Here is a 144179-nt window from a genome sequence, read left to right on the forward strand (position 1 = left end):
GTAGTCAACAGCAGTCAGCAAGAGATGTATGGCACGATTCGACTGGGTTACATCAAACTTCCACTATTCTTGCATAATCGTCCACAGTCCGCCCCCAGTAGCTGATTGGTCAGCGCGACAGAATGTCATTCCTAAGGGCCCGGGTTCGATTCCCGGTTGGGTCGGGGATTTTCTCCGCTCAGGGACTGGGTGTTGTGTTGTCCTAATCATCATCATTTCATCCCCATCGACGCGCAAGTCGCCGAAGTGGCGTCAAATCGAAAGACTTGCACCCGGCAAACGGTCTACCCGACGGCAGGCCCTAGTCACACGACATTATTATTTTATCGTCCACAGACGTGGTTCAAGTATATAGGGTGCAACTTCCATCAGCATGGAGAGCGCGAGGACGAAGACAAATATATAACTGCAGCGCATTTAGAAGAAGTGGTCATAGAGGAAATCGAAGATATTCTAGATTAATGTTACTACTCCTCAGTAAAGGAAATGCTTGTGTGGCGTCATATTCAGATGCCAGAGATTTGGCTGCAAAAAGCCTTTGACGAGGAGCAGACAGGCAATGGATCGCCATCTCAAATGTTGCGAGCTGTAAGTGTTCCTGCCTTGATTGTAAATAGACATATTAATGCTGATGGCACCAGAGGATGTGCAGAAAACTGCGGTAATAACACCTTTCAGCCTTTTTCAATACAGTTTAATACATTTGGGGTTGCGAAATGCTGCATAAATGTGGTAACGTTTTTTTGCGTGATGTTTGACATTCCTATTTCGTAACGTGGACGATATCCTCATTATTATCTTCTGTGGTAGAAGAACATGTAATGTACCTAAGACAACTTTTTCAGCTCCAGCAAGAGTGCAGTATATGGTTCAAATGGCTCTGAGCACTATGAGACTTAACAAAAAAATGTTCAAATGTGTGTGAAATCTTATGGGACTTAACTGCTAAGGTCATCAGTCCCTAAGCTTACACACTACTTAACCTAAATTATCCTAAGGACAAACACACACATCCCTGCCTGAGGGAGGACTCGAACCTCCGCCGGGACCAACCGCACAGTCCATGACTGCAGCACTTTAGACCGCTCGGCTAATCCCGAGTGGCTGGGACTTAACAGGTGAGGTCATCAGTCCCCTAGAACTTAGAACTATTTAAACCTAACTAACCTAAGGACATCACACACATCCATGCGCAAGGCAGGATTCGAACCTGTGACTGTAGCAGTCTCGCGGTTACAGAATGAAGTACATAGAACCGATCGGCCACACCAGCCGGCAGTGCAGTATAGTTATTAATGAAATAAATTGTGGTTTGGTAAGCCAGAGGTTCAATTTTTACGACACTTAGTCATGGCAGCAAGCTTCTCACTACTTCCGAGAGTCACAGCTGTGCAAGATGTACCTTTACTGGCAGCCTACAAACGGCTCCGTAATTTTTTAGCGGTGATCAATTACTACTGGCGACACATTCCTGGACTGGCTCAAAATAGAAACCGCTGCTTTCAAGTAAATATACATCTGGTAGCTGGAAGGTAGCTTGGCCCCTGCCGAGTGAAGAGACACTTTATAAGGTCAAACAATGTTTAGCACAAGTGGCATAGTTGGATCAGCCACACATTAACACATCACTGGCTCTGATGCTTGGACATGAGCCAAAACACTATGGGAGCAGCACTGCTGTAGAAGATGGATGGCCATTGGAAACTGCTCACATTTTGTTCTTGGAATCTTGTGACACTAAAAGGAATTGGAGTGCTATCGACTGTGAGTTGCTGGCGATTTACGAGGAAGTCAAGTATTTTCAGTCAACAGTGGATGGCAGACATTTTACACCTGTACCGATGACAAACTGCTCTCTAGTTTTTCCAACGTGCAGTAGACAATGGATCACTGCAGCAGAGTAGGCGGGCGGAATATATTGCACAGTTTACAGCTGAAGTGCATCACATTTTGGGCGCTCGTAATATTGTTGCAGACTGCTTATCACAAAACTGTGCTAGTCTGCATACAGTCCCGTGGAATGAAGTAGAGCGAAACAACAAAAGGACACAATGCAATGCAACTTTCTTCACTGTGAGTACACAACTTTGCAATGGAGATGGCTTCCAATTTCATATTGTACCATGGGCATTTGGTGCAATGCAGTGCAGGACAAACAAAACCTATACATCCCCATGAACATTGATATGTAGTGTTCTAAGATTTACATAATCTAGCTCATCCTGGTGTCAGAGCAATGGTTAAAGTAGTTGCAAACAGGACGGTATTGCCAGGAATACTATGGAAATTAGGCACACTCCTGCCTGGAATGTCAGCACAACGAAGTCAGCCATCACACCTTCCCAACAATGGCGCAGTTCCCAACACCGATGCCAAGGTTTTCACATATACATGTTGACAATGTTCAGACTGTGTTGCTATTTACTCATGGCAGTCAATCGTTCACGAGGTGGCCTGAAGCTATTCCCATACCAGACATCTCCACAGAGATGGTGACAAAGATGCTGTTAAAAGATTTTCGAAATTTGGTGTTTCTCAGACCGTTACAAATGACCATGGACGTCAGTTCGAGTGGAAGTTATTTCAGGAGACCCTTCGACTATGTGACTGTAGCCAGTTTCGCACCACCAGCCACCATCCCGCCGTTAATAGGATGGTGGAGACACTTATATCACACACTAAAGGCGCTGCTAATGTGCTACTTATCAATGTGGATGGTCGCTATGCCACTGATATTGCTGAACCTACAAACAGCCGTAAACAAGGATCTTCAATGTGCATCTGCTCTATGGCAAGCAGTTATGGGCACAATGAGAACTTACTGTACTGGCAACACTTCGACTGACCCCAACAGAAGTAATGAATGAGTTCAAACGACTGGAAGTTATTGTTCACAAAGAGCTGTTTGCAACATTACATGTCTGGCTCAATGCCGACAATGCGTGGCCACTGTTACATTCACCACATACTGGACCATACAGAACTGTCAAAAGGAAAGAACACCTTCATGATTGATCAAAATGGAAGGCATGAAACGGTCTCAGCAGAGTGAGTAAAACCTGTCTACCTCAAGAGGTTCCATATAAAACGCTAGAAAAAGGAAAGAACACTTTCATAATAGATCAAAAGGAATAGTATGAAGCAGCCTCAGTAGAGCGATTAAAACTTGCCTACCTCCACAGGGAGGAACGTCAGCATACAGTTCCGGCAGTTTTCTGCCAGCCTGCAGCAAATCTTCAATACCGAATGACACTGCACTAACCAAGAGACACAGGAGGCCAATACCAATCCACCAGCGGCTGTCATGACACAAACAGCCCCGCCAATCGTCACGAGGGCAGGCTGACAAGTTAAGTACCAGTACCACAATATTCCAGAAGCATTCAGTTCAAAGAAAAAGGGAGGGGTGACTTCTGTCAGTGTGCACAAAGACATAATAAGAAACAAAGAAAGAAGCTTTGTTTCAGCAAAGAGTATTTATTTGCAGTTTAGAATTTACATTGTTATTTCTTGAATGTTAAATTAGTTACGATTTAAGTTACAATAGATACTTGCAGAATACTTGTGCATGTGAGTTATGTGGTAGTTATTTAATTTTCTACATAGCTACCCATATGTACATGAATACATCATGACAAAATAATGGGCTTAATCTTCACTTAAATAAATACTTTGTAAAGTGATGTAATTTTGTTGAAACATGTGGTAAGAGTCTCATTATAGCATTCGGCAATCCATACGAACACAGTAAATGTGGAAATGTGTTTGTCTTATGTTTTCATGACCAAACCATTGAACCGATTTTGATGAAATTTTGTGTGGAGACAGCTTGAGTAAGAACAGAGGCTACTTTAGAGTGTGTATGGTACAAGATATTTAGTGAAGTGAGTTACAGTGTGTGAATTAGTGAAAAATATTTGCTTTTTGGAAAGGCTGTTTACTCTTTGAATTTTTGAGCTTTACCATATTTGTAAAAATGCTTTCATTGTTTGGCATGTTCTGCATAATGCGATTCAGTGCGATAATACAATGCTTATGTAATTCGTTTTCAAGAGTAAACTGCCAAACCTATGTCCATGAAATTTGGTATGGAGATAGCTTGAATCCTGTGGAAGAGCATAGGCTCCTTTAGAAAGTAAAAACTAAAGTCGACCTCTAAGAGGTCTAGGGTAGCTTTAAATCTCTAAAGGTACAAATCAATTTTGTATTTGCCCTTCAGCATAATATTTACTCCCAATGACTAAAGCAAAAAATTATCATTCTTATATCATACTGATACAAAAAACATCTTTACAGTATTGACTGTTCTGTAGTAATATCTACTCCAAGCGAGTCCACTCTCTTGGTTACAATATTTTTCGAATCAATATGTTACTTCAAATGATGCTCTGTTAATTTATTACAAATAAATGATTGTAAGGAACAAGCTGAAGAACAAACACACACACACACACACACACACACACACACACACACACATATATATATATATATATATATATATATATATATATATATATATATATATATAACTGCCAGCCATTCACTATACTTTCAATAGGAATGCACACTATGTCCAAATTCTTGTAGGAATCAGGTGAAGCTGCTATGATAGACAGTGGATGTTACCTATGTAATGTGCCACTAGCTCAGGAGAATTTGGGCTGGATAGGAAGCACGTTCAGATAGCCAAAGTGGCTAAGGTGACCCCTCATATGAAGCAGAAAATCTGGGTTCAGGTCTCAGTTTCGCACAACTTTTCACTTATTGCCACTGTGTTTATTTCAATGCCAGTTGTGGTTGATGTTGTGTTTCACTTATATTGCGTGTACATATGGCCACGAACCATAAATAGTGTCTGTTCTTTCAAACACATCTGAAAGCACAGACACCACACATATATAATTTTATCTGTTTTTTTTTTGTTAGCTACTATAGATATTTGTTTGTATATACGATAGCTACGTTTGTGTTGAATTTATGCAAGAGGATTACAAGTGAGCATAAGGAGAAATTTCATTTGGGTTAGTGGAACTTTCAGATAAAATTTCTGTTTGCAGTGTTGTGATGACGGTAGAAACTTGGTGTGTTTAATTTGGTCTATTAGGAAAAACTGCTGCTATGTAATATAATGTGTTAATTATTTAATGAATTGTGTGCCTGTCTTAGTGCTAGTGGTTTGTATAGAAGTAATTTTCTGTCCAGTATGTACTTGTAATAGGAAGTACATTGCCATGTGGGATTGTTGGTCTTGGGTATTTAGCTTCCAGTTTTCTTATACTTTCCTGAAGGGTGTTGTTAACGAGTCAGTTTGCTTATTTGGGGTATCTGAAGAAGAATGTATATCTGACACTACACAGAATACTTCTGGTAGCACCAGACAGGAAGTCCCACGCACTGCTCTCCTCTTTGGAGTTTCTGCAGTGCCAGGCTGAGCGAGTTGGCATCTGCCCCATGAAACTACTGCATACGGTAGCAAGGTCACCAGTCCTCAACCTGTTCCAAACCAAGAAACCTGCATTTCGGTTCCCTAGGGAGGTAATACAAAAAGTAGGATCACATTGACTCTTTTCAGTAACAGATACCATTATTTATCTGTACCTGCTATCACCAATATCACTTTATTAGCACACAGCTATTAGAGCTGCAGAGCCAAGGACTGTTGATCAGTGGCAGCAGTTGTGATATTTCTGGTTCAGCCTTCCAGTTATCCATCATCATCTCCAGAACCAACAACCCTGAACATCACATGCTCCCTACTTTACTTACTGGCTTTCCCTTCGAAATTTCACCCTAACAAAATCTAATCTATCTACATGACACCCTAGACCTAAGCCTTATCGCCTCCCTGGACCAGACGCTGGCCATTCAGAATAACTGTGAATCGGTGGAACATCTGCTTGGACAAGTGAAAAAATACCATACCGAACGTCAGCACTGAATCACCAAAGTAGGAATTACCCTATCGGTTGCATTCACAATCTTGCTGACAGTAGGCATTGTTTATTGCTATCTCCAGCATAGAGTTGCCAGATTTTACTGTTACCATCCTTTAAGCTGTGGTTCCATACTAGTAGTTTTGGCACAAGTAAAGACATGAATGACAGTTAAAGTGAGATGAACCACACCATTTCACATCCATGGGGCTCAGTCACTAATTAAGACATAGTGACTAATCCCCATTGATGTGAAATGGTGTGAATTGTGCAAATATAAAGTAGAGAACTATGAGTACAGTCATAAAGCAGCTAACCTACAGTTTGTGCTCCAGACTTGAGTTTTCATTGCAAATATCGAAAAGATAACATTGTAAATGTATCAACAACTCTGTTTCGGTCAGACTTGATCAACTCAGCAATTGGTGGGCCAAATTATTCCAAGAGTGGAAGAGTGCATCGACATAGACTTAAGCCAGCGCCAGATGCTGAAATCCAGACACTTCCCAACACACACTGGTTCAGCTGTTAGCATTATGCCAAACCAGTGGTTCTGTAGCCACAATGAGAGTGCTGTGGCAATCATCACCGCTCGAAACGTTTTGAGGGGGCTTGGCAGGCTATGAAAATGACCACAGTTGCAACAAGACCTGCCTTGTCATGTATGTATGGGCATGTTATAGCTGGGCTTTGAACCAGTATTTGTTGTGTTTTAGATCATGCTGTGAGGCCCCAATGCTCTTCTGCCATCCCATAAGGGGCTCCATCTATAGGCTCGATGGACTGGGATTTAAATAGTGGTCCTCTCAGTCCCAAGCACTTTGGTATGACACTGCCGAACACCACTTTCTGGGGCTCAAACCTCAGCAACACTGACAAATACTGCTGGACTGAGTACTGGCTTGCTCTGCCACAGCTAGAACAGCAGAGGTGCCACCACCTGACACTGCGGTGTGGGGCAGCTGGAACGTGCTGATAGCAGGGTCACTGCCAAACCACTTGAGTAAGAAGCACTGGCACCGGGACATCAACACCAGCCCATCTTGGCCTGACGTTCGTCAGCTGCCACTGCCACCCACTTCCTGCAGATGTGCAGTTAGTATTGGGTGTGGAGTCAGGAATACATGGAATCTACTTTGTTGATGCCCCAGTGGTGATAGCTATAGCTATCACTATAAACATTGTCACCATACAAGCAAACTGTGCTGCTTGTATAAAATTGTAAAAGTTACCGCACCTTTGTGGGGCTTGAGGCTGTAATATCCTCTTCACCTCTAATGTTGATATAAATGGACTAATCTACTAGCAGTCAAAGACAATAATCAATATGCAGCAAGTAAAGAGACAATAACTCCGTCTTTTATTGATTTGCAGTTTCAACTTTTTCAATACTCATCTAATTTTTTCCTCTCAGTAGCCCATAGTATACACACATAATCTCTCTCTCCTGTTTTATACATGATACAGACATGTCTACATGATCGCCCCTGGTTATATGATTTAAATAACTTTTTCATTAGACTGCATAGTAAAATCGGCCTTTGTAAGCAGTTTCTATACAAAGGCTGATATGTTGACTATGGGAGAGCAAATTTTCTTTTAAAAAACGAAAATGTAAAATTCAACACCTACGTCTTTTTATTTTAATCATTATCAAATACCCTTTACTAAACACTTCTGTATTGCTCATGTTATATTCTCCTACAATTAAGAAAAGTTACGATTTGAGCCTGCATTTGTGACATGAGGTCTGTGTCGATTCCAGTCTTTCACCAAAATATTTAATTTCATGAAAGCGTCATAAGAGAGTTAGAGGAACAATTCTCCAAATACGAGATTTTCGACTTTTTTAACATATATTCTCACAGCAATCAGCTCTATTTTGTTTGAAAACAAGCTATTCGTATCTCTTCTTCTGGCGAGAATAAGGCACTGTGTATCTACAAGTTGCAAGTTCATTTTAGAGACAAGCTGATGTATTGGTCACTATGTCTTTGTCTTAGGATCCATCCATCTGTATTTCCTTGAGCTCTTGTAACAAGGCTTTTTCCAGGTATCGGTTGTTAGCCTATAACCCAACCCCCTATTCTGTGGAGGACCATTCCTATCTCTGTCATCTGCCCTGACCCTGTTTGCCACTTGGATTGGGTACCGAATCTTCCACATGGCTGCTCATGTTCCCAGGATTCACCAACTTGGACCTGAGACACAGAATTATGTAGGAGAGGAGACATGGGTCATGGAATGTGAGTGTTTGGAAGCCTGATCGAAATAGTGAAAACATACAAAGTGAATATCATGGCCTTGCAAGAGATAAGATCTATTGGACATTGTACCTCCCAGAAACAGCAGTGTACTATGTACTATAGTGGCCACAATATTGAGCACATATTTGGTGAGGGAGTTATAGTCAACCAAAGCACTGAGCAGCTAGCCACAGGATTTAAAGGAATAAGTCCAAGGATGTGTTACATGCTAATAAATGGGAAATTCTTTAACTACAGCCAGCTGTATACACATGCTGCTGCCAAGGAGAAGACAGCAGAACAAAAGGGAATCTTCTATGAGAAACTGGAGAAAGCTTATCGACAATGTCCAAAACATTAAATAAAAATGGTGAATTTAGATGTGAATGGTAAGGTAGGGCAGGAATGGATCTTCTCCCCTACTATTGGTAAATACAGCCTGCATAAAGAGAGTATACATTGTGCAGGATATCGTGGTCGATGTGCAGTGGCCAGTTGTTGTCCAAAGCTCTGGGCTTGTTCATTCACAGGGCAACTAATGAAGATGGAACATAGTGCAGACGATATAATTTTGAACTTTACAGATTATAAAAAGATATTGAAATCATAAAGCCCATTACAGTACACCATTTGAAATACGTCAGTCATGTTTTCTGCATGTAACATGAGTACCAAACAAAAATGGTACTTCTTCAAAACCCAGTGAGACAATGAAGCAGGGGAAGACCAAGACTTCGATATTTGGATGACATACAAGAAGATTTAAAAATTATTCATGTCAGAGGATGGAGACGCAAGACGCTGGACAGGAATGAATAGAACGATGTCCTAGAGCAGGTCAAGTTCCATCAAGGGCTGTAGAACCAGGAAGAAGCTGTATTGGCACTTAAGTTCTTCTATCTCGAAGTACTGTATCTTAATTTTGGGATCAGATAAACGTATCTGAACTTACGTTTTATGAGTCCTTACTTTATGAAGTAAATTTGGAAATACTTTTTAACCCCACAGAGGTCATTATCAGTTTGTCTTGCATAATATCGTTTTCCTGCACTTATGCACTATTGTCCTGTGTACTGAAAGAGAACTGCATTTAGGTAGAATTATGGCCACATTTGTCTTTGGGAAAAACAGTAGATTTGGTCACAATTATTGCATATTATGAGTTTCATAATCCAGTGGAACTGTGTGAAATTCAGAGTTGCTAGATAAGTCAATAACATCAATAATACTGTATAATTGTCTTCTTTCCAGACAATGTCACAGAGGAGATAAATTGCATAAGCCCCCATTCACCAGCAAATCAGCTATTCAGTCTGATTCTTCAGTTTATCTGGGCAAAGGTTTTGAGGCGTTAATGAATGTGCACCAGGAAGAAGTAAATTCACTGAATGTTGATTCTAATAATAAAAAACCTCAGCAATCTCACAGAGAAAATGGAGTTGGCACGAAAAATAAGTGAGAACAAAGACAAGTGGAGAAGTAATATAAAAAACATGAATAGGTAGTTGGGAAATGCATACACATCACCTGCTAAGAGAGAAATGCTAGACAGCACATTTGAGCAAAAAAGGATTGCTCCAAATGTTCAAGAAAGTACTGCAAACGTCTAGAAAGTGAGACTGAAGCGAGAGGGATGTTCAGTGGCTTCTTGGTGATGAAAGATATAAAAAAGCACCGACAGGGTTTACCTGAACTTATTAAGGAAGTGCTTAAAGCAATGTCACATTCTTCATGTACACAGTCTTGAGGAGGAGCGACAAAGAATTATGTTCCCCTGAAAGTGTGACTAGGGTTTTCCCTTAGCCATTTTAACATACCAGAAACATTTGTTCAATACACAGAAGAAAAGAGACAGCAGCAACACGATTTTGACTGTTGACAAGAGATGTCGCCATGGACCAGTATAAGGCGACCAGAGGAGGCAAATCAGAGAATAATGAACCATATAAAATGGTTTGTTACTGTTCCATCACATTACCGCCGACAGTGCACTGTGCGACAGTTCTTACCAGGAGATACACGCATACAAATAAATAATGATGAACTATATATGACACTTTGCGAAGAGAAACAGGTTACTGCTGAAGAATATTGGCTTTACAGAGAAATATTCAATACAGAGTTTAACCTAAGCTGTCATGTACCTAGAAAAAATGTATATGACCACTGCTATCACTTTCAAAATCTTCCAAAGAAAATCAATAGACAAAGACAGACCGCAACTCAGAACACCTAAAGAGAAGAAGAAAAAAGAAGATCTAAGAAAATGATATAAAAGAGTGGGTCTAAGCAGGGCTAAAAATTACTTGTGGCATGAATGTGTGACTAAACATGGGTTAATTGAAGTTGCATAATGTGTATTTCAAGAACCACAGAAGATTTCAGATGGTGATCCAGTTGTTTTGTTTTCTGAGACCTGGTGTGGGCAAAACCAAAATGTCAATATGAGCACCATGTTTATTCATGTTGTACAAACTCTTGAGCATTCCTATGATACAGCAGTTTTTCTTTGAGCCTTGCCACTCTTTAATGGAGTGTGGTTCAGTCGATGCCAATAAACAGAGGGCTGTAAAAAGTGTTAATATCTATGACTCTTCAGGGTGGTATAAAGTTGTTCATACTGCTTCAAAACAAAGGCTGTATGAAATGGCTGTAAGAGGCCAGGAGGGCTTCCTAGAATTCGATATAAGCAGAAGGAATGGTTAGAAAATACGAAAATTGACGGTGAAAAAAATCAGTACAATCGCTTAAGGTGATACAGCTTTAATAAGGCTGAAGTGATATTAATCACATCTGTTTCAAATATTTCCATGATAAACATTTAAAAAGTTTGCCAGTTTCTAAAAAATCCCAACATTCCTATATAGTTTTCCAATTGGAACTGAAATACCATGGAGCATTAAAGCTTCAGGAAGAGAAAATGAAAGAGTTCAAGGATCATTGCTGCGCCAGCATTATCAAGGATCCGTATAACACATTTTACAACACTCCTCAAGAAGAGAAACCTGGAGATTCAGATCGCAGTGGCTATGGTTGTGACAAGGTTAGTGAGAAAGTGAACAGTCGGTGGTAATATCTGTACTAATTTCTAATAATATGCTTTTATTTTAACGGGATTGATACGTTTTTAATGTGGAAATTAATTTTTGTACTATATTTTCTCAGACAAATCTGTTTGTCAAAAATGTAATATTTATACACTCCTGGAAATTGAAATAAGAACACCGTGAATTCATTGTCCCAGGAAGGGGAAACTTTATTGACACATTCCTGGGGTCGGATACATCACATGATCACACTGACAGAACCACAGGCACATAGACACAGGCAACAGAGCATGCACAATGTCGGCACTAGTACAGTGTATATCCACCTTTCGCAGCAATGCAGGCTGCTATTCTCCCATGGAGACAATCGTAGAGATGCTGGATGTAGTCCTGTGGAACGGCTTGCCATGCCATTTCCACCTGGCACCTCAGTTGGACCAGCGTTCGTGCTGGACGTGCAGACCGCGTGAGACGACGCTTCATCCAGTCCCAAACATGCTCAATGGGGGACAGATCCGGAGATCTTGCTGGCCAGGGTAGTTGACTTACACCTTCTAGAGCACGTTGGGTGGCACGGGATACATGCGGACGTGCATTGTCCTGTTGGAACAGCAAGTTCCCTTGCCGGTCTAGGAATGGTAGAACGATGGGTTCGATGACGGTTTGGATGTACCGTGCACTATTCAGTGTCCCCTCGACGATCACCAGTGGTGTACGGCCAGTGTAGGAGATCGCTCCCCACACCATGATGCCGGGTGTTGGCCCTGTGTGCCTCGGTCGTATGCAGTCCTGATTGTGGCGCTCACCTGCACGGCGCCAAACACGCATACGACCATCATTGGCACCAAGGCAGAAGCGACTCTCATCGCTGAAGACGACACGTCTCCATTCATCCCTCCATTCACGCCTGTCGCGACACCACTGGAGGCGGGCTGCACGATGTTGGGGCTTGAGCAGAAGACGGCCTAACGGTGTGCGGGACCGTAGCCCAGCTTCATGGAGACGGTTGCGAATGGTCCTCGCCGATACCCCAGGAGCAACAGTGTCCCTAATTTGCTGGGAAGTGGCGGTGCGGTCCCCTACGGCACTGCGTAGGATCCTACGGTGTTGGCATGCATCCGTGCGTCGCTGCGGTCTGGTCCCAGGTCGACGGGCACGTGCACCTTCCGCCGACCACTGGCGACAACATCGGTGTACTGTGGAGACCTCACGCCCCACGTGTTGAGCAATTCGGCGGTACGTCCACCCGGCCTCCCGCATGCCCACTATACGCCCTCGCTCAAAGTCCGTCAACTGCACATACGGTTCACGTCCACACTGTCGCGGCATGCTACCAGTGTTAAAGACTGCGATGGAGCTCCGTATGCCACGGCAAACTGGCTGACACTAACGGCAGCGGTGCACAAATGCTGCGCAGCTAGCGCCATTCGACGGCCAACACCGCGGTTCCTGGTGTGTCCGCTGTGCCGTGCGTGTGATCATTGCTTGTACAGCCCTCTCCCAGTGTCCGGAGCAAGTATGGTGGGTCTGACACACCGGTGTCAATGTGTTCTTTTTTCCATTTCCAGGAGTGTATTTAGGTTGATTAACTTAGGATCATAATGAATTATCTTCTTAGCGCTATTAAACAATATATGACTGTGAACCAGTAAGGACTATCTTTAATCAACATCTGAGAGCTTTTTAAGCGCATTATTTAGTGCTATGGAGATTTCTGAATAAAGTTTGTATTACAGGTACATCACTGAAACCCGAAATTTACATGTTAACATACTTTTTTAATTTCTCCTGTAAAATCACTTAAATGAAGTTTTGTTCCTGTTTTACACGGTGAAAGTATCTATAAAAATGTGGTAAAGATCCTACAAGGATACTAATAAGTTAAGATACTACAAGGTGCGTATATCAGTCACCAAGAAAACAGAGTAAGTGAGAGTGCACTCAATCACAACAGTGCCTTAGTTTAAATCAAAATGTGATTAATTTTTTTTTTTGCACATGTAAATCTTTAAATTTATTCTTCAATGTGGCTGACATTTGCTACATTGGAAATGTAGTTTTACATGTTTCAGAGTTAAGCTTAACTCCATTTCAGTGTTCCCTGACGAACATCAAATTGGCGTCTATGAAGAGCCTCGTTGGATACCTGTGACCACCTTCACACTTGAGTTCTTTCAAACGCGAGTCTGCACTTCATTTCTCAGCTACCATATACTGCAGGTTTTTCTTAAGATCAGAGTCCTTCTAGTAACTATCGTACTATGACATCTTATCGGTAATCAGTACAGTAATACTATACACGCAATCCAAGCTCACATTCGGCGCGGTGGGTGATGAGAACAACTGTAAAGGGTAATTGACTTTATGATCGCTCCCATCAGCCACCGCGCCAAATATAAGCGTGGATTGCGTGAATAGTACTACTGCATTCACTGGCGTTGAGATGTCATAATACAGTAGTTACCATACGGCTCTGCTCTCAAGAAAAGCCTACAGTGATCGGTAGTGACTGTAAACGGTGAATGACATTGTGATCGCTCCCATCAGCCACCGCCCCGAGCGTCAGCTTGGATTGCGCAGTTACGCATCTTCCATACTTCGCAATCTCATCAGAATTACATACTATGATTCTGAATAAATAACTTATTTTGTGTGCACTTTCATTATGAAATATAAATTAATAATGTATTTATCCAAATATAAAGCTAAGTACCGCAGTTATTATTTGCAGTAGTCATATCTCTATAATAACTAACATTTTTTTAAAGATTCTGTCGGACTTTTTTTCCACGCATTATAGAGATGATTATTGCTATTGTTTGTACGAGTTTTACGCGCTGTTATGAGATGCGTATAAAATTCAACGTAGCTACATCGGCGCCGCAACTGAAAACAGTTTTTCAAGTAGAGTCTCGAACTGTTGTAGATGTACACGCCATTTTGTCACGAGACTTAGTACATCGATCCCACGTTTACCTTTTAATAAAAATCGGACTGAAAGTGTGAAAGTCTACTGCTCGTGAATTTTTCATTTTCTTTCTTGAGTCTTACTAACTCTTCCTGTCTTTCTCTATCAGGGACACCATATTCTGGAAAATCACATTTATGTAATTAACTTTCATTTCGGTGCAGTAATAACGACAGAGCGAGAAAGATAGGAAAGAAAATACGAAAACGAGTAGGGGCGCACTGTCCGATAAAACGTAAATTAGTCTTTCTGGCTTTTGTTGTACCGAGCAGCATCCTTTGCGATGTTCTGAAACTGAGCACCATTTACTTACAATAACACGGTATTTTCGATCTTCGAAATTTATTATTCTTCGAAGTCATATTTTAATTATTAAATACTAACGTGCAGTTTGTAATTACATGCTGTTTCCTATGTCATATTTAATGTGTCATTACTTCTCGTTCTATTATCACTGTCTTACGCAACTGCGCTCTATAACGCATGCGCTTCATCGTGGCTCATTTTGTTCTTGGACGTCGGTAGGTGCGCGTGTGGTGTGTTGCTTACCGAAATACACACAGCGCGTTGAACACATGATTGTTAATTTTGTTTATATTTTCTATTGTTTCAGGTAGACCCCAAGGCAAACTGGAGAAGGGAATGTATTTTAGGCTCATTTAGGACGGATTTTCTGGATTACAGTACAGTAAGTAGTTACCATGTCAGTGAATCGTAGAACATAGTGACACGTCGACTGCTGACAAACATGCGCCGTTGCACCGCTTGGCAGAAGCAACAACACATGTTGTGCCTATTATTTAGTAATACTCCAAATTATTGCGATGCATGTTTTACATTATGTTGTTTGTTTAATTCTTTTTCGTTGTAGCATGTGCTGAATGTTTCCATAAGGTACTTTAAATATCGTAGACCGAGGTACCTCGGACACCGTTGTTTTTAACAGAAAGACTATATTTTCTCATGTTATCAGGCATTTGTGTAAATAATGTTATTATGGCATATCAGAACATTCGCGCATCTTACGTGATTCCATCCATTTGTAGTGTTACTGTAACGACTTGGCGCGAATCAGGACAACCCACAAATGCAGCAAGCAGTGATGGAGGAGGAAGCCGCGTACGAGCCAGCTTACACTTACGATGAAGTTTTCCCTGCCTTGCCCGAGTCAGCAACTTCGTCCCCGGCCACCAATCAGCTCGGGCAATGGAACAATAAAATGAGGATTGGATCATCTGTTGTAACTCAGGTGAGATCAAAACACACGCAAAGTGTGTGTTTATTCATTCATTCATTCATTCATTGCCTTGTGTGTGTGTGTGTGTGTGTGTGTTTGTTAGTTCATTCATTCCCCATGGGCTAGAGCGGATAATTTTCAGCTGAGAGGGAAGGATGTGTCACACAGTTTTCTATGTATACAACCAATGTACAGTAAAGAAAACAAGATTACGTTTTTTAGACTCATTTGAGGTTATTACATATTTTCTGTGATAATATAACCGCTAATATTTAATCTGATAGGTAATACCAAACTGGATAAACATTTCTAAGATAAACTTTTAAGCGATTTTAAATACATTCAATTTCCTCACTTCCTTAATTAACTTTAGAATTTTGTTGAGAAACCCCGGAGGCTTCACTTGTCAGTTTGTCATCTTGTGTATGATTTTCGTTTCCTCTTTTTGCATGGTCGTGTACGCATTTATGTAGGAGGTGTTTATCATTCACCCTCACTGCCATAATGCTCTGAGATAGTGAGTATACTGTTATTATATTATAATCTACAAAATTTTGCCTTAGTTTGCCTTTATGGTGTTTTGGCTGTACATGTCACTGCTCTTTCCTGAATTTTAAATATTCTTTCTAAGTAGTTATCGTGTGCCCTACCTCATATGAATTTAGTGTGGGAACACTAGTCCATAGTACACTGTTCTGAATTTTGCATATACAACTTTTACCATTTTGCGCACGAGGAAAATCTGTGTTTGTATCTTTTTACTCAATACATCTATATCTGCCCCCCACCCTCCTGTCAGATGCTTCTTAAAAATAGATAGTTTCAGTTTTAGGAGTGATTCATTGTAAAGCTTCTCATTTGTCCCAATGCACGTATAATTGTAGTGTAAATTTCTCTTTTATATAAATGATGGGAAATCATTTACACTAAGAATAAACATTACTGGTCTGAGCACAGAATCTTACTATTGCCATGTATTGAGAAGTTTTCATATTTATACTCCTCATTTTCTGGTGACTTTTGTGAAAAACTGCACAAATTATGACCAACTGTGCATTATATGCCATCTCATACCAGTACTGACTAGGTTTCCGAGATATTGGAAGATGCAGCTGCAGAATCTCCTACAGCGTGGATGTACATTTTTACTGGCTATTTGAATAAATTTTCTGTATGCAAGGTTTGGTTGTGGGTTGAGCCTTAGTACAACGTAAACAGAATGTTGTTCACATGAAACAGTATCAAAAACGTTCACAAAATTTAAAATACTGCTGTTGTATGTAGGCTGCTAAATATAACGTGCTATAAATGAACGTGTCATTGCAGTATGCAGTGGATAATTGAGTCCACGTTGTAAGCTTCGTTTTTGTCTTGGGTATGTGCAAGTAAAGATTATAGTAACAAAGTGACCTAAGCGTAGCCTACTGTTTACGTCCGTGCCATATTTAACGCTGTTTTCATTGTAAAAACTAAAATTGCAAAGTAAATTCAGAGAACTATTTCAGATGTGGACAAATATGTGTCAAATATCTGGAGGCATGTTATGCACATATATTGTATACAAACTATGAAAAATATGAGGGGTCACATTGCGTAACTTTTATTGGCATTAAGAAAGCATCTGATTCCACCCGTCTGCTTTGACCCATGATGTCATCAGTGTGGCGGAAATGCCTACTTCCAGCGTATACAACATGGCACCAATGTCGAATGTCGTCATAGACACTGATGCAACAAATGTGAACAAAAATGAAAATATGCAAAAGTCTCACTCCAACAATAAAATAAAACTAGTGAGTCAGCTACAGGAAAGAGGGTTTAGGGCGGAACTAGCTAAATGTATTACAATACAAAATCCACACCATCCCAAATTTAAAAACTGAAAATATTTCAACTTATGACACAATGCAACAGCCGCAAAACAATCAGGAGTCATACTCTTTACTCAACCTGACTAGCGCAAACAAAACCTATGATACAAAATAAACTAACATCTGCAGTTCTGGAAAGTGGAACTGGACATTTCCTTTGATGAGTAGAATTCCAATGGAGCCCTTGATACCAAAAACCCAATACCCCAACTATGAAAAGTGGAATCGGACATTTCCCTTGACCTATACAGCTCAAATACTGCTCTCAATGCCTACTGGCAAACCACTAATAAAAAAACCACATCTGCAAAGTTTACACACCTATATAACTCACAAACACCACCGAAATCAAAACTCCAATAACTCGAAAACCCAAAAACCCTCATATTCACCAGATCAATTACAACACAACTGAAATACTATAAAACACACACACACACACAATAAAAACCATAACAACCCAATGAAAACAAGGCCAACACTACCAAATCTGCATTACAGTTGTGACAAACCACATTACCTCAGTGGTAAGACTCGCATTAACCCAGTACTACACACACTCAACATGTCAATATCCACCGCCAGAGGACACCATCAGGTTCAACAACATGACATCTACAAACACAAAAATACTGTGCCATAGTGACTTCACACACTGCCGCCACCCTTAGATTACAGGTCAAAGTAGATAGCTGGAATTGGATGCTTCTGATGACTGCTGTTAGCAGACTGTAAGCCAAAACTTGGGTAATATATGCTGTGAAGTTATTGGAAGAAGGAGGGTGACATCAGAATTCATAAATTTTTGTCACAACTGGGCATTCCATTTACTTTCAATGACCTAAGATTTTAGTTAACCATTGTGTACTGCAGAAGTAGTGTTATGATACTTGTGATCCATTAGTTTAAGGCGAGGAAATACTTAAAACAAGCACCTGAATTATATGTGCACTCTCCCCCTTGTACACTAACGACATTGATTGTTTGTTTACAGGTATTCAGAGTACCATATGAAGAACGAAAATTTGATCACAGTGACAAGTTCGGAGAAGGAGAGTCATTGAGAACATGTCTGCAAATCATGCGAGACACAGGAGCTCATATCGAAATATCTTCATCCAAAGATCAATCCTTGACCTTCTTAGTAACAGGAAAACAAAATTCTGTGTTGGATGCTCGAAGAAGGATTTTAACAAATTTCCAAACACAGGTAAATTAAAAATTACATACTATGTTCTGAAATTTTGGTGAATTGGAGTCCCAACTATTGAAATTCATTTGTATCACTTGTGCAGTTTATAATTAAATGATGATACACACTTGTGTTCATGTTGTTAATGGGTCTTGAGGCATAGATGATAATTAAACCATTGATTTTCATGTGAACCCTTTGCAGTAAATGAAACACTCTTAATATGTTGTTGAATTATGCTTATGATATACCTGAAATTGAAGGTGCTGACAGTGAAACTGGCCAGTAGTTTCCTATACTGGTCTGTAGGCTGTCTAAGCTCACCTTTAGAATAGAGACTTAAACTTTATCTATATTTGTTTGACTCTCTTAACAACTTAGTGTCTGTATTGCTTTCCATACATGGTTCAACCCAGGTTTGATTTGCTTCCCTGTTTTACATTCTGAGAATGGTCTTCTGTATGCCTGCAGTTCTGTGTGTTTCAACAAGCCTGTCATCAGTTTTATCGTTGACAGTAATCATTAGAGAGGCCAATATCTTACAAAAGTGCGTTTTCCGAGACTCATGCTAAAATCCTTCATATCCTCGTAGCATTGTTTACAATTTGTGCCATGCAAAAGTGTGTTAAATGTTTAGGAAGTTATTATTAATTTCACCCTCACTAGCTGTGTTAATATTTATGCCCCACATAGTATAATGTTGGTTTTGGAGGCTGAGATTTCTTTTTTTTTTTTCAGTTTATTAGTTAAGAAAGTGTCTGCATTACCATTAGGCGAGAGCTTCGCGCACAACATAATTAACTTCTCGTGGCTGTGTAACTTCTTAGTTCAGCGGGTGCCGATTCAAAATGTTTATCAATGCAAATTGTAACCAGATCTTTAAAATATGTACTATCTCTGATATAAATACACCATCCCCCACCATTTAATATTGTTCTACAGTAACATCTTAAACTTTTGTGTGGTGGTAGTACTATATGCTCTATTTTTGTGTCTCTGCACAAGTGCTCTGTAATGCATTCCACTGTGCTATTCAAAGACTGTACTTCAGCTTTAAGATGTGTACTTCATGTTTAGTATGTACATATTTTGCTGAAGAATAGATAATTTGGAGCAAATTTCTGTTCTCTCTCTCTCTCTCTCTCTGGGTACATTTTACCTTATGTGCATGTGTGAAAAAATCTCTAAACTAGTTGTGACATAGTTAAGGGAGGGGAGCCTGATGTCATGACTGACTTGAAAAAAAGGCATTGTCCTCCTACCCATGACAATAAGTATTGCACCATGTGTGGCATCCTTCGACTTTTACTAATTAATTCCACCAACTTCCTTTCCCCAGTTCTGTTAAGGTGCAGGCCTTGCCTGGTGTAACACTCTCTCTCAATAGTTCCCTCAGGCACCAGCACAATGTGTGCCTAGTCAGCAGTCAGCAGTTCCAGCTCCACATTGACTTCCTATACAGCTCAGTCAAGATGAGGCTGATCCTGCCTCTGGAACAGCTCAGTCATGCTAACGTTTTTGGAAGTTACTTTGCTTAGGTCACTATCCATGTCGTATGCCCTGTCCCTATTCAAACTGTTCCTTGGCCCACCCAATACCACTATCTGATCATCTTATGTGAAATTGTTACCATAAAGCTCTAATACCTCAGCCACCTGAACCAGCCAGACACTTATCTCGAAAATGGCATGGAGCTGATATTCTTTCCCTAAAGTCTTCTGTAATTGAGAGCCCATACATCTACCATGACTGCTACATAGCAGCAGTAATCCTTGTTCTTCAGTGATATTCCTAGCATAGTCTGCCAAACATTTCCAGCTACTATATCATCTTGAGGATCCTCTTCGCACAACTTTGGCAGCTGGAACGTGATTCTGGTACACGCAGCAATACTATCAAAATGTTTTCTACCAACAGCCAGTTCTCGACTGCCCCCTCCCCCACCCCCTCCCCCACCCCCTCACCACTCCCTCCCTCCCGCTCTCCCTCGTTCTCTTGGCTTTTTCCAAATGTGCCCGAAGAGCATAGAGCTTGCTTTCTTGCTTCTATATTAATTTGTTCATGCAACATATTTTGCAGTTCAAAGAGAATAATGACCCCCCCTTGCTCTCCCTTCTCCATCCCCTCCCAGTGAAACCATTTGCTTCAACTGAAACTAAGAGGTCTCTTCAAAAAGTGCCAGAACATTCATAATTTCACGCAGCATGCAGTTGGAATCTCCGCACATACCTGTGTTTAATGTGTAACTGCTGGAAGTTTCAAAGTAGTGTGTCTGTTAGTTATTGAGTAGAAAGCTGTTGCACAATTTGCAAATTTGTACATGGCAGAGCTGGAGGGGCAACGCATCATTCATTAAATTTTGCATGAAACTCAAGAAAACTTATACAGACACACACGAAGAGATTAGTGCGTAAGCCATACTCAGTGTTATGAATAGCTCACACTGTTTAAAAATGACAAGATAGAAATTAAAGGTGACCCTTATTCAGGACGCCATTCGATGTCTACAAACAATGCTCATGCCAGGAATGCCAACGAAATAGTGTGTGTCAGTTGAAGACTGGCTGTCTGAGAGATTGCAGGAGATTGTAACTGAAATTGTAACATGCTAACACACTTGCACATTCGTCCTTGTTCGTGTGTGACTATTGCACAAAAAACGAAATCACTGTGCTGGCTTGTCCTCCGTACTCTCCAGACCTGGCACCTGCGGTCTTCTTTTTATTTCCAAATTTGATAACCCTGTTGAAAGGACAAAGATTTGCAATGATAGACTAGATAAAAGAAAATTCACAGACGGCGCTTCATGCGATCCTGTAAGAGGCATACCAAGACTTCCTCCAGAAGTGAAAACAGTGTTGGGTCAGTGTATCAATAGTGGAAGAGAGTATTTCGAAAGAGACAATGCACAATAAGTGAAAGGTAAGTGTAGATAAATTTTGTGGACAAAGTTCCGGGATTTTTTAAACAGGCCTAATTTGTTCGTTCCACAGTTCATATTCAAGCAACTGCCATCGTTTCTACTAACGATCAAATAAGGTACTTATAACAAAGAAAAAATGTGTGAAACTAAAAGAATATTCTGACATAAATTAAGTTTCTTCCACTATTAAAGTGTGTGACCCCCAATATGTTGAATTCATTATGAGTGCAAATTCAGTAACATCTGATGAATGTAAGTAAACAAAATATTATAGCAAATTTGCTCCTAAAAGTAATTCAAAACAAGAGATTCCATAAATGATGGATATAGGGCTTTGCGTTTCTTTTTAAATTGCTTCAGGGAAATGCTCTGGTGATTGCTTCAGCAAGACTACTTGTATCTTGATCAAACACACGTAAATATATTTCTAACTGAAAACCACATATCAGGTGAAAATGTTATACAGTTTTTCATCTCATTTTCCTATGAAATATGTTGTCTTGTGAATAATTCACTGCACCCTTACATTGATTGGAATATTTTCAGGCAACTGTGAACATTGCCATACCGAAAGAACACCATCGTTTCATTCTGGGAAAGAACTATTTAAAGTTGAGAGATTTGGAGAAGAATACAGCAACTAAGATATCTGTTCCAAATATGAATGATCCTTCTGACAGAATTACTATAACAGGAACAAAGGAAGGAATTGAGAAAGCTGTGCATGAAATAAAGGTCACATCTGATGAGCAGGTAATTGCCACTAAAGTGTTTTGTGAAATGCAGTAATCTGAAAGTACTTTAAGTAAATATATTCTTTCATTTATCATCCTATTGTATTCAGTTTTCTTTGCTTTTTTGAGATGCAGCTTTTCTTTGTATGTCTGTTTGTCAGGTTTTTAAATTGTATTCCTGTTATGGTGCTGACTTAGCATTGGTCTGTTAGAACAGAGGTTGTTTATGAAATTCTCCAGATTAAGCTACATATATTCAGATAAATATGGGATATTGTTAAAAAGGAGACAGGGAAAGAAAACATAGGTGACACTGTGTCTGTCAAAGAGAATGGAAACATTATAAAATATAGTTGCTGTTTAACAAATATTCATTATAATTACTGTTTGAAATTAGATATGAAGAAGCAATACATAAAACTTAATCAAATGAAAAATGATCTCTTATTCCTATCTGAAGAAAGGGAAATCATTACCAATGTAAAACTAAAGTTCTTATGGAGTTCTTGATATCTCCAGAGCCACAACTTTTAGTGTTAAGACACTAAAAATTGTGGCTCTGTAATAGTTATTGTTCTCAGTCACGTACACAGTACATTGTTAAATACATAAAATAAAGGAAAGGCAACAACTCAATTATAGTGAACCAAAATGGGGAGTAGAGAACAGGAAACAGCATTCACTCTAGCTTTCCAGCTCTTGCTCTTTTTCTAGAAAAAGTACACACACAGATGAACACTTCTGTGGTCACATAGAGACTGATTATTGATAATTGTTCGTTGAAAACAGTTGCCCGAGCTGATGAAGGGGTAGGGAAGGAAGCAAAGTGGGGGTAGTAGGAAAGAGTCAGGTCTTTGGACAGATGGCTCCACAACAAGATGAAAGGAGTATAGAGGGTAGAGCAAAAGGATATAGTGAGGGGTAGGGGAAAGAGGAGAAAAGGAGAGAGAAGTGAAACAGAAGTGGAGGGGGGGGGAGACATTTGTGGGGTGGGGGGAGAGAAAGCTGAGAGGGGAGGGGGAGATAGTCCACAATCTGGATAGGTTAGGAGTTGTGTGGACAGGAGAGAAAGGAAAAAAAGAAGAGGCAGTGGCGATTGTGAGAAAGCAGGATATGCTGGAGAGACAATTCCCATTCACAATGCAGAGAAATAAGTGTTCCAGCATAACGACAAGTGCCGGCATGAAGATAAGGAACGTAACTGCATAGAAGGCTGAGAGATAACGTCAGCCAATAGTATGCTGACTAGAACCGCATCACGACAGGAGTGGCTTCTATATGAAGAGAATATAAGCACAGCTTCTGCCAGCCATGGCTGGACAGTGGAAGACACATACTATCAGACCCGGATTAGGAACCACACACTAGTACAGCCGTGATTAGTGATCCATATGACCTTGGGTGATAATTGGCGTGAACATTGTATACATCGAAGGACATTGATTATTTGCATGTCGCCCATTGTGTGCAACAACTCGTTGTAAATCCAAAGTCAAGTTTTGTCAATCTACTTTATTGAAGTAAAAACTATTAATGTGATTTGCTTGAATTGCTGTATAGCTATCTGAGAAAGCAGCACCCTTTAGGCATCCTATAAGAGAATGGGGGCAGGACACCACAATAGGTGCTGGAAGGGAGTAGCCAAATGGCGCGTGTAGTGAAGCAGCTGTTGACTTGTATTGCACTGGGCAGTATGTTCAGTGACTGGATATTAAGTTTATTTTGTCATAGTTGGGTGGTGGCCATTCATGTGAATAGACAGTTACTTGTTGTGCTCATGTAGAATGCTGTACTGTAATTGCAGTATTTATCTGACTTATAAAATAGCTACTTTCATACATGGTCGTGCCTTTTATTGGGCAGGAAATGCCTGTGACTGTACTGTGGTAGTAGGTGGTGGGTGGGTGTATAGGGGCAGATACTGCAGCTGGTCCGACTGTAGGGGAATAACCCATGCAGTGCGGGATTGGGGGTAGAAATGAAGTATGAATGGACAAGGATTGATTGTGTGGGTGGTGGAATACTACTTTGGGTGTGTTAATAGGAATTTGGGTAGGATATGCATCATCTCAGGGCGCGATGATAGTTAATTGAGTTAATTGAAGCCTTGTGGTTGAGCTTCACAAGGACAAGCTGATACTTGATCATAGGAGTGCTAGTCAGTAGCTGGTTAACAGGTTTACTGGTCTCAGAGGAAGTGATGCCACAGGAGATCTGTTTTGGGTGAGCTGGATATGATACAGTTAGTTTCTAAAGGCTCTGGTCAGGTTATCAGTGTGTTTTGACAACTCCTGCTTTCCACTGCAGGTACGGTGAGTATGGATGGCGAGATTGTAAGAAAGACACATTTTTGGTATGGAATTGGTGACAGCTGTCAAAATAGAGGTACTTTAGTGGTTGGTACACTTGTTGTGGACGGACGTATTTATGGGGCCATCTGAGACATTTACATCTAGGAAGGTGACTCGATGAGTTGAGAAGATCCAGGTGAAGCTGATTTGGAAGTTGGTTTTGGGTTTATGAAGGAAAGAGCAGAAGTTGTCATTATCATCAACCCAGTCCATGAAATTCTTCTTAGTGAAGCCTAGCCAGACAAAGGGTTTCAGTCTTGACTGGATTCCTATGGATGGCACATAAATAATTGCTTGCATGTCTGAAAGAACAGACCTTGCTGACAATCCACAGCTATATATAAAATAATTCAAATTTTATTTGCTGGCTGCAAAGACTAGTTCTAACTGTACTAGGTATGGATGTCATACCTGTTAGTGATATGAAAATTTGTGCCGTATTGGGACTCAGATCTGGATTTCCCACTTATTGCAACTGGTCGCCTTAACCGCTTCGTCCATCTGTGCACGCTCTCTGTAGTGACTCAGATTATTTTGTACAACTGTGGATTGTCAAAAATAGAAGTAAGTATTACGAACCTAGATGGGCATATGATGCCCCACTGCGTGTCCGGGGATAAGAGTAGGCCCTCCGTATTTCTTCCTGTCGTAAGAGGCGACTAAAAGGAGTCTCATATGTTTTGGCCTTTATGTGATGGTTCCCTATAAGAGCGAGCCATTTGGGGATGGGAGCCTTACATGGTGCATCGTGTCCATAGTGCTTTGAGATCTTTAGCCCCCTTTCTCATCGTTGCATTGCAGTCCCGCTTGTTCTCCCTCTCTTGGGCAAGGATACATTCCTGGGTGCAGTTTCCGCCGTGCACTATGCAGTGTTGTCTTCTGCAGAGACAACGACCATAGACTACTTTGCACCTGATATCTGGCACAGTAGCCAGTCTGTTGTGGTGGGGCTGCCATGTACCCTCCTGGTTGTAGCCCCATGACAACACAGGGATTGCTCTGCTAATGCCTGTGCTGTCATCTCCCCACATACGCCAAGGAGTAGATGCCTATCTCCCTGGGGCATCAGGACTCCTGACAATGGCCATCCTGCCAGGTGGCCCTTGCTGAGCCTGGGTGGGACCTGTGGGTGGCATCAGGGCAGATGACCAGCAATAAATTGTGGTACATCATCTCTTGCTGGTGGCCAGCTGCCAGCAGTCTCAAAGTGTTACAGGGCTCACTTAAATGCGGAGAAGTATGACCCCAAATAGTTCCCCTCCCTGGCTGCATCTTGGGAGGGGTGAAAGGCTAAGGATGGCAGTGATACTTATTCGCCCCGGTACCTTGTCTGTACGCGAGTCGATTGGGAATCATTCATGTCAATGAAGCCTCAGTTTGGGGAGGTGGAGGGCTTGTCCAAAATGCAGTCAGGGTCGGTCTTCATTGAAACAGCATCCTCTGCACAGTCACGGGCACTACTCACCTCCGACAAGCTGGGGAATGTTTCTGTTTCTATTACATCCCATAAGAGATTAAATATGGTCCAGGGTATCATATTTCACAGGGATCCTCTTTTGCAATGTGACAACAAGCTGCGTGCCAATTTAGAGTGGCGATGTGTCCATTTCAGCCGGAGCGTCCACCGGGGTCTGAGTGAATATCAGGTTGCTACTGGTGCCTTCATTTTGCCCTTCAAGGGTGACACATTACCTGAGAAGGTCAAGGTCATGTCTACCGCTGTGATGTAAAGCCGTATATCCCTCCCCTGATGCGATGCCTTAAGTGCTGGAAGTTGGCCATATGTCTTCCCGCTGTATTTGTAGAATCATCTGTTGGGGGTTGTGGACGGCCTTCACATCCCAATACTCCCTGTGCCCCGCCTCCCATCTGTGTCAACTGCGGAGAGCATAATTCACTTGCTCACCGGACTGCAGGATTTTACAGAAAGAGAGGAAAATCATGGAATATAAGACCCTGGACTGACTGACCTACACTAAGAGAGAATATGAGCGCCTACATCCTGTGGCTATGACCACTTCATACGGCGCCGCTACAAGAGCAGTTGTAGCCCCATCTGTTGCACCTATTACAGTCAGCACTCAGAGCTGTTAAGATTACACCTGCCCCCTTGATGGTGTGGGGCATTTCCCTCTCTGTTGCTCCTGCACCACCTACTTCGGAAGCAACCCTCCCCCCTCCATTGCCACTATTGAGCCTCTTTCTCATGACCCCATTGATGTGGTGGTTCACACGATCACCACCGGCATTGTTTCTGCAGCAGAATCTAAAATTCCCTTTTCTTCTGGATCCCCTTGGTGGAGAACTGTGCCTTGGTGGTCACACTGGAGATCGCTGAGGCGATTAGAGATCGCAGGCGGGCCCTCCAGCGTCATAAGTGGCAACCATTACTGGAACACCTCATTGCCTTTAAATGGCTCCATGCCTGAGCCCGACACCTTATTTGCCAGTGGAAGCAGGAGTGCTGGGAAAGGTATGTCTCCACCATTGACATCTGTACCTCTCAATTGCAGGATTGGGCCAAGATTAGGCGACTCTATGGCTATCGGACCCCTTTCAGTGTACCTGGGCTTTCCCTGAATGGAGTAGTCTGTACTGACTCCGACATGATTGCAGAACTCTTAGCGGAGCATTATGCTCAGAGTTCCGCATCTACGAGTTACCTGCTGACCACCTCCTCCCAGAAAGAGCGGTTGGAACATTGGAGCCTTTCCTTCCATACCCGCCATCCCGAATCATACAATGCTCCATTCAGTGAGTAGGAATTCCAAAGTGCCCTAGCTGCTTGCCCTGATATGGCTCCAGGGCCGGATCACATCCACTATCAGATGCTCAAACACCTCTCGGTGAACTGCTAGTGACACCTCGTAGACCATTTCAGCTGTATCTGGGTTAAGGGTAAATTCCCATTGCACTGGTGGGAAAGTATCATCATCCATGTGTTGAAACCTGGCAAGGACTCGCTGGAGGTGGACAGTTGCCGGCCCATTAGCCTCACCAGCATTCTGTGCAAGTTGCTCGAACGCATGGTGAGCCGGAGGTTGAGTTGATTGCTTGAGTCTCGGGGCTTTCTGGCTCCATCTCCGGGTGGGTTCCGTAAAGGCGGCTCTACCACCGATAATCTGGTCTGCCTGGAGTGTGCCATCCGTAAGGCATTTGCCCACCGTCAGCATCTGGTTGCAGTCTTTTTTAACATGCGGAAGGCATACGGTACCACATGGTGACATCACATCCTCACCACACCTCATGGGTGGTGTCTTAGGGGCCCACTCCCGATATTTCTTCAAAACTTTCTGTTGCTTCGTTCCTTCTGCATGCAAGTTGGTCCCTCCCATAGTTCCTCCTGAGTCCAGGCGAATGGGGTCCTGCAATGCTCTGTCTCGAGTGTCTGCCTTTTTTTAGTTGCTATCAGTGGGTTAGCTGTAGCTGTGGGAACATCCGTATTGGCTTCTTTGTATGCTGATGACTTTTGCCAGCACTTTAGCTCCACTGGCATTGCTGTTGCTGAACGGCAGCTATAGGGTGCTATCCACAGGGCGCAGTCCTGGGCCATCATGCACAGCTTACAATTCTCGCCACCAAGACCTGCGTCATGCATTTCTGCTGGCGTCGCACTGTTCACCCTGAGCCACAGCTTTATCTTGATGGCGAATCTCTTGCTGTGGTGGAGACGCATCAGTTTTTGGGCTTGCTTTATGATGCCCAGTTGACTTGGCTCCCTCATATTCGGCAGCTTAAACAAATGTGCTGGTGCCATCATAACGCTCTTCGTTGCCAGAGTCACACCAGCTGGGGTGCCAATCGGTGTACCCTTCTACGGCTGTATTGGGCATTAATTCAGTCCCACCTTGATTATGGGAGCCTGGCTTACGGTTCGGTATCGCCTTCCGCGTTGCGGTTGCTTGACCCCATACTTCACTGCGGGATCCGACTCGCAACTGGAGCTTTCCACATAAACCCTGTAAACGGCATACTTGTGGATTGCGGATCCAGTGCCTACATCTATTGGCCGCTTATCCAGCACATGTTTGTAGCTTGCCCAGGCATCCCAATTACCATCTCCTGTTCGCCAACTCGGTCACCCATCTTCCAGAATGACTGCCCTGGTCAGGGTGTACAATCACCATTCGCGTCCGGGCTCTTGTCTCTGGGCTTGAGTTTTTCCCTCTCGCACCTCTTTTCCAGGCCCATATCCGTATACCCCTGTGGTGTGTGCCCCGCCCATGCTTTCAACTGGATTTGGCCCAGGGTTCGAAAGACTCAGTCCCTCCTGAGGCCCTCTGCCGCCGCTTTCTTTCCATCCTTGCCGCATTTCATGGCTCTGCTGTGGCCTATACCGACGATTCAATGGTTGCCGGTAAAGTTGGTTATGCTATTACTCTTGGGGATCATTCTGAACAACGCTCATTGTCAGCTGGCTGCAATGATTTCACCGCAGAGCTTATCGCCGTCTCTCGCGCCCTAGAGTATTTCCGCTCCTGCTCAAGTGAATCCTTCGTTATCTGTAGTGACTCCCTGAGCGGTTTACGAGCTCTCAGTGTTTTCCTCACTCTCGTCTGGTGAGTACCTGGAGGGATAAATGGCGCACCATGCACAAACTTCAGGTCGTTAAAGGAGACTACTGGTGTATGGTGCTCCTCCTTGTGGGCCTCTCGCAAGGACTCTGTTGTACTCTGCCGGTTGCACATTGGCCTCTTCTGTATGGCGCACAGTTATTTATTGCGCCGTGAGGACCCACCTCTCTGTCACTGTGGTTCAGTATTGACAGTGGTCCACATTTTGTTGAACTGTCCGCTTTTAACTGCGCTGAGGCAGGTGTTTGCACTGCCTGATACGCTCCCTGCACTTTAACAGATGACGCTGCCATGGCAGGCTTAGTTTTGCACTTTATTCGAGCAGGGGGCTTTTATCACTCAATCTGAGGGTTTTTTCTCTTGTGTGTTACATTTGGCCTTTGGCCTACGGTTTTAGATTGGGTTTTTAGTGTGCGTCTTGGTGGTTGGCTTTTCCTTTTGTTTCCATGGTCGGCCAACCACTGTAACACTCTGTGTGTTTTTTAATTCCTCTTTTTTGGTCTTTGTCTCTGTCTTGTTCTGTGTCGTCCCTTGTCATCTCTGTTGCTTGTTTTCGTTCCTTGTGGGTTTTTCATGATCATGGAGAAAGGGACCGATGGCCTTTGTTGTCTGATCCTTTCAACCCCGACAAACCAACCAACCGGGCATACGATGATAACATCGGTCTTGATCTCTTGTAGCTTTGTTATCCTTGGTGTGGGAATACAATTAATACTGTTTACAAGCATGGACTGTGGCTCAAGGATGTAAATTATGTGACGTGGAAGTTTGGGTCAGGTCGGGGAGTTTTCACAGGTAGCCAAAGTGGTTAAACAGGAAGTCGAGGTTAGAATTCCAGTCTAGCACAAATTTCCACATGACACTTATACAGATGACTTCAAATAATTTGCAGTCGGTGAATAAATTTTGGTCCATAAATAAGTTTGCATAGCAGTGCCATGGATTTGTTTATAGATTTGGCCTTTTAAAGTGGAAACACTTGAGTTAGGATGTGATTGCCTAAGAGGTTTAGGAAGCAGGTGGTAAGTTTGGTATCAAGACAATGTTGGGAAAGTAGTGTCCCATGGCCACACTGTGGGCCTAAGGGATGTCGATGTCAAAGGATGTCGCAGCCAAAGTGACCAACAAGGAGTCTGGTGGTAATGGAGCAGTAACTGTGGAGAGGAGGTAAAAGAAGCGAGCAGTGTCGTGAATGTGGGATGAGGATCACAAACAATATTTAGGAGATGTTGCTCAACAAAGGCAGAGGTTTGCTCTGTGGCAGCATTGTACCCAACCAAAATGGGATGACCAGTAGGGAGACGTGGGGGTTGGGTTCTAGAGTTTGGGGAGTAGATAAAAGGTAGGAGCATGGGGGGTTGCTGGCGTAAGGAGGGAGATGGTTTCAGGTATCGGGTTCTGTGTACCTAAATCCTTCAGAAACTGTTTGAGGTGATGTTGGAGACCTTATATAAGATCATGATGGTAAGTTATGCATGTAGAGTTGTTGGAAAGTTGTCAGAGACCTTCAGACACATAGTCACTGTAGTTAAAGACAGCTGTGGTGGAGGCTTTGTTTGTGGGAAGGCTGATAAGGTCTGGACTATTTTTCAGGTTATGAATAGCAGTGATATTGGACTCACTGGGGAAGGATGAAGTCAGGTTAAAAGTGAGTCATTGCCTACCACCTGCCTGCTTCCTTCAGCTTAGGCAGCTGCTTTCAATAACCAGTCTTCGAGTGGCCACAGAAGTGTTAGTTTTGATGTCTGTCTGGTTGTGTGTGTGAATGTTCATATTTGTGCTAGAAAAAGAGCAACAGTTCAAAGTTAGTGTGAATGATGTTTCCTGTTATATGTTTCTGTACACCACACATTCATCTACAATAGTTGACCGTTTGCCTTTCCCGTGTTTTATGTATTGCTCAATCCAAGAATTTTTGTTATTGTATTTGTTAACTTAGGGTGCAACTTTACACGTTAAATGTAGCATTGTTAGGCCTCTGAATTAGAGAACTGACTATGGTGTCTGTAACTACCAGCTTGTCTCATCCCTTACATCATTTTCAAAGATTTTTGAGCAGATCACGCATGAAAGAGTTGTCACCCATCTGTGTTGTAACGGGGTATTGATCCCATTATGGTTTGGATTATAGGAGAACTTTTCTACTGAGGCAGCTGTTTATACTCTGGCTGAGCACATAAATTTCTTAAATGGTAAAATATTGCCAGTTGGGATCATCTGCAACTAAACAAAGGCATTTGATGGTGTCAATTATAATATTCTAATAGAGAAATTAAATCTTTGTAGGTTACATGGTTCGTATGTCTAGTTTAGTCCTGTTGAAGACACAAGATCCAGAAAGTGACACTAAAGTGTTAGAGAAACACTATAATGGGGAGAAATAGCAATTGGAGATCGTGCAGTGCTTGATCGTCGCCCCCTTTACTGTTCTTGCTGTTTTTTTTAACTAACTACCTTTTTACTTGCATCAGGAGACAGAATTAATCTGTTTTGTAAATAATATCAGCATTGATGTCAAGCTGGAAACAGAGACATGGATAAGGAAAATAATGAATGATATTTTTATTGAAGTTACCCGGTTTTATCTTCTCTGGCTAGCATTAGGCTTAAGAAAAAATTCACTGCCAAAAATATTCTGCTTTATATTCACATAGTGCACCAACAAATAATATTACATAGGGCAGAAAGGTTCGTGGATGTACAAGTTGATGACCGACTGTAGTACAGAGTGGACCTTCTAACATGTTAAGGGTCAGCTACTTTTTGCCACTAGAATAAATTCCAAATTTGGGGAAGTTAAAGTATTTTACATATTTTCATTCATTTTTGTCGAATGGGATAGTACTGTTAAGATAACTCCTCATAGCCAAAAATATTTTTGTGCAAAAGAAAGTAATTAGAATTGTGTACGGGTATCACACACATACATCTTGCTGGTTTCTCTCTTAAGTAAATGGAAATATTTACCACAGCCTCACAGTAAATTTATTCACTAATTAAATTTTACTGTCAACAATCATCTGCAATACTAAAAGGAAAAATCTTCTGCACGTCCTTGTAGTGAGTCTAACTTTGGCACAGAAAGGAGTGAAATACGCAGTTACAAAACTGTGTAACAATGTGCTCATTGAAATATCCATGACAGCTGAAGTATCTTTTTTTTGTCAAATATACCAGGTGTTCCTCTGTAGAAGTAGTTTAGATGAAACCACAGGGTTGTTGTAATTGAAGTTCCAATTTCAAAACATTGAAAAAGAAAAAAATCCCACTAAATTGTTCATTGTCCATTCAGTGTCATTTTGTAAATTGATTCGGCTACAAATGACAGATGAATCACAGTATGATGGCTGTGCTGAGAGTTGCACATTAAACCAACCATACTATTCAGTGTATGTGACAACACAAGTTTGGCATTAAACAATCGTGGCACTGTTAGTTAGGTAAGCCCATCCACCACATCAAGGTTGTACCACATCAGATGGAAAAAATCTGAATTAATTGTCCTGAGGCCAAAAAGCAAGAATGAAATCTATTTTTAATTGTTGTGAGACTGGCACAAGACATGTTAAATATGCTGTACACAGTTTCTGCCACAAGTTGAAACTGAGAAACCGTATGTTCCACAACAGGTTGGAGTGTCTCGGGTCAAGTTCAGAATGCATTGCATAATATGTACTTGCGGTTGAGGTACTTCTGTGATTGGAGCACTGAACACATCATCTTTCAGGTGACCCAACATCCAGACGTCGCCGGCCAGTGTGGCCACGCGGTTAAAGGCGCTTCAGTCTGGAACCGCGTGACCGCTACGGTCGCAGGTTCGAATCCTGCCTTGGGCATGGATGTATGTGATGTCCTTAGGTTAGTTAGGTTTAAGTAGTTCTAAGTTCTAGGGGACTGATGACCTCAGATGTTAAGTCCCATAGTGCTCAGAGCCATTTGAACCATCCAGACGTTGCACAGATTACAATCAGGTTATCTGGATGGGTAGGCTGTAGGGAAATGATGACTGATAATTCTAGCATGTCCAAAATGCCTTTGCAGCAGATGCTTCACTGGCGTTGTAATTTGCAGAGTAGCGCCATTTTGTATAAAAATGATTTTACTCACACATCCATGTTGTTGAAGGGTCGGAATGACGTTGGTGCATGAAAGACTCTTAGTACTTACCAGTGTCCTTTCGGGAATTCTCACTTTTCATCTGATTTTGTGTAAAGAAAGATCATACTTAATGATATATTCATATAGAGGAAAAGGTTATTTCTTTTTTATTGTATAATTAAATTATCTTTCTCTCATATGCGTGTGTTATATCATCTTGTGCATGTGTGAAACTGTGTGTTTACAACTTCAGGGTTTGTTAGCTTAACAATAATGGAAATAACGTGCATAAAAAGTAGTGTATTAACAAGCATATCTGTACTGTAATTTTTTATTCTGAGCATTTCATTATTGTCACAAATTGTTTCTCTCTTTTATTTCAGTCAAAACAAGCATATGAACGCCTCAATATTCCGAAGATATATCACCCATTTATATGTGGTGCAAATAACGAGCATGTGATTGCACTGATGAATGAAACAGGAGTGAGAATAAACATACCTCCTGTGTCAGTACAAAAGGATGAAATCACAATAGCTGGTGAAAAGGAAGGTGTTACAGTTGCAAAAGACAAAATCATGAATATCTACCGTGAAATGGTAAGTTTGTCCATAAAAAAAACATTTGTTGAAGGTGTGAAACATTTAAACTGCAGTGTACAGTGGAACTTCATTTAGGGGGACACACACACACACACACACACACACACACACACACACACACACACACACACACCATGGCTATTGCAAATTGCTCAGCACTTTTCTTTGTGAAATCTAATAAATTCTATCGATGGTTGGAACTATTAAGAACAATCTTATATTGAGTTTGTCGATCATATCTACTGAATTGTTTTGTTTATCTACCATTCTCAGCAGTATTGCTTGTTCATCTGAAGTAAAATACTTCAACATTTTCATATCAGGAAGTAGTTATTGTTAGCAAAATATATAATGAATTGGAACATGTGAAATACCCAATTTTCATATTTTTGAAATAAAAATTGCACGTTACAGTTGAGAAAGGACAAATAAAGTGCTAATTAATCAACAAATTTTAGGATCTATAGAAGAGATAACATAAAAAATTCATAGATTGAATAAAGTAGGCACAATATGCTTACTAAATGATGTGAAACTGCTAAAGTGAATTAATTTCATTGCAATTTTATGGAAACTCACCTTTAATAAAAAGAATTGTACACATCAGTCAGAACTTGTGCATACTTGTTGTTGTGCACCAGTGTCAGAAGCTTGTGAAACAAAAAATGATTAGCTGTAATGGATGTTCGTAAATATTTGCTACAGTGGATTTTTTTGTGTATAATGACTCGTTTTGACATTTAGACCTCTATTTATTTTGCTAGAGTAATGTGTGTTTTTTTTATAGCCATAGAAATAATAGCAGTAATTATTTACCCAAGATCCTTGTACAACAGGTATAGGATCTGTTAGACTAATTCAAAGTAAAAAGTCTTAAATACAGGTATTCGAATATAAACAAGTGTCTCATGAGGAGAGGACAGGTGATTGGTAGTGGCCTTGTTGAAGGAACTATCCCAGCACTTGTCTAAAGTGATTTAGGAAACCACAGAAAACCTAAGTCTGGATGGCCAGGTAGAGAATAAGCCTCAGTCTTCCCTACCCTGAGGGATAATAAATACTCTGCATTGTGATGATGTACCTAATGTACTAAGCTCTTATTTTTCTATATAAAAACAGGTTAGCTTAGTAATATATAAAAAAAATAATTGTACACTTTACATTTAGTTCTCTGCACTTCACACACACACACACACACACACACACACACACACACACACACACACACACTTGCAAATGACTTTAGGGTCACAACCATGGTGCCTGCTTATGTTGCAGCTTGATGTCTTCCATTCTCTCTGTCTTAATAACTGAAGCAGCTTCCCATCATGATGTGTGGCTCCTTGACGAGACATTGCTATTAAGTACTAGTGATAATAATGCCCACCCACCCATGTCTACTTTGACTTCTATAACTAATCTTTGTGTAATGTGCAATATCTAAGAGATATGCATTGAGTATTTAGGCAAGTTGTTATATTTGGCTTAAAGTTATTATTTTGAGCAGAGGAAAGAGGTGAGAAGGAAAACTGTGTTTAAAACAGGTCATCTGTTATACACGGACATGACAGGTCATGGTATAGCGATAGGCACATATGCAGATGGCGATAGTATCGTGTACAGAATATATAAAAAGGGAAGTACATTGGCAGAGCTGTCATTTGTACTCGTGATTCATTTGAAAATATTTCTGACATGGAATGCAGAATGGTAGTTGAACATGTGGGATATTCCATTTTGGAAATTGGTAGAGAATTCAGTATTCCACGATCCACAGTGCCAAGAATGTTCAAAGAATACTGAATTTCAGGCATTCTCTCTCACCACCGACAATGCAGCGGCAGATGGCCTTCACTTACTGACAGAAAACAGTGGCGATTGTGTAAAATTGTCAGTGCTGACAGACAAGAAACACTGTTAAATAACCGCAGAGGTCAATGTGGGACATACGATGAACATATCAGTTAGGACAGTGCAGACTTTGGCATTTATGGGCTATGACAGCAGAAGACTGACCAGAGTGCCTTTGGTAGCAGCATGACATCGCCTGCAGTGCCTCTCCTCAGCTTCGGAACATTGAGTAGGCCCTACGTGACTGGAAAATGGTGATCTAGTCAGACGAGTCCTTATTTCAGTTATGAGCTGATGGTAGGGTTCGAGTGAGGCACAGATGCCATGAAGCTGTGGATCCCAGTTGTCAATAAGGCATTGTGCAAGCTAGTGGCTCCATAATGGTGTGGGCTGTATTCACAAGTAATGGACTGAGTCCCCTGGTCCAACTGAACTGGTTATTAACTGGAAATTTTTATGTTCAGCTACTTGGAGATCATTTGCATTCTACAACAATGGAATTTTTATGAATGACAATGCACCAAATTACTGATTGATTTGAGGAACTCCTTGGACACTTTGACCAAGTGATTTGACCACCCATTTCGCCCAACATGAATCCCATGAACATTTATGGGACATAGTCAAGAGGTCAGTTCATGGCCGAAATCCTGCACTGGCAACACTTTTGCAGTTATGGACAGCTATTGTGTGAATTTTGGTAGGATTTATAACAACTTATTGTTTTCAGCATTGTAACTGCTGAACATTTGAACTGAGTGAGTTATTGATTTTCCTTTTTCAGGAGAAAAAATGTACTGTGGTGTCGGTAGAGGTTCAAAAGGCTAAGCATAAATACATCATAGGCACCCGTCGAACAGGTATACAAGAAATCCTCAGAGAAACTGGTGTTAGTGTGGAAATGCCTCCTCAAGATTCAAGTACAGGAACAATTACGTTGAGAGGCCCACATGATCGGTTAGGTAAAGGTAAGTGTTTGTGTATTGTTACTGATCAAATTATTGTGTATAATGTGTAATTTCTTGTAAGTGTTTTAGTTTTTTTGTTTTCTGCAATGGTGGCCAACTATCATTTGCTAATGTGCTGCAGCACTCTGTAAATATCACATTAAAATTCTGCAATTTCTCTTTGAATGTGAGCTGAAATTGCACTAAACTTACTCTATTTCTCTTAGAATTCGTGCTGATATGCAAATAAAAAAGACAAAAATGTGTTTTATAGCCCTCTTCCTGTGATAAGTAGTTGAGTGCTGAACAGATAGTCAGTCGCGATATGATTGAATCAAGAGAAGGGGCGCAGTTGTCTGTTTTTAACTAAACGTACTCTGATGTAGTGTCATTCCTTCCAGCACTAAGAGTACTATGTTGCTCGCAGCACTTGGTCAATATTTTTCTTTGAAATTATATGTAACATATTGTGCAAGCATAGTGTGAGGGTTTTCATAGGAGTAACTGAAGCAACTGCTCCGTGGGTGAGTTTCTTGCAGAACTGACTGATAATTCGTTGGCCCAGATTAGATTCCCACTGTTACTAATATTTTTTTTTGTAATTTTGTTTTATTCCTTAATGTGTTAAACAGTTATAAAATTTAAATACATTTAACAGTTCAGTTTATATGTGCAAAATTAATATATTCGATACAGTTATGAATACTACCCTTGTAAGTCAAAAAGGCTATAGACCACCACGTTGTAGCACATTGGCGAAATTTTGCACTTGTGCTACTGGTTGGTACCGTGACTCATAATTCTTAGAAGTTTGACTCCACCTACAGGTGTTCATTATTATTATTATTATTATTATTATTATTATTATTTCTAAAATATTTCTCTGTTATTGTCATTTCATTTTGTCTCCTGTTAACCTGTGCATTATGTGTGTATGTATTGCACTGTCATTACTGAATTGTTACAAATAAAGTACAGAAGTTTTTGACAACTAAGCACATTAAGATTTATTATCGTGGGAAAATTTTCTATATCCTGAGTAGTTATTCATTGAGGGTGCTTCCACATTCTGTTTTTCATTATTATTATTATTATTATTATTATTATTATTATTATTGTGGCTTATTTTTCAAAGTGTGTCAGAGAATTGCTACTGGAATATATACTTTGATTGTTCTTCAGTGTTGTCAGCTTGTATGCCTTAAAAGATTTGTTTGGTCTCTTCTTTTTTTAGCCTTGACTATGGTGTACGATAAAGCAAATAGCATGGAAACTGATGTGGTTGAAGCTCCAAATTGGATTCATAAGTATATTATTGGCCGCAAAGGGGCAAATATTAGAACAATTACTCAGGATTTGCCAAAGGTAGATAATCTTAAGGAATTTTAATTACTCAAAATTTGTGTTTGATAATGTTATATAGACTGCAATGGATTACACAAGACTTGCTATTATTTTACTTTCTTTAGATGTGATGGTGTGGGTTGTCTTATTTTAGGTTCATGTTGAATTCACTGATAAAGAGGACAAGATAAAAATTGAAGGACCCCCTGAAGAAGTGGAGAAAGCAAAACAGGAATTGCAGAAGATGGCAAATGATTTGATCAATAAACTAACATATACTCAAATGACAGCTGACCCAAAATTTGCGAAACACATAATTGGGAAAAATGGTGTTAATGTTAACAGAATGAAGACGGACCTGAATGTTCTTATTAACATTGGTGAGAGTGATGGCATTACCACTATACACATTGAAGGTAATAAAGAAGGTGTACAAAAAGCTCAAGAGGTAAGGTTATTTGTGATTATGAATTTAATTTTGATTTCTCATGAAGTACTTTCAGAAATCAGTTTAATAATGTGTGTATGTTTTAAAGGAACTTAAAGAGATGTTACATAAACTTGAAAATGAGAAAGAAAAAGATATCATCATCGAGCATGGTTTCTTTCCAACAATAATTGGTGCTAAAGGTGAAAACATACGTGAAATAAGAGAAAAGTTTAATCAGGTGCAAATAACTTTCCCAGGACCAGGTGTGTACATTATTTCTTTATAAAAAAAGAAATTAAATAGAACTGAACATGTTGATTGCCGTAGTTTGGTAGTGGCATGTATGTATTGGATGTTTTAGGAAATCTACTAGCATTATGATAGCCCTAAATGATATTTTCTACCTATTCCCCAATTGTACTCACAAGTGTTTGTTTGAAGTTTTACTGTTTTTGAGAATAGTTATTGAATTTCAACTGAATTCTGGGTACAATGTGAATGTGTTCCTTTTTATTCGTATAAATGTTGCTTCTTCTTCTTCTTCTTCTTCTGTTTCTGTACATTTAGTGGTCGCTGATGTACTCATTCAATCTTTAACCTCACAATTCCCAGCAAGTTTGCTTAATTCTTAACTTTCTTCCTTTAAGTTGTGTTTTCTAGAGGTGAAAGCTGTACATGTACTGCTCGTTGCCATTATGTATTCAAACTATTGAGGTATATCACCTAAACACTGAAACAGCATGTTCATAGTGGTGTCTTTTAGATATTTTGTTTTGTTCTGACTTCAGACTGGAGGTCATTCTTAATCTCAATTCATTAGTGTGCATATTATTTCTGCTGTTTGGATGTTACTTTGTTTTTTTCAAGGTGGTCTAATACTTTAGAATTGCTAAAAGTGTACATCCCTTATAATTAATTTTTTTTTCCATTTGGTGCTTCTCTCTTTTTTTTTAAAAAAAAAGAAACAAACAAAAAACGTGAATGCTGAGTGGGCCCTATGGAGTTTAACCAGCTTTTAATTTGCTTCCAAGAGATACTGTATGAAGTTTGGAAACACTAGTATTCCAGAAATGCATTGGAATTCTCCCATCCTTGTAAAGTCATTTCAACTCTTGTTGAAATGGTTGTTCCAAAGATACACTATCTTCTGTAATAGTTCACCGGGGGAGGGGGGGGGGCAAGTAGGAGGGGGCAGGGGCAAGATGCATTACTTTTTTGGCACCGTGTACCATGAGGGGAATGAGGATTTCTTGACTCACATTGTGAATCGGAGAGGAGATGTGGATGTTCCAGGAGATCAAGAAACGAAACACTAGTTCTTATAATTCAGGCACATGCCCTTGCCATGAACCCAAAGTAACATGGAAGTTTATGTGCAGAATTTTTTTGGGAAGAGATGAATTGCTAAGTGTTGCACCACACTCCAATCAGTGCTAAACCTTGTCACAACATCCTACAAAAATTACTTTGATCAGCATAAAGTGATGTAGCATACCAAGACATAGTGCTGTTTCCATCCATGACAATTCTTGCCCTCATGAAGAGGATAAAATGTAGTGAGTTACTTCAAATGCTGGAAAAAATTTCCTAGTTTGTTATACACCCCGTACTTTGCTTTGTCTTCTTTTAATTTCTTGTTTAACCTGAAATCTTTCTTTGCTGGCTTGGAATCCCAGGATAACAATGGTGTCAGGCAAGCTGTTTGTATCATCACAGACGGAATAAATTTTCAAAATGTGGATGTGGAATATACTGTCTTGTGATGTCACCACATTCGCAGATTGCATTTTGATTGCTGTTAGCTGGGTAGTGGTAATTATGGTCTTCGTACTCCTAATAGTTCCCTTTTGATGTTTCTTTCTCACAGTACCCATTTTTTTTGCTAAGCAAAGCTTTTTAATGTTGTATTTTGTTGTGTTCAGTATTTTCTATAGATTTTATCATCTCCTGTTTCTGAAACATTGTCCAGTTCTATGGGAATAACAAGAGATGTATATCTGGAGTAGAAGTTTTTGCAGTAAATTTGTTTTGTGTTACAGGTGAAAAACGTGATGTCGTTAAAATAAGAGGTCCTCGGGAAGATGTGGACAAATGCCACAAACATTTAATGAAAGTTGTGAAAGAGCTGACTGAAGGTAGCTGCATGCTTGAAGTGCCAATTTTTAAACAGTTTCACAGATTTGTTATTGGCAAAGGAGGTGCAAACATAAAAAAGGTAGTCAGTTTTCAGTAAATAAATTTTCAGAAACTTTTTTCTACTTGTTTGGTAACGACAGAAAATTCTGTAATAGATCTTTGAAATTGAATTGAACATGTGGTGACTGTGACTGCGTGCGTGTGTGCGGGATTGGGGGGGGGGGGGGGGGTGGAGCTGCAGCTCAGTTTTCTCTCTTCAAACGGGACAAATCATTTGGTGTCATTATTTATCTTTTTTTTACACTGTGGATTAAAGAGCAAATAGTATGTCATGTCGAACAATTCGTTATACTCTTCTTGGGAATAAATCATCTTAAGTTCTTCCACATTATTTCAGATTCGAGATGAAACACAGACAAGAATTGACCTTCCTTCTGAAGGAGAGAAAAGCGATGTCATAAGAATAACTGGAAAGAAAGAGAATGTTGAGGAAGCAAAAAGACGTATACAAGAAATACAGAATGAACAGGTCAGTGGTCTGATCCTTAGATGTCATTATCTCATCCTGGTTAAGTTTCGCAGAAATTGTTTTAGTTGGTAATACTTTTTTACAAGTGATTATAAAGATTATTCTGGTAATATTTCGCTTAGAGCTTTAAACTACATTGTTTGAATGCAATGAAGGTGGTGAGAATATGTAACCACATAGTCTGAATAAATAATACTAATAATAATACTAGTTTGTGATTTTCAGTTTAATTTCATTTCAAGTAAATGACTTGTTATGTAGAAACAAAATGAAAGTTATTAGTGGCAGGAAGATGATGTCACAGAGAAAGAGGTGGTTCAGGAACTACTTGCTGTTATAATGAGTCATAAAATATGCTCCTGTTGTAAAACTGCAAGGTGACACTTAACATGAAATGAAGTGTAAATATTCAGAATTTAGAAAGATTGAACAAAGTCCAGCACCAGAATTAAGTAATCAGAGATAAACTTTGAGAATCAGCTCTGGTTTGTGATTTGTTTACTGAAACACTCATTATTTCAAATTAATCAAACCATTGCATTGTATTTGAAATAATCAGTACACACATAACTACTCCTAAATTAAATGTGTTTAAGATGTTTGTGTAGTGCAGAAATTTTATGAAGCTGAGCTACTTATAATCTGTTTACAAAGATATCAAAGAAGTCTCCCTAGATCAGGATCACTAGATGTCTGTTGATTTGAGCCCACTCACTGTTAGTGTCCGGTTGCTGCTAATCTCGGTGATGCAACACAGAACCTTGCGTATGTAGCGATTGTGAAGTGATTGTTGTGCCATGTTGCGTTATGTTGCAAGTTAATACATCTCTTGAGTGATGGAGTTCCACGCTCATCATAGGGTGCGGCAAATGCTCTTTCCAGCCCTTTGGAAATGCAAGGAGAAGTACTTTTTGGAATAAAAAAATAATAATGTTGTTGAATGTTCTGAGCAAGTGAGCAAAAATAGAGTTGCTCCACCACCTCTCTCAGCTTATTAAATGACCAGTGATGTTTGCAGGAGCAAGTGTTAGCTCTGTGAGAAGAATTTGAAATTTTTGCAAACATACTGTATTTGCCGGTATGTAAGACACACTTTTTTTCCTTTGAAAATGTAATGTAGAGGCTCCATTTATTCAAATTTCTGTTTTCCAACTTGAAGCAATTTATTGTTAGCTTCCTTGCTAATTTGGAGCATTTCAGTCGTATAGAGTTCAGGGGATATACATGCATCATCAATAATGATTTGTATATTGTTCTTCCAAGCTTCAGTTGGTATAGTTTACAGTGGAGATCCACTTGTCATACTTGTAATCTGGTTTTATTTGCAAACTATGACTGAAAAACGGCATTGCTATACTATTTATTTAACCTGAAAGTGATTACATGTGCTAAAGAATATGGAAACAGGACAGCACAAAGGCATTATAGGTTTCTTCAACAGAAAAAAAGATAAGAATTTGATGGAATCGGGAAGATGTTTTAAAGAAAGTACCTCGCAGTAAATGTAATCTAAAAAGAGGAACTGTTAATGGCCAAAACTTGAAGCAGAACTCAGTACTTACATTTTAGAAAGACAACTGGTAATTTCAGTTTGTACGAAAGTGATCATCAAGCAAAAGCAATATTCACTAACAAAGGGATCACTGACTTCAACATCATAATAAAGATTTATCAGGAGAGATTGGCTTTGTATGCAGACCAAGACAAAAATGTTACAGAAGATGCCAGCCAAATAAAAAGATCAAATTGTTGAATTTCATTGATTTGACATAATCTCAAGGAAAAAAAGAAAAGAAACTTCCACAAATTGGAAATGTGGATGAGACTCTGCTAACCTTTGATGTGTCTTCTAACAGATGTGTGGATTCCAAGGGCACAAAAAGCGTTATGTTTTAAACTTAAGGGCATGATAAAATTCATTGCACACTTGCTTTATCCTGCTGTACTGATGGAACAACATTGCCACCACATTTGATTTTTAAAAGAAAGATGCTTCCTAAGGAACAATTGCTGAAAGGAGCATTTGTCTGTGTACACAAAGGCTGACTGGATGGTTGGAGGAGGAATGATGTGGATAGATAAAACTTGGTCTAGGTGACCTGGAGGCCTACTGAAGAAGCCTGTCCTATCAGTAAGGGTTCAGACATTAAAAATGGACTGAATGAATTGAAGACTCAGTTTCAATATGTATCAAGGGACCATTCAAGAAACCTATGGAAGAGGAATGGAACAGACAGATGCAATGTACACATTTCGAAACTGCACCTTCAGGAAGGAAGAGACGACCTAGCATTTCGCAAGTTTGAGTGTAGGTCAAAGCTTCACAGGGCTCTATAAAAACTGAAGCACAGAAAAACTATTTAAGAAGTGTTTAATCAGTAATGCGCTGGATGATATGGAAGACAATTTATTGTGTGAGGCTTCAGGTTCTGACAACCAGCTTGAAGTGTTTATTCCTTCAGCCCTGAGGACGAATTTTGCAGATTTGAGGTTGAAAATTAAAAGGTGAGCACTTTCTTCTACTTCTGTTGCCTAGATATTTGATGCATGTGAACATAAGTATTACAATTGTTTTGCAATAGCTATATTAAGTGAGAAATTTTTCCCCTAATAAAAACCTTTAAAAGTGTGGTGCGTCTTTTATGCCAGTGCAACTTATACCTGGCAAATGCAGTAATCCTGGGAAATCACCAGAAACTCCTGATAAATTTCAGTTCAAATTCTTCAGTTCAACAGTGCTTTGGAACTGTCTTGCTCTTTGTCTGAACTACTTTCTGGTTACATTTCTCTTGCAAGCAGAGGTCCCCAGGAGTGGTATTGACGTTTTAAAACCAAATGTGTGGCTATGTAGGGTAGTGTCCCAGGTGTTCTCTCTCACACTGCAATCATGTACCATTGTGGGCCCTCAGTTGTGAGAAAATAACATGAAAGAATTTCCTGTGACCCATTGCATGATTAAAGCTGCAGTAAAAATGTTGATTTTTGAAACCTCATGTCAGCATTAAGTTATATGGTGCGTATGCCGAAGAAAATGGACAGGAGTCCTATCACGTGTTAATTATTTTTTACATTGTTAATTATTTACATTCAATTAATTGTGGTTGCATGATGTGATACCTGGGAACATAACCAACACAGTTATGTAAGTTGTTTCAGAAAGTTGATCTCACCTCTCCTTGCTAGCAACTATACATTCTGCGTAGAACATAGTTTTACTTTGACTTTTTTTACTCTTTTTCTCTTAGGCCAAGATGCACTGAGAAAAATCCAGTTGGATAACATCGTTGGGGTTGTCACGTGACAATCAATCAAAGACCTCTACCTAATGCAGAAGATTGCTCCTAGTCTGTGGATATTTTGAAGTGTACTTGAGGAAAAGGTTATTTGGGCTTGGGGTTTTCTGTCTGTGAGGAATATTTTGCTGTTGATGCCACTAACATTGGAAAAAGTGCAGAATAAAATATTATTATTGCTAGAGCATGAAGACCTTGACTGGCAATCATATTTCATTGTAGAAATGAAATGTATTAGGGAAGCCACAGAAATATTCTGTGTGGATGAAACTTGCAGAGATAGTAATATGATAGGAAATGTAGACAGAAGGATGACGTGGTGTTATGAGGTGGGGAACCACCTGTAAGAGACGTATTATTGGAATTGTTTGATCAAGCAAGGGGTCATCAGGGAGGCCCATTTAGAATTTTGGGCTAAATCCACAAAAAGTAACAACTGAGGTCAGATGAATTTTGAAAACTTGGAGACTGTTTGTGAATATGATTCTCCAAAATCTTCCTTCAAAGGCAGTCATTGTAGTGGAAAATTCTCCACACCATAAGGCAGCTGGACAAAATAACACATGAGGGAGGCTCTTGCAGTGGCTGCAAAAGAGGCGTTTTGCTGCAGTGAGAGCTCGAGAAGGCGGGCTTTTCTTCTTCTTAATTCATGAACATACGTCTGGTAAAAAGTTGTACATGGTTGATGGAAGTGGCTAAAGAGAAAGGCCACATGTCTGTCTGCTGCCCTATAATTGTGATTTAAGTGCAGTGGAAATGGCATGGGCAAAACTGAAAATGTTGTTCAGGGAGTGTAGCATATCAGCAGATGTGTCTAATAACGATCTGTTAATAACTGCCAGTGACTGGGAAGAGTACTGCAGGAAGGTCCAGAAACTAGAAGAAAATATATCCTTAGATTTCAATAATTGTCCTTCAAGGCGAAGTAGTGCAAGTGGTTAAAAAATATACTTCATTGAGTGTTTTGGCTTTGGGCAGTTAAATAATTACAAGAAAAATGAAACTCTGCTTACCAGTTAGGAAGTGGAGTGTATGTTGAGTGCCAAAGGACAAGAGTACACAAATGTGACAGATAACTAAACTATTGCAACTGAAATTTCCAGTGAAGAACCATTGATTGAGAGGAATTGATGAAAGAAAGTTTACGCAATTTTTTTCCATAACAAAGATGTGGAAGTTACTCAATGAGTTTCGAATTCTCAGTGTCAAGGAAATGCATTTTACAATGCAAGATTATTAGGTTTGCATATAAGTATAGGCTGTTGTTATGGTAAACTTGGAGTTAGCATTGATTTGACATCTCTGTTCTATGTTTTACATGGTTTTGTGTAACTGTTTAGTCATTTTTTTCTTCTCTTGGCTGGACTAGGTGACTCGGGAAGATGCGGTATGTGTTCTTGATATTAGTTATGTATAGAAATGTGGTACTTGCTGAACACTGTGTGTGTGTGTGTGTGTGTGTGTGTGTGTGTGTGTGTGTGTGTGTGTGTGTGAGGAGAGAGAGAGAGAGAGAGAGAGAGAGAGAGAGAGAGAGAGACTCACTATGATATTTATTTTTAGGCAAACATAGTGACAGAAGAAATTACTATCCCTCCAAAATTCTACAACTCCTTAATTGGGGCAGGTGGAAAACTGATACATACAATCATGGATGAGTGTGGTGGAGTCAATATAAAGTTCCCACCAGCTGAAAGTAACAGTGACAAGGTAATAAAATTTAACTACTGCATGCTGTAACATATATCAGTGGAAACATTGTGGTTAGTGTAGTATCAGTTAACTCTTCATATCTTACATGTTAAAAAATATCTACTTTAAGTAGTGTGTAAAGCCAATTTCTGTACAAAGACGACTTAAAATTTTTGTTTTATGTTTACTGTGGTAATGTGTTTTAATATCATTAAAGTGTTGAAATTCTATGTGCTCTGTATCACAGGCTCTATGGAATCAGTGCACAAATCTTGGAGGTGTTCTTACATTTGAAATAAGTAGAATATTACCAATTAAAAGAGCAACGTACTATTTCACAGATGGCTTACCAAGGCCTAATGCTGATTCACTGTTGTACAGGTTACAGTACGGGGTCCAAAGGATGATGTTGAGAAAGCATGTCAGCAACTCCGGGAACTGTTAAATGAGCGGCAGCTCTCCAGCTACACAGCCGAAGTTCGTGCCAAACCACAACATCATAAATTCCTCATTGGCAAAAATGGTGCAAAAATTAAAAAGATCAGGGATACGACTGGTGCCCGTATTGCATTCCCTACTGAGGATGATCAAGACAAAGAAGCAATAATGATTATTGGACGAAAAGAGGCTGTGGAAAAAGCAAAGGCACTGCTTGAAGAAGATATTAAAGAAATAGTCAGTTTCTGTAACATTTGGGAACTGTTATTTCTCATTCTATATCTGTAATAAAGTTGTGTTTAATGGTAAACTCTACATTTTTGCTTTCAGGATAATACTGTGGAAAGTGAAATGACTGTTGATCCGAAACATCACCGTCACTTTGTTATGAGGCGAGGTGAAGTGCTTAATAGGATATCGGAGGAATTTGGGGATGTAAAGATATCCTTCCCACGTCCTGGTGTATCGAGTGACAGAGTCGTTCTAAAAGGAGCCAAGGAATTCATTGAATTGGCAAAACAGCGCATTCAGGAAATTGTCACTGATCTGGTTAGTATAATTTTGTGCCATATGTGAGCAACTACTTGCAGATAAGTACCCAATTGGCTTCAGAGATATGGTACTTATTTATTTTGGGATTATCAGATATGTTACTAATTTGGGTCTCCATGTTCAGAGATATTTTATGCTGATATAACTGTAAATAAAGTTTGAGGCACACATCCTTTGTTTCACTTTTGTAATGAGATTTTAAGAGAGACCTCAATGTTAACCGTAAGTTTTCAGTAAGTGGCCATAGTGAAGCCTCATATAATATACGAAGTATAACTGTATTGTATGTTGAATCATGACCATAGTAAATGACCTATTTTTATTCAATGTGGAGACTTTCTTTCTGTATACATTACTAAATTGAGAAACAGGGTAATGCGCTGCTGAGGACTTAATGATGTTTGTTGCACTGCGCAAAGTACTCAAGGGCTATACATGTATCTGTATCAGAATAACAGTGTGTTTGACGACAAAGCACAATTGAGTGTGGAAAGGGGTGATGTCAGTTTGCTGAAGCATGCGTGTGCATTAGGACTGTAGAAGCAACAGCTGTGTGGTTCCCTACGGGACTACCTTCTTGCACCACCTATTAATGTGCAGTGTTGAGGTTACTTTACAGGATCGTTGTATCCATCTAACTTAACAAACGCACTCCCATTTATAAGATTGTACTTTGCTCCTGTTATTTGTATTTCTCAACAAAAGCAACAGGAAGCGCACTGATTTTACAATAATCAGAATGAATCACATTCAGTTGTCTTACTCAGTACATAAGGGTGTTAAAATGGATCTGAATCATTGATGTAAATTCAATAACAAACAACATTAAAATAATATAACTGCTTGAGCACTTACCAATCACTGTAGTGTGCATGTAGAGTTTTATGTTTTTGTAGAGGAGCATTCCTTAGTAATAAGAAGAGTTCTACTGTGCAACTGCAGTACACAAGATTCAATAAAAAATATGAAATACAGGCACTCAAAGACAAATTAAGGCAAAGGGTAAATGCTAGTTAGTTCAGAACCACTTTCTTCCCAGACATTGTCATTATCTGAGCTCTGGTCAGTGGATGCGTCACTGGAATTGTCTAAGAATATAATTATATTGTAAATATTATTCTCTACACTCACTCCACTTTTCCATGCTTCTTTAACAACCATTACTGTTTGGCGTACAATACTTTTCCACTTCTCTGGTGTTATTTGTGCCACTGTTTCCTCTAACAGTCTTTGAATTTCTGCCACAGTAAAGCTTTTGCTATTTGTTACCACATAATTATTAATGTGTGCCCAAATCATTTTGTTGGTAATGGTGGAAGACTTAGAACCTTGTGGCCATGTTCTTTAGTACCTTGTCCATAACACACTTTTGAAGCTGTAGCTTATTTTTCTTTCCTATTTTCATGAGTTCTGCCTTACAAAAATCATCCTGAATTTTCATGTTGTGGCATTTTAACTATTCAACAGTGTTGGCTTTTTTCGTTGCTGTCATTGGAGCTTTATCTTTAATAACTGAACAGTATGGGGTGTTATCCATTATAGTGACAGATGACCAATTTAAGTTTATCAGTAATTGCCCCCTTGAACCACTTCAGAAAACTATCATGGTTAATATCCTTGATTTGTAAACAAGGGAACAATTAGGTATGAAACAGTTGCAGTTCCAGCATGCAAGACAATAATTCTTGTCCTTTCCCACTGGAACAGCAGAATTTCCATGTATGCTATCATCTGTCCAGTTCTTTGTGACGGAATGAATGGCATTTGTCCATGTTTCGTCGAGCCACTCAATGGCTTCAAATGGCACTTTGATAGTTCTTAAAAATTGACAGCGCCAGGCTACGATGTCACCTCTATTATAATTTTCCATCCATTAATTTTTTTATTCCAGAAACAGAGAGCTCTGACAATCTTTAACAAAGATGTTTTGCTGCCACTGAAGGACTCTGCCTCGCAAAAAGTACACAGTTTTTTTTTTCTTGTTCGATGTTCCTTTCTCATGAAACATCTATATATGTGATGGTGAACAGCATCTTGTTGAATAGTCAGAGTTTGTTACACATAGTTTGTCTTCTTCTTTCCAGGTGTCCATAGTTTGGATGAACCAGGCTCTTCCCCTCTGCACAATATTTCTCCTTCCAAATTTAGATGACAGTATTTTTGTGTATCTTCAAGGCGTGTGCAGTTCTTTCAACTACCTTCATTAAAGACAATGGAGTTGCTCTTTCTGTTTCTCAAAATATTTCCGCAATGAGCCTACGAACTCACTTGTCTGACCATGCAGAACTTTAATAGATTGCTGAACTTTCTGTTTACCAGCCACACTTTTTTTTGAACGCTTCTACTATAAGCTTCAGATATTCTGTAGTGCAAAATAAACACGCCTCACAGAGAAACTGACCACAACTGTTTGCGTTACCGGCCGTGAGCATTGCCTGCAACTGGCTACAGTAGCCGCTACTTGCAGTAGCAGATAGATTTGGCAACGATGAACGGAACAGGAGGTGTGGCCATGCACATTGTTTGGCTGTTGTTGTTGTAGCAGCTCTGTGAAAGCTAGGTGTCAATGGTTTTGTTATTGTGATCTGGGTATTTTTTAAATTGCTTATATAAACCAATTTGGACTCAGTTTTCCCATCTGATTTTTAAATGTAATTCATTTGCAAAGTGATTGTAATTGACTACATTTGCTTATCTCTTTAAAAACAGGAATCTAGAGTGACAATTGAATGTGTCATACCTCAGAAACACCATCGTACAGTCATGGGTGCTAAAGGACGCAAGGTCCAGTATATTACAGCAGAGCATGATGTCCAGATTAAGTTCCCAGACCGTGATAACCAAGGTGAGTTGCATGATGATACTGTCTTTCCCTAGGTCAGAACAAAGGTAACTTGACACTTGGGTGCAGAAAGGAGTGACAGTATTGTTTTTTCCATTTTTTGTGTATGCATTATGGCTGTGATGAGTGTAACTGGCAGCTATGTACACAGTAATTTCACATGCTCCTTATTATTCGTGAATATTTAGATCTCTCTGTTGTAGTAACACCCTTATAACTTTTCTATGTGCTTTCGCTGCCAGTCTCTTCTGTGCACTGAACATCTTTTCTGAGTAAAAGAGCTCACAATGGAAATGGATTGCAAGTATTTTACTGGCAAGAAGCATAATCTGCACCTCATTCTTGTAGCAGCACCTGAAATAGAGTTATGTGGCAGTGGTAAACAAAAAATATGTAACGTAGCAACATTCTGGTGATTGTTGCTATGGTAGGTAACATGTTAGGATCTAGGTATTAATTACAAGACAAAACTATAGCATGAATTCCACTTTTGATCTCTTGTCCAACTACTGGCCGTTTGCTTCTCCTCCATTGTCTGAGTGAAATGATTACATTGATTTTCAGTGTTTTTTTTAACATTTTATTGTTTTTCATGCCATAGTTACTTGAGAAGAATAAGATGTTTGTAGTATGGGTTGAGCAAAGGACATTAGAACCAAAGGAAGAGTGTTAAAATGAGAGAGAGAAGCATCAAGACGTGATTGTAAAGAAAAAGAAAAATGGATGAAAAAATGGACCATGATGATGGAACAGGATAATAAACGAAGGAAGAAAATACTATATAGAATGATAAGAAACAGAAATGACAAAGAATGCAATAATAGCTGATAAAAATGAGTAGGAGTAGGACCTTAGAGCTGTGGAGTACATACTTTGATGATCTGCTGAACCCGGATGAAACAGTGGACGATTATCAAAACGTAGAGTGGATGAGAATGAACTGAAACTGGGAAAAGATCTAATGTGATTGAAGAGTCACTAAAGAACATAAGAAAAGGAAAGGCATTGAGGTTGAATGAACAAAGTGTGGAAATGATCAGAGCACCAGAAGAGCTGGCAGCACAGTGGCTTTATGGTGTTATGAAAGCTGTTTGGAAGGAACTGATGACTTCATGATTCTTGTTGGACAATTCCGGAGAACAGTGGATAAACTGCCAAGGGAAAAACTGTATGGCTTCAGGCTAGGAATATTTGCAGTAAAACTGCTGAGTATGGGACAGATCTGCTGATAGCCTTTCTGGATTTAGAGGAAGCATATATCACCACATCCAGAAGTAAAGTTTGGGAGATGCTAAAAAGAAAGGTAGAGGCAAACTGTGCTGAAGATAAAAGGAGAGGGAGAGAGAATAGAGAACAACATGGCAGTGCACTTCCTTGTTTCAGACAATCTCCTTTACTATTCATATTGATGATGGACGATGTAATGACAAGACAGACAGGCTGACTGAAGTGTTATTTACTGATTATTTGATTGTGTGAGTGACAATGATGAGGAAGTACAGAAGCAATTATATACCGTTGGCCATTCAAAATGCAACTCAAAATAGATTTGGGAGACAATATGTTGTACAAAGATCACATGATTTGAAATACAGCCCCGCGTGAAGTGAGGAAGGTGATGAAATTAGTATCGAGTGTTGCTGCCATTGGCAGCTATAACACCTGTTACAAGCCTCTGCATTACGTCCGAGACTCACGATGTGTTATTGTGGTATATCAGACAATGCTGCTTCCACATATTGCCAGAGTTGATCTGGTGTAGCAGCAGGTGGCGTATCCCGGGCCAGTCATTCCAGAGTCATCAAACAGACGTTCTCGATAGACGAAAGATTTGGAGAACAGTGAGGCCAAGGCAGCAGTGCAATCTGATAGGTGATGAAGTCTTGAACATTGCGTGTCCTGCGTACCCATGCGTCATCCTGTTTGGCTGTTGGGAAGCTATGATGTTATGGGAGGACAACAGGCTCAAAGACTTCAGCGATGCAACACTGGCTGGTTAGTGTACCAGCAATGCATATTAACAAGGGAACCTCCCCATCGCACCCCCCTCAGATTTAGTTATAAGTTGGCACAGTGGATAGGCCTTGAAAAACTGAACACAGATCAATCGAGAAAACACGAAGTTGTGTGGAACTATGAAAAAAGAAGCAAAATATACAAACTGAGTAGTCCATGCACAAAATAGGCAACATCAAGGAGTGTGCGTTCAGGAGCGCCGTGGTCCTGTGGTTAGTGTGAGCAGCTGCAGAGTGACAGGTCCTTGGTTCAAGTCTTCCCTCGAGTGAAAAGTTTACTGTCTTTATTTTCGCAAAGTTTTGATCTGTCCGTTCGTTAATTGATGTCTCTGTTCAGTGTAATAAGTTTAGTGTCTTGTGTTTTGTGACCGAACTGCAAAAACGTGCGATTAGTAGATGAAAGGACGTGCCTCTCCAATGGGAACCGAAAGCATTTAATCGCAAGGTCATAGGTCAACCAATTCCTCCACAGGAAAACACGTCTGATACATTCTATACGACACTGGTGACGGCAAGAGTGTCACATGACAGGAATATATTGTCGACCCACCTAACTTGTACACTTGGCGAATGGGTAAAAAGATTCTTCTACCTTGCCCGATTTAGGTTTTCTTGTGGATGTGATAACCACTCCCAAAAAAGTGATAAAAACATGACAGTTTGTCACGTAAACTGCAACAAATGAATGCAACAGTTTCACAGTTTTTCCTGGGCTCTGTCAAAACATGTTTTTAACGCTTTCAAATTTTTCCCTGTGTAGACCGTCAAATCCTGCATATGTCCAAGCAAATCGGAACATGTCCTGGAATTTTGGAGAGCGAAGTTGATTATGTGTGAGTGCCTGAACTTTGATAATTGTCTGAAAATAAAAAATTAAACTTTTCACTCGAGGGAAGACTTGAACCAAGGACCTCTCGTTCCGCAGCTGCTCGCGCTAACCACGGGACCACGGTGCTCGTGTTCTTACATTATCCTAAATGTTGCCTATGTTGCGCATGGACTACTCAGTTTGTATATTTTGCTTATTTTTTCGTAGTTCCACACAAATTCTTCCTGTTTTCTCAATTGATCTGTGTTCAGTTTTTCAAGGCCTATCCACTGTGCCAACTTATAACAAAATATGAGGGAGGTGCGATGGGGAGATTCCCTTGTAAGGGGATGCAAGAGTGGAGTCCAATACAGAAAATGTAGCATGTATTTTCGGCGAATTTCACATGTAAATTTTTGTTTATAAATGACTAGACCTACAAATTTAAAAGATTGTCAAACTAACGTGCTCGAAGATAAAGCCTCAGTACTTTGAAATTGACAGTTAAATAGAAGTATTGATTGGGGAGCTTTTTCATTGGAATGTTGGTGCCAAAGCATACTTAAACACTTATTTTTGTTCCCAAACTGGTCATTTCTTGTTTTCTTCTCTTTGCTGTATTTAAGCTTTCAACAAATGTTGTTCCTATTGAGAAGCAACATTTTCTGTCCCCATGAACATAGTACTTCTCTGATTCAAGGTGTTTCTCGACATTATTTTTCTTTTCTCACCCAAATTGATTATTACAGAATCTATAGAATATTGACTTCAACCTTTAGTGGGCATTCATAACCATGCGACACATACTTAACAACACTACAGAGAGAACTGACAACGTACTTGGCATAGAAAATAACTTTATTTGCACTTGAGGGGAAGACTTTTGGCTTGATAGTATTATGTTCACAAGTTTTGTTTTCTAGTCGCTGTTGTGAAGAGTGCACACACTATAAACTGGTAGTTGGCAGTAACGATAACAAAAAAACTAGAATTATGACCAGGAGAGGAATGGTGTGGGGAAACAAGCCTCGCACTTTGTCACAGGGCATCCAGCATGCACCCATGTTTTGTTTTTCTCCAAAAGCAGAAATAAACATGGTCAAAGGGACCCTGTTGCCTTCTGGTGGTGTGAGGGTCGTAACTGAACTCCGTAATGGAATGGAATTAGTCTCCTCACTCATTTCAAAATAAGAAAAGGAAACAATGAGCAGTGCACACTACAATGCACTTGAAGTCTACCACCCAATTGGTTGCTGAGATTGGCAGTATTGTAAACGAGGAAGATCAGGCCACATTTCAAAATGCTCACCACCTAAAATTGTCTCATTAAAGTTTCTGCATTATACTGACTTTTGAAGTTCAGCAACCAGGCATGTATGTTCTTGTTTTAGGATGCAAGGCTCCACAGCAGAATCCTACACTGCATTACGTGGTGTCTATCTTATACAGATGAGTCATCTGCCCCCAACTGGTATGGTGCCAGAGCATAAAGTGCACTTATACATCATTGCATTTATATTTTGCAGACATGTTCCTAAGCATATTCTCTCCCCAAATTAGCCTTTGCCATATGGTGTGCAGTACAAGTAACTGGAAATGGGTTACATACTGCTGGAAATATTTTAGTACATCTGAAAATACAACCTCAGTTTTGATTCGATGACTGGACATGCCACCTAGCGGATAGTAGATGTACTGATAATGGTTTCAATGTTGTCCACCTACAGATAGCAATCTGGTATGACTGCCAGAATGCCATCTGTGTCTACCCTTTAATAGGGAATGCTCACAGCCAGAAAGCTCAGTGTCGTGCAAAAATATGAAGCAAGCAGGCAACAACGCCACTGAGACACATACGTGCTTTCTACTTCCAACTGAATGAGTGTGAAAGGGGTCAAATGGTGGCCTAACTGGTATGTAAGGGTCCTTTCGGACAATTGCCATGCAAGTTGTATGCGCTTGTCACTTGTGTATCGATTGTGGTATCAGTGGTCATATGAACATTGTCACACCTGTAGATGAGATTCAGGATGTCCATGCAGCACAGATGACCACCGGGATTGTCTTATTGTGAGGGCAGCAGTGGCAGATTGTGCTGCTACCACAGCACAGATAAGAGGGTTTCAGAGTCAATGTGTCAACACAAGCTGTTGCAAACTGGTTATTAGCAGTGGTACTACGGGCACATACACCTCTAGCCAGCCTTCCACTCGTGGGTTCAAGTGGTGCCATCGGAGGGTCACTTGGAAGATGGAATGGCACGCCTTGGTCCTCAGCGGTGAAAGCAGATTTTCTTGCACACAAGTGATAATAGTTTGCATGTACGATGTGGATCTACTTAATGCTGCCTCATAGTGTGCTTTCATCCAGGACACACTGGCCACACCTCAGGCCTCATGGGCTGGGGTGCCAAATCTCATTAACATTTGATATTCCAGGAGGGAATGCTAACCAGCACTTGATATGTCCAGAACGTTGTTAGACTCATTCCTTTGCCATTCTTGCAAAGGTAATGTGTTGTTCCAACAGAATAATGCTCACCCACTGCCTGTGAAACTCAATGTGCTCCGCAAGATGTGCAGCAACTTCCCTGGCCGGTATAATCTCCGGACTTGTCTCCATTTGAGCATAGGTGGGATATGATGGCATGATAAGTGACTCGTGCTAATCATCAACCAGCAATTCTTACAGAACTACATGAACAGGTCGAGCAGACATGAAATAATGTATCCCAGGACACTAGTCACTGTCTATAAGATTGACTGGATACCAGAATTGGCACCTGCATTGCTGCCCGTGGAGGCTACACCACCAAATATGGGCATTTCAGCATGGGTCGATACGTGGTACCCCGCATGTATTATTGATCTGTAAATGTAATCATTTCATGTACTGCATATGCACCATTGCAACAATAAATATCAAGTTAATTGGGAGACTCTAAAAGGGTGCACTAATTTTTTTTTTCTCCTGCAGTGTGTTCGATATTTGTATGCAGAAAATCAAGCTATTTCAGACAATCTCTGGTAACATGGTCCATTTGGATAAAGTTTAGTATGAAGTAGCATTTGTTAGGTAATTTCATGTTTTCACATTTTGAGACAAAATTTGCATCTGTGAGGGCTATCAAGAAAGTGATTATGTTTTTGCCTGCAACAACAATGTCCAGGGTTGGTGTGGTCATATTGTTGTCTTGAGTGTATGTCAGTTCAGTTGACATCAGCCTTGCTAGTGTGAAATTCATGTCATTTCCCATTATTTCACTGTAAAAGTTTTAAATGTGTGCTTGAATTGAAACTCCTGTGAGTTGTGAACTGCAGTCATTAACCAGGTTTTTGTTGGCAAGAAACCATAAACTGACTCAAATTTATTAGCAACTGTGTGAAGTATACAGAAAGAACATAATCACTGAAGGTGAAATGTGCAAATGGTGCAATAGGTGTAAAAGTGGCTGAACTGAAGTTAACGATGAAGAGCGATGTGGATGACCAAGCATTGTGGGTCACGATTTGTTCAAAGACCTGGCGCACAACACAGTGTTTTGACAATCACATGGAACTGTGGGAGGGTGTGACCAACTGGTAGAAGCCTCAGGTGGCAAAATTTTATAACAGTGGAAATTCAAAGCTTGTTCACTGTTATTGTAAGTGCCTAAATTTGTGTGGTCACTATGTTGAAAAGTAGTATTTAAGTGTCACTTTCAAATGAATAAAACATTTTTATCTATACTTTCAAATCTACTTTCTGGATGGCCCTCATAATATTTCCATTTATTGCAAATGCGAATTTTTCAAGTAGTTAGAGCGCAGTTACCAACATCTTCAATCATGGAACTGGAATTCCATTTTCTTAGAGTGAACAATGTATTTAGAATAAAGCATGTATTGTCACAGCATTGTCTGCATATTTATTTGGCTGTCCAGGATGTATGTGGAATGTGAGGGAAGCAACTAAATCCTGATGAAAATACCCATGGTTTGTTTGCCAAGATCAATTTCCTTTCCCAGTGTATGAACCAGTAATCTTATATTCCTCATCTCTTGCATACTGCAGGTCTCAAACGTTGGTTGAATGGGGGAGCATAGTGGTTAGCACACTGGACTCTCATTCGGGAGGACAACTATTCAAACCCCTGTCCAGTGATCCTGATTTAGCTTCCCCATGATTTCCCTAAATTGCTTAAGGCAGATGCTGGGTTGGTTCATTATCCTTCTCCATCCTTCCCTAATCCGAGCTTGTTCTCTGTCTCTAATGACCTTGTTGCCGACAGGACATTAAGCATTAATTTCCTCGTCCTCCTCCTCAGATGTTGTTGTCCTGTTGGATGTCCCAGAAATGAGTGCTGCTGTCTCTTTTTCTCCATTTTGAGGGAAACAAAAAATTTTTTGTGCAGTAGACATCCAACCAGTGACTAGAATTGTGATGATCATTATTTTTTTTAAGTACTGTACGGAGCATGTGCAGTTTCATGGATTGGTTCCTGATGTTGTGTTTCCTCCCTACTGTTGATTAGTCATATTATGGCACACAATGTACTAGTTTTTGAGAAAAAATGTTTTTCTGTTTTATTTAAATGCAATGTTGGAATGTGGTATGAGCTTCACACTAATTTCATGTATATAACAGGAGGGAGCAAAGTATTAGCAATATTTTTTTATGGGAATTACAGATTAAATGTACAGACTTGTAAAAATACCAATGTTGGTTGTCTAATCAAAGTATCTAGTTTTGTGTCGCACTCCTGGCCACTGTCCTTTCCCCCACACCTTTCCTTGGAAATTTCTTATATTACAAGGTAGAAAGGTTGCAGTTGATCTTAACTCTTCACTGTGCTGCATTGCAGATGTTCAAAGCAAGGGTTTGATTCTAATTTCATCATTGTTCTTGAAGTTTAGCACTGGAAAGTGCCTTGCAGATGGACAATGTTGGTTTATGAACATAGTTAAAAAGAATCTACCATTAGAGTGAGTGCTGAGCATATGATGCTACACTGTGTAGCACTGTCAGTCTGGCACACACTGATCTTTTCTTTGTTGGTGTTGTTGATAGTTGTAAGCAGGAATATGTGAATGTAAAAAATATATAGTGCTTCTATAATCTTTGGAGAATATACTGCTCAGTTCAGCTTGTGTTTCTGCTAATAAATGCACAAGTACTAAACAAATAAATTTTGTTTGTATGTGTGTAATAGCGCATAGTACTGCTCCTATCCACACTCAAATGGTGACAGATTAGTGTTTCTTTCATTCTGATTTGTTGTAGTTTCTAATGCTAGTTAAGAGTTTTGTACTGAAGTTACTCGTGTTTTGAAAAAGGGTGATGCAAAGTGATGTCTTATGAAGAACTTAAAAGCCCTACAATGTCTGTCTGACAGTGAAGATGGCTTAGATTTTGATGAATATCCTACTAAAACTAAATGATCTGGAATCTGCAGATAATGATAGTGAGCCTGAGACTACTAGAGGGGCTACTCATACCAGAGGTCACATGGAGCCAAATCTGGGAATAAGGAGGGTGGTCAAGTGCAGTGATACTTTTTTGAGCCAAGAAATGGCGTACAATCTTGCTTTTGTGCACCAGAGCATTGTCGTACAACAAACAGCATGCTTCTTGGTTACGGTATTTGAATCTCACCTGAACAGTCCTCGTCCATAAATGAGTTACAACACTCGAATAATAATGTACATTCACCATCTGACCTTCTGGGGTGAATTCCTTTGGAATCAAAGAAAACTGTGAGCAGTGTCTTAACATGACTTTCCTGCATTTGTGCTTTTTACAGTTCTTGAGATTCTGGACCTTTCCATATTGAGCTCTGGTGGTTTGTTAGTGGCTTGTACTGAAAACATCACATTTCATCACCTTTTACGATGCATGACAAGAGGTCTGGGTCCCCATTGGGTGACTGTTTCATTTCTCTGCAGTGTTCCACGCTGCAATGTTTTTGATTGTCCGTGAGTGAGTGGGGCACGAAGCGACAACAGAGCTTCTTTTTCCCCAAATTTTCAACTACAGTGCAATACACAGTTGCTTTATAGGAATTCTAGTGAGCTCCTCCAGTGAGCTCCTGATTTATGCACAACGATCATTTCGAAGCATTTCAACTTGAACTGTCATTGACGCTCTTGGAAGTATATCGTCTTGAATGAATGCAAGTCTCTGTGGCATACTCACCCACTTTGAAATAAAATTTAATGTTTGCGCATTGCTCCATTGCTCTTTTCATGACTGAGGGTCAAAACATAGTTCGTTTGGTTTACTACAAATGGAATACCAAACAGTAAATTTCAAAACGAAGAGGAGTTGAAGAAAGTAATGTGTGGACATTTTGAGAAATACATTACTACTGTTGACAAAGTGGACATTTTGTCCATTTTGCATAAAGACAATACTATTTTCTGTTCTCTCTCTACTTTTGTCAGTGAGCTACCAAAATATGGAGTGAAAAGGTTTGATAGAAACAGGAGAAAACAGATTAGTACCATGTCCTCCTATTGTTTCTGTTTACAACTCTCATATGGGAAATGTAGATTTATTAGATAGCAACATTGACAGATGTCATATAAAGATTAGGTACAACATTGGTATTTACATTTGTTTTTCCGTCTGATTAATGTAAGTAGTTTGCGGATTTTCTGCAGGAGGATACTCACTGAAAGAACTACTTCAGACATGCCAATGAACCAGAAGTAGCTTAGAACTGAATTGGCTCAAGCTCTTTGCCAGATTGGTGCGGGAACAAAAGGCTTAAATGAAAGGGAACATTGTAACTTCCAAAGGATATAGTGTTGTTGTTGTTGTTGTTGTTGTTGTTGTGGTCTTCAGTCTTGAGACTTGTTTGATGCTGCTCTCCATGCTACTCTATCCTATGCAAGCTTAATCTCCCAGTACCTACTGCAACCTACATCCTTCTGAATCTGCTTAGTGTATTCATCTCTTGGTCTCCCTCTATGATTTTTACCCTCCACGCTGCCCTCCAATGCTAAATTTGTGATTCCTTGATGCCTCAGAACATGTCCTACCAACCGGTCTCTTCTTCTAGTCCAGTTGTGCCACAAACTCCTCTTCTCCCCAATTCTATTCAATACCACCTCATTAGTTACGTGATCTACCCATCTAATCTTCAGCATTTCAAAAGCTTCTATTCTCTTCTTGTCCAAACTATTTATTGTCCATGTTTCACTTCCATACATCGCTACATTCAATACAAATACTTTCAGAAATGACTTCCTGACACTTAAATCTATACTCGTTGTTAACAAATTTCTCTTCTTCAGAAACCCTTTTCTTGCCATTGCCAGCCTACATTTTATATCCTCTCTACTTCGACTATCATCAGTTATTTTGCTCCCCAAATAGCAAAACTTCTTTACCACTTTAAGTGTCTCATTTCCTAATCTAATTCCCTCAGCATCACCTAACTTAATTCGACTACATTCCATTATCCTCGTTTTGCTTTTGTTGTTGTTCATCTTATATCCTCCTTTCAAGACACTGTCCATCCCATTCAACTGCTCTTCCAAGTCCTTTGCTGTCTCTGACAGAATTACAATGTCATCGGCGAACCTCAAAGTTTTTATTTCTTCTCCATGGATTTTAATACCTACTCCAAATTTTTCTTTTGTTTCCTTCACTGCTTGCTCAATATAAAGATTGAATAACATCGAGGAGAGGCTACATCCCTGTCTCACTCCTTTCCCAACCACTGCTTCCCGTTCATGCCCCTCGACTCTTATAACTGCCATCTGGTTTCTGTACAAATTGTTAATAGCCTTTCGCTCCCTGTGTTTGACCCCTGCCTCCTTTAGAATTTGAAGGAGAGTATTCCAGTCAACATTGTCAAAAGCTTTTTCTAAGTCTACAAATGCTAGAAACGTAGGTTTGCCTTTCCTTAATCTTTCTTCGAAGATAAGTCGTAAGGTCAGTATTGCCTCATATGTTCCAACATTTCTACAGAATCCAAACTGATCTTCCTCGAGGTTGGCTTCTACCAGTTTTTCCATTCGTCTGTAAAGAATTCGTGTTAATATTTTGTAGCCGTGGCTTATTAAACTGATAGGTAATTTTCACATCTGTCAACACCTGCTTTCTTTGGGATTGGAATTATTATATTCTCCTTGAAGTCTGAGGGAATTTCTCCTGTCTCATACATCTTGCTCACCAGATGGTAGAGTTTTGTCAGGACTGGCTCTCCCAAGGCCATCAGTAGCTCTAATGGAATGTTGTCTACTCCTGGGGCCTTGTTTCAACTTAGGTCTTTCAGTGCTCTGTCAGACTCTTCACGCAGTATCGTATGTCCCATTTCATCTTCATCTACATCCTCTTCCATTTCCATAATATTGTCCTCAAGAACATTGCCCTTGTATAGTCACTCTGTATACTCCTTCCACCTTTCTGCTTTTCCTTCTTTGCTTAGAACTGGGTTTCCATCTGAGCTCTTGATATTCATACAAGTGGTTCTCTTTTCTCCAAAGGTCTCTTTAATTGTCCTGTAGGGAGTATACATCTTACCCCTCGTGAGATAAGCAGCTACATCTTTACATTTGTCCTCTAGCCATCCCTGCTTAGCCATTTTGCACTTCCTGTCGATCTCATTTTTGAGACGTTTGTATTCCTTCTTGCCTGCTTCATTTACTGCATTTTTATATTTTCTCCTCTCATCAGTTACATTCAATATTTCTTCTGTCACCCAAGGATTTCCATTAGCCCTCATCTTTTTACCTGCTTGATCCTCTGCTGCCTTCACTACTTCATCCCTCAAAACTACCCATTCTTCTTCTACTGTATTTCTTTCCCCCATTCCTGTCAATTGTTCCATTATGCTCTCCCTGAAACTCGGTACTACCTCTGGTTTAGTCAGTTTATCCAGGTCCCATCTTCTTAAATTCCCACCTTTTTGCAGTTTCTTCAGTTTTAATCTACAGTTCATAACCCATCCATATTCACCTACTATGTTTCCTTCTCTCCCTTTTCCTACTTTATAATTCCATTCACCCATGACTATTAAATTTTCGTCTCCCTTCAGTACCTGAATAATTTCTTTTATCTCATCATACATTTCATCAATTTCTTCATCTGCAGAGCTAGTTGGTATAGAAACTTGTACTACTGTAGTAGGCATGGGCTTCGTGTCTATCTTGGTTACAATAATGCGTTCACTATGCTGTTTGTAGTAGCTTACCCACACTCCTGTTTTTTTTATTCATTATTAAACCTACTCCTGCATTACCCCTATTTGATTTTGTATTTATAACCCTGTATTCACCTGACCAGACGTCTTCTTCCTCCTGCCACCGAACTTCACTAATTCCCACTATATCTAACTTTAACCTATCCATTTCCATTTTTAAATGTTCTAACCTACCTGCCCGATTAAGGGATCTGACATTCCACACTCCGATCCGTAGAGCGCCAGTTTTCTTTCTCGTGATAACGATGTCCTCTTGATTAGTCCCCGCCCGGAGATTCGAATGGGGGACTATTTTACATCCGGAATATTTTACCCAAGAGGACGTCGTCAACATTTAACCATACAGTAGAGCTGCATGCCCTCGGGAAAAATTATGGCTGTAGTTTCCCCTTGCTTCCAGTCATTCGCAGTACCAGCACAGCGAGGCTATTTTGGTTAGTGTTACAAGGCCAGATCAGTCAATCAACCAGACTGTTGCCCCTGCAACTACTGAAAAGGCTGCTGCCCCTCTTCAGGAACCACACGTTTGTCTGGCCTCTCAACAGATACCCCTCCGTTGTGCTTGCACCTACGGTACAGCCACCTGTATCGCTGAGGTACCCAAGCCTCCCCACCAATGGCAAGGTCCATGGTTCAGGGGGGGGATATAGTATTAGATCCCTTTAATCCCTGGTCAGTGTAGAATTAGAAGAGAACAACATGCAAATGCCCTAACTGCAAAGGCTATACCTTTGTCATGTGTGAGAAAACAAAAACTGGCTTCTCACATTCCATAGTATCTTGAAACATGCCATCCATCCATTTCTGATAATACCATTAATTCTATCATAACTGCTGTTCATTTGGTGATTAAAACTATGTTTTTATTCATAACAAATGTTAATTCATGATGTAAATTTCACACAGTTTTGCAGAAGTGCACAAGTTTCACATAGTTTTGCATGAATGCAAAGTTTAAGAAAAGTCTTCCCAGACTTAAGCATGCATTATTTTTTTCAAAATATTCCTTAAATCCTCTAACAATTTTTGTATATAAAATTTAAAGGATGGTCACAGGGTACTCATAAACACAGTGTGTGGGTTAACAACTCTTCTTGTTCACTGGATATGGTCAAGCTTAACAAAATACCAACTTTTCAAAACTAAAGCCACCAGACATTCAACAGGAGTTAAAAGATGCAATTATTGATTATTTTTCTTGGATAACATCAGTGGTATGAAATGGAAGATTATTGGACTGTTAAATTTAAAATTTCTTATTTCAGGCTGTAAAAACATTGCAAGATTGCCATTGTAGGCTGTCAATTGTGCAAAAATAATCAGTGTTTATGGTGTAAATCGTCTGTTACATCGTAATTAATGTAATATGAAAGCATCGTAGAAATCTCCTATTTTGCTTGTGTTCCTTATCTCCATTATCCAATTTTTTCTTCCATTCCATTTAGTTCTATCAATGTATAGATGTTGCTTTTGTATGTTTCCGTTGTTGTTGTTAATTTGGAGAATTTTAGTTTTTGCACTATCAAGGATTTTTAGTATATTTAACTTGGACGGAAGGACAGTGAAGTTAAAACATGATAATATCGTGCTTGGATTGTGTTTTGCAAACTTTTAATTTTTGACATATTTGTCTGCTGAATATTTCAGAGGAATACATCGGCTACAATGGTCAGCAGAATGGAGAAGTGGAGGAAACTCCAGTTCGTAAATGTGATGTCATACTCATAACAGGAAAAAAGGAAAACTGTGAAGCAGCAAAACAGGCTTTACTTGACTTGGTTCCTGTTACTATTGAGGTAGGTGTAGCTGTCTTCTAATTTTTATCTATTGTTGACCAACCAAAGATTGGTCAATAATGTTCTCTCTCAAAATTAATTTCACATGCTGCCTTCTACTCATATTCTATTTGATACATGTGTTGAAACAGTTGATACAAATTTTGAGTGGACATGTAAACAGCATAAGTAGAAAGAAGCTTGAAACACAGATTTTACTGACATTCATTGGAATTCATTTTCAAAGGGCCATTGTGGAATGTAGGAAAATTAGAACTCTACTTGAGGATCTTCCCCATATGCAACATAATGCCTTTTTACATGTTTTTTACTGTGGCACTTTAAAAAAAGGAAAATATTGACTTTAAAGAGCAGTTAAACATTCCTTTCTTCTCTTACTGCATAATTGTAACTTTGTGTGTGCAGGTGGACATGCCCTTTGACTTCCATCGATCGATCATTGGAACCAAAGGCCGTGATGTTCGTGAACTTATGGACAGATATGATGTACACATCGTTCTTTCCCCAGCTGATCAACATTTAGACGTTATAAAGGTTAGTGTAATCTGACACCATGCCATATTACTGTTGCATTTCATTTTGTGTGTGTTGATCATTGTATCTTGCACATAAGATGTTAAACAGGAGAATGAATGCACATTTGTAGCTAGAAATTAAAATAATTTGTCATGTAGTGGTGGTGTTGGTGGTAAGGGGCATATCCTTGACAGAGATAAAGCCCTTCAAATAATTGAATTAAATAAATTAAATAAGTATTAACTTACGCGTAAGTTAAGAAAATAATAAATGGATTTATTAATGATGTATTTAAAATTGGTTATTCGTTTGTAAATGTACTTATCATTTATCGGGTAAAAGAATATACAACAGAAATAGTGCAGTGTAAGTCACACATTTATATATCAAAAAAATTATGCACAATGATGCTTTGGACTCTTAAGCAGTTATCTCTGGTTTCTGTAGCATAAACATGCATCTTTTCTTGTGCATGCATGTGTGTTTTCTTGTGCCACTGTGGCAGTGTAACTTAATTCTGAATACAATAATTCCATAATTGATGAAACATGAAAATTTTCAAATTGTAGCACTTAAGTTTTCCACAGCTACAGTAAAACCCCTTTTTAATGAATTTCTGGGTACCAGAGACTTTTTTTCTTAAACTGCCACCCTCCAAAATGCTCAGTTTCATTATCTCAAGGAATGAATTAGACCTCTGCATAAGTTACTTTGTGTAGTACAATAATATGAATGAATGAATGAATGAATGAATGAATGACTGAATAATGCCCAAGTTCAGAGGATGCAGGTGGTTTGTGCTATTAGCAGGCAGAAAATTAACAATGTTTAGAGGAAATAATCTTGTGTTTCGATGCATAAGGTCCCCTGCTGCACCCATATTTGCATCTGAGCTTTTTTAGAAACTGCCCTCATCTGTGCATTAATGTTTCCTCAACTGAAGTAGTTAGTGTTGTGATGGCTAGCAGTCTAGAGTGCTCTCACCACCGATACAGCAGTGGGAGCCTAGCATTGGAGCCTACCACTGTGTTACTGCTTATGCTGCGCAAAATATTGCAAATATTGCACCTATCAGTTCTGAAGTAGGAAACCTTTTAGATGCAAACATATTGCCTGTTCCAAAGAAAAACATAACCCTTGCTGTTATTAAAAGTAACAGATTTTTGAAGTGTTCAGACAGACTGCAGGCAGGCTTCTGGCCTCTGTCATTCACACTGTGAGTGTACACGTGGTTCTCCCTCAGCAGGGTCTGAGCAGATACACACAGAAACGGTTTTGCTGGTTACCAAAAGCTCAAGTGTTTGTAGTATTATAGAGCCCCTTACGGAAATGTTCCCAGAACCACAAAGAAATCCATTGTGCACTTGGTATGTCTGCTGAGGGGCCTAATTTGAGGTGTGGAGGTGGCCCTCTCTGTGGCTATCGAACGTGCAGGATACAGTTGTCTGCGAAGATGTAGGTCCACCAACTCGTATAGGTAGCTGACAAAGGTGGTGGAGACTGCTGGCCTCACTTGCAGTATGCAAGACCACCATGCAATTTGTGACATTGTTCTCAGAATTGGTCGGGTCCTTTGTTTTGAAGTCGAGTGGAGTGTCTCAACCAAAGGATCCATCATTTCTGTGCTGATTCTGGTTACAGATTTCTGGACCTGTGTTATGGATTCAGGAATTATAGGGCTTCCCTTGATAGGTAAGGGGTGAACCACACAAAGGAAGCATCTACTAGAGTAGTGGTTTTTAAGCCAAGGTGATCGTTTGAGGTATTCTCGTGAATGCTCCCCAGTCGATAATCAGAGAGTGAAGTCGGACCACTCTATAAAGACATACAGACCTTCAAAATTTTAACAGTAAATTGCCGAAATACTTGTAACAAAGTTCCTGATTTCACACGCTTCCAGGAAAGTTGTTATGCTCAAATTATTCTGGGAACCTAGAGCTAACTGACTGAAATCCAAAGACCTGAAAGATGTGAAATATTTAGCGAGGCATGTAGTGTATATCTGAAAGACAGATTAGGTGCCACAGGAGGGGGGGGGGGGCGGGGGAGGGGGGGGGAAGGTAATTGAATTTCACAAAAAATATTGTTTGTCGAGGTCAAAATTAAGTCTGACTGAAGTTATCTGATTACTTGTAACAGGTGTAGGTGAACACAATTTGTCACATATTTTTATCAGCCACCCAATTCTGCTGTGACAGTTTTAGATTCATTCAAAGAAAATCAGTGCTCAGTCCCGTGGAAATACCCAGAATGTACAATGTTAGTTGGATGAGACTTTAACCTATCGAGTAGAGGGGTGTGTGTGTGTGTGTGTGTGTGTGTGTGTGTGTGTGTTCGTTCATTGCAGGTGCTATTGATAGGCAGTCTTGTGAAGTAATTTCGAATGCAGTTTTTGGAAAATTGTCTTGTGTGGCTAGTTCAACAAACCATAGTTGTCAGCATCCCATTTAGACAGTGAACGGATATCATTTAGTTGCAGTATGATGGATGTTAAAATACAGGGAGCAGAAGGCTATTTACAACTTGTACAGAAACCAGATGGCAGTTATAAGAGTCGAGGGGCATGAAAGGGAAGCAGTGGTTGGGAAAGGAGTGAAACAGGGTTGTAGCCTCTCCCCGATGTTATTCAATCTGTATATTGAGCAAGCAGTAAAGGAAACAAAAGAAAAATTCGGAATAGGTAATAAAATTCATGGAGAAGAAGTAAAAACTTTGAGGTTTGCCGATGACATTGTAATTCTGTCAGAGGCAGCAAAGGACTTGGAAGAGCAGTTGAACGGAATGGACAGTGTCTTGAAAGGAGGATATAAGATGAACATCAACAAAAGCAAAACGAGGATAATGGAATGTAGTCAAATTAAATCTGGTGATGCTGAGGAAATTAGATTAGGAAATGAGACACTTAAAGAAGTAAAGGAGTTTTGCTATTTAGGGAGTAAAATAACTGATGATGGTCGAAGTAGAGAGGATATAAAATGTAGACTGGCAATGGCAAGGAAAGCGTTTCTGAAGAAGAGAAATTTGTTAACATCGAGTATAGATTTAAGTGTCAGGAAATCATTTCTGAAAGTACTTGTATGGAGTGTAGCCATGTATGGAAGTGAAACATGGACGATAACTAGTTTGGACGAGAAGAGAATAGAAGCTTTCGAAATGTGGTGCTACAGAAGAATGCTGAAGATAAGGTGGGTAGATCACGTAACTAATGAGGAGGTACTGAATAGGATTGGGGAGAACAGTTGTTTGTGGCACAACTTGACGAGAAGAAGGGACCTGTTGGTAAGACATGTTCTGAGGCATCAAGGGATCACAAATTTAGCATTGGAGGGCAGCGTGGAGGGTAAAAATCGTAGAGGGAGACCAAGAGATCAATACACTAAGCAGATTCAGAAGGATGTAGGTTGCAGTAGGTACTGGGAGATGAAGAAGCTTGCACAGGATAGAGTAGCATGGAGAGCTGCATCAAACCAGTCTCAGGACTGAAGACGACAACAACAACAACAACAACAACAACAACAATGGATGTAGAAGAATTCAGGGCAAAGTTTAATTGGATTGTAAACTTCATTCTGCATATGTATGTGCCAAGTAAGTGGATTAATGATGGAAAAGACACACTATGGTTTAATCACAAAATTTGGAAAATGCCGAGGAAGCAGAGACAGTTGCATTTTCTGTTCAAAAAAGAACACTCAGTTGACGACTGGGGAAAGTTATTAGACATTTGCGCACCTGTTGAAATATTGATGCATGAAGCATACAACTACGACCACCATCATACCTTAGCAAAAGATCTTGCCAAGAAACCAAGACAACGCCGGTCCTATGTAAAGTTGCTAAGTGTGTCAAAGGCATCTACCCAGTCAGTCGTTCATCTGTCTGTTATGGCAATAGAAGACAGCAAAACAAAAGCCAAAGTTTTAAATTTTCTGTTCAACAAATCATTTGTGCAGAAGAGTCATACAAACATACTAGTGTTTGTCACACAGACTCCTGTTTGGAGGTAGTAGGTATCCCTGGTGCTGCGAAGCAACTGAAAGAGTTGAAAACAAACAAGTCGCCAGGTCTAGATGGAATCCCAATTTGGTTCTACAGAGAATACACTGCAGCATTGACACCTTATTTACCTAGCATTTATCGTGAATTTCTTGCCAAGTGTAAAGTCCCAAGCAACTGTAAAAAATAGATGACTCCTGTATATAAGAAGGGTAAAAAAAAAACTGACCTGCAAAATTACAGACCAATATCCTTAACATTGGTTGGCTGCAGAATTCTTGAATGTATTCTCATTTCAAATATAATAAATTTCCTTGGGGCTGAAAAGCTGCTGTCCACAAATCGGCACAGATTGAGAAAGCATTGCTGGTGTGAAACTTGACTTGCACTTTTCTCACATGATATTCTGCGAACCATGAATGAAGGGCAACAGGCAGCTTCCGTATTCCTAGATTTATGGAAATCATTTGACACAGTGCCCCACTGTAGTCTGTTAATGAAGGTATGAACATACAGAACAGATCCCCAGATATTTGAATGGGTTGAAGACTTCTTGATTAATAGAACCCAGTATATTGTGCTCAATGGTGGGTGTTGTTCAAGACAAGGTTATTCAGGAGTGCCCCAAGGATGTACGTTAGGACAGCTTTTGTTCTCTACATACACAAATGGTCTGATGGGCAGGGCAAGCAGCAACCTTGGGCTGTTTGTTGATGGTGCTGTGGTGTATAGAAAGGTGTTGTTAAATGACTATAGGACAATACAAGATGACTTAGACAATTTCTTGCAAGTTGATGCAGATGAGTAGGAAAAACAATCTTATAATGTTCGAATACTGTTTCAGTAGTTTGGTACTTGACGTAGTCACATCGATCAGATATCTAGGTGTAGTGTTGTCGCTGTGGAGGAGACTGCGTATAGAAAACTAGTGCTACCAGTTCTTGAGTGCTGCTAGAGGGTTTGAGTGTTTAGGATCCCCATCAGGTCAGATTAAAGGAAGACTTTGAGGTGGACTGTTGATATGTTACCAGTAGATATGATCAACATGTGAGTATTCTTGAGTTGAAATGGCAATCACTGGAGGAAAGTCAACGTTATTTTCTTGAAGCTCAGTTGACAAACTGGCATTTGAAGCTGACTTCAGAATGATTCTACTACTGCCAACGTAAATTTCACACCACAAAGATAAAAGGCAAGAGAAATTAGAGCTCATGCAGAGGCATATATGGAGCTGTTTTTCCCTCACTTTATTTGCAAGTGAAACAGGAAAGGAAATGACTAGCAGTGGCACAAAATACTCTTTGCCGTGCACCATATGGCAGCTTGTGGAGTATGTATGTAGATGTACACATAGATGCAAATACAGAATATAGAGATCTGTGCCATATGTGAATTTCAGAACTTTTTGGAAGGAGATAAGGGACTTCAAACTTCTTGTTAAGAGGTAAATATTGATGGAGGGAATGCTGTTTCTTGACACTTTTAGAGAGCGAACACAATGTGATACAGAACTATAGAAACAGGCATTGCTGAATGTGGTATTTTGTAAATCAGTGAAAAAAAGTATTCATGGATTTTAAAAGGCTTTTCATTGTAATAAATGATAAATTTGGAACTTTTGGAAATTTTGTTAAAAAAATTAATATAACTCTGACTGATTAAAATTAAGAACATATTTTTGACATGGCAGCTTTGGAAAGCTGTAGCATAAATGAATTTCATTTTTTAATTATGTTTTTTGTAGGAGATAGACTTTAAAGTGACTTTCTGTTGCCACAGAGTGGAGCACTATGGCTACTGTTCGCAGAGTCTCTCTCTCTCTCTCTCTCTCTCTCTCTCTCTCTCTCTCTCTCTCTCTCTCTTCCCCCCCCCCCCCACCCCCACCCCCCACACCCCCCCCGTTTTACACACACACACACACACACACACACACACACACACACACACACACACACACACACACAAAAACAAAATCACTTTTAACATGTGCCCCTTTCTGTCCATCAGTCACGAAGAGTTGTTTATTATGTCCTTCCAGCACCTTGGAGTGCCAGAAATTGCCACTCGAGTTGGTTCGCATTAGTTAGCCATGATTCATGTATATTAAAAGAGGAAAAGAGAGTTACTAATTGTATAAATTCTTCCACAGCAACTGCAAAACTTGGTGCCAGAGCATCAGTCATCATCATCATCGTCACTACCACCTATTGCCTCACAGTATTCCTTCACAAACACTTCACTCCTCTCACTTGCAGACATCTAGGATTTGGAATTCAGGATGTTATCACTAGAAGAATCAAAGTGCCACATTTTCAGTAACGTTTTGTATTCTACTGTATTTTTCTTCTAGAACAATGTAGTCTTCAACAGCAACTGATGATGTACCACAGCTAGCCTTCTTTTAAGCAACTTCCTAAGTCTGTCATGCTACACTCTTCCAGGCAGCAACAAACATGGTCAGCTAATTTAATGGGAAATCTCATAACTTCCTTTCTCTCAGGGCGTGATTGATTTCTGGACTGCTGCTACTATGTATTTGGCTTTGTCAGTGTGTATTAGGTCCAGAAGCTGCAGATGCTTCTGCAGTTCGGAGGAAGGAACACAAAATTACAGTCCTCAGTTATATCCTTAGTAAGTAAGGGCCTCTTGACTTATGAGGACAAGGTAACATTTGATGTTTTTGGGACAACTGGGCATTTTAAATTTTCCTGTTACTGTTAGACACAGCATTTTTTTTATCTCAGTGATTTTTTCTACTTCAACAGAATATGTTTTTGCAAGAAGTAAATTATAAAAAAATGCTCACTTCATCCTGTTGAAAATATCTCTAGGCTCTTAACCCTGTCTGTCATGGCAATGTAATTTTATTCAAATAGTTCACACATTCCTAATCCAAAGACTCACTTTCTCTGCTCTCTCTGTGCTTCTCTTGTTTCTGCATACAGAAATGCTATCACTTCTTATTCCTTAAGCCATTCTAAAAGAATATTTTTCACATCACTGAATGTTGACATGCAAATATTCTTCCTTATGCACCCAGAGGAACTGATAGCTTCAGCTTTTAAAAATGTTTCATTGTTTTTGAGTTTCCTGCTTCGCCATGTCAGAATGTTTTATGTTATGATTGGCTCAGACATTGTGGTTGATCACCAGCTGTCGCTGAATTGTAAGCTTTCTGTATTTGGAGGTCATAATGTCACAAAAGTAAAACTGATAAATAAGATTACAAACAGCTATACTTTCCAGCTTGTTTTTCATAGGCTCAGTGACTGTGATATCAGATAATGTGATAAAGGTCGCATTGTAGACGGGGCAGAAATTGCTTTCCAATTCTTTAAATGCAGTTTTTGCTATTGCTACAAAGAAATTTGACTGAAAAACAACTATTGTCTAGGTCCATGTCAACTGAAAGAATTGATTACTATTTACTGCTGCCACATTACATGAAGTATGAGCTGCATGAAACTGAAAGAAATTGTCTGCTTGTGTCTGTATATGTGTGGATGGATATGTGTGTGTGTGTGCGAGTGTATACCCGTCCTTTTTTCCCCCTAAGGTAAGTCTTTCCGCTCCCGGGATTGGAATGACTCCTTACCCTCTCCCTTAAAACCCACATCCTTTCGTCTTTCCCTCTCCTTCCCTCTTTCCTGATGAGGCAACAGTTTGTTGCGAAAGCTTGACTTTTGTGTGTATGTTTGTGTTTGTTTGTGTGTCTGTCGACCTGCCAGCACTTTCATTTGGTAAGTCACATCATCTTTGTTTTTAGATATATATTTCCTACGTGGAATGTTTCCCTATATTATATATATATATATATATATATATATATATATATATGTATATGTATATGTATATATATGTATATGTATATGTATATATATGTATATGTATATGTATATATGTGTATATGTATATATGTATATATGTGTATATGTATATATGTGTATATGTATATATGTATATATGTATCTATGTATATATGTATATATGTATATATGTATCTATGTATATGTATATATATGTATATGTATATATATATCTAAAAAGAAAGATGATGAAACTTACCAAACAAAAGCGCTGGCAGGTCGATAGACACACAAACAAACACAAACATACACACAAAATTCTAGCTTTCGCAACCAATGGTTGCCTCGTCAGGAAAGAGGGAAGGAGAAGGAAAGACAAAAGGATATGGGTTTTAAGGGAGAGGGTAAGGAGTCATTCCAATCCCGGGAGCGGAAAGACTTACCTTAGGGGGAAAAAAGGACAGGTATACACTCGCGCGCACACACACACATATCCATCCACACATACACACTGGTACTAGAAGGTGGAAAGTGGAACACGAGGCTGAAATGAAAATGAAAATAAATATGAAAAAATATATGGGGAGAGATAAAGGTAAAATTAGAAAGCAAATGGAGATCTGGTGTGAAAAAAGGCGAAAAAGGGTTGGTTAGGGCTGGGCTATGTTGATCCTGTGGTGAACTTGTGTAGGTAGATAATGATGTGCATAAAGGTTAGGTGGTTGTGTTGCCGCCAAAACACGTTAAAGGGTGGAGAAATTCGGGAAAATTTCGAAAAAACTACGTGAGGATGTATTAAAAGGAGTGGTTTGGTGGTGGCAGATTATGGAAATGAAGCTAACAATTGTTTGATGAAGAAATAATGACGTTAAAACCTGTGGGAGGCGGCTAAAAATGATCGGTGATGTGAGAAAAACGGAAATAGAAATAAAGCAAAAGTTATTAAAACTGCCGAAAGGGTTGTTTAATAGCTAAAAGGAACTGTTTGTGGACTGGAAACGGTGGACTTTATAGCAGCAAAGCGGAAAAAAAAAAAAAAATTTTTTTGGTTATGGTTTCGAAGTGATTTACGTATTATTACGTATTATTGAGTGTATATCGACGGGATAAAATTGTATACTGGATTACGGTAAAAAAGGAGAAGGTGAATAGAAAGTGAAACTGCTGGCAAAAACAGAAGGAGGAAATAAGACGACAGAAAAGACTTCGAAATGTAACAGTGACAATAACAATAACGATAACAATAACAAACGTGATTGTTGGCTTCAAATTAATGATATGAATATAATAGAGGGAAACATTCCACGTGGGAAAAATATATCTAAAAAGAAAGATGATGAAACTTACCAAACAAAAGCGCTGGCAGGTCGACAGACACACAAACAAACACAAACATACACACAAAATTCTAGCTTTCGCAACCAATGGTTGCCTCGTCAGGAAAGAGGGAAGGAGAAGGAAAGACAAAAGGATATGGGTTTTAAGGGAGAGGGTAAGGAGTCATTCCAATCCCGGGAGCGGAAAGACTTACCTTAGGGGGAAAAAAGGACAGGTATACACTCGCACACACACACATATCCATCCACACATACACACTGGTACTAGAAGGTGGAAAGTGTTCCACTTTCCACCTTCTAGTACCAGTGTGTATGTGTGGATGGATATGTGTGTGTGCGAGTGTATACCTGTCCTTTTTTCCCCCTAAGGTAAGTCTTTCCGCTCCCGGGATTGGAATGACTCCTTACCCTCTCCCTTAAAACCCATATCCTTTTGTCTTTCCTTCTCCTTCCCTCTTTCCTGACGAGGCAACCATTGGTTGCGAAAGCTAGAATTTTGTGTGTTTGTTTGTGTTTGTTTGTGTGTCTGTCGACCTGCAAGCGCTTTTGTTTGGTAAGTTTCATCATCTTTCTTTTTAGATATATTTTTCCCACGTGGAATGTTTCCCTCTATTATATATATATATATATATATATATATATATATATATATATATATATATATATATATATAAAAATCGAGGGAAACATTCCACATGGGAATGTTCCATCAGATTCACCTGGTCCTACTCCAAATCCCATGCCACTTTCCTTGATGTTGACCTCCACCTGTCCAATGGCCAGCTTCACACATCCGTCCACATCAAACCCCCCAACAAGCAACAGTACCTCCATTATGACAACTGCCACCCATTCCACATCAAACGGTCCCTTCCCTACAGCCTAGGTCTTCATGGCAAACGAATCTGCTCCAGTCCGGAATCCCTGAACCATTACACCAACAACCTGACAACAGCTTTCGCATCCCGAAACTACCCTCCCGACCTGGTACAGAAGCAAATAACCAGAGCCACTTCCTCATCCTCTCAAACCCAGAACCTCCCACAGAAGAAACACAAAAGTGCCCCACTTGTGACAGGATACTTTCCGGGACTGGATCAGACTCTGAATGTGGCTCTCCAGCAGGGATACGACTTCGTCAAATCCTGCCCTGAAATGAGATCCATCCTTCATGAAATCCTCCCCACTCCACTAAGAGTGTCTTTCTGCTGTCCACCTAACCTTTGTAACCTCTTAGTTCATCCCTATGAAATCCCCAAACCACATTCCCTACCCTCTGGCTCCTACCCTTGTAACCGCCCCCGGTGTAAAACCTGTCCCATGCACCCTCCCACCACCACCTACTCCAGTCCTGTAACCCGGAAGGTGTACACGATCAAAGGCAGAGCCACGTGTGAAAGCACCCACGTGATTTACCAACTGACCTGCCTACACTGTGACGCATTCTATGTGGGAATGACCAGCAACAAACTGTCCATTCGCATGAATGAATGGACACAGGCAGACAGTGTTTGTTGGTAATGAGGATCACCCTGTGGCTAAACATGCCTTGGTGCATGCCCAGCACATCTTGCCACAGTGTTACACCGTCTGGGTTATCTGGATACTTCCCACTAACACCAACCTATCCAAACTCCGGAGATGGGAACTTGCTCTTCAATATATCCTCTCTTCCTGTTATCCACCAGGCCTCAATCTCCGCTAATTTCAAGTTGCCGCCACTCATATCTCACCTGTCATTCAACAACATCTTTGCCTCTGCACTTCCACCTCGACTGACATCTCTGCCCAAACTCTTTGCCTTTACAAATGTCTGCTTGTGTCTGTGTATGTGCGGATGGATATGAGTGTGTGTGCGAGTGTATACCTGTCCTTTTTTCCCCCTAAGGTAAGTCTTTCCGCTCCCGGGATTGGAATGACTCCTTACCCTCTCCCTTAAAACCCACATCCTTTCGTCTTTGTGTGTCTGTCGACCTGACAGCACTTTCATTTGGTAAGTCACATCATCTTTGTTTTTAGATATATTTTTCCTACATGGAATGTTTCCCTCTATTATAACCATATTTTATATATATATTTCAGCGAAAGAGGTTATGATAAAAAAGAAAAAAAAGCCAGTCATTTGATGCACTGAAACTTTTGACACTGAACTTCAGAGTAATTTCTGGGCCTTCTCACACAGTACGAGGGTGGTTTGAAAAGTTGTTGGAATCACCACGAGAGGTCAGCAGTAGCGCAAAGAGTTATTCATGTGATATTCATTAGACTGTTGCTTGTAAACGTGTGCCACGCCAGTGCTTTAGGAAGAGAATTGTGGTGGTGACATGGCTCTGTTGTTGTTCCTGTGCAGTGCTTTGTGAAGATCGGGGCATTCTATCCTTAAATCTGCATGTATTTTGAAAGCTTCTGCTGCACAAGACACAGGTTTCTCTATTCACATACAATATTCTGTGTACAATGGATTTATAACAGCAGTCTGCTAAATTTCATTAGAATGTTTATCATTATGCCATACTACAGAGTTTTAAGAAAGGTCTGAACCACCAGCCATTGTCTCCGATGTCGACCATCATCACATGGTTGCCTCATACGTGATAGTCACTCTGCATCCACTATTGTGAAGTGTGGCAGTCAGGAGGAGACAACATGGCTTAGCGACCCTGCACGGCAGCTGCATAGATGTATCCTAGCGCCACCTGTGACATGCCCTCTAAATATCCATCACCACCGAGCAACTGTGTTGCTGCTCTCACACACTGTGCTATTTATTATGGCAGTTAGAACTGTACTGTGCCGTTCTTGCCAGGTAGCTATGCCATACATTGTATCTGTTGTGAACTATTATCCTGTGAGTTTGTTAAATATACTTCTTCTGGAGGTGTCGTCTTGTGTGTTTGTATGTTATAAGTTACAACACTTGTACTGAACAAATGTTGATGAGAAACAACCGTCAGGTGACTGGAAAGGAATTTGGAATGATTTGGACAGAGTTCCTATTTTGGCATTTGGTAGCTTTTTTAAAATGTGGATAAGTATTATCAATGGGGTTGGGCTGGAGAACATTTCTACAGTGTTCAAATAAAGTTTGTAGTATGCTGATTGACTAATTCATGCTGATTAAGTATATAGGTATAACATAGGGAAATAACATGAAATGGCAAGCACTATGATTTCATTTATATGGGAGGTGACTCTCCAGTTTATCAGGAGAGTTCTGGCAAAGAACACCATACCGATAAAAGAAACTGCGAACAGAACAGCTTGCAACTGATCCTTGAGTACTTCTCAAGTGCTTGGAATGCTCACTTGATCAGACTGAAGGAAGACATCAAAGCAATTCAGAGGCATGTTGTTAGATTGGTTAAAAGTTGATTCAGCCAGTATGAGAATGTCAAGTAAATTTTCTGTGAGCTTAGATGGGAAATCTTGGGATGAGGAAGACTAATTTTTCAGGACACCCTGTTGTGAAAAGTCAGAGAACTAACATTTATGGCTGACTGCAGAATGATTCTGCTGCCACCAACATTCATCTTGTGAAATGACCACAAGTATAAAATAAGGAAAATTAAGGTTTATGCCAAGGCATACAAGCCAACATTTCCTCATGCTCTATTTGTGAGTTTTAAAAGAATGTCAATGACTGGCAATGGTGCAGTGTACCGTCTACCGTGAAAAATGACTGTAGGTGTAGGTATTTTCAGAGTGGCGAAAACATACAGTTTTCTTGGTGCACTGAACACAGATTAATGAATTTTCAGTGCTTGTCTGCCAAAATGATTTTGGGGCAGCACTGAAAAGATCCATTTATCTCTAGAGGATATTTAGGCACAGGGGGCAGTCTTTTTCTGTGGCAGGTGACACCACTGTCATTACTAGAGGGAAGACTTCAATGTCGTGTTTATTTTCTTGCACATCAGCTCCATCATTCATCTTTGTTGTGCCTCTTTTACCAAATGGATAATGTGGGACCTTTTTGCACACTAACAAGTCTTTGTCAAAAGATGGAATTGTTTTAATAAGTCAATGTTTGCAATTTGATATAAATCAAAAGTTCCATTGTTACCTTTTCTTAGTTTTTAATGCATTCTGTAAGTTGTGAAAGCCTGCCTGCAGCTCTCCATTCTTGCACAGGAAATAGTTCGTTACAGCTTACCCAGTACACTGCATCTAGGAAAGTAATGAATAAATGCTCCACAGTACCAGTCTGTTAAACGAAGAAAAGATTTTGCGCAACTGTCTGGAGGTAGTAATGACACATTGCTGTAGTGGGTGATTGAAGTATTAAAAGGGAACTATCAAATCGATGAGACACATAGCAAAATGTGGTGACACAATTTATCATGAAATATGTTTACCCATACTTTTGTACTTATACTTGCTATTTCTTGTTTACTTTGGAACATCTGGTAAAATACTGACTTTCTGAATGATCTTTGGTTGAAAGTTTTGTTACATTAATAAGCCTTTTGATTTTTTTGCAGTGATAAGCTTGCCAGTTTCTCTTTACCCTATTGCTGTGCCATAATAGTCAGTTTTTATTTAAATAGGTTTTCTTAAATTCTCTTAATTTTCTCACAGTAAACAAAATCAATAAAATTTAAAATTTTGTTTTGTTTTGATTAAATTGCTTCCCCTCCAATTCTTCCACAATTTTACTAATGGAGGTTGTTCACTATCACTGCATTTTACTGATAAAGTTGTGGTGATAAAAGCTAGCCTCTGAAAACTCTTTCATTCACTGAAACTGAATTCAGATTACTTGAATTTTAGGCTGAAGTTACCATCTGAATCTCTTCCACCACCTTTCTCATCTTGGCATGTGACATGACAACAGTTTTGTTATGTCAAACTATGAAACAACATAATGAAAAGGATAGTTGCTACTCACCATATAGGTGAGATACTGAGTTGCACCCTATACAGGAGATACCGAGTCACAGAAAGGCACAACAAAAAGACTGGAAATTCAGCTTTCAGCCAACACAGCCTTCCTCAAAAATGCACAGCTGGAGCCGGAGACTGTGTGTGTGTGTGTGTGTGTGTGTGTGTGTGTGTGTGTGTGTGTCCATTTTTGACAAAGACCTTGTTGGCAAAAAGCTAACTTTCTGACTTTATTTTTCTTGTGCCTTTCTATGACTCAGCATCTCCGCTACAGGGTGAGTAGCAACTATTAGTAACTATTATAGTGTTACATTCCACCATGGCTTTTTCATTCTTTAAACTATGAAGGAATTCACACATGTTGAGGCACTTCACTCAATGCGCACCGTATGTGCAAATTTACTTTCCAGGATGTTACCTTTAAAAGTAATAGGTCTAGATTGCAATTCAGTTCACCAAGATTAATTTAAAAATCATTTTTCAGAGGTACTGAAATTTGCTTTGTGCTTCCACATTAGACAGATCACTGGTATCTGACCTATTGAAAGTGATTCTTTCTGATGACTATTCTGCTATGTGCCGGATTTACTTTATAGTTTGTGTGTAATTGAATGTAACCAAATAGTGAAAAATATTTAATGAAATAAGCATAGCAAATTTATACTTGTTAAGTCTCCATTGTTTTTTCAACTCACTTTTGAGATGTTACAAATTGCAGATGATTTGGACATCTTTGTGTCACATTAGAATTAAAGCATAAACATTGAAATTATAATTAAATCTTGTTTTCAGATTACTGGAACACCAGCAAATGTTGAACAGGCAAAGATAGCACTTGAAGAACGCCGTGAGGAGCTAGAAAAAGAAAAACAAGATAAAATGCTGAAGTCATACGAATTGAAGGTAACCATTGCTTTCCAACAAATAGTGTAAAGACATGCAGATATCTTTAATTAAGAATTTTAGATGTCTTTCTGCGGCTCTAAATCACAATTGTTATAAAATTTCTCTTGCAGATAGAAGTTGATCCTGACTACCATCCAAAGATTATAGGCCGAAAAGGTGCTGTTATAAGTAAAATTCGATCTGATCATGATGTACAGATAAATTTTCCAAAGAAAGGTGATCCTGAGGAACATATAATAACTATCACTGGCTATGAAAAGAATGCCCAAGCAGCCAAAGATGATATAATGAAGATCGTTAATGAATTGGTAAGTTATATATTTTATTTTAATGATCATTGCTCAGAGGGATTACAAAGAATCAGGACAGTCTGGTAGTAAAGGAAGGCCAGGCCTAGAATGAGGAATGGACAGTTACCAGAGCAGAGTGTACAGAATTATTTTGGTGGCAATTGTTCATAGTTGCAGTGAAGCAGATGGGAATGATAGTTAATGTGAGAATATCTGTAATAAGTTATTGCAAAGTAATGCAGTCTAAGGGTGCCGTTAATAAGTAAATTGCACAAATACCATGGTCACATTCATAAACACAACAGTGCATCCAAAATTATTCATTTCCAAAGCACGAAGTGAGTGTGAGAATGTGATCCACATATACAACAGAAGTTAGGTATGTTTTGGATGAGCTATAGAACTTTGTTTGCGATAGCATTGATTTCTTTACTGCTGTACCTTTGTAAACACAAAGGAGAATCAGGAAAAAAGAACAAGTTGCTGTGGTTATGAGTGTTGAAATTCATCAAAGGTTTATACCACAAGGACAATCTTAGTGTAACAGAAATTTGAGTGAATGGATAAATTTCAAAAGTGGCTAACCAGTCATGTTGTATGAAGAACTACTCTCACCTACCAAAAAGAAGATAAAGCATGCTTGACAGAAGGTATTAACAAATGGTAAGCTACTTTAGTTATTGTTGGTTTTTCTTATCTATTAATCTGTCACATGTAAATATCATAAAGCCTGTAAGGCAAGTGTGCCAAAACGGCTTGCAGTGGTGCAGAAATGAAACCATGTTTGCATCTGTCTGTGATTCAATGTTCCAGAACAAGAACTTATCCACATAATAGTCACTGGAATTAATTGCTAGATTCTGAACACTGAAATTGACATGAAAGATAGTTGCCAGACTCAAGTCTCTTACAGGGAAAGGTGGTGGTGCTCTTGGACTTGTACTGAAATTTGCTCAAAAAAAGACGTGCTATATAGTCCACAGTACACAAAATGTAGGTCCAGTCTGAAACTAGTAAATAGCTTCTACCGTCACCTTATTTATCGGGATAGAAATTTGTGTAACATCATATACAATTAAAATGCATTTCACTATTTGTAAGCAATGATAGACTTTTTCATTTACCAGGTTGCACTCTGTATTTGATCCACTGAAGTGTTCAACTGATGGGTTGCTTAGGAATTGTGGACAGTTAATTGAAAGCTTTTTGAATTTGATGTTGCTCCAAAATGTGTAAATTACTTTCCACACAAGACTTGTGTGCTCACGTGAAATAGCAAAATAGACTGCCCATGCATACAGACTATAAAACAGTTTAGGGTGCAGAAAATGTAAAAGAGTTCTCATCAGGTTATGTGGTAGGCAAGTTTCTTATAATGGCAATATGAATATGTTAATAAAAATTATGTAATTCGAAATCTTGTTACTTCTATCTTTGGGGCCTTCCAAATTCTCAGTGTTTGTCAGTGAACACAATAAATTCCAGAACCTAAGTCCAGAATTTATTATTGTTCCTGAAACAGTTTTCTACTTGTGCATAAATCATGAATGGATTTTTGAAGTGAAAGAAAGTGTGCCAGTGGTTCTGGAGAACATGGGTTGTTGGGTTAGATGCCATAATTGAAGATCTTAACATTATGCATATAAATGAAAATGTAAATGTTCATTTGTACAAAATCTTAAATAAATCTCCTAAATTTCTCCACAGATTGCTTTGGAATTTTGACGCAACGTTGCATTCGAATATGCGCTTGTTTTTTATATACGTACCAGAGTGTCATAATGTATTTATACAGCATAGTCCCGATTATTCAGGGCAATGTGGGGATAAGGTGCACTAATAACCGAAAAGGTAGAGAAAGAAAGAGATATTTTCAAACATGTATGCTTTGTTTTTTAAGCTTATCCAAGTTCTCGTGTAGGTATGGTAGGCCTGTATATTTCTTAAATAGCCTGTGATTTTGGTCTGCTTCTGAAAGGAGTTAATACTTTCTTCGCACTGCCTTTGCAAGTTTTCTTGCAGCATTAATATTTTATTGAAACCCTCTCTGGCACATATAATCAAGAAAATTAACTACATTGCAATGCAGTACAGTGACTGATAAGAACACTGTCTCCATCCCCATGTTCACATTCAGTTTCCTCTTCGTTTTGTTGTGAAGTAGCAGTCACAATTTCTGTGTCACTCATGTACTGGAAGTGCGTTCACATGCGTCAATCTTCAGCCACTCATTCAAGTTTTCTTCATCAATTACTTCAAAATCATTTAAACATGTGCCAGATACATTTGTGCAGTTGTTTTTTTCGTCAACACTGAAACCTTGAAAATCACATTCTCCTGTATCTGGAAGAATTTTCCTGTGTGGTGAAACTATTGAGTCTGGCTTGACTTCACACCAGACATCCGAAATCTCATGTATGGCATCTGGAATTGTCAACTTCTTCCAGAATGCCACCAAATGGCCCTGAACTAGCAATCTCAGTACAGCAGCCCGATAGCACCATTTTACTGTGCAGTTGCACCTTGGTCCACTGGCTTTATAATGGCAGTCATGTTAGGAGATGAAAACTTTGTTACGATAAGATCATTATCAGATAAAAGGAATCCTCTCATTGGGGTGTAATGGGGTGTTATCAGGCAATAGAACAGAATTTTGTGGCAATCCTTTCTCTTAATGAAATTGTTGAACTTGTGGTACAAAATGTGTGTGGAACCAGTATTTGAAAATTTTGGTATCCATCTGTGCTATTTTTTGGTTGTAATAATGCCTAGGGAGAGCCTTAGCTGTGATATCCTTGAATGTTTGGGTTTTTTATTTTTCAGTTACTAATATTGTAGTTTCACATTGTGGTTCGCAGAAGAATTAGCTGTGCACAAAATTGCAATGCATCCTTAGATGACCTATATCCAGGCGCACAAACATTGCTCTTAAAAGCGATGGTTCTGGTTGTTATACATTTCCAATACTGGCCATGTTCATCTGAATTATAAATTTGCTCTGATGTGAAATTCTCCTGTTCCACAAATTTTTGGAACTCTTCCCAGAAGGAATTGGCTGGTAACATTTGAACTAAGCCACTCTCCTTGCGCAGTAAGTTCACAAATCCTGTGACATTGTTTGAATGTGGTTAACCATCCAGATAAGGCATTAAATTCTCGCCATTGATGCGATTGACATTCTGAAACCTACTATATAGTGGTGTAGGTTAGGATCCCAGGTATTGCATCTTAAAAATATTCTTTACAAAGAAATTTGGAATTTCATGTGATACTCTATAGTTCTAAAAAGTGATGATATATGGACTGGTTGCGTAGCATAACGGCTAGGGCACTGTCCTCATATGGTTTTAAACCTGTTCGGGTGCTTTAAATATCATATTTTTCAATTTTGGCAAAATGGCTTTGATCAATGTTTTGAATCAGTTAACTGGTATAAATCTAATTTTTGTTTGTTTGTATGCCATTATCACATGCCATTTTAATTATCAAATTAATTTTTCTGTTTGGTGTATAAAATCTTCTCAGTTTTCAAGCTGCATTAATTCCCATAAAATTCTTGAGCTTTTGATGGATAGCTCTGCCATGGTCGTCAGGAGTAAAACTATTGACTGCCAGGATTGGTACTATTTCCCACTTATATACCTACAATTATGGCCACTGGCTCCAATCAGAGATGTCAAAAGGCTGCAATGGCAGATGCTTAATGCTTGTAGGAAGGCGGGAGCTGCAGTTTCAAACATGGCGCTGGCCCCTCACACTCCCTGACATCGCTTCGTCCCGTGGCGGGCTGGAGCTGCTGTGAGCTGCCCAACTTGCCTTCTGCGCACTCGTCATTTTGGCCCTCTTTAATTGGTGCCAATGGCATTAATCGTAGGTATAAAAGTGGGAAATGGTGCTGGTCCTGGCAGTCAGTAGTTTTACTCCTGATGACAGTGGTGGAACTAGACATCAAAAGCTTGATAATTTTATTGGAATTGACACTGCTTGAATACCGTGAAGATTTTATCCAGTCGTGCCGCCATGAAAGACTCCGAGGATACTTTTCCATTTGCTCATATATTTGTTCCTATTCTCTTTCCACTTAGGATTTTTTTGTGATGTTAATTATTTCTACATAATAGCTTTGATATAATTTCTTTCCTATTAGCAGCCTTTATTTTCGTCAATGTTGTTGTTCATTATTTCTATTCCTCGTTTTGTTTGTATTTCACTTTACTTATAATCCCTTCTTCCACTTAAATCTTCATCTGCTTTGTTTTGTCCATAGTGAAATAGGTATTTATCTTTCAAATGTTTATATGATAATTACTACCCAGAGAAATGTATATCTTCTAATGAAAAATACTTCTTTGATACCATTGCACTGTCAGTATCAATAGATTATTTTGTCTTTTCATCCAATAGATCAGCATTTTCATATGTTCAAATATTATGATAGATGAATAAAAATAATTAAATTCACATGCACGAAAATTCCTAGTAGAAAAAGAATGATGGGGAAAAAAATGAGAGCAGATGAGTTCATATTGTTATTAAAATGTGGCAAAGAAATAAAAACAAAAAAAATACATTTAAATCAATTAATGGAAAAAATAAGGATGTTAGTGGTTTCAATAAAGATTTAAAAATAAAAAATTTGAAAGCACTTGATGAGATTCGGACCCACAACTCCTGGAACATGAAGACTGTTCCCTATCCATTACAATACACAACCAATCCATGTAACATTCCATTTTTAAAGCTGTAGAGCATGATGCAAAATTCCAAAAAATTATTCACAAAGGAGGGCCCCCCCAGTGTGAAAAGCTGCAGGGTGTGATACTTGGGATCTTAATGTACTACACCCTATAGATAGTTTTAAAAAGTCGATCCCACGTGTGGGGGACATCTTGTCAGTAAGATAATTGATGAAGTAATTTTCTTGTGATATGCACTTCTTTAAAGTACAGCCATTCTTACCTTACGTAATTGTGGAGGTTTTTGCAGCCAGTCAGTTAATGTGACAGTTTTCTGGGTATGGTGTTGTGTCATATTGTAAAAAACACTGTTACAGATGAAACCATTGTTTTGGCCACAGTTATGATCAGTATTCTTAACTTTGTTATGGAAATTGGTTTCACTTACTAGCACCTATATTTCATGTTATCCTTGTAGTTCGTAAACATTTTTTATCAACTTCAGGCAAATATAATAGAGTACTTTGCACTGCAAGATAATGATTCATTCAAATCACTGATATTGCACGATGAAGCAGATAATATTTACTTGAATTCTTAACATTTTATCCTAAAAATGAGTATGTGGAAGTGGTTATAATCTTTCAGCATAACTTATTGATATATTACTCTCTCTTTCCTGGCCAGCTGATCCAGCCTTCCCACATCAGCATCCCAGGTTTTGTTGAAATTCCAATGTAGATTCTAGTGTGTTTACAAGCCACGTAATACCCCCAGCCACATAACATGGTGGACGAACAATGGTCATAAAAAAATGCTAATTGGCACATCAGGAGCCAGAGACTAGTGTCATGCCCTGTCAATAGCAGTCAGTTTCAAACCAGACAGGAATTGCTTCCTTCAATGAATGCAGATCCATCTCAACCAGTTTCTGAGTGAATATTGTAAATGATATTGCATACAATGCACATTAGAGCCTAGTACCTATTGGAAGGCAAACTTGCTCCCAGTGACACACTAAGCTGGTCATCTTCAGTGGGTCAAAACACAAAAACTGGACAGTAATTGACAGAAGATGTGTAGTGTGGTCCAGTGAATCACTATTTTGAGTCTTTTCAAATGAATGCAAGGTGTAGATTGCCTCAATGATACAATGAGTTATTTTAACTGCTCTGTGTCCAGAGTGTAATTTAGGTGGGAGGAGGTTGTATAATGTTTTGGGAGTGCTTTCTATGCCATTATTTGGGCTCGCTCATTCATTTACTGTTTGTTCAACATTCTCGGCAACCAATCTTCATGGTGACTGTACTGTAGTCACTCCTGTCTTCTGAGATAGGATGATGCTCACTGGGATGCACACACATATTCCATGTGATGAAGACACGAGCCCCCATCGCACCTCGTCTAGTCTACTAAATTGCCTGACCTTGAGCCCAAAGAACATGTCTAGGACTAAATTTGGAATGATTGGTGAAACATAAAAGTCCATATTCCCACAATTTAGTAGGTTGATGGGATCTAATCAGTAGTGAATGGCTTCATCTAGATATTGGCATACCTGAAAAAACTTGTGGCCTCTTTTCCTTGCTAAGACTATTATTAAAGCTAGAGGCACTTATGCACAGTGTCAGTATTATATCTCCTGGGGGTGACAATCTTTTTGTCCATAGCGCTTACTATCAATTGTAGTGGTAGTAGTAGCAGTAGCACCTCATTTTGCATCAAATAACCTTATATCATTCCTAAAATTACAATATTTAGATATTGTTTCTTTAGTTGCAATGAAACTGAGTGAGAATGGCGAGTTCTAAGCTTCAGGAGGTGGAATTCGTCATTGCTGATGATGGAAAAACGTTTAAAAAAAAAAAAAAAAAAAAAAAGAACGTCTGCATATATATTTCTTCCACAGGGAATAAGTTGGGATTGAGAGAGAGAGAGAGAGAGAATGAAATGAATGTTAAAGGTAGATTGCAGACTGAAGTGAGAAATGAAAATTTGTACAAAGGCTGGCACAAAATTTCATTCGTCCCTTCAGTCTGCATATATAAATCACAGATGTGCGTGACTTGAAAAGCTCTCCTGAACCATATACTTACATTTGATTAAAGGTAGATTGAACTGCCAGAGATGATCAAAGAGACAGAGTGAGAAATAAAGATGAGTGAAAGGGTAGGAAAATGAAAAGTTGTATGAATAATTCCATTCAGAAACAGGTTGAACAATAGAAGAGGAAAACTTGAGTGAATAGAGGAGGAGATAAAAAAGTAATTTAGTAAATAATGAAATATTACCATTGAGAAAAAGAGAGGGAGGGTCTGTTAACAGGTTAATTCCAGCAGGATGACAGAGTGTGAGAACATGTTGGAGAGCAAATTCCCTTCTCTGAACTACAGGGAAAGTACTAGTCAGGGAGGTTGTCAAGTCTCTTTCAGCCACACTGTATAGTGTGTTCAATAATAGGGCGCTTGGTGTCTGCAAGGAGAACATTTCATCTGTGTCGTAGAATTTACCGGTGGTGGGACTGAGGAAAGTGGTGGTATGTAGATGCAAGGGGGCAGGTTTTGCAGCGGGTAGGAATCTTGAGATAGGAGTAGGTCTCTAATGGTCTGACAAGGATTTTATGAAGGTTAGGAGGCTGACAAGTGACAGTGGATGGTGTGGGTGGATATCGGGGAGACATTGTCATTTCAGGGCTAGACTTGAGATAGTCCTGTTGAAACAATTTAATGAGGCATTTAGGGTGACGAGCAAGATTTTTCTCTTTCCTGGGAGTTGTGTTTGAAGGAAAGGACAAGATTGTCCAGGAAATTTTGTTAAGGGACAAGATTTATGGGGTTGTTGCAGAATAGGTGGGAAAAATTGTTAATGTCTCCGGAGGAATAGGCAGTATTCAGGGATATGACTCGAATAATAATTCGAAGCAAAAAAAGTCCAGTGAACATGGGCTCTAAAGTGCACACCTTAAGAGCTATGTTCATATTAGTTACTGTGAAACACGTCTTTTCTGCTGAACCAGGCTCATAGCTTTTAACATATGCATTTTAGAGCTCATGTTTCTAGAAAATTTTGCTTTGAATGATTTTTCCTGTCATATGCCTGAATATTGACCATTCCTCCTAGGACAGCCTGTAGGTGTTAATGGATATGAAGTTGGAACAGATAAATTTGCCACAGATGCCTGGGCTGTAGTGAAAGAAATAGTTGATGTATTATAGGGTTCGAGGTTTGGACCAGTGCTTAATTTTACATGCTGGAATGCATCTCTTCAACCGTACAATATCCCCCACCCCACCTCTCCCCCAAAACATAAAAATCACAAGTTTCAATTTTTGAAGACTTTAATTAAAACTTTTACGGAATGCTGTTCCACCAAGTGAGGGGTGCAGTGATTAGTGCACTGTACTCAATTTTGGGGGGACGGTTGAAACCTGTGTTTGGCCATCCTGATTTAGATTTTCTGTGATTTGCTAAATCACTTCAGGCAAATGCAGGGATGGTTTGTTTGAAAGGGCACAGCCGACATTCTTCCCCATCCTTCCCTAATCCAATGGGACTGATGAACTCACTGTTTGGTCCCCTTCCCCAAACAAACCAACCAAAATACTGTTCCGAAATTCAGACATCTTAAGATAGTGTCTTATAATACAAACAATAGACGCACACGCACACGCACACGCACACGCACACGCACACGCACACGCACACACAAATTATATTACCCCTTCCCCCGTCCCTCTCTATCACGTCACATTGGTCACCAATTGTCATGGCGCAGTGGTATATTATAGTTGTTTTCATTTAATACACATGTGCTATTTTAAAATTTTTAACGCTTCAGTATTTCACTGTGCTTCTATAGTACTTCTGTAAGGTTAAGTGCAGTGAAGGAGGAGGCTGTGATGTGCGGATGATTCAGAGCTTATGAAAGTAGTTTGTTTCTAGGTATTCTTGCTGAAGCTAACTAATAAAATTTGTTGAAATAAATTTTGTTAAAAACAATAAAAATTGTAATATGAGAATAATAATTATTTATATGTAGAACATGAACATCACTTAAATTTATGTTAGGTGTTGACATATTTCTCCCTCCCATGAAAATTTTTCTTTCTATTGTCAATCTGCATCTTATATGTTCTCTACTACTTTTTATTTTGCTGTCCAAACAGAAAAACCTTTCATTATTGTTAGTATCTCATTTCCTACCGTATTTCTGTTTGCATCACTTTATTTGACTACAATTCATTACTGTTCTTTCACTTTGGTTGCTATTAGTCTTTTAACCTCTTTTCAAGAGGCTCTCCATTCCATTCAGTTGATATTACAAGTCCTTTGCTGGTTCTGATAGAATGTCATCAGCAAAAACATAACTTAGGTTCTATTGCTTCTGCATGGATTTGAATTCCCAAGACCTCCCTATCATGCTTTGACTCTGGTTGAGTCTGCTTGAGTACAGTTGTCTGTTACAATTATATTACAAAAAATTACTCCTTTCTTTTTCAGAATGATTTGGTGAAGGAAGAAGTGTGTATAGACTCTAGGGTACATTCAAGACTTATTGGTGCACGTGGACGCAACATTCGTAAAATAATGGAGCAGTTCAAGGTTGACATAAAGTTTCCTCGAAGTACGGATGCTGAACCAAATATTGTCACTGTTATTGGCCAGGAAGACAATGTTATCGATGCTCGGGACCACCTGTTGAACCTTGAAGAAGAATATGTAAGTGAAATACATGTTGTCGAGCATGTCCCATAAAATTACCTGAATGTTAATTTGTGTTTTCAATGGTGTAGAAACTATCCAGTCTGTGGAGTAAAAGGAAAGATATTTGTTTGCAGTTGGCACAAGTATATTGTGACCATGACTGTGAAAGGAATACATTTTTCTCACTTACATACTTAACAGTTTGGATTACTGGTCTCTTTGTGTGATAAACCAATTTAAATTTCTATGTTTTATTGTGTCTTTGTGTCATACTTAACTTTCTGATGATTCACATTTCCGGAAACAGTCACGAGTTGTAGCAAAAGTGTACAATCTCAGAACGAAGGAGTTGCAGTTAAATCTGAATGAAATAATTTATTTAGCTAGGGACTGGAAATAATGGTTTTTATATCTTTTTTTTTTGCCGATTCTGGTGTTAATTTTTTGTCAGTTTTATAGTTACCCTCTCCCAGTTTTCATATTAGTTTCTTATGCCTAATTTTTGAAGTATTGTATGTCCTTTATTTTTGGTTTATTCCAGCTTCTCAATGTGTTACATTGAAAATGAAGATATACCTATCAGTTCCATTCTATTTATCAACGTCAATATCCTATGTATTACATTATTTAAGGAAAAAAAGTTTGTGTTATACTTATTTAATCTAGTCAGTTGCTGAAAAAATAACTTGTAACCAAGGACTTTAAAGATTTCCATAAAATAGAATTGTTATAACTTCAAAGTTGCCTTCTAAGACATTACAGTGCTTATCTGTCAGCAATTCACTGTAGTGTGAAAAAAGCCACCTGGAGTCTACAGGATGTCTCATCTATCTTAATGACCCCTATAACTTTGTTACAAAGCAAATAATTTTTTCATACCAGGGGTTCATAAACCAGCACAATTGCCTTTCTTATGACTTCGTTTGTTCTGAAGCTGTGAATTGCAGTAAGTTTTCTTTTGTTCAGTAATACACTCCTGTCCTCAAGACCTATTCAAAATCATAGCACAGCATACCATTCACACAAACATGATGTTAAAAAATCTTCATGTGAAGGTTTGTGTGAAGAGAAAGTAAATTTGCTGCTCACTTGGACTGGTAAAGATAAACAGGACTGAATGTCCAATGTACGTTTACCTTGTTTTTCCATGTGTGTACTGTCATCTCCAGCAAGTGGAAGAGTTACATTACTCAAAGTACCTGCATTGTGTGTAAGAGAGTCAAAGTCAGTTTTATTTTAAATTTTTAATGATGTCATGTTTATGTGAATGACACTCTGTGATAAGTTTTTCAACAGACCCTGAGGGGAGGAAGTGAATTCAAAATAAAAAAAAGGTGCTGTTTAAAGAAATAACAAAGAAAATGAGGAGATAATGATTCAGGCTGGTTAATGTCCTCCTGAAACACAAGAAACATTTGTATGATTTTGCTTCTGGACAAAGTTATTTGGGATGATTAAGATAAATGGGACAACCTATATATTTGAACACAGGAAACAAATTGCCTTTAGTGCAACATCAAACATTTTACAATGTCCACATTTCCTGCTGGCATGGACAGTTGCTCTTACACTAAGTTATCAAGGAATTTGGATTACTTCAGAATCCCTATTGGCTGTAGCCAGACATTCCCATTATATAGGATGATCCATCTGTAGTTTCGGATGAGAATGTCTCAAACTTTACATCGGGTAAAAATAGTGGGTAAAACAAGTTCGTAAGCTCAAATGGGGACATCAAATGATATTACACGTGACCTCCAGCCCCCCGCCCCCTTGGGTGGGTATTTTGACATTGGCCTCTCAAAATGTATATTCCTTACTGTTGTTTCTTGTTATCAATATTGGTTTATTTCCAACAATAAGCAGCTTTCACTCGGTTAATACTCGGCAGAAATCAAACCTCCGTTTGGTTCGGACTTTCTTAACTCTTGTGCAAAAAGGTGTGCAGTATACTGCTGCATCCATTTTCAATAAGCTGCCACTCGAATTCAAAAATCTTAGCAGTAATCCACGCGCTTTCAAATTGAAACTGAAGAGTTTCCTCATGGGTCACTCCTTCTATTCTGTCGAGGAGTTCCTTGAAAAATTAAGCTGATTCTCATTGTATTGCTGATAGCGTTTGCTTAAACTTATGGACTGATTTTCTTTCAGGTTCATGAACATTTATTTTCATCTGTTATTACTTTTATGTTGTAAGTGCATGTACTGACACGTTCCATGACCTTGGAGATTTGCTACTCAATTTGGTCCTACGGAACTTGACATGTAAATAAATAAATTGATTCTGTATTTCTGGATTTCCGGAAGGTTTTTGACACTGTACCACGCAAGTGGCTCGTAGTGAAATTGCGTGTTAATGAATATCGTCTCAGTTACGTGACTGGATCTGTGACAGAAAGTTATTGAATAAAACAGAAGCGATTTCTGGCATTCCAAAAGGTAGTTTTATAGGCCCTTTGCTGTTCCTTATCTATATAAACGATTTTGGAGACAATCTGAGTAGCCGTCTTCGGTTGTTTGCAGATGACGCTGTCGTTTGTCGACTAATGAAGTCATCAGAAGATCAAAACAAACTGCAAAACGTTTTAGAAGAAATGTTGGAATGGCGCGAAAAGTGGCAGTTAACTTTAAATAACGAAAAGTGTGAGGTCATCCACATGAGTGCTAAAAGGAACTCATTAAACTTCGGTTACACGATAAATCAATCTAATCTAAAAGCCGTAAATTCAGCTAAATACCTAGGTATTAACTATTACGAACAACTTAAATTGGAAGGAACACACAGAAAATGTTGTGGGGAAGGCTAACCAAAGACTGTGTTTTATTGGCAGGATACTTGGAAAATGCAACAGACCTACTAAGGAGACTGACTACACTATGCTTGTCCGTCCTCTTTTAGAATACTGTTGTGCGGTGTGGGATCCTTAAGAGCTAGGACTGGCGGAGTACATCGAAAAAGTTCAAAGAAATGCAGCACATTTTGTATTATCGCGAAATATGGGAGAAAGTGTCAAAGAAATGATACAGGATTTGGGCTGGACATCATTAAAAGAAAGGCGTTTTTCATTGCAGCGGAATCTTCTCATGAAATTCCAATTAGGAACTTTCTCCTCCGAATGCAAAAATATTTTGTTGACACTAGCTTACATAGTGAGGAATGATCACCAAGATAAAGTAAGGGAAATCAGAGCTCGTACGGAAAGATACAGGTGTTCATTCTTTCCGTGCACTATACGAGATTGGAATAATAGAGAATTGTGAAGGTGGTTCGATGAACTCTTGCCATGTACTTAAATGTGATTTGCAGAGTATTGATGTAGATGTAGATGCTCAGTTTGTTTCTATCAGCCAGTCACAGCACACAACATGTGACTACACACAATTTTTTTTTCTGGTGGTAAAACAGAACTTTGTGTATGAAGTGTGTCTACAGCCTGATCCGTGTGCAGCCTGAGGTCCACTTTAGGTTGCGAGTTGGTCATAATCCATTGAGTACGATTCTGTAAGACACTATCATACTATTTGTGCAGCATGATTTAAATTCTGCAGCGTATCATTATGTGAAGACAGTGATGTTAGCATACTGTAGTATATTCTGTGCTATGTTTGGCTGCTAGAAGCAAATGAAGCCGATGTGTTGATTTACATGTTTACAAAACCAATGTGTTACAGCTGATGGTTTTCATATTTATACTGGTGTACTTTGAAAATATGTAATTTAATTGATGCACCACATTGAATATATTAAAAATGCTGCATTTGTGGTACTTCTGGTTGTGTAACATTGGTAACTAAAACTGCTACTTGACCGGAGTTCATTGGAAGCGGAATATTTTTGTTTGACATTACATCTAGAGCCATAGTTCTTTGCATGGAAGATGATCCCTCATTTTGATTATATGTGAGCCACAACCTTCAGAAAAATTCAGAATCTGAATTTCAGCTTTCAGTAATTATCTATTACCAGTACTAGTAAACCACTGCCCTTATAGTTATGACATTTTTATGTAGGAGCAAAGAAAATGACAAATTTATTACATTTAATAAAAGACTCCTGTTTTGTATTAATGACAAAAATCTCCATTTATCACTTTATTATTTGCAACACACACTTTTCATGTCCCTCCTCTTAGCATATTGGAATAGGATTAATGTTACATGAGAAATAACTAAGAGAAAGCTCTGTCAGAGATGTGAGGCACTTATTGGGCTTTAATGAAAAGTAAATGTCAAATTCAATCAGTTTCTCGGCAGGGTTACTAATTTTAAAAAGGATTGCATTTTTTGTGTGCTGAGTTGTTACTGTGAATGAAATTAGGGTACACCAAATACCAACAGAAATTAAAATGGCATTCAAGGAGTTGAGTGGAAGTTGGAGGTCCTGCAACAGAATAAATGAAATTGATTTGTTACACTCTTCAGGATTATTGAGAGTTTTCTGGAATGGAAAAGAAATTCTTCATATTGCTTATCTAGCTATATGTGAACTTCTGCATGAACTAGATTTTAAAAAAAAAGAGAGAATGTTTGAATTGTTAGAGAATGGAATCCTCCTACCAGGAAAAGGCAACTGCCTGCAGATGTACTAGACTGTAGGTACATGGAAGGATTTTTCATAGAAATTTTTGGAAGGTGCACAATATTCACTAGATTTGGCTCACTGAGTTTAAACTGTTTCCACATTTAAAGAAATGTGTAACCAGAAAAAGATTTAGCATACGATGTTAAGAATGTGGCAGCCACAGACCTTTGGAGATCTCAGTTAGTGCCTCAGGAATGGAATTTACTCACTTGCAAAATATTGGACTAACAAGGGGTCTGCATGTGGTTCACCAATTTTGTTCAAGTTTTGCAAGGACCTTCTATACTGAAAATACACACACATGTGCTTTAGCTTTTTCCTAGACACTCTCTATTTTTTGAAAAAAGTTAGGTTAAAGTTGACTGAAAATCAAATTTTCACTGTTACACAGCCAAAGACAATCTAAAAACAAACATTTTTTTTATTATAATATGGGGTCCAAAGTTAATTATTAGTTATTAGCATTTTTGTGTTTCCATGCTGTATCTCGGGTACCCATCATTCAGTGTGTTCAGCAGAGTGAAGTCAGCAGCTGAGCGATCAAGGCAATAGAACACCAAACTTTGGTTTGTGTTCCTTTCTTGGTCATGGCCTTTGCTTTCATTCTATATTTTTTGGTTTATCTGATGATATACTGGTAATTGGAATACTTTCTTTGCCTTTTTGGAAGTAAAAAATTGGAATGTGAGATTATCAAATAAATATATATTTTAATGTATTGACAGTTATTTTCTTAGAGATACATGATGTAGTGGATAGGTCTTTTGTAGATGATGATGATGATGATGATGATGATGATGATGATGATCCGACCTGCATGGTGCAAGTGATACCACCGAAATGTTACCTCTCTTTGTCAGTCATGTGACATTTACTTTTTCCGACTGGTAAAGAACGTCATTGCACGACTTCAGAATCCTGCGACATCTTAGCAGAGCAGAGAATTAAGAGATAGTGTGAATGCTATCAAAATTTATGCATTGATACATATCCAGTTGTCCTCACTTGTCTTTTAAGAAATGCTTTTATGCACTGAGATGTGTTTACCATGAACAGTGTTCCGGAAAACATGCCTTTGCATGTGTGTTGTGTGTGCCGCAGGAAATATTTTTCTGTTTCCCTCCACTAACTGCAAGAATGCTCATGAATAGATAGGTAAAAACACACAATAATACACTTTAGTTATAATTTTGTGCTGTGTATCATGATGAAAATGATTGTCGGGCCATCATGATAATATCATGAAAATAATATATATTGTCATAATATTGTTATTCTGTCTTGGATTTTCTATTGTTTGATTTTGTCAATACATTATAATATAGACTTATTTCATTATTAATCACACTTCCCGATATTTTACTTCAAAAAAATACAAATAAAAGTATTCTGATTATCAAAATATTATAAGATACACCAAAAAACAGAATTAAAATAATGCCTTGACCACTCGCCCACCAACATCATTCTACTGGACACACAGAATGACAGGTACCCAAGATCCAGAATGGAAACACACAAAAATATTTGTTTTTAGATGATCTTTTGATGCATATCATTGAAAATGATTTCCGTCTTTAACTTTGACCTCGACTTTTGAGAAACTAGGGAGTGTCTAGCAGAAATTCAAAACAAGCACGTCTCCATTTTCATTATAGAGCATTCTTATAAAACTTGATCAGAATTGGTGGCCCACATATATACCCTCCCTTTGTAAGTGGATGGATCAAAAACAGATAATTTTGACTGATAAATGAGTTTTTAATCTTCACCGTTCTGTTGAAAACTTATCACCCTGATCTTGGACGGTGTAATACTCCAGTGATGACTAGAGTTTCTTTCAACAGAACACTCAACAGACAACTCTGATCAACTGAGATGTCTTCCTCATGCACTGTGGTGGAGTAAGCACTGTGATGAATATTTGTGATGAGAGCTTTGCATGTCAGATTGGTATGGTATGCTGTAAAATGTATGATGACCTGGTGTTTTGAGTTAGTCAGTGAAGGATGTGTGGGGTGTGCAGTTGACAGTGAAATTACCTTGAAACATATGGAGCTGTCACACAATTTTAACTTGCCAAATTGATTCTGATGAACATAAGAAAATTTGTCTGCAGATTTTCTTCACACTGGCACTTAATAACAAATGCCATTGAGAGTATCAGAGGTCTAGCACAAATATATATTAGTGGTAATGGGAGGACATGAAGCTGCGCTCTTAGTGTACATTTTATTGCTATAGTATCAGGACCAGATCAGCTATTAAACAAAGTATCACTAAACCATTGCGGTAAATAGAGGAGTCTTGTAGCTCCACTCCTGCAGCAGGAAATGGTCTATCTCGTATGGTTTGTTCTCAAGGATATATTTAAGAGAAAGGTCAGTGAGATGTTGTAGTTGATCAGAACATGATACACAGCAGGTAGAATTGAGACTGTAGTTCATTCTAAACGAAGATACAGTATAAAAAAATGGCAGTCAGAGAGAACTAGTTATGATTGCTTTTCCTTTGGAAGTCTGCAGTCTGACATAAGATTGTTAACAATTTTTCTTAAAGGTTGGCACTGAAATGTATCTACTGAGAAAAACTGTTGCATAGTTTTTCTGAACACAATTGCCAACATATTCCTTTTCAGTTAATAACTTCTATGTCATAAGTTTAATTATATGAGAAAGAGTATATATTGTATTTTGTGAAAAGAGGAGTTACTACATTTCCTGTTTATATTAGGGCCATGGCGTTTCTTCTTCTTGTTTTAATGTTGACTTGTTTGTGATCAGTTGCAGGATGTAGCTGAAAATGAGCGTCCTGACAACCGTTCAATTTTTGGACACGATGCTGAAGGGAGCTCATCTCAGGGAGGTAGCAATCCGGGTTTTGTGGTCAAAGGAGCACCGTGGGAACAGAGAGCCCCAGATACTGCTAGTACTTCAGAGTTCCCATCTTTCGGTGGAGGTGGTGACATCCCGCAAAGTGTAGCTCCTGCAGGAGCGTGGGGAGCGAGACGCTAGTACCCACTGCTTTCGTGGTACCTCCAAATATACTCACATATATATTCCTTTTTGGGGTGACTATGAGGGTTGTTTAATTATTTACACATTAACCTAAAAGAATCAAGTAATTGTGATAAAAGCACTTGAAAACCACCACTTCCAAGTTAAATTAAAATTTTAATACATATTGCTGGTAAGTATACTGCATTTTAATATAACACACATAGACAGCTGTATTATGAAAATGATCAATTTATATATTCATCGACTTGGAAGATGGCACAGTTTTAAAACTAATTGGGAGATGTCCCTTGTGATTTTGTGTAACCAAGTGTGGGAAATGTCGGTTCTGTATGTTGGCTCCCTTGTCCTTCACTGACTGCTGCATTAACGACCTAGGCCTGCGTCTCTGGACTCCGACAATTGGTATTGCAGATTGGATGTTGTTTCAAAGGTCTTCCCCCATCCTCCCTATTAAATAACACCAATAAAAGTTGATACGAAAGTTCAGATATATTGCTCTGCAGAGGCATGCTTGGCGTACTTTGGCCACAGGACTCTTATTGGGGTCCCTGTTGGTTTGGATTTCGGTTTTAGTGTTTGAAATAAAAGGATCGGTTTTAGTGGGAGATGGGACAGGAAAGCTGGATTTTTATTACACAACTGTGATTATTAGTGCTGATTATATCACTTTTGGATACCTCAGCATGCCCAGGGCAGACCTCAGACTGCCAAAGCATTTTTTTTAAATGATAGAAATATATATTTTCTTGTGGAAGCAGGCATGAAACATACAACAAGGTGCCTTGATTGCAGCCTCTTCTCAACTTTGTGTGAGTGCTTTTCTTAATAGACATTTTGTTTGAAATGTGGGAATTTATATACTTTTATTTTATGTCCCTCCTCATTCTTTTTGCTGTTTACAAACGAAACTGCCTTAGCATTGTAATATGGGTGAAGGAGGTTTATATATATATACAATATACATATGTATATACACATGTATATATTGTGGAAAAGTGGAACATGGTTTGTCATACATCTCACGTGTCTTCATATACAGAGATATCATGTATCAGATGAATAAGTGAAATAAGAATGTATGACATCTGTTACAGTCTAAACTCAATTCTTATTTACCATCCTTGACCTACTTTTCTTTATTGCAAATGTACGTATGTTTGTTTGATTGTGTGTGTGTGTGTGTGTGTGTGTGTGTGTGTGTGTGTGTGTGTGTATTCCAAACTATCTGGTATGCAAGGAATGAGGTTTGAGCACCTCTGTCATGTTCCTTTGGCATGTAAGTCTGTTGCATAGTTATTGTTGTTGTTCTTTTTATTATTGTTATTATTAGTAGTAATACAATAGTTATTTACACTTGTGGAATGAATTCTTAAGTGTGACTGGGAACCATACCATCCACAATACTGATGTGTTAAATTGTGGTGCAAAACGGTACCACTAAACGGAGTGTAGTCATTTTTCCACAAACCACTTCCTTTTTCCACACTATATGTTATGAAAGAGATTTAGACATTTATAAATGTTGAGTTTATATTTACAAAGACAGTCTCTTGAACACCATTAAGTGATATGAATCGTGAGATACATTTGTACAAACAAAAAAAAATTTGTATTGCATAGAAGTATTGTACAACACAGTTCAAACCATTATTATAGACTCCAACTCTGGTGCTATGAACACAGCTGAACATAAATGACAAAATTTGAAATAAAATTCTTATGTTAAACTGAACATTTTATTTTGAGGTATTTTTTCCCCCCCATCCTTTCTTCTTTCAGCAGTTCAGAAAAATGTGTGCAGATTTACAGCTATAAGTTTTTAGTACTATCAAGAGAATGAGGAAAGGCAGTTGTAAAACTGACTTTAGGTTAGCAAATTGAAATTGTCAGTTTCACATATCTGAACATAAAATGGGGTTTCTTTGAAGTTTGACGAAAATCACTGACTTCTGTTTAGCAAGCAAGATACCCATATTATACACACAGTGAAACCCCATTTTATGTTTTCATGTGGTCCAGATTTAAAAAAAGAAAATTGAGGAAAATGTGAAAATCCCATAAAATATGAGCAAAACACATGTAATTGCCATATATGATTTATAATTGCAATCCTCTCCAATACTTTGTATAAAATCCAAGTGAAGGAAACTAAATGTACAATACAATGTTATACACTAATCTGTGGCAATGCATTTCATCAGTTCTTAAAAATTCCAGATGTGTAACAGCAAATAAAAACTCATTAAAATTGAAATTGGTATTTGGGTACAAGGTAATTGAGCTGTTTCCCAAATTGCTCCAACTACAAATTATACGTTCAAAACATGCATTTTTGAGAGATTATTCTTTGTGCTCACCTAGAAAAAGCAAAAATTGATGAACTTGTTGAACTAAACCAAAAACATCACAGCAGCTAAATGGTTAAACCATAAGCATAAATGCTGACATCTGCTTAATTACATACTTTATCACCATTGCTGTTATTTGTTTAATGCTTTTCTTATGAGGTGCACTTCATATGCTCACCACAGTTGAAGTGTTATTTTAGGCTAGATGAGAGAGTTTTTCACCAATTGACGTTATGTGTGTACTGGAAGTCGGCTCTGTGAATTTCTATACACTGTGTAAAATGTTAATTTGAAAGAAAGCTCAGGTGCTACAGTGTTGCTCCATGCTGTCTATCACTGCTGCCAATCTTTATGATCTAGTGTGTGATGCAAAGTATATACATAGTAGTGTATGTAGTTGTTGCAACTGTATCATGTCAGACTTGATCACAAAAGTCTTTAAAATGTGCTATCTATTTCTGTGTGACATCTGTTGTAATATATCATCTGCATGAAAAGTATATTTTCAGCACTTCAAAAAATGCTTTCACCCTTGTATGTGCGTTAGTGTGGTGTGATGGCTGCGCTGGTTATTGGGTGACATAACAAGTTGCCAGCCAATAAGAGTTCACTAGCCGGAAATGGACGATGTTTCCTCAATTATGACTGAGTGTGTTCTTAGAGACTCAGTGTTTGAAATTAAAAGGTTGGGGATTGATATTGTTGCTGAATACAGTACATTGAAAATACATGCAAAAAATGAGACTTGAGTTACAAGTGGAGCAAAAAAGATGGTGGCTGGGCCCCTTAGTCATGTATCGGCTCGGTCCAGAACACTGTGCCAACTGTCTTATTTTTCCATTACCTCTGCAATCCAGCAGTAGTGGTATCACAACTGCACGGTGAAGCTAAATGTTGCGAGTTGTGCTGGCAACACCGATTGTGGATTAAGTCGGCGTTTCCTCCCTCACATATCCTCTCTTCACAATGGTTCAAAATATTCCCTTAATTCCGCCACCACCGATGGTGTGAACCATCCGTGTTTTGAGCCACTTAAAACTTTTTCAGTCACATCACATGTCAATAGGAAGAAAACAGGATGAAGTTGAGCAAGACACTGGGTAAGAACTTAGAATTGAGGTAAACCTTACTAGGAAGAAATCTAAAATTGGGGAATTTTTACTATTGACCTTATGGCTTTTTCACAGGGGCTACAAAATTAACTTGCAGAATCGCAATAAACCTAAAATCAGAGAACATAAAATTGGTGTTCCACTGTGGATGAGAAATACATAATTCACAAGTTTTCTAAATATAATGATTTTAAGTGACAGAAGATCGTTTTCTCTCTCATCCTGCCCTACTCCCCATAAGAAATTATTTTCAAACCTCTTTTCATGGAATTTCCTTGTAGAAGAATTGCACCTTTTCTGTCTGTTTTTGCTGCGAAGAAAGTACATGTGGTTTTGAGAGTTAGGTATTTTTCAGTTTTGTTTTAATTGGCTGTACTGGAACCTGCACTTCCAGAAACCAACTATTAGCCTGGTACAGTTTAATTTGTGAATTCATTATATCTGTAGAGAACTGGAATGAATTTCTGTTCAAATTCCTTGTTAACTTTTACTTTCATGTAATGTGCTGTTGTAATAGTCAGTTGGATGAAACAGTCTTCAGCAGTGGAGTGGCTATGTAAACGTAGACAAGTGTGTAGTTGTATGAAAGAATTGTTTCTACTGACAGTATTAAGGGGGTGAACATCACCTGAAATCATAAATTTATCCCATTACGAAAATGAAAAACAGGCTTACTACAATGCCAAGAATATTTTGTTTCCTCCTGGGAGAAGTGTTTTTGCTGATCTCTCTCTCTCTCTCTCTCTCTCTCTCTCTCTCTCTCTCTCTCTCTCTCTCTGTACTTGTCATTAATAGAGATGGAAGTACACTTGAATAATAATGCCCGTTCTACATACACAACAGCCTGGGAAGGAATTTTGGGGACAATTAAATCAATCAAGAAACTATGAAATAGAACACTTTTAAATGAGACAAAAAGAGCTGACCAAACAATTCAAATGTCAATGGTTTGGGCCCACCGCGTTGTCCCGCAAGAGCCAAACATCATGTGAGAGATGTAGATTGACCACACATGGATCTACCTGCAGGACCTAGGTCACCACTGGAGGTTCTAGCGGATGATGAAACAGCTATAATCCATGTGGTACATTTCCAGTGAAGGAGTGGATATTATGACAAGATTTAAAAATGAGACTGTTACCTGTTGGCTTGGGGAGCGGTGGTGGCTTCTCACCTATCTCTGTCACTGAACATAAGGGAGTAACTACATATACTAGGTGAAAACTTTTAACACTTGACCAATGATCTTAATTTTATGTTTGACAGTCGAATTGAAGAAGACCAATTACTATTTCATGTTCCTTTTACAAAATGTTTAACATAGTTTTATTACTATGAAAGCAGAGAGGAGGGAAAAAGCTAGTACCTACATCTTGGGACATATGAGAGGATAGATTATAACCACATAGTTGAGTCTCTAATAATAATAATAATAATAATAATAATAATTATTATTATTATTATTATTATTATTATTATTATTATTATTATTATTATTATAATCATCATTTACACACACAGTTCAACCCTCCTCCATCCACTGCTGTCAAGCACACCTAGTGTGGAACAGGGAATGCCCAGTTTTGTAACAGAAAAAACAAGAAATTACATAACTCAGTGTATAACATATCAAGAGGCAAAGAATATACACACGAAAACTAATCATTTGCCTCCAAAGGCTGATGAGGACACACAAATGGATACCACAAACGATACCACAAACACCAGCACCAACATCTACTATTGCATCTAAATTTAACGAATGTAGCAGCATGCCGCTGAATAGCTTCATTGTCTTCCTTTTAATCTGACATAGTGGGGATCCAGACACCCCAGCAGTACTTGAGAATTGGTTGCGAGAGTGTTCTGTACATAGTTTGCTTTATAGATAAGATACTTTTATAGAATTCTTCCAATAAATCAGTTGATCATTTGGCTTACCTAAAATTGACCTGCATCTATTGATGTAATTGTGGAATTACCCCCATCAACAATACACCAGTCAAGGCAAAACTGGAAATAGTTACAATGAAAACAGCAAATACTGTTCAGGCAAGTCCTTTCAATGAATGAACACTGGACTCAAATGCAGCTAATCTTGTGAGTACCTCACGAAGCAAATACCTAGACAAAGGAAGTCTCAAATCCATAAGACACCTCATACGGCCATGATTGATTGATGACCTAAATTACTCAACAGATGGTGAAATAGATATCAATGTCTTCCCCAGTGAATCTGATAGTTGACTCTTGATGAAGTAAGTTTGTGGTTAAAGGGGCTGCAGGCAAGTGTGCATACTGATGTGTTCTTCTCTGGGGGAAATGTAGACTGCCTCAACCAAATCCAAAACCACGTTGAAAGAGAGTAAGGAAAAAGGCATAAAACAAAAACTGACCTGGAAAACTAGACTCCTCCTGCTACAACCTGACCTAAACAACTGAGAATGTGAACTGTGACAATGAACCACCCACCCACACAATGAAGGAACAGTATAACCTATCTATCTATCTATATCTGAATCCCGCTCCAGCTACTGCCAGGTCTGGGTGTTGACGAGTCCTCTCCATTTGGCTCGGTCCTCCCACCACTTTTCTTCCTCCACTTGCTGCCAGGTCACACCTCTCCTTTCTACAGATATTCTCACTCCCATTTTCCACCGTGTTCTTGGGCGCCCTCTAGGTCTTTTCCCATCCATCTTTAGTTCTTCCATAATTTTGGGGTGTCTCTGCCCATGCATCCTCTTAACATGCTCATACCATCTTAATCTCTTTCTTCAATTTCTTCTTCTCATACTTTCTTGTTTAAGGTCCTTTCTAATCTCTACATTCCTTACTCTGTCCATTCTTGTTTTTCCCTTAACTGCTCTGAGAAATTTCATTTCCCCTGCTTGCAGTCTGCTCTAGTCCCTTTCTGTCATTGTCTGTGTTTCTCCACCATAGGTGACAATGGGGATGTAATAATTCTTATACATACGGAGTTTTGCTCTTTCTGAAACTTCATTATTCCAAATCACGTGTTTTATTGTTTGGTAGAAATTGCCTCCCTTCTGTAACCTCCTATTAATTTCATTAGTTATTCTTCCATCCCTAGATATTTCACTCCCTAAATAAGTGAAACTTTCTACCACTTTGAGGGGTTCTCCATTCAAGGTAATATTTCCGTTGATCCCTTTCTCTCTTCCAAATACCATTACTTCACTCTTATGTTTATTTATTTTTAATCCATACCTTTTCATTATTTCCTTCCACGCATCAAGCTGTAACTGTCCATCTACCTCTTTATCACCTCATATTACCATATCATCTGCAAAAATCATCTTTTTGTCTTTTTCTTTTATTATATCTTTAACTGCCCTATTCATTCCCTTCATCACAACATTAAAAAGTGCTGGAGATAGAATACTTCCTTGCTTAAGTCCTTGTCTTATTTCGAAGTACTCAGAGTTCCCCAATGGTGTTCTAATTCTACAATTGTGTCCTCTGTACATTGTCTTTATAACATTAATGTATCCATCTTCTATATCTATCTTCTTCATTTCTTCCCACAGCCTTTCCCTGTTAACTGAGTCATATGCCTTTTCTATGTCTATAAAAACCATTATCACCCTTTTGTTATATTCTCAACTTTTTTCCATCAGTTGGTGGATAGAAAATATCAGGTCGATCGTGCTTCTTCCTTTCCTAAACCCATGCTGTTCTTCACTCGGCTCCTATTCTATCTTTTCACTTATTAGATTTAGTAAAATTCTTTAAAAAATCTTGGCTGTATGACTCATAAGGGTTATTCCTCTGTAGTTTTTACAAAGTCTTTTATTGCCTTTCTTGAAGATGGGAACAATGTCTCCTGTTCTACAGTCGTCAGGTATTGTAGTATTTCTTCACACTCTTGATAGTACTCTATACAGCCACTGCATTCCCACTGGACCTGCTGCTCTTATCATGTCCACTGATACTTCATCAGGTCCTGGGGCTTTCCCCCCATTCATCTTCTTCACAGCTTTTTCCATTTCTTCCCGTGTAATTTGTCCTAATTCTGCTTCCCAACTTCTCTCAATTTCTCCATTATTTGTTGTTTCCTCATGTACCTACTCCTCAGCATTTAACAGCTTCTTCAAATGTTCTTTCCATAGGTCTTTTATATTCCCTGGATCTTCAGTAATGGTACCGTCCTCTGTTTCCATCTTTACTGATACTTGAGAAGCCTTCCTTTTATTTTTCATCATTTTATAGAACATTTTCTTATTGCTCTTCACATCTTCTTCAAGTTTTTTTTGTAAACTCTTCGCATGCCTTTTTCTTTGCTGTTTGCACTTCTTCTTTTCCTCTATATATCTTTTATGGTCTTCGTCATTTTTAGTTTTCCACCACTTTCTCCATGCTCCATTTTTTTCTTCTAACTGCTTGGATTGTGGTATCATCCCACCAACTTGTCTGTCTTATTTTTTCCTTTGCAGATGTTCTGCCACATACTTTTTGTGCTGCTTCGACTAAAGTGTCTTTGAATAAACTCCTTTTTCTACATCGCAGAAAACTTCTTTTGGAAATTTTTGTGTGATTAATTCTCTGTACTTCTCTGCACATTCACTCTCCTTCAGTTTCCAATCCTGTATCCTCATCACTTTCTTCTGTTTTCTATTTTTCACACACTGATTCATTTTCCATTGTCCCACCAGTAATCTATGGTCTCCATCTGCGCTCACACTTGTAATTACCTTCACATTTGTTACTTTCTCTCCCCATTCCCTATCTACTAGAATATAACCAATTACACTCTTGGTTCTTCCATCCCAACTGTATCTGGTGATAACAGGACTTTCTCTCTTCATAAACCAGCTGTTTGCTATTTTCATTCCATTCCTCTGGCACAAATCCAGGAGTCTTTCCCATTCTTCATTTCTGCCTCTATATCCAAAGCATCCCAATACTTGCTCAAATCCCTTTCTGTCTTTGCCTACCTGTGCATTAAAATCTCCCATCACTATATTAGCACACACTATATGATTTTCTAACACATTTTCAAAGTCCATCTTCTCTTCTTCGCTACATACCACTTGAGGTGCATAAATCTGGATTACTTTTAGTGTTTCTTTTTGGAATCTCAGGTTTAAAATTATGATACTGCCTGATATATATCTCACATTTTCAGTACAGCTTAGTACATTCTTATCCACCATCACTGCCACACCATTTCTTCCAGACCTGTTATTCCCACTCCAGTACAGTTTTCCTCCTCCTCTCAAATTCTTCTCACCTTTTCCCTTCCACTTTGTTTCGCTTAATCCCAATATATCTAACTTCCTCTCTCCTCTGTTAGTATAACCAATCCACAGTTTAAATTCAAATTATGACATTGATGCATTGGAACTGTAATAGCTATTTCTGCCAACTATCTGAAGTTGATCTGAGATTAGTCATGCACTGTAGGAAACAAATTTCCCAGGAGGTTAACATTCTATCCTCAGAAACTACAGTGCATTACACAACAATTGCACAGATACAGACAGAGCTTCTGAAGGAATATTACACTACTGGCCATTAAAATTGCTACACCACGGGGATGACGTGCTACAGATGCGAAATTTAACCAAAAGGAAGAAGATGCTGTGATATGCAAATAATTAGCTTTTCGGAGCATTCACACAAGGTTGCTGCCGGTGGCGACACATACAACATGCAGACATAAGGAAAGTTTCCAACCGATTTCTCAAACACAAACAGCAATTGACCAGCATTGCCTGATGAAACGTCGTTGTGATGCCTCGTGTAAGGAGGAGAAATGCATACCATCACATTTCCGACTTTGATAAAGGTCAGATCGTAGCCTATTGCGCTTGCAGTTTGTCGTATCATGACATTGCTGCTCACATTGGTCGAGATCCAATGACTGTTAGCAGAATATGGAATCGGTGGGTTCAGAAGGGTAATACGGAATGCCGTGCTGGATCCCAACGGCCTCACATCACAAGCAGTCGAGATGACAGGCATCTTATCCGCATGGCTGTAACGGATTGTACAGCCACGTCTTGATCCCTAAGTCAACAGATGGGGACGTTTGCAAGACAGTAACCATCTGCATGAACAGATCGACGACGTTTGCAGCAGCATGGACTATCAGCTCGGAGGCCATGGCTGCGGTTGCGGTTACCCTTGACGCTGCATCACAGACAGGAGCACCTGCGATGGTGTACTCAACGACGAACATGGGTGCACGAATGGCAAAACGTCATTTTTTCGGATGAATCCAGGTTCTGCATACAGCATCATGATGGTCGCATCCGTGTTTGGCAACATTGTGGTGAACGCACATTGGAAGCGTGTGCCGGTACTCGTCATCACCATACTGGTGTATCACCCGGCGTGATGGTATGGGGTGTCATTGGTTACACGTCTCGGTCGCCTCTTGTTCGCATTGACGACACTTTTAACAGTGCACGTTACAGTTCAGATGTGTTACGACCCGTGGCTCTACCCTTCATTCGATCCCTGCGAAACCCTACATTTCAGCAGGATAATGCACGACCGCAGCTTGCTGGTCCTGCACGGGCCTTTCTGGATACAGAAAATATTAGACTGCTGCCCTGGCCAGCACATTCTCCAGATCTCTCACCAATTGAAAACGTCAGAAACGTGATGGTACGCATTTCTCCTCCTTACACGAGGCATCACAACAACGTTTCACCAGGCAATGCCGGTCCACTGCTGTTTGTGTATGAGAAATCGTTTGGAAACTTCCCTCATGTCAGCACACTGCAGGTGTTGCCACCGGCGCTAACCTTGTGTGAATGCTCTGAAAAGCTAATCATTTGCATATCACAGCATCTTCTTCCTGTCAGTTAAATTTCGCGTCTGTAGCATGTCATATTCGTGGTGTAGCAATTTTAATGGCCAGTAGTGTAGAATTAGCGGTGGTCTGTGTACAATACCTATCAAGACAACAATCTGCAACATTTATCTCCAACCAAATAAGGTGCCCTCACTGCAAAATCTCATTGACCTACCATCAGTAATCCCAATGTTAAGAGACTTCAGTCCCCATCACCACTTTTGATTAAGCAGTTTACTACTTATTGTGTTCAACCTCAGTCTCCTTTACTCTGGAAAATCAGCTGACTGTCAACACTGCACATGGTACATAAATGGATACTGAGTTAATGATCTGAAGCCGAGTTCTCACTCTTCTCCTCTGCAATAACCATGAAGACATATGTGTCAGAAACAATTTTCCACTGACCCTTTCCCTTCCTTCCCAACTTCCAACCAGTAAAGTGCTCACCACAGTGGATACTCCAAAAGAGAAATTGGTCAAACTTTTGCTCCAAACAGTCCAAGGTGATGCAATGGTTAGCACACTGGGCTCACATTCGGGAGGACGACTCAGTCTTACTATACAGTTTTATGTTTTCTGTGATTGCTCCAGGCACATGCTGGGATGGTTCCAATTTCCTTCCCCATACTTGACACAATCCAAGTTCGATGTTGACGGGACATTGAACCCAATCTTCCGTCCTTCATCCCTTAGCTCCAAATTATAATTTTTTGTCGATAGTCACACTGGAATTAAAATGCAATATAGAATTGCACTAACTTAAATCCATTCTACTCCACAGAAGAAAAGGTTGCTTCCCCTTTTGGTTATTACACTGGAAGCTTGTATCTAGTGATCTGGAGACATTGCAGCTGCTACCAGGAGATTATCCTGCTTTTTAAAAAAGCTGCTGCCCTGCTGCTAAAAAGCAGATAGAAGAACAAATGTGTTTTTTTATGACATTTGTGCTATTCCTTCAAAGTAATGTTTGACTTTTGTGAATGTTGGTTATTTCTTAAGATATAAATTAAGTTTGGGAAGTCCCTTCTGTGAATTCCTCACCCCAGAGACTTTTCTCTTATCTGCTCCAAGCACTGAATCAGGTTTATTCCTTGCATGGATGTTATTTAAAACCTCTTTTTATCTCTTTAAAACATTTGCCTGACTGTGAGAGTATTGTAGGGTATGTGAAAGTGAAATAAATATTTATTTGTGAGGAGAAACTATTCATGATGGTATAGTGTAATGACTCATAAGTCTAAGTAAAAAATAAGATGTCTGTAATTTATTTCCCTTTAATGTTGTCAAAATAATTCTGAAGTAGTCTCCTCGCCTCAGTTTACTTTTAGTTGTGCATGGTGTACTTATAGAACTACAGTTAGTGCGGAAAGGTTTGAAACAGTTCGTTTTCTGGAAATTTAAATGTGGAAATGAGTGCACCCTTAAGTGGGAAAATAGTGAAGTACACTCAAAATAATAAAAGTGAGTGGGTAAGTGAAGCCAAATTTTAGTGTTGGCTACAATGTTTTCACAGGTGTTGATTTTGCGTACTGTAAGATGTGTGGAAGAGAAATATTTCTTCAGGGGGGAAAACTACTGTTGACAGTCATGTAGAAGCGCAGAAGCATGTGCAATTTGGTGCAAGCAGAAAACTTTAATTTCATTTTTATTCCAAGACTCCAATGTCGGTTGCGCATGATAAATCAGTCAAATCTGAAGGCCATAAATTCAACTGAATACCTAGGAATACAATTACGAATAGTTTAAATTAGAACACACAGAAAATATTGTGGGGAGGGGAACCAAAGACTGTGATTTATTGCCAGAACACCTAGAAAATGTAACAGATTTAATAAAGACACTGACTAACTACACTTGTCCGTCCTCTTTTGAAGTACTGCTAGTGTGTCATTCTCAGCCATCGACCTCTGTTTCCGTTCTCCCGCCATCACTGACGCTGTCCATTGATGATCTTCATTTCAGTGACCACTTCCCAATCTGCCTTCACCTACTAAATGGTTCACCTCCTGAAGTTAAGCCCCCAAACTGGATAGTCAGCAGAGCTAACTGGACACGTTGCAGCCAGCTGGTGGTGTTTGATCACTGTAACAGCGTCCAAGGATTGGTGGGCCACATCACATGAGTGATCCATTGTGCTGCTGACCTCTCCATCCCAAAGTCATCTTAGAAGGTGACCAGTACCTTGGTGGAGTGAGAGAGGCATTCCGCAAACCAGGAGAGGTGTACAGCTCTTTGACATTTTAAATGCCGACCGACAGCAGACTACCTTAGGGCCTTTCAAGTCGCGAGGGCCAATGCTTGTTGCGTCATTAGGGACAGTAAGAAAAGGTCATGGCAAGCGTTCCTGGACTCCATCAATCGTTCCACTTCTTCTGTATAAGTATGGGAAGCCATTCGGAGGATTTCTGGTAAATGCAGAAATTTACCGATAGTAGCAGTGCTGAAACAAGGGTGCCTCCAAACAACACCCAGAGACATTGCTCAGGCACTGCCAGTGCAAGCAAGGATATGTTTTGTCACTATTGTGCGACTGTAGAGAAGAAAAAGTTGGACTTAACGTCCAACAGTTCTGAGGCCTACAACTCTCCTTTCTCCATGTGAGAGTTCGAATCGGCACTAACTGAGATTCGTGACACTGCACGCCTTAATGAGCTGTGTAGGAAAGACCCTGGAGCAAATGGTTAACCATCATCTGGCCTGGTTGTTAGAGACCAGGCAATTCCTTAGCCACCGGCAGGTGTGGCTGAGCGGTTCTAGGTGCTTCAGGCTGGAACCGTGCAACCGCTACAGTCGCAGGTTCGAATCCTGCCTCGGGCATGGATGTGTGTGATGTCCTTAGGTTAGTTAGGTTAAAGTAGTTCTAAGTTCTAGGGGACTGATGACCTCAGATGTTAAGTCCCATAGTGCTGAGAGCCATTTGAACCAATTCCTTAGCTGCTCTCAGTATGAATTCTGAAGATTTCGGTCCACTGTCGACAATCTGACCCTCCTAGAGGTGGCTGTTCAGCAGGCTTACCTCCGTAAGCATCACTGTATCAGCATATTCTTCGATATAAGTAAGGCATATGATACTACTTGGAGACAGTGTGTTCTCGCACGACTGCATAAATGGGGCTTTCGTGGCCAGCTCCCCATCTTCATACAGTCTTTCCTGTCTCAGCGGTTTTTTATGACCTGAGTTGGCAACGCGCTGTCTGATCAATTTGAGCAGGAGAATGGCGTTCCTCAGGGCAGTGTTTTAACTTTGTCATAGCCATCAACAGTATCACATCTACGGTAAGGAGTCCTGTACAGTGCTCCTTATTTTGAGACGATTTTGCTATTTCCTGTTCCTCCTCCAGTGTTGCAACAGCGAGCCATCAGTTGCAACTTACAGTGCAGAGGTTAGAGGAGTGGGCTGCAAAGATGGGATTCCGGTTTTCTGCAGATAAGTGTGTGTGTGTTCATTTTAATCGTTGCCATCGTCTTTTTAATTTGCCTGCCTTGAATATGGGGGACACCATTCTACATTTTAGAGACATAGTGCAGTTTCTGGGCTCCCGATTGTCGTGATTACCGCACCTGAGAGACCTGAAAGCCAGAAATCTGAAGGCACCGAACATCATCAAGTGCCTTAGCTGCAGAACTTGGGGAATGGACAGGGCTTGTCTCCTTCAGTTTTATCAGGCTTTTGTGCATTCGCACCTGGACTATAGTTGCACAGTGTATGGGTCAGCGAGACTCTCTTACTTGCAGATCCATCATGGGTGGATTCTGCTGGGGACAGGTGCTTATCAGACCAGTCCCATACTTAGCATCTGTGTGGAGGTGGTGAACTGCCACTTACCATCCAGCGGCGGCTCCACTTGGTAATTTCCTTGCAGCTCCAACTTCACCCACACACCATACTGTTGCTCGTCCACCACTGGAATGGCTGCTTTCCAACCGTCCACGAGCCACGATGCCATTTGGGATCCACATGCAACATGTGCTGGAGTCACTCGGTTGGAGCCAGTATGACCCCAAATCCAGGGTTTTAACTTTCTGCCCCCCTGGTTACTGGAGAGACCCAGAGTGATTTTAGATTTGGTGCGGTACAGGAAAGATAGCACTCCTGCTTCCGTTTTTAATGTAATGTTCTCTGGTATTTTATCTGAGTACCATAACCATGTAGCTGTTTTGCAGATGGGTCTAAGCAGGGAAACTCTGTTGGTTGCTCTGTCGTTTTCCCGGATTGTGTCGTCAAGGTCAGACTGCCAACAGAATTTATTGTCTTTGATGCAGAATTATCTGTGATCTTGCGATCACTGAAGCAGATGAGGCGTTCTCCTGGTGTTAGGTTTCTCGTCTGCTTAGATTCTCTAGGCGCCCTTTACTCTCTCCAGCACTTGTACCCAGCAGATACAGTAACCCAGAATATCCAAGATGACCTCCTACAACAACAACTACTGGGGAAGGAGGTGCCTTTCAGCTGGGTACCTGGGCACGTTGGAATTGTGGGAAATGAAAGGGCGGATCGAGTAGCCAAGGAGGCATGTCGTGATCTTCTGGTATTTCGGTGTGCTATCCCCCTGCATGCTATCACCTCGCTGTTGAGATACAAAAAAGTTATGTGTAGGAGGGAAGACAAGTGGTTGGCAGTGACCGATAACAAGCTCCATGTCATCAAGCCCATAACTCGGCAGTGGAGTTCTTCCATCCAGCCACGTCGGCGAGACGAGGTCCTTCTTACTCGTCTTCGCATAGGCCACAGCCCTATGACACATGGATTCTTATTCCGGCGAGAGGACCCTCGAATGTGTGGTGCTTTTGGCGTGCAGATCACGGTGCGCCACATTTTATTGGACTGCACTTTATTTGCCGACCAGCAGACTGAGGCGGATTTGCTGGCGGATCTGCCATCTATTTTATGTAATGATCAGGCGAGTGTGGTTAGGGTTTTAAAGTTTTGTGAATTGTGCAATGTTTTTCACAAGATTTTAGGGAGATATTCTTAACGTGTCAAAGGGTGGCTGGCTCACCCTAGTTCTTTGTAACTCGTCAGCCAGTCACATTTCCCTGTGCTTTTCTTTTATTTCTTCTGTGTTTTTTTTCCTCTGTGTTTTAATTCCTTGATTAGCTCTCTTCCCTCATAATTGGTTGTAGTGCATGTGATAGAGTGACTGTGTGGTCATTTCGAGTGCATGCGTGTACAAACACTTTTAGTTCATCTGCGTATTCGTTTGTTTTCAAAAGTGTAAGGGCGCTGATGACCTCACCGTTGGGCGCCCATCAGATCCAAACAAACACACACCCATACCATGGATATATCTTTGCCCGTCATTGTTGCAATATTGAAGTCAACATTATCGAAAACGAACTGTGAGAACGAATCATTTGAAATATCTGGTTTCCAGAACTGAAGCAGAAGCCTCAAATAAAAAATGGTTCAAATGGCTCTGAGCACTATGGGACTCAACTGCTGTGGTCATCAGTCCCCTAGAACTTAGAACTACTTAAACCTAACTAACCTAAGGACATCACACACATCCATGCCCGAGGCAGGATTCGAACCTGCGACCGTAGCAGTCGCGCGGTTCCGGACTGAGCGCCTAGAACCGCGAGACCACCGCGGCCGGCCCTCAAATAAAGCCAGAGTGCTATATGAAGAGCAGAAACCTGTATTCGGGACAATCTCATCAATGTTTTTTGACCCCACTTTACGAAACAAGTACACTGCAAGACCCAGCTGCAGTGAGAGATAAATCAACGAGGCCTGGTAGCTGACACAATCGCATGGGATATTGCTGTACATTTTTTAAATGTTCACTACCTTTCTTTTTTGACAAAACCACACCCTTCACAAATTCGTGTAAAGTGTCAGGAACCACAACTTCAGCATTCTCTGTCAAGTCATTGATATCTAGATAATCGGCAATACTTTAAGGAGTCATTCTTATATCTTCACGGACGATAGTTGCTGCTGTTCTCTTTATCTCGTCTTTTTCATTAACAGCTCGTTCATCATACCACTGATTCAAAAGTTTGTAGCCACAGCCACGAAAACATACGACTGGGGGATCTTCTTGTCATTGTTGCAAACAAGACCCCATCACCGAAGTGTTCAGTCAGTTTCACAGTCATTGTCTCTCTTTCTGGGAGACATTTAACTTTCTGCAACAAATCAAGCAGTGAAAATTGACATTCCTCTGAACTATCTATAAATTTGCATAACTCTTGAAAAGCGGCATCAGAGTTGATATTTTGAGGGCGGCCTCTTTTTCGAACAGAGGAGGCGTTCGACACTAATTTAGCATAGCAATCTTGATGATAACGGGTTTCTGCAGCTACTAAACACAAAACACTGTTGATGCGTTGGCAAGTTTTCTACCGAAATCATCATTGCGTTTCTCTGCTTTCTCAAGCAGCATATGTTTCACAGTTTAAGAGCGAACTTCAAACACTCCAACTGGAGTGGTTCTTTTGTTTCCACCTCTATGTCACATTTTTCAGCACATATGAAACAGACTTTTTTGAAATTGAATGGATAAGAGGAAGAGGATCTCGAACTATTATCCTCTGCTTGCGCAACATTCTGATTAATTACAAGGCAATACTTTAAGGAGTCATTCTTATATCTTCACGGATGATAGTTGCTACTGTTCTCTTTCTCTCGTCTTTTTCATTAACAGCTCGTTAATCGTACCACTGATTCAAAAGTTTTTGCTTCCGCCGACAAACTGGTCACACATGTATCATTCAAACTATTTTCCATCGCTGGCCACGCTGGCTCCCATCTTTCGGGCAGTGTACGAATCCCACCTCGAAAACATTGTTCATCTTTTGAAGCGATTCACGAATCGATCCAATTTGTGACTTCTTCATGAGACCGGAAGTGTTAGTCAGCCAGGCCATGCAGTATTGATCTAAACAGGTGATGGTCAGAGGGAGCAATGTCTGGAGAAGGCGGCGGGTGGGATAGGACTTCCCATTTTAACGTTTCCAAGTGCGTTTTGACCTCTTTTGCAACGTGGGATCGAGCGTTGTCGTGTTGCGAAATCACTTTATCGTGCCTCTCGCTGTATTGCGGCCATTCGTCTTTTAATGCTCTGCTCAAACGCATTAATTGCGTTCGGTAAAGAGCACCTGTGATTGTTTCACTTGGTTTTAACACATCATAGTACACGATGCCGAGCTGGTCCCACCAAATGCAGAGCATGATCTTGGATCCATGGATATTGTTTGGCCGTTGATGTGGAAGCATGGCCGGGGTATCCCCATTACTTTTTGCGTTTAAGGTTATCGTAATGAATCCATTTTTCGTCCCCAGTCACAATGCGATGCAGAAATCCCTTCCGTTTTTGCCTCTGAAGCAACTGTTCACAAACACACAAACGCCATTCAACGTCTCTTGGTTTCAGTTCACATAGGACCCCAGTTCCTTCTTTCTGAATCATGCCCATAGCCTTGAGACGTTTAGAAATGGCTTGCTGTATCACTCCCATTAATAGTGCCAATTCTTCTTGAGTTTGATGCGAGTCTTCACTCAGCAATGTCTCCAATTCTGCATCTTCGAAAATACTTTCTCTTACACCACTACGCCTGTCTACGACGTTAAAATCACAGTTCTTGAAGCGTTGAAACTAATCACGACACGTTCTTTCACTAACAGCGTCCTTGTAATATGTTCTTGAGATCATTCGACGAGACTCGGCGGCTGTTTTCTTCATATTGAAACAGAACACTAACACCTCCAACAAATGACGAGAATTAGGCTCGTAAACTGACATTTTCAATCAAGAACAACTTTATGATGCAGACACAAATCGACTAATCTTTGGATGAGGTTATGTTGACATAGGTCCAAGGTAACTGCCTGACATCTGCGACCTGTTTCTTTCGACCGCTACTTACCGTTGTCGCCACCTATCGGCAAACGGCGTACACAAAGTTGTACATTTTGTAGTTTCCTTATATTACGTTCCTTAATATATCCACGTCGACGTACCTTATTCACTTCAATCAGTCCAGCGTTCTGTAGAAGATTATGTGCTCCATCCTTCCGTTCCTTGCTGGCGCGTATCAAAGTTTCCAAGCCCTTTGTCGCTGTTGATGTCTCTCTCCTTCCGAAACAAATTTACCACCAATAAAACAGGTAGTCTTTTTTTTTTTTTTTTTTTTTTTTTTTTTTTTTTTTTTTTTTAACACCCGTCTCACTATGATACTGAACGGGCGCTGAAGACCTTGTTGTCGTGCGCCCACAAAACCCCTCTACTACTACTACTACTACAGTAGCGCCCAGCATTATTGTTTTCTCAGTTCAGACAAAAGAAATGAGACTAAGAAGAAGCACTTCATAACACCACAAACTGATGAATACTGTCACAAAAACAGAACTCTCTGGCAGTGCTTTGACAGTTCACAACATTAACTCAAGTGAACTGGACACTGGACAGGAAGAAACGGCAGCGACAATAGTGGTAGGGGAGCGCAGAGTGAATGGGAAGGGAACTTGACGTTTCCATTGTTGGCAGGTACTCCTGATTTCAACCATGCTGGTCGCAAACGAAATAACTTCAAGTAAAATATATAGGCTACGAACTATTTCCATACACGTAACGTTTCTCGTTTAAATACTTTGCTAAGCAACAAAAACTGCAAACTTTTACGTTAACAGAATTCTGCTCCAGTTCTTATACCTCAAATACCATTCTTAGGCGAAAATATGCACAAGATCTTTTTTGCGTACAGTTTTGCGAGGAATATATTTACTAATAAGAGCTCTGTTCGAAAAATGCGCCTTTTTGCGTATAAATTTAAAATATGGTACAAATTGACTTTTGTTATTACTATACCCCATGCGAGTATTTTCCCGAAGTTTCAAAATTTTATAGATTTTTTTCCCACATTTGCTGATTTTCGTACTAATTTGCGTGGTGTAATACGAAAGTGTTGTGATAATGTAACAGATGGTTAAGAAGAAGAAGAAACGTTTGGTTTTTACGCACGATGGAACTCTAAACGGACGGAATTTGAAGCATTTTACGTAAATAAACTGCGCCATCAATTCTAAAGTATTGTTCTAATGTGCCTGAGGTCAGTAGCAAGAAGTTACTGATAAGAGAGAACATAAACACATGCACTGCTAAGGCTACACGGCTCTGCACTTAAACACACTATAACGCTAGAACGGTGCGGCTTCCGACCTATTAGTCCTGCTGAATATAACGCTGTTAATATTCTGGTGTAAGAAATATATCCCCTGTGCATGACATACATTCTCCACTCAAGTTTCTCTACGATAAACTACGGTGACAAACTGTAAAGAGATAAATCTACTACCTTCCACACCAAAGAAAACATTGATTTTTTCTAGCACAAACGCCACATATGTTTCCATGGGTATATGACGCCTGCTCTTTACGAAGTTCATGCCCGATTACGGTTCAGAATTAAGATATATTCACAACGGCCCTACAAAATAACCGTCAACAGCCGAAAGTGCATTCGAAGAAACAGTGACATCTTAGGAGGAAATAAACATTATGATCAGTTGCGAGAGGAGATGTAACAGTCTTACCATAATTTACTACCGCCTCTGGTAACCTCCCTCTTGCACACAGAAGTCATGGTCCTATGTTTGGCTTTATTACTCAAGTGCAGGATAATATCGCCATTTCGCATTGACGTCACGACTCTAGAACGCCTCCTTTCTCCACTATTAAGATGTCTATATGTAGGCTACTCTCCTCCTCGAAAACACATAATTCTATTAATTTTCTCAGTACTCTTTTCGTCGTATTTGTCTGTAATTTTATATATCCTCAGTCGATTTCCGTAATTTTACTAGGTTTTCGCGATTTTACATATTTCATGGTATTTTCCTGTATCTCACATAAATTTTTTGTGATTATACCAGGTTTTTCTCGAATTTTACCGATTTTATGTCATCTTCCACATTTTTCCACAATTTTTCATATGTATATGGTCATGTTACTGACATTTCCATGTGCTGGTTGATTTTCTACGAAAATATCTGCTTTTCTTATACACCAACCTACTCCCCAATGATTCACTTGCATGCATTTAGATGGGGTGAACATGAAAAGTATAGTAACAGTCGTTTCATACCTATAAATTTACATTCCAGACATGGCAGAGGAATGGCCTATTTCGCATAAATCTTCGCTCATCTAGAGGAGAGTACTGAAACAGGCTTTCCAACGGTGGACATGCTTCATCACACATGAGCTGGAAGTTTTCTGATGACTCCAGATAATTATCTAAGTCATACACAGAACACGTAATTATATATGAGTCGCTCGCAGGTTATACCACACAATTGATGCACTCCTAGAGAACGATGGAAAAAATGGTTAAATGCATGATAAATGACCTGCAGCAACATGCCCCTCTATCGCTCTCGACTGATCACTCAATCTACTTCCTATCGTACTTTAATACAGATCCATGTAAGTTTAGAGGCAGATGGCTCTCTTATCCAGGAAAGCATCTAAGACAGCAGTCACCTTGCATGTATCACTATTACCTCAATAGACATACAGTAGCATGCTGCCATACAGCAACTGTTCTTATTGACACCACAAGGCTGTGATTGACAGAGTACAGAGAAGCACAGTCCTGCACAGTATCAAACACACGATCCATTCTGTAGTTGCGTGCTGCAGTCACCGCAGCTGGTAATAAAATGTTCTTTAGCTAAGGACACTTAGTAAAAATTTATAAGCCGGTTCCTGATAACTTTGGGGTCACATCCGGGCTTGTGATGCTACATATATTAATTTATTACTCTATATTTGGTGGTCATTCACGTTAAACATTACATTCCAACCATCTTATCGCTGCCAACCAAAAATCAAAAGAGAACAATATGTTTGCTACTGAATGTAAGCAACCCATCCTAACGAACTGTGCTGAAATAAAGGTTGCCCCACTACTCTCGCGTCCAGCCCACAATACTCAGCTTGGCCATGTTCTTGCACCATATCTGTTGTCTGGACTCCGGCACGTGAAGGCTGTGCACGACTAGTATTTGCCGACATGCCATTGGGCATAACTGGACTGTACAAACCCAATATCTCTCTGTTTCTCTCTGCCTCTCATTTTCTCCCTGCCTCTCTCTCTCTTTATTTCTTTTCTTACTATCTTTCCCCCTCTCTCCTTCTTAACGCAATGTAACGTTTGAAAGAACTGTTACATGACACAGCAACTTCATAAAGTGCGTGGAAAATAATTTGATAGTCTGTACAAGCAAAGAAAATGGGGCTCATTATGAACAGAAGAATTATTCTGCTTTTCAGCAACAGGAAACTACAGATGCTTTAAATAAATACTATCCCTAAAATCCAGTAGAAATCATACAAAGAGTATTATTCAGGCTAATTCAGCTGTCCCTACCTATGGGTTTTGGGCAACCTGCAATGCCTTCAGAAACGACACATGAGATTTTCATATTCCCTCACATGCTACGTGCAAACTATTGCTCTCAGTCCTAAGAAAGAATGAACGCGAACTTTTGGTAGCAAATTTAATGTAGTTAATCTTGTTACTTATGATAATGTTAGTTAATCTTGTACTGTCATACATTTTCGCTGAGGCCACATTTTCCGAGTTATTCAGGTAAAACGCGTTTGACGTTAATGTTTGTATGTTTTTCTCGGATAGTTCTAAAACTATGGCCGCTAGCAGTACAAAATGTAACTACATTAAATGAACGCGAACTTTTGGTAGCAAATTTAATGTAGTTAATCTTGTTACTTATGATAATGTTAGTTAATCTTGTACTGTCATACATTTTCGCTGAGGCCACATTTTCCGAGTTATTCAGGTAAAACGCGTTTGACGATAATGTTTGTATGTTTTTCTCGGATAGTTCTAAAACTATGGCCGCTAGCAGTACAAAATGTAACTACATTAAATTTCCTGCAAAGAGGTTCAAATGGTTCAAATGGCTCTGAGCACTACGGGACTCAACATCTGTGGTCATCAGTCGCCCAGAACTTAGAACTACTTAAACCTAACTAACCTAAGGACATCACACACATCCATTCCCGAGGCGGGATTCGAACCTGCGACCGTAGCAGTCGCGCGGCCTGCAAAGAGGTTCTCTTAATTTTTTTTCTGTCGGACTAATAGTTTGCATGCAGCGAGTGAGAGAAAATGGATATCTCGCGTGTGGTGCTTGAAGGTGTTGCAGCTTGCATAAAACCCAAAGACAGAGGCAACTGAGTCATACTGTATATTCACGGCTGTACCATCTCACACTTTTTCACTTCAACATAGTTTATAGTTGCTGCTGATGAGCAGTATATCGCTGATGCAGTGTGGATGTAATTGATTGTGCTGATTTGATAGTTACATGCCAGCTTCTCTAATATCTCAAGCACTGTCCAAAATGTGCACTTGCTGCAGAGGTGCATAATATACATCATGTAACTGCAGCCATCACTGGTACATCCTTTTCATGTCTGCAAAACCAACTTAACGCGTCATAATCATCTCCAATGAGCATTAAAATACAGAGATCTATTTCATCTGCAGTGGAGATTAAGTTATTCTTCCAGTCCCTGAAACGATATGTTTGTGATAGAGAACTGCATAATGATGTACCGGAAAAAATGCATTTTACATTTGTAAAATATTATATGACTTGCAATAAAAACAAACACAAACACCATCTGAACAGGCCTTGAAGGCCCAATGGTACCGACGGGGCACCGTGTCATCTTCAGCTCTTAGGTGTCACTGGGATGCAGATATGGAGGGGCATGTGGTCAGCACACCGCTCTCGCGGCCGTTGTCAGTTCTTGCGACCGGTGTCGCTACTTCTCAATCAAGGAGCTCCTCAGTTTGCCTCACAAGGGCTGTGGGCACCGCTTTCCAACGTCACTCGTCAGACCTAGACAGTGACCCATCCAAGTGCTAGCTAAATCCAACAGCCCTTAACTTCAGTGATCCGACGGCAAGTGGTGTTTCCATGGCGGCAAGGCTGCTGGCTACGAACTATAATACCTCAATAAAATTTTCTTAGTTTACAAGCTGCGTCACTTCAAATAAAATGGCTTGTAAACCAAGAATATTTTATTGAAGCATGCCACCACGAAGGACTCTGAGGACACGAATTATATTACTTCCATTTGGCTATAAGATCTTATGCACTAATTGTACAAAAAGGATAACATTAATGACTGCGTGTAGTACTTGCAAAACTAGCACACTTATCTCGCACACTGTTAAGAATTTCCTGCTTTTAATTTGTGTTTAGCATATTGACATCACGGAAAGACATTCAAAGAAACATAGCAGTTTTATGTTTGGAAGTAAATACAACTTTCTCAGAAAGAAAAGTCAGGGCTCGATTTTTAATCCCTTGTACACCCAGTTAACAAATACATGTCTGTCAGTATACATCAGTTAGGCTAGTTAATTACAAATTTATCCTTTCCGCGTGTCATACTGAAACAGAACTTGTAACTACAGTAATTCAATCCACCTTAGTTATTTTCAACGACGCTGCAAATTTGTTGTCAGACGAAAGACGAATTAGCGGTTGTAGTTCTTTTTCGTCTTCTAATTCACTTGTGGTTTTCAGGAAATACACAATTCTTCCTGGAAGCTCTTTATCAAATCCCTGTAATCTGTAAGATACAATGAGCAGCTCAAGGAAGTCTTTCGCGATTTTTCGAAGTTTTTATTATACTGGCACCCTGTTCAGAGACGACAAAGAAGTAACATGTCCGATGAAATATTCCAGTCAGTCGTACTCTCTTCTGTTTCATTTTTAATATTTGCTTCCATTTTTTTTAAATCCGGAAATTTCGTTGCAAATAAAACATTATTCATAAGAGATCAATCCATATTTGTGCAGTGTACTGTAGCTGTCATCTAATGCAACTGACTATGTGAATCAGACTACATGTCAGCTTTTGTAGCGCATGTTTTTACTAAAACTGGCCGTAATAACAAAGGCGTCATCAGGTTACCTTCCATTCAGAAGGCTGTTACACTCAACGACTGTTATATTGACTTGTAAATAATAGATTTCAGCTATCAGTCGTCCTTTTTAAATTTTAATGGCAGATCTGGATTTCAGCTAGAAACTAGCCATTCTCAATGCACTATCATTTTTGATCAATGCATGTAATGCCTGTTGGTCGGGCTTCATCCACAGTTCATTGAATACTACTCAGTTGATAAAAAATGATAGTGGATTGAGAATGTCTAGTTTCTATCTGAAATCTAGATCTGCCAATAAAATTTAAAAAGGACGACTGATAGCTGCAATCTATTATTTACAGGAAGGCGTTATGCTGTTTCAGATTGCATCTACCTGTTTTTTGAAACATCTGCTTGCCACGCGGGGCAGCCGCGTGGTCTGAGGCGCCTTGCCACAGTTCGTGTGGCTCCCCCTGTCGGAGGTTCGAGTTCTTCCTCAGGCATGTGTGTGTGTGTGTGTGTGTGTGTGTGTGTGTCTGTGTGTGTGTGTGTGTGTGTGTGTTTATGTTGTCTTTCACGTAAGTTGGTTTAAGTGTGTAATGTGTAAGCCTAGGGACCGATGGCCTCAGCAGTTTGGTCCCATAGGAACTTAGGACCATTACCACCACCACACATCTGCTTATAGTGGAGGGATGCAGCATGAAAGCTGAAATGTTGACCTTCTTGGCCTAGTTGTTTGAAACGGTCATCAGAAATAGCATTAAAAATCTTGTATCTTTTGCATGCATTGCAACACATTTTGCTGTTATACAGTTTTTTTATTACTGCTGGTATCCACAAAGGAATTGTTTCAGTGTGGGATTCCGTACAACTATGTTTCTTTAGATGAATCATTTCCTACTGGAAACACAATAATGTAGCGCAGCTCATGCATGATCTGTACTCAGTAGATTTGCTGTTTTTGTTTACAGCCAACAGAAATTTCTTCCATAGTTCACTTTTTAGACCATCCCATTTCTTCAATGTCTACACATTGGTTTCAGTCCCACTGCGCTGGCTTACTCACACTGCAACATTACAGACAGACACACCACAAATGAGAAGCTTATGCTGGCAGTCAGTGGGGTATCCAAGGACAGGGAGGGGCGGGGGGGGGGGGGGGGGTCTGCTGCGCAGCTGCCGTCACTGCCCCCCCCCCCCCCCAGAAGACATATCCTGTCCCCTCCAAAAAAAAAAAAAACGGATAGTGTGGTTGACATAGCCAGAATTTAGAGTCGTCCCTAAACCAGCCTTCGCAATCCAGCAAAGAATTTTAGTGGTTCAAGGCAGGGCACAAAAAATGGGGCGACTTTTTGCAGAACAGACGCAATGAAAAGTGGGCAGGCAACACATGCCAAGGGACTGCTGAAGGATCTCATGCGTGCGCTGCTCTCTCTCACCTCTCTCTGTCTCTCTCTCTCTTTCTGCTGGTTAACGTAAGCCAAAGGCTATGACTGACGGTTGAAGACATCCCAGCTGATACGAGACAGGTCCTTGGTGCATGAACGAGTGAGGTTCTACGGTGGTCGTGCTTATAGAGACTAGAGAAGGCTGTTACACTACGACGTCCAGCACGGTAATGGGTTGGCAATATCAACTGCTACTCCAATAACAGCGAAATCCACAAACTCGAAACACTACGAGGGGTAGTCATAACGTTTTAACTATTACCTCATGAAAATAAAGTTACGTAATAAACGCATTGTTCGTTTGTGATCCTGGTGTACTTTGAGATCCCAATGCTACAGCGCCGTAGCACTGTGCTAGAGCAGACTTAACAGAATGGCACAGCCCGTCTCCACTTTATCAGTGGTTTGTCCCATTTGTTTGTCTTCTTTAGCGTTTTGTGGAATAGCTAGCCATTCAGCATTATTTCATCATGTCAGCTGTTTACTATTTATATACGAAGTGGGCACCATAAAATGAGCTCAAAAATCTTTCTAAGTACTAATTTCACAAAAACGCCAGGTAGGACTTGTAAACATTTTTGCGGCCACTTTTATCTTGCCCACCATGTATTACAATTGGTGTTTCACTTTGATTCCAAAAACGCTCTGATCTAGATGATACTGTGTAAGTGTGTGTGTATGAAATTACAAGTGCGACTAATTCCAAAGTGTATTTCTGCCCTGCAGAATATATTTAGTAATTACACTAGCGATGTAGACGGCTCTTTACACATCAGACTCAGTATTTTGAGTAACAGAAGCAGCCCCTGTTGGGACGTTCCGCTACAGTTGTAAAGTAATTAATTTTCGTAGTGAAACGAAGTGTTATGCTTCACTGTAACATGTGCTCACAAAGCCTACCATGGGCTCCATTGAGTTGGATGAACACACGAGATGTTGTCAGTGGACGATACAGCGGCGTAGGCTACTTGAACTCATTGACACATATCCTGTCATAGTTGTGTTCTTGTGAGTACTCTCCACAGAGTCAAACCGGAGAACCCGGCAGTCCTTTTGCTGTGGCATTTCGTCCTATCCAAAGGTCAGGGAAGTTTCCATGCAATATTTGCGTCGCAACATAAGAAGAGAGCTGAAAGTCTTCGTACTGGAACGATACAGATTGCCATTTATCCAGTGATATCTCTTTTAGAACGATTAATAGAATGTTTATAGGAAGTGTGCGTCAAATGTGGCACAGCTGGGATGAAGTAAGGTACCACAAGAAATTTCTCCAGAATGACACATCACACATCTTCGCTCTACGGCCGTTACCTCTGTATTTGACGAACCCAGCGAGGAATATCTGTTGCCTTGTAGCTCGTGTTACGTAAATTTACATTACCGTGATTAACAACCGTTTCTTCATTCATCAGGAACGCACACTTCAGAAACGTTATATCGTCTCTCGATCATTGCAGAGCAAACCTATATTTATACGATGTTAGCAATCACGAAATCGAGTGCCCGATGTAAGAACTGGTGGGAAGGGTGGAGTTAATGTTGATGCAAGATGCAAACTACATGCGTCTGATTGATTCGTTCTTTGGCGATGCACTTCAGGCCACCTTGCGGACTGGCAAGCGTTCGAGCCAGGTGAGTATCTTTGAGTACTCTTTCAGTTGCAGTTCTCTCGCTCGCTCTCTCTCTCTCTCATCCTGTTTTGTAAGTTCAAGTTATCCGATTGTACTAGTGTCCTGATAATGAATGCAGTTACGTGGTCAGACAGACATGGTGATCAGGATATGTTAAAAAGGTAGAACAAGTAAATATCAATATACACTTTTGCACACCATTTTCTTTTCTTTTCTTTTTTTTTTTTTTTTTTTTTTTTTTTTGCTCTGTAAAACCTTAACTTAAATTTTTCAAAGGTTAATACAAAAATTTTCTGAGCTCAACGTCTCACTTTTTATGGAAGGACATTTTCTGTCCTAATCCGCTTAGGTAGAGCACAGTTTATGATCACCCTACACTTGTGTAAACATCTCTCGGTGTACATGCCGCGTCAATTCAGGATAAAACTCCAAGCTTTCGACCACTACCTCCATGGTCGTCGTCAGGGCTAAAACTGACTGTCGTGAACTAGCGAGGTTCCCAGTTTTATATGCCAAGGACGGCTTCTGATTGGCTGGAATACGTCATAGCAACAGCGATATGGTGCGTAGTGAAGTGGTGCCCTCTACTTCCATAGATGTAGTTTCTATCCTGCGTTGCTCGCAGCGCAATCCCTTGAATTAGGAGGTAAAGTGCGGGAAGTTCTTCTCTACGATTTTTCTTTATCCAGTGCACTCTTCCAAGTGTTGCTAAGTGCATAGCCGCTGTCTCTGTTAAAGTTATTATCGCTAAGTCTAATTTCGACTGCTTCCCGGATCACAGAGTCCCAGTAATTCGATGCGTGGGCTATTACTCTGGTTTCTTCGAATAAAATCTTATGCTACTTTCAGCCACCGCTGGCGCGCCGGAGATCAACGCCTCGTGTTCTGTGTATGCCGTCGTTTTGTGCTTAAGTGATTCAGTGTTATTCGTTTTGTGCACCTACGTTCACGTGTGACAATTTTCGTCTCTGTCTGTGTCCAAGTGTCTGAACAATTTTATCTTGGACTCTACGCCCGTGAACTGCACCTTGTATTTTAAAAAGTGTTTGTCTCCGTTTATATGTCGACCATGTTTTTTCTCTCAATGTCTTCATTTGTATATTTGTGTTTCTCTGCGGCCAAAGAGCGGCGTCGTATACTGCTGCAGGCCTGCCTGTAATACAGGTTTCAAAATAACAATAAAGAAAAAAAAAGCCACCGCTGATTTTTCCAAATACCTGTATTTTAGGTGGCGCTGGTGCTCGATGCAGCGGTCGGCAACGGTTCTTACAGACTGGCCCACATAATTCTTGCCGCATTCGCAAGGAATAGTATGAATTCCCGGCACTCTTAAGCCGAGACTATCTTTGACTGATCTCAACATTTCCTTAATTTTCCTAGGTGGTCGGAAAACTGGTTTTATTCCTTGCCTCTTCAGGACTCTGGCTATCTTGCTCGTTGTAGCACCGCAAAAAGGAAGCCGCGCTATGTGTTGGTCCTCTTCTTGTATATGGCTGGCATCGTGTCTCACTTTCTTGGACAATACTGATTTAATTTCACCGGCAGAATAACCATTCCTCTTGAAAACAGTCGTCAAATGGTTAATCTCGGGACCAAGGTGGTCCTTGTCGGAAATAGTCCTGGCTCTGTGTACTAAAGTATTCAGCATAGCTCTCTTCTGAGACGGATGATGGAAGCTATGGCTATGCAGATATAAATCTGTATGGGTTGGCTTCCTGTACACAGAATGGCCCAGTCGTCCATCCGGCTTTCGCTCTACCAACACATCTAAAAAAGGTAACTTCCCTTCCTTCTCTACCTCCAATGTAAATTTTGTGTTTGGATGTACACCATTTAAATGTTCGACGAACATTTCGTAGCCACCCTACACTTGTGGTAACAGAGACACTGGTGGAACAAACAGGTCATTCCATAGGCCATTCCTGAGAACGATAAGAGTGGAGTTCTAGGAATTAGCGACACTGGTTGGCAAGAGTGTGGCCGTGGTATTTACTGGCACTCTCGCGTCAGCGGATTGGCCTACGTGACATGTCTGCGACTGCGGCAGCGCCTCGCCCCCCCCCCCCCCCCCCCTCTCCCCCAACCGCACCACGCGATCAAGTTGCTGCCGAAATGTGAAACCCGAGTGTCTCTGACATTTCCTCCATGCTTCTTGGACTCATTGAAACATATCGTCCGTCATAGTTATGTTCTTGTGAGTACTCTCCACAGAGTCAAACTGGGGAACCCGGCAGTCCTTTAGCTGTGGCATTTCGTCCTAGCCAAAGGACAGGGAAGTTTTCATGCCGGGCTAGGAATCCGAATCACTGTCGGATAATAAGGGACACTGACACGGTTTTTTCTAACAGGCAAATGGGAAGTTGTGGCACATAAAATTGAAATCAAGCATCCTTGCCATGGTCCTGATATCAGCTGCTTAGCTGATTGTATGTGCAGTGACTGGCCTTAAGAATGAATATACATTGTAGCAGCAGCTTTTTACATCATAAAAGTATGTGTGTACAGCGTGTGCATTGACTGGTTTTGAGTAATCCATTGACAGTATATAACTAGCTTTTTACTCTGTGAAATAACTCTTTTGTGATAATGGATAAACAAATAATATTGTTGATTGGCGACTCCATGGCGTGTTGTGTGCACCACGACCAAATAGTGGATAGAATTGGTAGGAAAATCAGCATTGGCCGTATTTTGTTGTTTTATTGTTAGCAAAATCGATTTTCGGTCACTTAGTGACCATCCTCAGTGCTGTGATATACAATTAAAATTGGTAGGCACTGGTATCACATGTGATCGCTCTAAGCTTATGGTTATAGCTTGATACCAGTGCCTACCAATTTTAATTGTATATTACAGCACTGAGGATGGTCACTAAGTGACCGAAAATCTATTTTGCTGACAATAAAACAACAAAATACGGCCAGTGCTGATTTTCCTTCCAATTCTAAATAATATTGTACTCTAGGGATGAATCTAAGGAGGTTCCACTGTTTTTAATAGATCGACTTGCCTTCGGAAGAGGCTCAAGTCCCCATGCAGGCAACCAGATTTTTGTTTTCTGTGGTTTCCCCAAATTACTTCAGCTAAATACTGGGATGGGTCCTACTATGAGGCATACTTTCCTCCATATACTGTAACACCCCAGTTCGTCAAGTATCCTTGTAAAAGTGATCTGAGGTTGAATAAAACTACTGTTGGTATTACTATACAATTATACTGTTTTACAGGATTTGCTTGACATTCGAAACATACACGTGGCAAATTTAGATTCTTGCTTATCTACATATTTCTATGCAAGAAATTTAGAAGCAGAAAAGAGTTGTCATACACTGAAGCGCCAAAGAAATTGGTACAGGCGTGCGTATTCAAATACAGAGATATGTAAACAGGCACAATACTACGCTGCGGTTGGCAATGCCTATTTAAGTAAGACAAGTGTCTGGTGCAGTTGTTAGATCGGTTATTGCTGCTACAGTTTCAGGATATCAAGATTTATCAGTTATAGTTGGCACAAGAGCGATGGGACACAGCATCTCTGAGGTAACGATCATGTGAGGATCTTCCCGTATGACCATTTTACGAGTGTACCGTGAATACCTGGAATCCGGAAAACATCAAATCTTCGATAAAGCGCCACGGCCGGAAAAAGATCCTGCAAGAACGGAAGCAGCGATGACTGAAGAGAATAGTTCAACGTGACAGAAGTTAACCACTTCGCAAATTGCTGCAGATTTCAATGCTGGGACATCAACAAGGATCAGCCCACTCGTGTACCCTTGATGACTGCACGACACGAAGCTTTACGCCTTACCTGGGCCTATCAACACCGACATTGGACTGTTGATGACTGGAAACATGTTGCCTGGTCGGACGAGTCTCGTTTCAAATTGTATTGTCTACGTGTATGGAGACAACTTCATGAATCCATGGACCCTGCATATCAGCAGGGGACTGTTCGAGCTGATGGACGCTCTGTAATGTTGTGGGACGTGTGCAGTTGGAGTGATATGGGACCCCTGATATGTGTAGGTACGACTCTGACAGGTGACACGTACTTAAGCACCCATTCATGTCCATTGTGCAGTCTGACGGACTTGGGGAATTCCAGCATGACGATGCGACATCCCACACGCCAGAATTGCTACAGAGTGTCTCCAGGAACACTCTTCTGAGTTTAAACACTTCCGCTGTCTACCAAACTCCGCAGACATGAGCATATCTGGGATGTCTTGGAACTTGTTTTTCAGAAGAGATCTTCACCCTATCGTACTTTATGGATTTATGGACAGCCTTGCAAGATTCATGGTGTCAGTTCCCTCCAGCACTGCTTCAGACATTAGTCGAGTCCATGCCACGTCGTTATGCGGCACTTCTGCATGGTCGCCGGGTCCCTACACGATATTAGGCAGGTGTACTAGTTTCCTTGGCTCTTCAGTGTATAATAGCAGGCAGTTCCATAAAAGAAAAATTTTCTGTTGGTTCCGCAGTGCAGACAGGTGAACTGCCGGAAAACTTGACGCAGTGCAGGAGCACGGCATGAGAACACTGCTTTACAGTCTTCACATCATAAAAGGGGCTCTCTGGTGTGTTTCTGACTTTTAGTAGATTTCTCAGATGCTGTTGCGAAAACTTCCAAGCAAATGTTAAGAAGAGGTATATCAACGTCCTCGTTTTTTCAAGAACTTTCAAATGCTACCAGAAACAATTCCGTCTATAAAAACCTTACTCGAGCCAGTATCTCAGTTGATACAATAGTTAGGGGTATTAACTAACTGAATTACGTACACCTTTGCGTAATATTATTTGATGAAAGGATTGTTCTGGTATGTTGAACTATTCATTAAATAAAAGTGGGGATACATCTTAGGTATTTAACCCAGTAGATAGGTAAGAGCCCATATACTTTGGAAAACTGGAACTCTGTCTACTATTACAGGCATTATTTTTAATATTGTAAGATTAGTAGGAACTTTTCTAAGGGATTGCGATGCATCAATGTGTAATTTGAAACACAATGAGTGGGGAGGAAGTATATAGTTTAACTGTCCCATAAACATCAATGTTGTTCGAGACTGAGAACAGGCAAAGGTGGAAAAAGGTGGGGCAAGCAATGGAACCTAAGGTACTTGAAGCTGGTCTACAATTTCGCTGAAGTAACTGAAGGAAATTAAAAGAAAATTTAAATTACGATAATTTGGCGAAGATCTAACTCCTCGCAACTACTGCCATGCCTATAAGTTCACATTTTTGTCCTGGCCCAGCAGATAGTTTTCAGATGCCTGTTAAGACTTTTCCACTTTCTTGTTCTGCTCGTTCTCCAGTCGGACAGTACGCCCCACTTTTTCTCCTATTCAGGTAACCGGGCCTAACTCAATGTAGAACGTAAGCATTTTATGAAGTTTTTGACTGGCATTATTTTTCCACCGTTGACTTAATTCAAAAATATACCGTTATACTCACCACTGTCTACTTTTATTCAAAATATTAATTTTTGCTTGTATCCCCAAGTGCCAAAAGTTATTTTTTAAAATATTTATAGCTTTGAAAATTAACGCTAGGCTTTTGCAGTAGCTATAGGTTCTCTTAGATACGTCAGAAGGATTGTGCATACACTAAGATACACTACCGGCCATTAAAATTGCTATACCACGAAGATGACGTGCTATAGACGCGAAATTTAACCGACAGGAAAAAGATGCTGTGATATGCAAATGATAAGCTTTTCAGAGCATTCACACAAGGTTAGCGCCGGTGGCGACACCTAAAACGTTCTGACATGAGGAAAGTTTCCAACAGATTTCTCATACACAAACAGCAGTTGACCGGCGTTGCCTGGTGAAACGTTGTTGTGATGCCTCTTGTAAGGAGGTGAAATGCGTACAATCACGTTTCCGACTTTGATAAAGGTCGGATTGTAGCCTATCGCGATTGCGGTTTATCGTATCGCGACATTGCTGCTCGCGTTGGTCGAGATCCAATGACTGTTAACGGAATATGGAATCGGTGGGTTCTGGAGGGTAATACGGAACGCCGTGCTGGATCCCAACGGCCTCGTATCACTATCAGTCGAGATGACAGGCATCTTATCCGCATGGCTGTAACGGATCGTGCAGACAGGTCTCGATCCTTGGGTCAACAGGTGGGGACGTTTGCAAGACAACAACCATCTGCACGAACAGTTCAACGACGTTTGCAGCAGCATGGACTATCAGCTCGGAGACCATGGCTGCGGTTACCCTTGACGCTGCATCACAGACAGGAACGTCCTCGATGGTGTACTCAACGACGAACCTGGGTGCACGAATGGCAAAACGTTATGATTTCGGATGAATCCAGGTTCTGTTTACAGCATTATGATGGTCGCATCCGTGTTTGGCGACATCGCGGTGAACGCACATTGGAAGCGTGTATTCGTCATCGCCATACTGGCGTATCACCTTGTAAGTGGGCTGTTTAGGTTTTCTTATTGGTAACGCCACCTCTGTATGAAAATCACTGGCTGTGCTGTGTGCAGTCTGTGGCTGCTTTGCATTGTTGTAATACTCGCCATTGTAGTGTTAGGCAGCTGGCTGTGAACAGCGCGTAGCGTTGCGCAGTTGGAGGCTGTGGCTGCTTTGCATTGTTGTAATACTCGCCATTGTAGTGTTAGGCAGCTGGCTGTGAACAGCGCGTAGCGTTGCGCAGTTGGAGGCTGTGGCTGCTTTGCATTGTTGTAATACTCGCCATTGTAGTGTTAGGCAGCTGGCTGTGAACAGCGCGTAGCGTTGCGCAGTTGGAGGCTGTGGCTGCTTTGCATTGTTGTAATACTCGCCATTGTAGTGTTAGGCAGCTGGCTGTGAACAGCGCGTAGCGTTGCTCAGTTGGAGGTGTGCCGCCAGCAGTAGTGGATGTGGGGAGAGAGATGGCGGAGTTTTGTAATTTGTCATGAACTGCTATATATATATTATGACTATTAAGGTAAATACATTGTTTGTTCTCTATTAAAATCTTTCATTTGCTAACTATGCCTATCAGTAGTTAGTGCCTTCCGTAGTTTGAATCTTTTATTTAGCTGGCAGTAGTGGCGCTCGCTGTATTGCAGTAGTTCGAGTAACCAAGATTTTTGTGAGGTAAGCGATTTGTGAAATGCATAGGTTAATGTTAGTCAGGGCCATTCTTTTGTAGGGATTTCTGAAAGTCAGATTTCGTTGCGCTAAAAATATTGTGTGTCAGGTTAAGCACAGTCATGTATAATTCTTCAAAAAGGGGACGTTTCATATGTCGATCCTTAGCCGAAGATACCTCACTGGAATCTTCTGATTTTTCTTCTTGTAGTTTGTGTAATTAGTGTAGCTTTTGTTTATTGTCAGTGCGTAATTATAGAGAGAATTTCCATTGTAGTTGTAGTTTTTCATTGTTGTACAGTAAAACAGTTGTGGCATGCACGTAGATTTGCACCAAGTATTTCGCTGCTGCGCTTGCAATTAACGAGATATTATGTTCAGTGCTATGTTAATGTGTTCTCTTATTGTTGCTCTTCAAATTGTGTTTTTCTGTGTTATCGTGTGAAATATTGTGACAATAATGGCGTGTGAAAAACGTAATACTAGGCTCCAAAGTAAACTGAGAAATGACAGTGAAGACGAAAGCAGTGTGTTAGCGCCACCGAGTAATGAATTAACTAATGTTCAAAATAGTAATTTGGTAATTGTGCATAGGGAAATGGAGCGGGCTGCAAATAATGGTGTAGGCAGTGAAACAATTAGTGAACAGGGAAGCATTATCGATCGACCGGTCGGTAACAGCTCGCCTCAGGAATCCGAAATGACAGGACACAATCTCGCAAATACTGTAGATTCAGGTTTTGGGTCCTCACCGTTTTCTCAAATGAGTCAAGACACATTTTCTGCTTGTCAAAATGTGAATGTTGCCGGTGAAAATGCACTGCAAAAAAGCATAGAGAAACAGATTCCAGACACTAATACATTACTATTGCAATTAATGCAACAAATGGAACAAAATCAGAGACAAATGGGACAAAATCTTCAAAAGTTAGACACAATGGAACAAAATCTTCACACCACGCTTGAACAAACACGTGAAGATTTGACTACTGAGTTACATAAAATCGAATCGAAATGTCAAAAAGTCTGTAACGACGTAAAAACACAAATTTGTGAGCATTTTCAACCTATTTTTTCGCGGCTTGAAAATGCATTACAGAATCACGAAGCAGCCATAAAAGAACTGCAAATTATTGTTCATGAAAATCATGAGACCTTGCAAGCTAAAATTGACTCAGTTGAATCTACCGATTCGGTTACGCAACTTGCAAAAACTCAGGAAAACTTAAAGGACACAGTAGAAAGACACATGGAGGAAATTAGTACATTATCAGAGAAAGTAGTTGAACTTTCGGATCAGGTCACTAACTTATCTACAAAGGTAGATGATGATCTGAATGACACAAGACCTGTAGCCTTCACTGACACAGAAGAGTATGAACAAATTAGAAAATTCAAACAAAATCAAAATCAAATCAATACACAGTACAAAAGAGAAATCCGGGAAGTACAAGATCAGTTGACGCAGGTAATACAAGAATTACATATTTCAGAGGACACTCGCGCTCCAGTACGGGAAGAGGGACATAGAAATACGGAACAACCACAAAATAATAACACAGGGCATTTCGGAAATTATGAAAGAAATTGGCAAGGTGCACCGAATTTTGAGATGGAACCGCCGACACGACGTAACAAGGACTGATATGTTACTCGCCGACACCATGATTTTGACTGTAAGCTGTTCATTACTACACGTAAATTCAAAACGTTTAAGAATTCTGCCAACGACATTCATCCACAAGCGTGGCTCCATCAATTCTCTCATTGTTTTCCTCGCAACTGGTCATTAGAGCACAGATTAGAATTTATGTGTGGCTACTTAGTGAATGAACCAGCCGTAAGAATGCGATCGGTCATTCACGATTGTCACAGTGAAGGAGAATTTTACCATGCCTTCCTCTCAGCATATTGGTCTCAAGCCACACAAGACCAAGTAAAACATAGCATCATAATGATGAAACGTTTCGAACAATCTGAATTTTCCAGTCTTATGAAATATTTTGAAGACATGTTGCACAAGAATCAGTACCTGTAAAACCCATACAGCCCCTCAGAACTCATCCGCATTTGCTTAATCAAATTGCCTGAACATTTACGACATATTATTTTAGCAGGACGTTGCAAAGACGACATTGAAGCTTTTCAGGGACTGTTACAAGAATTAGAAATTGACACAGACTGTCGCGGGATGCGAAAACAGGAAAACAATCACTACAGGTCACATCCGTCACAATTCCGTGACGACAGAAATAATAACTGGACACGACAAGGCTATTCTTACAACGCAAATCGTGACCAAAACAGACACCACCCATATGACAACCACTGGCAGAGTAATAATAGTTACAGAGAAAGATCGCATTTCCGTAGTAATGAATATGACAGAGATTACCTTAGAAACAGACAATATGGGAACCAAAACAATTATTATCAAGGGAGACAGAATAACTTTAGACGCAACGGTCCAGCGTGCAGTTACGATTCAGGGAGAAATTCTCCACCACTTAACCGACAAGAAAGAAGCTACAGGAACTACCGACATGACGACAGACGATGTGATCGTAACAACAGACCCGAATTGCATCAGAACTGGCGGGATTTAAACAGGGCAGGGCCCTCTCGTCACGGTGAATTTGTAGAAGTTAGGTCTCCAAATCCCAATAACGACGCGCGCCAACAAAGAGACAATAGGCAATGACTCACACCGCTGGCAGCCACACAACGTACTTATGAAACTGACGACGCAGCTGCCGTAGCTAGTAATTACGTAAAAATGGAAGACATTAGGGACATCTTACTCCAGGAACACGACATAAAACATAACAACATTGCATATCCTGTGATTCACATTACAGTAAATGATGTAAAATTTACGGCAGTACTTGGCTCTGGCAGTCCCATTTCAGTAATTAGTGAAACAGCCTTTAGCAAATGCAACAAATCGAACGATTGTCCCACACTTCCGTTACGTAAGATTAAATTACAAGGTGCAATCTTTGGAAAAAGTATAGATGTACGCCAACAAACCAATTTAGAATTCTTTTGCCAAAGCCACAGCTTCTCTATGAACTTTCTTATTGTTCCATTATTGTCGACGGAAATTATATTGGGAGTAGACTTTTTGAATGAATACAAAGCAATCTTAAACTTTCACGATGCTGAAATAAGTTTAGAGAAGGAAGGTAAGTGAATAGCTTTGAAATTTGAAGATTGGCTCTCAAACCATGACGAGGAAATTAATCGGCTTTACCTTCTGTTAGACAACAATTCGGAATTTTCTACGGAACTAGACACTAACAATCACTCTGCAAGTACTGACAGGGACGATATCGACGGCATATTTGACATTAATGAGTTAATTCAGAATAAAATTCAAACAATTGAGAATTGTAATGACACTGATAGGCAGGACCTTTTTGAGATTATACAAGAACATTCCACAGTTTTTACTCACAAAACAGGAGCAATCAAGGGATTTCAATACCAATTTCGTGTTCGTGAGCATACTAAATTTTGTGTTAGACCATACGTAATTCCAGCACATTATAGGGACCGTGTTAGAACAGAAATACAATCTATGCTTGACGAGGGCATTATTGAGCCTGCAGTAAGCTCATACAACAATCCATTACATGTTGTTGAGTAGAAAAATGGATCGATCAGGCTTGTCTTAGATTCGAGACAAATCAATACTATCATTATTCCTGAAACAGACAGGCCACAAACGTTGGAAGAACTTCTTCAGAATTTTAATGGTGTAAAAGTGTTGTCTTCCATTGATCTCAGATCCAGCTTTTATCAGATCGAACTTCATCCAGAATGTAGAAAATACACAGCTTTCCTTTGTTTCGGCGTTTGTTATCAGTTTCGGAAACTTCCTTTTGGTTTGAACATTGCTTCGGCAGCATTCATTCGCGGGCTAAATTCCATATTACCTGAGTTCTTAAAACGTCACATCACCTTATATGTGGACGATATTCTAATAGCAGAAGCTTCATGGGAACAACATAATCGCATCCTCAACAGTTTGTTACGTATTTCTGCAGAATCTGGAATTACAGTTAACTTGGAAAAGTCTGAATTCGGTAGGTCAAAGGTGAGGTTTTTGGGACATATTATTTCTTCTGAAGGCATTCAGCCGGATCCTGAAAAGTTAAAAGCAATCAGAGCCATTCCAGTTCCATCCACAAAAAAACAAGTCCGCAGTTTTCTAGGTCTCGTAAATTTTTACCGTCGTTTTCTGAACATGCAAATTCTTGTTACACCAAAACTTTGTTCTCTCACTGGAAAAAATACTATTTGGAACTGGGACGAACAAGCACAGTTGGAATTCAATTCTTTGAAAGAATCGCTACTTAACGCGCCAATACTAGCTCATCCAGATATGTCACAAGATTTATGCCTTAGCACGGAATCTTCTAAAGTCGGTCTTGGTGCCCATTTATTTCAAGAAGCCATAGAAAATGACACTACCATTCAGAAAACCATTGCTTTTGCTAGCCGAGTGCTAACAAAATCTGAAAAAAGCTATTCTGTTACTGAATTAGAAGCTTTAGCTATCGTTTGGGCATTTAACAAATTCCGTTTCTTTCTTTCTGGTAAGCACATAAAAGTATACAGTGATCATTGTGCATTACAATTTCTTATGTCTTCAAAATTAAATCATGACAGGTTAAAACGTTGGGCATTGTTTCTGCAAGAATTCCGCTTCGCAATAGTCTACATTCCCGGCAAGGAGAACATTGTTGCGGACGCACTGTCACGCGCACTGGCTGGGCTTGAGAAAAGTAACACAGAAGGCAACCTCGAAAAAAACTTCAGTATTCTTTACATTCAGAAAGTCGCCTTTGAAAACTTCATCAACACATCTTTAAAGGACATTGCTCATGAACAAGATAAAGATCCGATTTGGAAAGACATCAAGAGCAAATGGCATGGAAAGACACACACACATATTCGGCATTATTATCTGGTTAGAAACAACATACTGTTCAAATGCTGCACTGTTGATGACAAGCTATGGGTACTTTGCATTCCTGACAATTTTGTTAATAAGCTCATTTGGTACATTCATTTCAGCTACGCACATTTTGGCCCATGAAAATGTTATCATATACTTCGAACAACTTGTTATTTTAACAATATGGAAAAGCGAATTCGAAGAGTCTTGTCTATTTGTAAACTTTGTCAAAAGGCGAAACCATCTACTATCTCCCATCGTGCTCCGCTGTTTCCTATCATTCCTTCTAAATTAAAAGAATTTGCTGCTGTTGATCTCTTGGGACGGCTTGTCAGAACATCTAATGGATTTTCGTACGTTCTAGTCGCTGTTGAACTTACTTCAAAATTTGTTTCTTTCACACCGTTACGTAAAGCCACTGGACGGTCTGTATCCAACGCCTTTGTTAAAAATTTTCTTACGTGAAGTTGGACACGTTAGCAGAGTCATTTCAGATAACGGACCACAATTTAGATCTGCTGTTTGGTCACGCATGCTTCGCAACCATAAAATCAAACCTGTTTTTATTTCATTGTACTCACCACATTGTAACCCCTCCGAACGGATTACGAAAGAAATCAATAAGCTTTGCAGACTTTATTGTCACAGAAAGCATCAGCATTGGGACAGATATTTACACTTATTTCAAAACGTGCTGAATGAAATGCCTCATGACTCCACTGCTTTACCACCTACTCTTGTACTGAAGAATGAAGAACCACCGAACAGAATCAGAGAGCTTGTACCTTTCCCGAATACACGTAAACTTCGACACAAAGACATAATTGATTTCGCTCTTAAAAATATAAAATCTGCAGCAGACAAAAGGAGAAAACTACACGGTAAAGCAAATGCAAAGAAATTGTATATTGGTCAGAAAGTTCTCATTAAAGCTCATTCATTGTCACATAATAAGAAACACTTGAGTCACAAATTCTTTCTAGTTTACAATGGACCTTACAGAATCCGACGTATGCCACATGATAATTGCGTTGAAGTTGAAACTCTGCGTACTAGCATGAGTAAAGGTTTACACCACATTTCACATGTAAAACCGTTTATTGAAAGATAATCTGCTTTTTAACTTTGTCTTTGCCATATAACTTTTCACTTTACATTACTAGTATGCTTTGTCAGACTTAGAATCTGTTAATATGCAACAATGTTTGAAGTTAAATATCCAGTCAAGAACCAAGAGAACTTATTTAAACAGAAATTACGAATGCATTGTTATAGTGAACAGACGTCACAGTGTTATTGTGTGTGTACATTCTTGCTTGTTAGTTGCACGATTACGTAACGACTATAAGGCTCACATACTTAGAACATTTACCAGTACTGCTAATGAGATTTTAATGCAACATTTTGGTTTACTTGAAATTTGGCGTATCATGAGGTAAGTACATTGACTTCTGCAGAACTTAGCTTTCGGAGGACGATAACTACGACACTTCCACAGCAATTATCTTACAGCAAGACACACAGTTTAGCGCTACAGTACACGTATTTGTGTGATTAATTTTATACTCAAAACATTTATTTTTAAAGATATTTGAAGTACAATGATACAAAGGTTTTCTGTAATAATTTCATTCCATTGTTGTAATCTGTAACACCTGAGGGTATAATTACATTAATCCTCAGGGGGGTACACACTTACTTTGTGTACCATGTGTTTGGCAAGCACAAGGAGCCCTAGCTAATATGGTATTTGCTTATACAAATTTACACATCGGTACCATATTTCTCTAACACACAAATTACACAGCTATCTGATCATTTCACTGAGAGATAAACATTTTTTTTACTACATTAGTGACAGATGTCTACGTAATTACACAGTTGGATAACTTCACACTTATGAAATTGTATTTTGTCTGTACTTTGTGAAATGCTCATATTTTTCGGAACCATTTTGATACTATAAGAGCTTTGAATGATGTATTTGGTAAGGGAGCATGATTTTTAAAGTACATTTGAGGTAGATGACACTATTGAAATGAGCAGAGAATTTTTTTAGGTTTTGACATTATTGCAAAAAGCTTCGACGTTTTTGAGATTTGACTGAGGTGTTATGATGTTATTATTATGACGAAGATGTGTATTATGCTGTTGAGGTATGTTTATGATCAATGAGATGATGCTATCTGAGGAATTTGATTATGCTACATATTTATTATAATGAAATATTGAAGAATGTCTCCGAATACGTATATGTGTAATAAGGTAAGAAATAATGAGTAGTGGTTAGGGACGCTGATTTGTGAAAAAGGTTGTTGGAAACCAAGAATCGTACTTTAAGAGTTATCAAATGTGTGTAAATGCATGTATGTATCACAATGCCGACGAAAACGTTTTGAACATTGTTATATTCATAGGATTTTGTTTCTACACATTTGTAACGTAAATTTTCGACCTGTGAAATTTTCATATGAGACTGTCACTGTAGCGGAAACTGGTGTCGTAAATATTTCCGTAAGAAAGTTAAGTGACCACCTGCACATAATGTGTCGTGGTCACCCAGCTGGGCGACAGTCGCCTGGAAAAAAGCCATTAGCGTGTGCCCCTTTCAGAGGTACAGGTGAAGGAAAAAAAAAAGGGGAAGCTATTATCCTCGCTATTGACGTTCCTTTGTAGAAAGCATCGCAAAAACGACATGGTCGAACTTGAAAACATATGATTACACTGTGGAGCTCTTAATTTATGATATTTACTGAAATGCCTAATGAAATGACGAGAAATATTTTTATGTCTATACACCTGATTATGACTACTGTCTCTCTAGTTGAGAGATTTGTCTACTAACTTATGAAATGCCTCATGACTACTGAATGATATTCTTATGCTTTACATTGTACATAGTTGCTTATTTCATTTGATATCTGGTTTCCAGCTGTCTTGCGGAATTGGTTTCATAAAATAAAATTAAATGCATTTGCTAATGTGAACACTTTCTGTCAACAGATCTATTAAATAATTATTTTATGACCCACATTCTTCGAAAAAGGAGCTCTTGGAATGGAAAGAACAATAAGAATGGACTAATAACAGTAACTGCATATATCATTTTTCTTTTCAAGTACTTGGTAATTTCTTTTGTAGAAATAGTTGTGGTGCACCACTTTAATTACATAGACATTAAGATGCGATTATACATTACCTTTATCTGCATTGTTGTCTTTAGTGTACTATTTTTTCTGCTTGAGCTTTGTCATGCTTAGGTATACGTTATAGCATTTACTGCTGCTGCTTGCCAGGCATAATGTTACTGAATTTGACTTTGTATTACTTTGTGAAGCCAGTTTTACTAATGATTTATTTTTATTGTTTGCTGCGCATTGCCTTATATTAGTTGTAATATTGCAATTGCTTTGCTAATTTCTATAATGCTGCTTGCTTCGCAAATCTGCATTTTTTTTTCATTGCTGTTTGTGTTAATTGTTTTGTGCTGCTGCATTGCCTCGTCCCTTAGTTTAGCATCTGAGCTCAGTAGATTTAAGTTAGCTTAAGAGGGGGTAGACTATATAAGAAACTGATTATGGACAATAGGGAAAAAATACATTGAGAAGTTATATGAAAAAGATTTGGGCCAAAATGAGTATTGTACACTGAGAAATAATTATTTTGAAAGAAATATGAATAGAATACAGAAAGCAGGTATAGATAGCACTTTTTGAAATAATGAAGAACGAAGGGAGATCTCCAAGAAGTAAAGAAAGTTTTGTTTGCAAGATACTGCAGTAAAACAAACCCTGCCCTTTCCCTTTCTGTTATTCCGCTGTGTTTGTGTACTCTTGTATATTTATGTTCTTCCTGTCTTTATATGTTTACCTCATAAGACTTATGTTGTAGAATTTTTCTCATACTCAGCTACATGAACTATGATGAGGAATACTGTTATCCTCAAATATAATTTGCATTAATAATATGTTATTTACTTTGTAAAGATGTTAGACATTATTAATTCTGTTCTGTTTTAATGCTCATGTGTGAAGTTGACGTTTCAAAAGTTATTCTGATCCTTTATGTATTTACTTATGTCATTATTTTTGTAACACTGATGTAGATGTTTATTTCTATTCTTTTGTAAAGCCTGTGTTACTACAAATGTTATCTGTATTATTATTTTTTAATGATGTGTTTTGTACCTTTGTTATTGTGTTCTTATGTTATAAAATTGTACTTGACACCAATTCATCAAATTATTAACTTGTAAGTTACATTTCACTGCACACGTTTCTGTTGGTCATAGTATATGGACAATATGTGAGAAGTAGGGACTGTTAGTGTTTAGACGTGTGTTAATAATTCAGCAAGGGACTGGATAACAGCATTGCTGGTTCTAAGGACAATTCCAAAAACTTTGTGAGTGCACAAGTGGTGGCTATGGACTTGCTATATTATCCGCAAGACTCTTCAATGGTGATTGTGCACCTGCACGGTCACAACAGATGGCTGCTGGCCATTTCTACAAGGACTACAGTGGGTCTGCACCTTTGATGACCCACCAATACCATTAATTCTATAAGGACTGCAGTGGGTCTGCACCCCTGGTGGCCCACCAATAGTGTAATCTCTACCAGGACTATAGTGGGTCTACTCTGTGATGACCTACCTACTAATATTCTTCAAAACTTCGATTGACTCTGCTGTGGGTTTGCTCTGTTATGGCGCATTACCTGTCTGCATGTCGAGAGTCAGCACTGTCTTTCCGTTGGAAGGTCAACACTACTTCTTCAAGACAGCATGGAAATCCACTACTTCTGTGTGCATTTTCTTTTACTGCTCAGACTTTGAGAAAAACACTGCAATTTTACTGTGACGAATGATGAGGACTGTCTTTATGGACTGTGATAAAATTTTAGCTTTTGACCAACATTGTATCAATAAGCGCGTGCATTTGATATCTTTGTTATTGTAATTATGAAAAATTTTATCAAATCATTATTGGCCACTGCCCAAAACAATTTGTAAAATTGTTTGTGGGGAGCATGGGGGCTATGTAAGTAGGCTGTTTAGGTTTTCTTATTGGTAACGCCACCTCTGTATGAAAATCACTGGCTGTGCTGTGTGCAGTCTGTGGCTGCTTTGCAATGTTGTAATACGCGCCATTGTAGTGTTAGGCAGCTGGCTGTGAACAGCGCGTAGCGTTGCGCAGTTGGAGGCTGTGGCTGCTTTGCATTGTTGTAATACTCGCCATTGTAGTGTTAGGCAGCTGGCTGTGAACAGCGCGTAGCGTTGCTCAGTTGGAGGTGTGCCGCCAGCAGTGGTGGATGTGGGGAGAGAGATGGCGGAGTTTTGTAATTTGTCATGAACTGCTATATATATATTATGACTATTAAGGTAAATACATTGTTTGTTCTCTATTAAAATCTTTCATTTGCTAATTATGCCTATCAGTAGTTAGTGCCTTCCGTAGTTTGAATCTTTTATTTAGCTGGCAGTAGTGGCGCTCGCTGTATTCCAGTGGTTCGAGTAACCAAGATTTTTGTGAGGTAAGCGATTTGTGAAATGCATAGGTTAATGTTAGTCAGGGCCATTCTTTTGTAGGGATTTCTGAAAGTCAGATTGCGTTGCGCTAAAAATATTGTGTGTCAGGTTAAGCACAGTCATGTATAATTCTTCAAAAAGGGGACGTTTCATAACCTGGCTTGATGGTATGGGGTGCCATTGGTTACACGTCTCGGTCACCTCTTGTTCGCATTGACGGCACTTTGAACAGTGGACGTTACATTTCAGATGTGTTATGACCCGTGGCTCTACCCTTCATTCGAACCCTTCAAAACCCTACATTTCAGCAGGATAATGCACGACCACACGTTGCAGGTCCTGTACGGGCCTTTGTGGATACAGAAAATGTTCGATTGCTGCCCTGGCCAGCACATTCTCCAGATCTCTCACCAATTGAAAACGTCTGGTCAATGGTGGCCGAACAACTGGCTCGTCACAATACGCCAGTCACTACTCTTGATGAACTGTGGTATCACGTTGAAGCTGCATGGGCAGCTGTACCTGTACACGTCATCCAAGCTCTGTTTGACTCAGTGTCCAGGCGTATCAAGGTCGTTATTACGGCCAGAAGAGGTTGTTATGGGTACTGATTTCTTAGGATCTATTCACCCAAATTGCGTGAAAATGTAATGACATGTCAGTTCTAGTATAATATATTTGTCCAATGAATGCCCGTTATCATCTGTATTTCTTCTTGGTGTAGCAATTTTAATGGCCAGTAGTGTAGTTAGATGTTAGCTCTGTTAAATCTTGTTATCGCTGAATATTTGCCTTAATCGTGCGGCGGCTACTTTCTGCATTTCCTCTTAGAGTAAACAATGTATCGGGACGTGACGTGGCTCTCAACAATACAGGGTGTTACAAAAAGGTATGGCCAAACTTTCAGGAAAGATTCCTTACACACAAAGAAAGAAAATATGTTATGTGGACATGTGTCCGGAAACGCTTACTTTCCATGTTAGAGCTCATTTTACTACTTCTCTTCAAATCACATTAATCATGGAATGAAAACACACAGCAACAGAACGTACCAGCGTGACTTCAAACATTTTGTTACAGGAAATGTTCAAAATGTCCTCCGTTAGCGAGGATACATGCATTCCCCCCACCCCCGCTGCATGTAAGTCCCGATGCGTTGATGCAGCCCTGCCTGGAGATGGCGTATTGTATCACAGCCGTCCACAATACGAGCACGAAGAGTCTCTACATTTGGTATCGGGGTTGCGTAGACAAGAGCTTTCAAATGCCCCCATAAATGGAAGTCAAGAGGGTTGAGGTCAGGAGAGCGTGGAGGCCATGGAATTGGTCCGCCTCTACCAATCCATCGATCACCGAATCTGTTGTTGAGAAGCGTACGAATACTTCGCCTGAAATGTCCAGAAGCTCCATCGTGCATGAACCACATGTTGTGTCGTACTTGTAAAGGCACATGTTCTAGCAGTACAGGCAGAGTATCCCGTATGAAATCATGATAACGTGCTCCATTGAGCGTAGGTGGATGAAACTAAAATGAGCTCTAACATGGGAATTAAGCGTTTCCGGACATATGTCCACATAACATCTTTTCTTTATTTGTGTGTGAGGAATGTTTCCTGAAAGTTTGGCCGTACCTTTTTGTAACACCTTGTATAGAGGTCCTTGCAGCAGCCCACGCCGCTGCCTGGCATCGGTCTGAGATGAGGCGGTAGCGAGCAGCACGGATGCGTCCATCCCTGGTCAGCAAAATCTTAAGAAAACCGTGGGATGGAGTAAGAGCACGGTGTAACGATAACAGTGAGAAGGTAAGCTATCAGCAAAACCTGATTTCTGTCAATCCTTGACACTCAAGATGCAGGCGTAAAATCGACTGCACCTTTTTGCTGACGCACAACATAAATTATCACAGGTTCATATATGTATTGAATTTCGAGAAGGCAGCTACATTCATGGTAATTTGATTTTGCAAACCAGTCAACCAAAATATTTACAACGGCTTGAATAAAGCTGTCTGTCTTGGAGAAGTCTGGATTTTGTAAATGTTGTTATTACAAGAAAATCAGACTACCACAAATTATCCATTCTTGAATATTTGGTGTGACAGGAATGCAAAGAAAATGGGAAGGAGAGAGATAGAAAGGAAATGATGAGTCCCAGTCGCACAGGGCATTACAAGAATGCAACGGTAAGAATTGACAATTTGTGTCGGACCAGGACTCGAACCCTATGCTCTGCTTCCCCAGAATGGTTGCCTTGATCGCCTTGTTTTGGGCTCAAATGGCTCTGAGCACTATGGGACATAACTTCTAAGGCCATCAGTGCCCTAGAACTTAGAACTACTTAAACCTAACTAACCTAAGGACATTACACATATCCATGCCCGAGGCAGGATTCGAACCTGCGACCGTAGCGGTAGCGCGGTTCCGGACTGTAGCCCCTAGAACCGCTCGGCCACCCCGGCCGGCGATCGCCTTTCTTTCCTTCATTTTGCTCCTTATTGTTTTCGGCATTTGGTCTGGGCGGACGTCACATGACACACCGTCAAGTTCATCGTTGAAGCCAGCCCTCTGACCGAACACGCCGAGCTACCGTGCTGGCTACCGTCTCGGCCATCTGAAAACGCTTTCCATCAGACTCAAATTCCCAACTTGCTTCCTGTCGCACCGTAACGACCTCCGCCTACTAAACTCTCAGGTTTATGATTCCCGTAGGAGATAGAACACTGGTCGTGGATCCAGACAGCCTTTCTATCAGGCAGCCCTCGCGCCCGTAGAATTGTAGATATGAGCGGTGCCTGGTATCTCGGGTATGTCTGACTGAACAGACACCACTCAAATTATCCATGTCCTACGAAATTTCTGTGCCAAGTGCATTTCCGTATACATTTGTGTGGATAATGTTCCAGAAGTCGAGTGTCTCGTATTGTGTCACAACCCTTTTCCCATGCACACATCA

General features: G+C 39.7%; 1 protein-coding gene across 1 annotated transcript; it reads left to right on the top strand.

The window, feature by feature from the left end:
• The first annotated feature begins 14810 nt into the window (after nt 1–14810).
• LOC124790116 (vigilin) lies at nt 14811–98085 on the top strand. Its single transcript, XM_047257687.1, has 21 exons — nt 14811–14885; nt 15244–15446; nt 18300–18515; nt 21967–22173; nt 33561–33776; nt 36415–36598; nt 37812–37942; nt 38076–38369; nt 38458–38614; nt 40391–40566; nt 40885–41016; nt 45870–46016; nt 46380–46673; nt 46767–46985; nt 49698–49833; nt 63491–63639; nt 64045–64173; nt 78968–79078; nt 79192–79389; nt 88548–88766; nt 96117–98085. The coding sequence occupies exons 2-21, from the start codon at nt 15285–15287 to the stop codon at nt 96345–96347; spliced, it is 3708 nt and encodes a 1235-aa protein (XP_047113643.1). The 5' UTR covers nt 14811–14885; nt 15244–15284; the 3' UTR covers nt 96348–98085.
• The last annotated feature ends 46094 nt before the right edge of the window (nt 98086–144179 follow it).

The sequence above is a fragment of the Schistocerca piceifrons genome, chromosome 3, assembly GCF_021461385.2.
Source record: "Schistocerca piceifrons isolate TAMUIC-IGC-003096 chromosome 3, iqSchPice1.1, whole genome shotgun sequence".
Classification (NCBI taxonomy): domain Eukaryota; kingdom Metazoa; phylum Arthropoda; class Insecta; order Orthoptera; family Acrididae; genus Schistocerca; species Schistocerca piceifrons.

Bases quoted from the DNA above. Each gene is read 5' to 3' on its own strand.
- LOC124790116 (XM_047257687.1), top strand. From the start codon at position 15,285: ATGCAGCAAGCAGTGATGGAGGAGGAAGCCGCGTACGAGCCAGCTTAC. The intron at 38,370-38,457 runs GTAAGGTTATTT...TATGTTTTAAAG, and splicing joins GTGTACAAAAAGCTCAAGAG to GAACTTAAAGAGATGTTACA. The intron at 40,567-40,884 runs GTAGTCAGTTTT...ACATTATTTCAG, and splicing joins GAGGTGCAAACATAAAAAAG to ATTCGAGATGAAACACAGAC.